General features: G+C 38.0%; 11 protein-coding genes and 1 long non-coding RNA gene across 30 annotated transcripts in view; 6 read left to right on the top strand and 6 right to left on the bottom strand.

The window, feature by feature from the left end:
* The window catches only part of LOC148715006 (uncharacterized), a 5,273-nt gene extending 4,624 nt beyond the window's left edge, over nt 1-649 (bottom strand). The window contains exon 1 of the long non-coding RNA XR_015976398.1: nt 1-649. This exon is cut by the window's left edge and continues 4,193 nt beyond it. This is a non-coding gene — a long non-coding RNA (uncharacterized LOC148715006).
* A 5,696-nt stretch (nt 650-6,345) lies between these two features.
* CM3 (chorismate mutase 3) lies at nt 6,346-10,706 on the bottom strand. Of its 2 annotated transcripts, XM_039114417.3 has the most exons (7): nt 10,384-10,705; nt 8,981-9,200; nt 8,798-8,884; nt 7,692-7,835; nt 7,028-7,120; nt 6,686-6,928; nt 6,346-6,576 (listed from the first exon to the last, which is right to left on the bottom strand). In XM_039114417.3, exons 1-6 carry the CDS (start codon nt 10,575-10,577, stop codon nt 6,698-6,700), a joined length of 969 nt encoding a protein of 322 aa, XP_038970345.1. In that variant the 5' UTR covers nt 10,578-10,705; the 3' UTR covers nt 6,346-6,576; nt 6,686-6,697. The 2 variants fall into 2 exon arrangements, with proteins under 2 accessions (XP_038970345.1, XP_008780978.1); XM_008782756.6 differs by lacking the exon at nt 6,346-6,576 and having other exon boundaries at nt 6,584-6,928; nt 10,384-10,706.
* A 25,143-nt stretch (nt 10,707-35,849) lies between these two features.
* LOC103700861 (uncharacterized) lies at nt 35,850-53,962 on the top strand. Of its 7 annotated transcripts, none has more exons than XM_088718494.1 (7): nt 35,850-36,523; nt 37,385-37,654; nt 42,138-42,364; nt 42,761-43,604; nt 48,596-48,658; nt 50,664-52,868; nt 53,455-53,931. In XM_088718494.1, the coding sequence occupies exons 3-7, from the start codon at nt 42,140-42,142 to the stop codon at nt 53,460-53,462; spliced, it is 3,345 nt and encodes a 1,114-aa protein (XP_088574620.1). In that variant the 5' UTR covers nt 35,850-36,523; nt 37,385-37,654; nt 42,138-42,139; the 3' UTR covers nt 53,463-53,931. The 7 variants fall into 7 exon arrangements, with proteins under 7 accessions (XP_088574620.1, XP_088574618.1, XP_008780977.3 ...); XM_088718492.1 differs by having other exon boundaries at nt 53,464-53,632; XM_008782755.5 differs by lacking the exon at nt 48,596-48,658 and having other exon boundaries at nt 53,455-53,962.
* Nucleotides 53,963-54,071: 109 nt separating this feature from the next.
* LOC103700926 (Tetratricopeptide repeat (TPR)-like superfamily protein) lies at nt 54,072-56,688 on the bottom strand. Its single transcript, XM_008782825.5, has one exon. The coding sequence runs from the start codon at nt 56,295-56,297 to the stop codon at nt 54,159-54,161; it is 2,139 nt and encodes a 712-aa protein (XP_008781047.4). The 5' UTR covers nt 56,298-56,688; the 3' UTR covers nt 54,072-54,158.
* Nucleotides 56,689-56,813: 125 nt separating this feature from the next.
* LOC103700860 (uvrB/uvrC motif-containing protein) lies at nt 56,814-64,748 on the bottom strand. 2 transcript variants are annotated; one of them, XM_008782747.5, is made up of 11 exons: nt 64,399-64,748; nt 63,266-63,666; nt 62,936-62,995; nt 62,735-62,826; nt 62,409-62,487; nt 62,161-62,254; nt 60,983-61,095; nt 59,486-59,531; nt 57,587-57,627; nt 57,284-57,501; nt 56,814-57,193 (listed from the first exon to the last, which is right to left on the bottom strand). In XM_008782747.5, the coding sequence occupies exons 2-10, from the start codon at nt 63,593-63,595 to the stop codon at nt 57,346-57,348; spliced, it is 1,011 nt and encodes a 336-aa protein (XP_008780969.1). In that variant the 5' UTR covers nt 63,596-63,666; nt 64,399-64,748; the 3' UTR covers nt 56,814-57,193; nt 57,284-57,345. The 2 variants fall into 2 exon arrangements, with proteins under 2 accessions (XP_008780969.1, XP_008780971.1); XM_008782749.5 differs by having other exon boundaries at nt 63,266-63,627; nt 64,399-64,689.
* A 3,839-nt stretch (nt 64,749-68,587) lies between these two features.
* On the top strand, nt 68,588-75,110 carry LOC103700859 (Transducin/WD40 repeat-like superfamily protein). Its single transcript, XM_088718525.1, has 9 exons — nt 68,588-68,827; nt 68,931-69,061; nt 71,026-71,108; nt 71,691-71,945; nt 72,397-72,469; nt 72,826-72,906; nt 72,990-73,068; nt 73,832-73,932; nt 74,774-75,110. The coding sequence occupies exons 1-9, from the start codon at nt 68,723-68,725 to the stop codon at nt 74,844-74,846; spliced, it is 981 nt and encodes a 326-aa protein (XP_088574651.1). The 5' UTR covers nt 68,588-68,722; the 3' UTR covers nt 74,847-75,110.
* A 1,523-nt stretch (nt 75,111-76,633) lies between these two features.
* Nucleotides 76,634-81,132, top strand: LOC148715007 (eukaryotic translation initiation factor 5A-2-like). Of its 4 annotated transcripts, XR_015976429.1 has the most exons (10): nt 76,634-76,879; nt 77,063-77,190; nt 77,530-77,717; nt 77,816-77,893; nt 78,000-78,122; nt 78,219-78,275; nt 78,356-78,430; nt 79,747-80,012; nt 80,548-80,634; nt 80,744-81,132. XR_015976429.1 is itself a non-coding variant. In XM_088718544.1 (8 exons), the coding sequence occupies exons 3-8, from the start codon at nt 77,685-77,687 to the stop codon at nt 79,846-79,848; spliced, it is 468 nt and encodes a 155-aa protein (XP_088574670.1). In that variant the 5' UTR covers nt 76,634-76,879; nt 77,063-77,190; nt 77,530-77,684; the 3' UTR covers nt 79,849-80,147. The 4 variants fall into 4 exon arrangements, 2 of the variants coding, with proteins under 2 accessions (XP_088574670.1, XP_088574657.1); XM_088718544.1 differs by lacking the exons at nt 80,548-80,634; nt 80,744-81,132 and having other exon boundaries at nt 79,747-80,147; XR_015976428.1 differs by lacking the exons at nt 77,530-77,717; nt 77,816-77,893 and having other exon boundaries at nt 76,640-76,879.
* A 203-nt stretch (nt 81,133-81,335) lies between these two features.
* Nucleotides 81,336-90,971, bottom strand: LOC103700858 (Amino acid kinase family protein). Of its 3 annotated transcripts, none has more exons than XR_015976422.2 (13): nt 90,731-90,971; nt 90,410-90,646; nt 88,606-88,703; nt 87,449-87,491; nt 85,989-86,050; nt 85,651-85,707; nt 84,155-84,190; nt 83,937-84,014; nt 83,603-83,669; nt 83,331-83,443; nt 83,060-83,163; nt 82,846-82,975; nt 81,336-81,531 (listed from the first exon to the last, which is right to left on the bottom strand). XR_015976422.2 is itself a non-coding variant. In XM_039114420.3 (13 exons), exons 1-12 carry the CDS (start codon nt 90,831-90,833, stop codon nt 82,868-82,870), a joined length of 1,056 nt encoding a protein of 351 aa, XP_038970348.1. In that variant the 5' UTR covers nt 90,834-90,971; the 3' UTR covers nt 81,336-81,531; nt 82,846-82,867. The 3 variants fall into 3 exon arrangements, 2 of the variants coding, with proteins under 2 accessions (XP_038970348.1, XP_026657950.1); XM_039114420.3 differs by having other exon boundaries at nt 83,381-83,443; XM_026802149.3 differs by lacking the exon at nt 81,336-81,531 and having other exon boundaries at nt 82,672-82,975; nt 83,381-83,443.
* A 2,794-nt stretch (nt 90,972-93,765) lies between these two features.
* On the top strand, nt 93,766-97,935 carry LOC103700855 (glutamate NMDA receptor subunit epsilon-1, putative (DUF3598)). Of its 4 annotated transcripts, none has more exons than XR_015976438.2 (8): nt 93,782-94,144; nt 94,240-94,334; nt 95,214-95,331; nt 95,512-95,630; nt 96,071-96,257; nt 96,518-96,715; nt 97,151-97,546; nt 97,712-97,935. XR_015976438.2 is itself a non-coding variant. In XM_088718568.1 (7 exons), exons 1-7 carry the CDS (start codon nt 93,854-93,856, stop codon nt 97,439-97,441), a joined length of 1,299 nt encoding a protein of 432 aa, XP_088574694.1. In that variant the 5' UTR covers nt 93,766-93,853; the 3' UTR covers nt 97,442-97,935. The 4 variants fall into 4 exon arrangements, 2 of the variants coding, with proteins under 2 accessions (XP_088574694.1, XP_088574697.1); XR_015976443.2 differs by having other exon boundaries at nt 96,572-96,715; XM_088718568.1 differs by having other exon boundaries at nt 93,766-94,144; nt 97,151-97,935.
* Nucleotides 97,936-100,554: 2,619 nt separating this feature from the next.
* Nucleotides 100,555-108,755, top strand: LOC103700856 (putative WRKY transcription factor 4). Its single transcript, XM_008782739.5, has 4 exons — nt 100,555-101,122; nt 106,761-107,446; nt 107,689-107,844; nt 108,085-108,755. The coding sequence occupies exons 1-4, from the start codon at nt 100,706-100,708 to the stop codon at nt 108,380-108,382; spliced, it is 1,557 nt and encodes a 518-aa protein (XP_008780961.4). The 5' UTR covers nt 100,555-100,705; the 3' UTR covers nt 108,383-108,755.
* Nucleotides 108,756-110,601: 1,846 nt separating this feature from the next.
* LOC103700925 (protein IMPAIRED IN BABA-INDUCED STERILITY 1-like) lies at nt 110,602-118,583 on the top strand. Its single transcript, XM_008782823.4, has 9 exons — nt 110,602-111,111; nt 111,682-111,966; nt 112,060-112,377; nt 113,253-113,480; nt 114,551-114,648; nt 116,219-116,330; nt 116,411-117,013; nt 117,110-117,242; nt 118,007-118,583. The coding sequence occupies exons 1-9, from the start codon at nt 110,785-110,787 to the stop codon at nt 118,024-118,026; spliced, it is 2,124 nt and encodes a 707-aa protein (XP_008781045.1). The 5' UTR covers nt 110,602-110,784; the 3' UTR covers nt 118,027-118,583.
* Nucleotides 118,584-119,685: 1,102 nt separating this feature from the next.
* On the bottom strand, nt 119,686-128,038 carry LOC103700854 (DUF1336 family protein (DUF1336)). 3 transcript variants are annotated; one of them, XR_015976431.1, is made up of 12 exons: nt 127,561-128,038; nt 126,660-126,822; nt 125,625-125,880; nt 124,731-124,814; nt 124,117-124,626; nt 123,149-123,284; nt 122,882-123,044; nt 122,650-122,778; nt 122,359-122,553; nt 121,948-122,070; nt 121,118-121,341; nt 119,686-120,413 (listed from the first exon to the last, which is right to left on the bottom strand). XR_015976431.1 is itself a non-coding variant. In XM_026802144.3 (11 exons), exons 3-11 carry the CDS (start codon nt 125,767-125,769, stop codon nt 121,228-121,230), a joined length of 1,599 nt encoding a protein of 532 aa, XP_026657945.1. In that variant the 5' UTR covers nt 125,770-125,880; nt 126,660-126,822; nt 127,611-127,874; the 3' UTR covers nt 120,949-121,227. The 3 variants fall into 3 exon arrangements, 2 of the variants coding, with proteins under 2 accessions (XP_026657945.1, XP_038970357.1); XM_026802144.3 differs by lacking the exon at nt 119,686-120,413 and having other exon boundaries at nt 120,949-121,341; nt 127,611-127,874; XM_039114429.2 differs by lacking the exon at nt 119,686-120,413 and having other exon boundaries at nt 121,058-121,341; nt 126,660-126,816; nt 127,611-127,874.
* Nucleotides 128,039-140,791: the final 12,753 nt, after the last annotated feature.

Below are 140,791 nucleotides of genomic sequence, written 5' to 3' on the forward strand. Positions count from 1 at the left end.
TAAATGTCACAGATCCTCAAATAAGAACAAGCATGCCTGAATCTGGAAACCCTAAATCAATTTGTTCGCCGAAGGCCTAAATCAAATTATCAACCAAGAATCCTTTAAATCAATCATTCTCAATACTGAAAACCCTATATCAAATTGTTGACCGAAGACCTATACCATTCAAAAAATCCCAAATCAGTAAATTAAAGTATCACAGATCCTCGAATAAGAACAAAACATTCTTGAAACCATAAATCAAATTGTTGGCAGAAAACCTAAATCAGACTATCAACCAAAGAATCCTATAAATCGATAATTCTCAATTCTGGAAACCGTAGTTTGGTCGAAGACCTAAATCAAATTATCAACCAAAAAATACTACAAATCGTTTTCGAGAAACCCCAATTCAAGAATAACTAGTCTTCAAGAATCTCCAATTCAAGAAATCGAAGGCCACGTACCCAAACAAAAATTCAAATACACGCAAAAGAAGCCTAAGATCCCAAAAATAATGGCTAAAGAACCGTAAAATCTTCCAAAACATCTAAAGAACCGCAAAATCTAACGGGGAAGGAGAAGAACGACACACCTAAGAACCAGAAGAAAAAAAAAAGAACCAGGAGAAAAACCGAACGCTCCATCCCGCCCTGAAGGGCGCGCTGCAAATACTCACGACGTCCCCTGATATTTATAGTGGGAGACGAGGCGGAGGAACGGTTGAGATTAAGTTGATCTAGTACCCATCGACGATGAGATCGGGCGCGCTTTTGTATAGCCGTTGGAAGTACAATGGTTTCGTGTCCTGGTTGGTTCAGGAGTCTACATGCTCTTCTAGACGGCTTTGATTCGAGATTTTCGCTAACAACCTGGCACGTGGCAGTGTCCACGAAACAAAATATGCTTTCCGCGGGCATTCATCTCCCACCAAAATTAGGAACGAAACAATCGCCTCCATATTCTTCTTTTTATAACATTTATATAAATTATGAAAAATAATATTAAAACTAATTATATTTTTCTTATTTCTTTATAGGCTTTTTGGTACTTTTGTCAATATTAATCTAATTTATGTAATATTAAAATTAAAATCGTTACTTATCTACCCATAGTTAATTTCTCTAAATTTCCTAATTTGTTTACTCTTCTAAATTTTATTATGATATTTTTCTAATATTTGCAATGCAATTTTAATTTTTAGCATCATGTTTTTCTAATTTTTCTAATTTATTTACTTTTAAAAACTTTTGTTCTCATAAAACCAACAGCCTTTGATTTTTTTAGAATTTTTTATATGTATACCCTCCTAAATATATGAAATTATATAATTATCTTTATAAAATTACTTTTTGCATGTATGTTAGCAAAACAAAAAGTTCATAAAATAGTCAACAACTAGCATAAGCTGCAATTTTTTTCCCCCTTTTTCTAATAGTTCTTGAAACACAATATTAAATAGATATAACATGAAACAAAAATAAAATAAAAATAGTAGATATAAAAATATAATTATTTTCTAAAAATAATAAGATCAAGATATAACCTATATATAATAAGAAATAAAAAACTATTGCATCTAATCGATACTTAAATACAATATTGCATGTTATTAATGAAATATTTGGATAATCTAATGACTCATGCAGGATATAAGTAGGGTACAATATTAAAAAAAGTATTTTTGATTAAATTAGCATCCATTAAATAAATATGACTATTAATAATCATTATTAATTTAGTAGTACTTATGGCAGATTATTTATTTAATACAATTTAATAAGCTAATAAGATTTTTATTAGTGAATGAGCCTGATTATTTATTTAATATAGTTACATAGTTATTAATATGGGCATCCACCTGGTGAATATTCTATAACAAATATGAGGGTTTTACAGTAAATAGAAGGAATATCCTTGGTATAAACTTTTAATAGACAAAATCCAAAGAGAATATTCCTTGATTTTAAAATTATAATTTAATATATAAAATAGATAATTGAGATTGCATAGGTAATGTCAAAAAAATGAAAGGGTATTTTTGATATCAAAAAATGACACACAAAATCTAGGAGGCAAATTCCTAGATTTCAAATCTCATATGTTTAATATAATAATGATATTTTAAGGCTGAAGCTTTTCACCTACGTTCCTAAGAACCAAGTTAAAAAATAAAATAGGAGATATAAAGAAAGAAAAAATTTTCGACATGATAAAAGAAGACAAACGCATTTAGCAAGCCACTTTCAAATTAAATATGAGATAAATTCGTTTCTTGTTGCTCCTCTTATCTGATTATGATGATACAAATAAGTTGCTATTATATATATTAGATGAGAATTTTACTTCCTCTCCTCTCCCAACCAAATTTAGGTATTTAAAAATTTGGAGGAAATTGGATTAGCAATCTGGGTCTATTTAGAAGATTTGTATTTATGAGAAGATAAAATTTTTTTATTTGGATTGCTTCTAGAAGTTGTATATTGATTGTTAACAAGTTAATTGCAAGCTCTTGGCTAGCCAATCTTCACGTTTATTCTATCATTCCTGCAATGAATCTGCATCCAATCTCTTCCTAAAATATGGATATTCTAAATTTATAAGGGAAATATTTTAAAGCACTCTAAGGTCCTACAAGGAATCTACATCCTATCTCTTCGTAAGATATGGATATTCCAAATTTATAAGGGAACTATTTTATAGCAATCTAAGGTGGAAAGGTTAGGCTGATTCTCTACTTTTATTTAGGAGTTTTTGCCATTCTAAAATAATAAAATAAAAATGTTGGGGCATCCTACCTATAGCAATTTTGATGGAAACTTTGGAAGGAAAGAAGTTATTAAATCTTAAAATTCAAGGCCTATACTAGACTTTCAATCTTGGAAGAAATTAAAGACCTACGATTAATTTAATAGTCTTTGGTTCTTGTTACGTTTTCCAATGACTTAGATTTTTAAATTTATTATATTTTTAAAGATTCATGCAAATTCTTAAACTATCACATTTTATAATATTATTGAAATATCAAAATAAAGGATTCTTGCCTTTTCTTCTTTCCAATTCTCTAAGGGCCCATTTGATGCCAAAATTATTTATCCCTAGGTAAGATTTGCTGATGGGGTGCAATCCTTGAGAACATAATATTGATCACTGAAAAAATTATGAATTAAAGGAACTTTGGAACTATTTATCTTGATTTTTCGAGGATAAGACAAGTCACCTATTTATCATAATCACTCATCCAAATTTTTAGAAGTAATGCTATGGGGCTCCTATGTGCATATGAACAATTCTTTTTTATATGAAAAGAGAGGATTCATGTAACTTGTGGAATTTGTTGTCAAAAAGGGTAGGTTGGCTGATTGTAAGTAGAAGATTAGTAATAGTGGCCCTTTATAAACTAATTGTATGCGTATGGTGTGTGTTTTGAAGCATTTTTCTTTTAGAAGTGAAAGCATTAACAACCTCCCTAGGTCTATGTAAACTCACTTTCAAATTTTAATTCTTCAAACTTCTCAACTATCTAGAGATTTGCCATTCTAACATCAACATAGGGAATCCAAACAAGACGATCCGGAGATAAACTCAACTATCTATATTATATGTAAAAAAAATAACTATTGAAATCCAGAAATATTCCTTCTTGATTTCATCTATCACTTTTGTTACTGAGAATAGCTATTCTATTATTCTTAAAAAATATGCTAATTATTCTATTAACTTTTCTCGCTCATGTTAATTGCCACATATGCTTTTTCTTCTATTCAATCAAATCGAGCACTATCACGAAACTCTGAAACAGATTGGGCTCCATCTTTCGGCTAATTTGACTCCCATGTCGATTGGCCTCTTGGATTTGACTCCTAAATAGTCTCCTCTCTTCCCTCCAACGTGCACCGCAAGAACAAGGATACAAGTTTACTCTAGAATAATAAATAGATCATGAACTACTAACACTCATTATAATTTACATGCTTGCATAATTTCCTTAAAGAATTTTTCCCACTTTTTCCAATTGTTCTTGAAAAACAATATAAAATAGATATAATAGAAAACAAAAATAGAATAGAAATAATAGATATAAATGTGAGGCCCAATAGTCCCACATCGGAAAGACTCGTTCTAGAGCCTGGGCATATGAGGCGGGTGTCTCCTAATCCTGTTGACGCGTTTTGGGTGGAAAACAAAATCGGGGAGGGGTGAAGGACGCTTGCGTGAAGCCCCAGAACCGGACAATATCTGGCAGGGGAGCCCCGTGTTCCCCCCTCATGTGGCCCCCACGTAGGCACTAGGTGCCTCACGTGCCTCGCAGAGGCGGGGGCGTGACATTTGGTATCAGAGCCGAGGACGGCTCTTGTCCGATGGTGGGAAGGGTGTGAGGCCCAATAGTCCCACATCGGAAAGACTCGTTCTAGAGCCTGGGCATATGAGGCGGGTGTCTCCTAATCCTGCAGACGCGTTTTGGGTGGAAAACAAAATCGGGGAGGGGTGAAGGACGCTTGCGTGAAGCCCCAGAACCGGACAATATCTGGCAGGGGAGCCCCGTGTTCCCCCCTCATGTGGCCCCCACGTGGGCACTAGGTGCCTCACGTGCCTCGCAGAGGCGGAGGCGTGACAATAAAAATATAATTATTTTCTAAAATAAACTTCCAATGTTAAAATTATGATATAATCTTGTTGTATAAAACTATATATGTGTGTGTATATATATATATAGTAAAAATCATATATTATTATAAAATAATAAGATCAAGCTATAACCTATATATAATGAGAAATAGAAAACTATTGCATTTGGGCGATACTTAAATGCAATATAGCAGGTTATTAATGGTTGTACTTTCACTTTTAAGTAAGATCATAATCAAAAAATGTAGTAGAAAATAATAAAATATTAGTGTAATCTAATGACTTGTGCAGGATATAAGTAGGGTTCCAACTGTAATATACTAGAATTTGGCACATGTTTTTCATATGTATACATATACATACATATGTACATATGTAGATGCCCACTCCTTAAAAGCATTCCAATGATCAAGTCAAGCGGAGCCATGAAGATGAATGTCAGCCCCCGTCGGAGGAGTTTGCGTTATATATAAAGAATATAGTGAGGTAATAAAAGAGGCAACAAGTCGCACAATTTAGCGTAAGCTGTTAGAATGAAAAGCCTGCAAGATAACTTCAACATTTTAATCTATTTGAACACCATCACAGGTACAAATATTTGTCCATGTGATCAACCGCATGGAATGAATCAAAAAACCGCATGATCTCCGCATCATGTGATCGAACGTGCAACCTCTATGTGTGACCGTTGTGATCGAACCCGGATTGAAGAAGAGGAACGACGACAAGCAAATTAGATTATCATTCAATAAGAAAGGGAATCTTGGCTCCGACACCATGTAAAATATCGGAAGAGAGAATATATGAAAGGATTATGTTTTCTTTGTATCTTGTATCAAATTACACTAATACGTACATCACTATATAGCCGAACGGTTTGACTAATAAGAAAATACGAATCATATTCAAACTAGTACAATAACCATATAATAAATATGCTTAACAATATTTAAGATATTAATGATTAATTTGTATGGAATAAATTCAAAACATCTTCCAAACATCCTGTCTTATTTTGTGTATATATACATATACATACACATACACAAACGTACATAGACCAATATGGATGCCTACTCCTTCAAAGGATCAAGGTGGAGCCAAGAAGATAAATGATAACTGCGGCATGAGGAATTTGCAATCAATGAAGGCAACTTCCGTTCCTTTCTTCCTTGCTTCTTTTGTAAAGTTACAGATTGATTAAAGAAGTCAGGTTTGCATCCTCTGCTCAAAAGTTCATAATGCCAATAAAAATTGGCACTTCGGAAAAGGGTATCCCACGTTTGCTTGCTTCTCTCTTCTTCCAGGATGCTCTAGTTTGATTTACTGATTTGCATTGGCATTGTAGATACCTTGGGAACAGATCAATCAGAAAATTTATCTCCCCACGGAATCACAAGATAACATTGTTGATACATGATAGCTACGAACTAACTAAATCTTTACTATGGTATAGTTAAATGGATGATTTGCAGAGGAGACAGAAAGGTTGAATCAGCTGCTTGTAAAACCTCACTACCATTTTAGGTATCTTTGGATGTCGCAGAACTCGACATGGAGTTCTCACATTGAGTATTGTAACAGGCTCAAGTGGCTCCAAGGAGGTAATCTCCAGGATTCTCAACTTGTTCCAAGAAAATTGGATCGGGTGAGCATCTAAATGCTTGTTCTACATTTTCTTTATCGCCACCATCACTCCAGATTTTTCTACCAATTAGAAAGCATGGATCAAAGTTTGACAAACAACATTACTTTAACATGTATTCCAAATTCTTAAAGATTTGAAACAAAATGTTTTGTTCAATCTCTCTCTCTCTCTCTCTCTCTCTCTCTCTCTCCACACACACATGTATGAAAGCTTGTTCAATATGATGTCCACGGAGCACAAATAGGAATGTCAATAGGCTGGAATCTAATTTCCACGAGCCTAGTTTCAGCTCTATAGAAAATAAGCCACAACATCATCTACACGTATCAAAATCACAATCTGATTAATGAGGCCTTTACAAGCACCATAAAACATGAACTGCTTTCTTTCTTTATATCAAATTAACTACAGATGCTGGTAACTTACAAGAGCACACATTTAGTCCAGCCTCCTTAGCAAGTACTCCACTTGAACTTTCTTAGTCAGAGGCATAATCCAGTAGTCATAGAGCTCGGCAACTAAACTGGGTTTTATTTTATATACTGGTGTGGCATTTTTCTCGCCAACAGTGATCTCCTGCCCAAAGATTCTAGCCTTTACTTCGACTCTCTTTTTGATTGCTGTTTCGACTGATTCATATGTCAGCAAACGCATCAGCTGATCCCCATCCTGATAAAACCCAATAGAAAAAAATAATAATTTCAGAAGAAAAGATAAGAACAAGTCTGGATTAACTAATAATCAAAGCGGACAAACTCATAATCTTACTTGTGCTTTTATTGCAGGTTCAAAGACATCAGGTGCCTCTTGGAACTTGGCCTCAGCCACAAACTTGCCGTAGTGGATTCTCTTTGACAGAGCCTGCATAAAGAAATCAAGAAATGGTTTATGACCAGACAAAAGAAACTCCCAGACTAATAAGGATAATCCATGGGTTGAGGCTGCAAACAAAGGGAAATGTCGAAGGAGAAGTAACTTCAACAAAAGGAAATCAAGGGCTTTTAGATTTGTTTCTGAGATTGCCAAGCTGATATCTCCGAATAATAAAAATAAGCACGAGCGCCTCTATGTACCAGCATGTGGATTACTCTGTATAATTTGTTTAGGCAGAGCAACAGCCCCAACAGTTTTAATGTTCAGAACCGCAGAAGACAACTTAAAAACTACACATGTTATTGTAGCATTTAGCAACAAAAAGACATAATGAATCCGGTAAGCACCTAGAACATCATTCATGCTGGAAATATCCAATCTCCACATTGTAATTACAATTTAAACAAACAGGATGCAGTCATCTCCCATCCTACATGTTTGCATGTTGGCAACAACGGAGTTCCAAGTTGTGCAGGATGAGTTATATATCTGACATGCTTGCAGATCAAATTATCCAGAAAATGCATAACATGCCTTTATGTACTTAGTTCATGCATACCTGCAAACACATGGTGTCACAAACAGCACTAGATCCACAGTTGCCATCATTTCCTTTCTTAACCAATTTTGGAAGTAATTTACTGAAGTACATGTCCCATAGCTTCTTATTTATGTTGATGGTATCAGCAACTGGATGCAGTACCTAGATCACATAAAGAAGCCAAATGCTGCTTTAGAATGTTAAAAACGGCTGGTTAATTAACAGAAGTGTCATTACCAGCAAGCATATGACAAAAGCAGTGATCCTGATCTATCTATAAAACATTTGGTCTCAGTATAAGCCAAAATTCATCATTCTCTTAACTGTTCATCATTCTTAACACATTGTATGCCTCAGCAGGGCTGCACCCCATGCAAAATCAAACATGCTGTCTCCCTGTTGAAGCCAGCACGATTACAGGCTTCAATAGCTACAGTTAAGAATCAACAAAATAGGAGGCAGGCATTGACAATGGTAAAGAAAAACAAGACAGAAAGGAGAAAGCATGTGATCTGCAACTATAGATAACAAATCTTGGGATCAATGGAACAGGTCCTTGTGAAGATGACTGGCATAGCATAAATAAGATAGTTTTACAGCATTTTCCCACTTATGAATGTCATTCTATTTCCAAGCTGAAATTCATGAGAACAATGTGAAGACAAGTATTTGATGCAATAATAAAGCATCTAAGGTTTGTATCTTGATCCAAAATTTTTAGAGCAATTACGATAGAGAGAGCCCACTCATCCCTGGATAGTGAGGTGGAAGTTCACGGTTCGCTGCACAGGAATGGCAAAGGAAGTAAAACTTTCCCCTGGGCTAAGTTTTCTTGCACTTGCACATACAAGAAAACTTAATCTATGTGGTCAACCATCAGCCACTTACTGGTTTCCTTCAATTACCATTAAACCTATATAAATAAATTAGACAAGACTGCTCGTTTAAACTAGTGATCAAATTATTCAAAAATATTGTGGTAAATACCTGCTCACATTTGTTGCAGCACCATGTCAAACAAACTGATATATATTCCTTCTATGCTCATGTTATGTAAGCATTCAAAAAGAAGAATACATAATTGCAAACGTGGTTCGATAAATTTTTCATGTGTTTGTCCATACCCTTGGATACTGAATTGGTGGCAACATAGGCTCGGGCAGAGCTTCTGGGAAGAAAGGATGCTCATCTGGGCTCTTGTATCTGCCAACCTAAGTTTCAATAGGAAGGCAAAAACTTCATCAGGACAAAAAGGGCAAAATAAGTCTCTAAGTACGTTTGATCTCTACATTAAAGATTCCACTTACCTGTGCGTGGAGCTTTTCTGTCTCCCTAACCATAAACTCGACCAACGAGCCATTAAAACCATCCATGTGGAACACATTGTCATCGTATGTATCAGCATTATAGCAAAATTGCGCTCTCTCTAAAAGGCTAAATATAATTGTATCTTCTTGGCGAATCAATGAGTGTCTTATTCCATCAAGGGTTAATATTTCACTTTGATCCACTCTTTCCTTCTCCATCCTACAGATGAATAATATCATAAATGGAAGCCAAGAAATTTTTCTGTAATAAATGAAAACTAAATTTTTAAACATAGAACTGATGCTAATATACATGATCATGATACTGGCATTCTAATAGTTGCCATGCCTACATGCAGAGAGTAAAGTATTCACATGCATGTACATGTAATTTAAAAAAGCACTCGTAGCACCACGGTAATAAAAACAAAAAAAAACACTGGATGTCTGTTGCATGGTACCACAGTAATATGCAAATCAATTTTTTTTCTTGTTCATGCTAAATCCACTCTTAGTAAAATCTAGAAATATTAATTCGTTTCAGTGCATGAAATCAGCAAACAAAATTACAAGGGTTGCACCCACCAAAGCTCGTAGCAATACTAAAACCTCCTCTATGCTCAACATTCTGATATGTTGTTGGTAAAGCAGATTAAACGGATCCCAGTAAAGCTTGAAAGGACCCAATGTATTCCCACCCAAATTTTAAAGGATCCTGGACCAAAAATTTAGTCTTCGTTCTTTCTAACTCAAACAAGAAGAGAGGGAGGGGGGAGGGGTGACGGCACAGAGGCAGGATACCTAAAACATTCAGATTGGAGGAATAAAAAGAAAACAAGAAACATAATTACGAACACCTGACCCATAGCCTTTAAAAAATCCAAAATAACAAACAAAATCTTATTTTTTTTAAAAAAATCCAAGGCCCAAAATATGTTTTCTTCCCATAAGAATTGGAAGACCCCTTCATGACGTTCGATTGCAAGTTTTTCTACATGCACATAGCTGATGAATACAAAACAAAACTTGTTTCATGAAATCAGAAGTTCAGGTTGGATTCGATAACATCCCAAGAAAAAAAAACGAGGGGGCAAAAAACCAAAAAGAACCCAACTTTAATCTTATGTGCAGCACAAAGTTAAAAATTAAAAAAAAAAAAAATCCAGAAATAATACTACAAAACACCTCCAAGCCATCAAAAATCAGCAGAAACCCAACAGCACAACAATAACCAGCCGAACGATCAGATCTACGAAGCAGGAAAAACCATCAGACGAGAAATAAAATCAGAAATATACGATTCCAAAAACCCAGAAAGCAATCAGACGAAAAAAGGAGGCCTGATTTGACCAAAGCCAATGAAAAATCGATAAACGGGCGAAAAAGGAGCGGCCTTTTTATACCTGACGGGCTTCTCGGAGCTTTGGATTGCATGGAGCTTCAACCCCGGGGAGGATGATACAAGATAACCAATGTTCGATCTTCCCATGGTTCTACGTATTGGGACGCCGAAGAGACGCGGGATCGAGGGCTTAAAGAGCTTGCCCTCAATTGGATATGAAGAAAAGGAGGAGCCATTCGAGAGCTTCAACTCCATAAGAGCAATGGAAGAGAGGTTGGAGACGAGGACTGGGATCGGGAGAGGAAAGAGGAAAGGGAAACAGGAGAGGTAGATGAATTGACAAAGAAGCAGGGGAAACGGGAAATGGAGCCGAAAAGCGGAGGCTGATGGAGTGGGGTATTTATAGGGAGAAGCGGCAATGGCGTGTATCGGCGGGCCCGAGCCGGCAATTGGGCGTCAAATCTGGGTTAGGTAAGAGGGGCTGTTAGGCGGGTGAGGTAGGTGGGGTTTGGGGCTGCTCTCGCCTGGGTCTAATTAAATTTATTCCAATTGGACTAACAAATAATTAGGCCCATTTTATTATCGGCCGAGGTAGATCATTTGGTAGGTATGCGAATAATCAATCCTTGAATTGAAGATGCCTAAGATGAATTGTAGTTGTGTCACCATGATGTGCATTGATGTTGTGGATAATCAAAATCATCCCATGGAACAAGGAAACTAGTGGGATCACTGCAATGTGTAATTTGATTGTGTCAATATGACAAGCAAGAAACCAGTCTTCACTATCATGCATCAACACATTATCACACCAGTTCATTGTGATATCAAAGATTCAAAGATATACCCATTCAAATGTGTCATTTAGGATTTTACCTACGCTCCTTGTAAAAGAGAAAAAATTATATTTTCTAACCTGCATTAAACCACCATATTAGATACGACATACACAAGATATGTTGAAGAGGAGTCGCACCCCTTCAATGTCCCAATCCTAGGCAGAATAGGAGAGCGTCTCACCTCCTAATCTTGCTCTTTTTATTTTTGGCGTCTCACCAAGGGAAAGGAGTCTCTTCTTTTCGTGATCTCTCTTTCACAAATCTCTGGAATTTTTTCAAATAAATCTGATATGATTTCATTCATCAAAACCTCATCTTATAAAGAGAGAGAGGGGTTGGCATAATTGGAAGTGTTGGGAACCCGCCCATGCCGCTGATATTTCAAAATTTTTCAGATGGCAGCGGAATCGGCATGCACGAGTTCGACGTTCATCTCATGAACGTTGTTTCGAGACCTTTCGTAATTAGGTAAATCAAATCCTTTTAAAACTAATAGGAAGATCAAATCTTCACCTTGCGCGGGTAGATGATCACCGCGAATCTGAATTCGTGGTTTTAGGAAGAGGGTTCGCTTGAAGCCGTTCAAACGTCCGGCCTCTACGGGTATCCACACGAAGCAGAGGACCGATCAAAGCTTTCTCGTCTCCCCGGGGTGCTAGCTCCCTTGCAGAGACTTCTTTTGATGGCTGATCTCCTCTCTTTCTTTCAACTCTTGAAAGTGCTTGAGAGGAGGAAGAAGAAGAAGGGACTCAAGGAAGAAGAACACAGCTTCTGCAGCCTTCTTTCTTTTCCCTGCGTTGGAAGAAGGATTGGAGGAAGAGGATGACGCCAACGCTTGGACTTTGCTCTCCCTTTGCTTGCGGCTGAACCAAGAGAGGAGGGGGCTGGTGGCGGCAGCAAGAGGAGGAAGAGAGCTCTTTGCTAGGGCGCCGGCCTCATGCCTCCTTATAAAGCCATCTAGGGCTCCTACAATCTAGGAGCCCTAGACATATTGCCTAAGAGGGAAGGGGGGCGCCGGCCCTTCTCTTCATGCCGCACTCAAGGAGAGGAGGAGGGGCGTGAACCCTCCTTCTTGTGATGCCCTAATCCTCTTCCAAAGAGGATTGGGTGCCTCTCTTATGGTTTAATCCCAATCCAATTAGGATTAGCCAAATTGGGTTCAATCTATGCTAGTCCTAATCCAATTAGGATTTGAATGAACCATGACTCAATTGAACTCTTCAATCCTAATCCAATTAGGAGTCATGTTGATTCATTAGATTAATAATTAATTTAGACTTAAGGAATCCTAATCTAATTAGGATGTATTTAATTTTAGTCCTAATCCAATTAGGACTCTATTTGAATCCGAAGTCCTAATCCAATTAGGATTTCTAGGAATCCTACTCCAAGTAGGAATCCAATTTTAATTCAAAATTCCTAATCTCATTAGGATTGTAGGAATCCTATTCCAAGTAGGAATTCCAGTCCTACTCCAACTAGGATTCCCAGCCCTAATCCAATTAGGACTCTAGGAATCCCTCCCGAAGTAGGATTTGTGTTTAAGTCTAATTAATTAATTCCCTTTGTTTCTTCTTCAACTTCTTATCAATCAAATTGATTTCTTGTGATTCCTAATCACGATTTCAACCATCGGATCGGTCAATACTTCTAGTGTGTGTGACCCCATAGGTTCTATTCTGACTGGTAGTGAGATATATTGTGATCTCTATCACTATATCATTGAAAACTCCTTTCAATGGGTTGGAACGATTCCAACTCAACTCATTAGGGTTTATCGATCATCAAGATAATCCCTATGAGTCCCACCATCCACCAGTGACACCTAGCAGCATGTAGTGGCTACCCAGCAGAATGGAATGATGAACCTCTAGGTGCAGTTAATATGTGATATAGTCCTACTATCGTGGATCCCTACAGGACGGAGGTCATGGACAACTCGTCAAACCCCATCGTCTGTCATATGTCAAGATTTATTCGTCTCGAGTTCGATAGTGAGAAACTCTTTCTCCACTGTGTATACTGCCCCGGCCGAGGTCTTACGAACTCAGTCTTATAAATCACATAGGATCTCTCCTTATCTATCAAGGTCGATAGATTCCATATAGGTGCATACCCTACTCCTACAGTGAACTTACTGCAGCCAATCTACACTGCATGGACCCATATGGCTAGGGACCATGTATGTGTGCAGTCAAACTACAATAACCCCACTGTGAGCAGCCGAAGCACCGCAGGTCAAAGGACCAGTCACACTACTGCAACATCAAGCAAGTCACTGACGAGTGGATAGACATCCAAGTGACTTCTTGTATTGGTCACGCTCAGTACCCTTGTTCTCTAACAAGCACCTGCACTATCACTTCAGTGTCCCTACACTGTGGACTCAAGTCTCGTCCATCCAGAAGGAGAGTGATCTGTGCACTGATCGGATCGATCACCGTCCTCGTGATGATCCTTTGATCAGGAGCATTTAGAAATTAATCACCAATGATACATGGCTCAAATTCTCAACTCTTGAGAATATGTATCATCATCTTATTAATTTCTTGGACGATTCATAGACACATAAACAATATGAATGAAAAGATGCCTTTTATTTATTCAATAATAAATAGTCAAGTACAAAATTATGTCCCTAGAATCAACAATGTGTCAGCCAAATTGGCTTCTAGGGCATACATCTAACAATCTCCCACTTGCACTAAAGCCAATTGGTCATATATCTTAGGCCCATCTTCTCAAGGTGGGCTTCAGTCTTTTGCTGACTCAGCTGCTTAGTGAAAGGGTCTGCCACATTATCCGCGGAGTCTACTCTCTGCACCTCTACATATTTCTTCTCCACATAGTCGCGTATGAGGTGAAAGCGCCGCTCTATATGCTTAGACTTCTGATGAGACCTTGGCTCCTTAGCAAGGGCTATGGCGCCATTGTTATCGCAGTAGAGTGTTATGGCATCTGATGTCATCACATCCAGCTCCGCAATGAATTTCTTGAACCAGAAGCCTTCCTTAGCAGCTTCAGAGGCGGCGATGTATTCGGCTTCCATAGTCGAATCAGCAATGATCGGTTGTTTAGAACTCTTCCAATTCACCGTACCACCATTGCACAAGAACACGTATCCAGATGTTGACTTCCTGTCATCGACATCAGTCATGAAGTCTGAATCTGTGTACCCTTCTACCTTTAACTCTGATGATCCTCCAAAAACCAAGAATAAATCTTTAGTTCTTCTCAAGTACTTAAGAATATTCTTCACAGCTGTCCAGTGTTCTTCACCTGGATTCGACTGATATCTGCTTGTGACACTCACAGCAAGAGCTATATCAGGTCGTGTACATAGCATGGCATACATGAGGCTTCCTATTGCCGATGCATAAGGAATCTTGCTCATGCGTTGAATCTCCTCAGGTGTGTTGGGGCACATCTTCTTGGAGAGATGAATTCCATGCCTTAGGGGTAAGAGACCCCTCTTGGAGTTTTCCATGCTGAACCTCTTCAGCACCTCCTCTATGTACATTTTCTGTGACAGGCCAAGCATCTTTTTAGATCTATCTCTATAGACCTTTATTCCCAAGATATAGGATGCTTCCCCAAGGTCTTTCATGGAGAATTCTTTTGACAACCAGACCTTGACCGAGGTTAGCATGGGAATATCATTCCCAATCAGGAGAATGTCATCTACGTACAGTACGAGAAAAGCGACAGCACTCCCACTAACCTTTTTATAAACACATGGTTCCTCCTCGTTTTTGATGAAATCAAACGTTTTGATTGTATCATCGAAACGAGTGTTCCAACTCCGAGAGGCTTGCTTTAGTCCATAGATGGACCTTTGCAGCTTGCAGACCTTGTGATCTCTATCACTGGAAGTGAAACCCAAAGGCTGTTCCATATAGATATCTTCATCAAGATATCCATTCAGGAAAGCAGTTTTCACATCCATCTGCCAGATTTCATAATCATGAAATGCTGCAATGGCAAGCAATGTTCGGATGGATTTTAGCATGGCTACAGGTGAAAAGGTCTCCTGATAGTCAATGCCTTCGCGCTGACTATACCCTTTCGCCACAAGCCTTGCCTTATAGGTCTCTACCTCTCCATCCGAACCTATCTTCCTTTTGTAGATCCATTTGCATCCAATAGGTACAATACCTTCTGGTGGATCTACTAAGGTCCAGACTTGGTTGGAATGCATGGAGTCTATCTCTGACTTCATAGCTTCCAGCCATTTCTCGGAATCGATATCAGATATCGCCTCGTTGTAGGTTTTGGGATCCTGTATGTGATCCCTATCTCCCACTAGGAACATTTCCTCAGTATCCTCTTCAAGTATACCTAAGTATCTATCGGGAGGATGGGAGACTCTACTAGATCTACGAGGTGGTTGAGGGACATCGTGTACTGGTTCCTTATGAATGGGTTCTATAGGATCCATGACTCGTTGCTTTTCAGAGACTTTCTCTTCAAGCTCAATTTTCCTCCCACTGCCTCTATCAAGGATAAACTGATTTTCCAAGAAGATGGCATGACGGCTCACAAACACATTGTGATCCTCTGAGACGTAAAAATTGTATCCTAATGACTCTTTAGGATATCCTATAAAACGAGCACTTATGGTCCTAGCCTCTAACTTGTCCGCCTGTAGTCGCTTGACGTGGGCCGGACATCCCCAAATCTTGAGATGACCCAGACTTGGTTTCTTACCATGCCATATCTCATACGGTGTGGTAGGAACGGATTTAGAGGAAACTCTATTCAATAAATAAATCGCTGTGAGTAAGGCATCTCCCCAAAGGAACATAGGTAAATCAGTGAAGCTCATCATGGACCTGACCATATCCAATAGGGTCCGATTTCTCCTCTCTGACACCCCGTTGAGTTGAGGTGTACCCGGAGGTGTCCATTGTGAGACTATGCCGTTTTCTTTGAGATAGTCCCGGAATTCTCCACTAAGGTATTCTCCTCCCCGATCTGATCGAAGAGCCTTAAGAGGTTTTCCAGTTTGTTTTTCTACTTCATTCTTGAACTCTTTGAACTTTTCAAAGGATTCAGACTTGTGTCTCATAAGATACACATACCCATACCGTGAATAATCATCGGTAAAGGTAATGAAGTAAGAATAACATCCCCTGGCTAGCACATCGAATGGACCACATACATCTGTATGTACTAGGGTAAGTATTTCAGTGGTCCTCTCCCCATGTCCTACAAAGGGTAGTCTAGCCATCTTTCCTTGAAGACAGGACTCGCAAACTGGATATGACTCGGAAGTCAATGAGCCTAAGAGCCCATCTTTATCCATTTTGTTCATTCTATCTTCTCCAATATGGCCAAGTCTGAGGTGCCACAAATATCTTTGGTTTATCTCATCTCTGGATCTTTTGGATCCTTTGGCACTCACATCTTGCTCGGTAACATTCACAGATACATCCATATGTAAATGGTAGAGACTGTCAATCATAAAACCACGTGCGACTATTTTATTTCTTAAATAAATAGAACAGCAGTCTTTGTCAAATGTAAAAACATGACCTTCCTGTGCTAGACATGAAACAGAAATCAAATTTCTGCTAGCAACAGGTACATAATAACAGTCTCTAAGTATTAAACTAAATCCAGACGATAGTCGCAGATGGTAGGTGCCCACAGCCACAGCAGCAACTTTTGCCCCGTTGCTAACCCGAAGGGTTACCGCACCTTCCGCCAGCCTTCTACTTTCCTTTAGACCCTGCATGGTAGTGCACAAATGAGCACTAGAACCAGAATCTATAACCCAACTAGAAGTAGAAGAAACCGTTAGATTAGTTTCAATAATGAGCAAGTCTATACCTTCTGTAGGTGTGTCACCTTTCTTGTTCTTTAGGCTCTCGAGGTATGAAGGACAGTTTCTCTTCCAGTGGCCTTCGACATTGCAGTGGAAACATTTTCCTTTGTCGTTAGCCTTTTTCTTTTGAACTTCCTTCTTTGGCTTCTTGTCTTTCTTCTGCTTCTTTGCAGGCTTCTTTTTCTTCCAAGTAGACTTTCTCTTGGAACCAGAAGTCAACTCAGCAGCGAGGACATTGCCCCTTGAACCTTTCAAGGCTCCCTCAGCAGTTACCAACATGTTGATTAGTTCAGTCTTAGTGCATTCAATCTTATTCATGTGGTAGTTTACTATAAACTGACCAAATGAATCAGGAAGTGACTGTAGGATCAAATCCACTTGCAATTCCTTGTGCATGTCCATATCGAGCTTCTCAAGCTCCTCTAGGTCCTTGATCATGGTCAGACCGTGATCATGGACAGACTGCCCTTCGCGCATCTTCGCTTTGAAAAGCCTCTTGGACACTTCAAAACGAGCTGTGCGACTCTGCTCACCATACAACTCTTGTAGGTGTGCCAGTATGTCCCTAGCAGTCTTTATATTTTCATGCTAGCATTGGAGTTCATTAGACATAGATGCCATCATATAGCATTTTACTCTAATGTCATCGTCCAACCACTTTTTATGCATCTCACGCTGAACATCAGTGGGACGTGCTGGTAATGTGGGGATATCTGAATCGAGTATATAGCCTATCTTCTCACAGTCCAAAACTATTTTGAGATTTCTAAGCCAGTCCTTGTAATTGGTTCCGGTCAGTCGGTTGGTCTCAAGAATACGGGTCAAAGGGTTTGAAGCCGACATTGTATCTGCAGAGAGTAAAGATTCTAGTTAGACTCTTGTACTTGATCCTAATCTGTCCTAAGGTCTTTTAGAACAAATATGACTCCCACTATTTTCTCGAATTCCTCACACTCCCCTGGTAGGAAAACGGAAATCCCACACGACTAGGGTTTCTAGTGGGTACTGCGGTCCCACCAATTCACATGCCACCTCACCTAACAGTTATTGGTGACACATAGATGGATGAGTGTACAACTCTTGTACAATGCTTCTCAAGCATGTTGCAGTGCAACTTGGTCTCTAAGTCATGAAGACCTCACCTAACAGTTATTGGTCCCATTTCTTAGTTAAGTCAGACCCACCGAATAACCGTAGGAATAAAGTCGTCATTGGGTCCTCACCTAACAGTTATTGGTGCCCAACCCCACCTTTACCCTACAACATCTCATGTCTATAGAGAGGTCCAGCCCCCCAATGCAATTTGACCACTGTATCCAGCCGAGACAAGTCAACATCAGAAAGGCCTTAGCAGCTCTACTACAGTGGAAGACCTATTGACTTAATATTGGTTAATCAGGTCTTAGTGTTTGCAACTTGAGCCTTTCATAAGAGGTAATCGAACAATTGGCCAGGTAAGCAGGTGGGAGGCTCCCCTTACTCAGAGAGTAAGGTCCTAATTAAGTAACCACCTTTCATGCTTTCCTAGACACCAATTAGATCAATTAATCTAATATGACTTGCTCATGTCGGTTCACTCTCGACTTGATTGAGGAGGTTTTAATTTAGGTCTCAATTGGGTTTGCTACATCACATGTAGACCTATCTACCCGACTCTCATTCACATCACATGCAAACGGCGCATTGCAGGCAGTTATAATCGCGGCATCAAATTAAAGCTAAACTTTAACTAGGTGATGATCATGGATTCTAATTAGGTCGTATTACAAGCACATGCACATCAATCGATCAAGTGGTCTTCAACTCTTGAATTGGATCCAAGCTTCCTTGATTCGATCCTTGATCAACTCTTGATCCCATCGCCATCAACCGCTTAGACCCCTGTTCATCTCATGCATCGTCTTCGACTTGATCGTTGATGTACATTACATCACAGAAATACAACCAGATGTAAAATAAAAATAAAAATAATTTACATCTCCTTTTAGGGGGCACGCAGGCCTCTCAAAACATCAAATAAGATGCATGCAAGCATCTGAAAAATTACATGACATCGCAGATCACATCGCAGGTCATTACATTTGATACCAAAAGGGGTTGAATCCTATGATCATCACCGTATGCTACAATTATAATTTTCAGATCTGAAACTTAACTGATTATATCATGACATAGGTCGCTGATCATGCTAATCATGATTCTAAACTTTGTAATCCCATTAACAATGCAATTAGAATCATCTTTTTATCACATAAAAATCAGCATGTAAAAATTCAGCACCCCTGAAAAATCTGCATGCAGAATTTTTCAGCATGCATGATCAATCAATTTTCAGATCTAATAAGCCTTTAAATATTTAATTCTTACCTTAATCTACGAAGCCTAGGCTCTGATACCACTGTTGGGAACCCGCCCATGCCGCTGATATTTCAAAATTTTTCAGATGGCAGCGGAATCGGCATGCACGAGTTCGACGTTCATCTCATGAACGTTGTTTCGAGACCTTTCGTAATTAGGTAAATCAAATCCTTTTAAAACTAATAGGAAGATCAAATCTTCACCTTGCGCGGGTAGATGATCACCGCGAATCTGAATTCGTGGTTTTAGGAAGAGGGTTCGCTTGAAGCCGTTCAAACGTCCGGCCTCTACGGGTATCCACACGAAGCAGAGGACCGATCAAAGCTTTCTCGTCTCCCCGGGGTGCTAGCTCCCTTGCAGAGACTTCTTTTGATGGCTGATCTCCTCTCTTTCTTTCAACTCTTGAAAGTGCTTGAGAGGAGGAAGAAGAAGAAGGGACTTAAGGAAGAAGAACACAGCTTCTGCAGCCTTCTTTCTTTTCCCTGCGTTGGAAGAAGGATTGGAGGAAGAGGATGACGCCAACGCTTGGACTTTGCTCTCCCTTTGCTTGCGGCTGAACCAAGAGAGGAGGGGGCTGGTGGCGGCAGCAAGAGGAGGAAGAGAGCTCTTTGCTAGGGCGCCGGCCTCATGCCTCCTTATAAAGCCATCTAGGGCTCCTACAATCTAGGAGCCCTAGACATATTGCCTAAGAGGGAAGGGGGGCGCCGGCCCTTCTCTTCATGCCGCACTCAAGGAGAGGAGGAGGGGCGTGAACCCTCCTTCTTGTGATGCCCTAATCCTCTTCCAAAGAGGATTGGGTGCCTCTCTTATGGTTTAATCCCAATCCAATTAGGATTAGCCAAATTGGGTTCAATCTATGCTAGTCCTAATCCAATTAGGATTTGAATGAACCATGACTCAATTGAACTCTTCAATCCTAATCCAATTAGGAGTCATGTTGATTCATTAGATTAATAATTAATTTAGACTTAAGGAATCCTAATCTAATTAGGATGTATTTAATTTTAGTCCTAATCCAATTAGGACTCTATTTGAATCCGAAGTCCTAATCCAATTAGGATTTCTAGGAATCCTACTCCAAGTAGGAATCCAATTTTAATTCAAAATTCCTAATCTCATTAGGATTGTAGGAATCCTATTCCAAGTAGGAATTCCAGTCCTACTCCAACTAGGATTCCCAGCCCTAATCCAATTAGGACTCTAGGAATCCCTCCCGAAGTAGGATTTGTGTTTAAGTCTAATTAATTAATTCCCTTTGTTTCTTCTTCAACTTCTTATCAATCAAATTGATTTCTTGTGATTCCTAATCACGATTTCAACCATCGGATCGGTCAATACTTCTAGTGTGTGTGACCCCATAGGTTCTATTCTGACTGGTAGTGAGATATATTGTGATCTCTATCACTATATCATTGAAAACTCCTTTCAATGGGTTGGAACGATTCCAACTCAACTCATTAGGGTTTATCGATCATCAAGATAATCCCTATGAGTCCCACCATCCACCAGTGACACCTAGCAGCATGTAGTGGCTACCCAGCAGAATGGAATGATGAACCTCTAGGTGCAGTTAATATGTGATATAGTCCTACTATCGTGGATCCCTACAGGACGGAGGTCATGGACAACTCGTCAAACCCCATCGTCTGTCATATGTCAAGATTTATTCGTCTCGAGTTCGATAGTGAGAAACTCTTTCTCCACTGTGTATACTGCCCCGGCCGAGGTCTTACGAACTCAGTCTTATAAATCACATAGGATCTCTCCTTATCTATCAAGGTCGATAGATTCCATATAGGTGCATACCCTACTCCTACAGTGAACTTACTGCAGCCAATCTACACTGCATGGACCCATATGGCTAGGGACCATGTATGTGTGCAGTCAAACTACAATAACCCCACTGTGAGCAGCCGAAGCACCGCAGGTCAAAGGACCAGTCACACTACTGCAACATCAAGCAAGTCACTGACGAGTGGATAGACATCCAAGTGACTTCTTGTATTGGTCACGCTCAGTACCCTTGTTCTCTAACAAGCACCTGCACTATCACTTCAGTGTCCCTACACTGTGGACTCAAGTCTCGTCCATCCAGAAGGAGAGTGATCTGTGCACTGATCGGATCGATCACCGTCCTCGTGATGATCCTTTGATCAGGAGCATTTAGAAATTAATCACCAATGATACATGGCTCAAATTCTCAACTCTTGAGAATATGTATCATCATCTTATTAATTTCTTGGACGATTCATAGACACATAAACAATATGAATGAAAAGATGCCTTTTATTTATTCAATAATAAATAGTCAAGTACAAAATTATGTCCCTAGAATCAACAATGTGTCAGCCAAATTGGCTTCTAGGGCATACATCTAACAGGAAGTTACAATCAAATTTACTTGGACTCAAAATTAGATAAGAAGACCTTTTAAAATTCAAATCTAATGATAAACTACCTAAACAACTTGCCAATTAAGAGGGTTGTACCATGAGAGAAGCAAGGAGGTCAACCTGCTTCAAATATACAACATGGATTCTGGCAATGCAATGGAGTTGGACCCTCATGTCGATCCGAATGAATCAGTCTTTGAACAGAGGTAAATCTTTGCCTGCGGTTCTGATCTGAATTGTCTGCGGAAAGAAATTGTCCCTCCAAGATACTGGGACAAATGTGGACAAGTGTCACCCCCTCTTGGTGTGTGGATTGGAGTTTTGGGAGAGAAAACTCCAACCGCATACAAGTCCTACTTCATTTAGGACTTCTCCCTTGCTGCATGGAGTTCATCCTAGTGTCTTTAGGACTTTATCCCATGAGACACGTGGAGCAATCCTACATAACTAAAGACCCAATCAACGCTTGGAATCAACCTAATTGGGCATTGAAGACTCTAATCAATTGTGAACTAATTTTACTTATTACAAGGACTCAATCTCACCACAACTTGCACTCAATATTACTCACACGACTAACCAAATGCCTCACGCACGAGGACTCAATCCTCTCACACATGGACTCAATCACACAACTCCTAAATTAAATCAAGACCCTTCAACACCTTGGACTCAATTAAATCAGGCTTTGGGACAACTAATCCTAATGCGACTTGATGCTGAAAATTTTGGACCTACTGTAATTTGTTGCGAGAACTTTGTGGACCCAATATAATTTGGTGTTCACCCAAGAAAGGGACTTAATCACCACGCGTGCCTCCAGCTTAGGCTCATGCTCTTGCATCACAATGTACACTATTATAGTATCATATCAGGTCCAGTTGCCAATGGTGTTTTACATCAATATTGAAATCATGTTTTGCCAAAATACACGAAATGCCCCAGTGCTAGAGATCGACCCAAGAGATGTGGAGACCTAATAGCTACGAGAATAGATAGCGCAACTACAGGTGGGGATCGTGCAGTTGGTTGTGGTCGCAGCCTTAAAGGATCATATCAAAAGGATGATATGCTATTGGGTACATCTTTCAATCACCTTACCAACCCTGTCCACTAATAGGCTCTAAATCAAAGACCAATTCATCTTCTTTCGACTGATAATCGAGTCTCGCAAGATCATGAGAGGCTCTTCAGCTTCAAAGCAAAGCTTCCTAAATTTCACGGGAAGCTCAATCCAAAGAACCTCCTCGACTAGATCACCATCATCGAGAGGTTCTTTGAAGTTATGGGCATTCACGACAACAAGAACAAGAAGACTGTAGCCTTAAAATTATGAAGCTATGCATTTATATGATGGAGAATATCTAGCGCTCTCATATGAGTATTAAAAAAATAAAAATCATTGATCGATCAAAGATAGGGAAGCATCTATTTCGCCACTTCCTTTTAGTGGATCACTCTCTCTCTCTCTATCAATCTTATATGAATCTTAGATCGGACGAAAGGGGCATTGCTAACTACTCTAAGGAGTTTTTAAAACTCTTTGCTTTGGCATGACCACATGAAAATTAATGAACTTGTGTAGCATATTATCTAAATAGATTATAAGTTTCGATCCATGATGATATTGTTGATCACACTATGTGGTATGTGAATGATGTTTATCACAAAATGACACATGCAGAGAAGAAACTATGGCACGCTCAAATGGTAAGAAAGGAATCGATGCTATGGCATGTTCGTGCCATAGCGCATGCTACCTTTTCTCATCCAACAATTCCACAAGTAACTACCTGTGATATGTTATATCCGAAGATAGTATCTAAGTTGATAAGGAGAAGATCAGAGCCATTAATGAATGGCTAAATCCTCAAAATATCCATAGATTTTAGAGTTTCTATAGCCTTTCTTCATCATATATATTGGTGCTTCATTAAAAACTTTTTTATTGATGCTCCTACTACCGACTATATAAAGTAAGTAAAGTTAATATACGCATCCAACTCGAGAAGAGCTTCTACAAATTAAAAGAATTAATAATACAAGCAACCACCTTAGCACTACTTGACTTTGACAAAGTGTTTGAGATGCAGCATGATGCATCTAAGATTGGAATCAGCATATTTTTTTCTCAAGAAGGCCTTGATCCATGGCCTACTTTAGTGAAAAGTTGCATAAGAACTATATCTACTGCTCTAGCTGCATTGTAGAGTTTTCTACTATTTTACAGGCATTGTGAGATGACATTGGAAGCTATATCTCTAACAAGATGATTTTGTAATATACTCTAAATATGAGACATTGTCCTTCCTTAATGGAAATCACCTTCACGATTAAGCACAAGTCCAGCATGATGAATCAAGTGGCACATACACTTAGTCACCAAAATATTTTGGTACTCTCTCTACAGAGATAGTAATTTTTGGCCTACTAAAAACTTATAGAAAGAAGATTTTTTTTTGAGTATAGAGATACTCGTAACTTCTCTCTAAGATTTTTTTTTTCTTTAGAATTTAACTTTACATCCCTATTATTTTATGGGAGAGAAAATCATCGAAGAACTACACTCTTGATGATTAGAGGAATTTTTGGATAGGACAAAACCATGGCTTTGGTGGAAAAAAGTATCATTGCCCCCTACTGCATCATGACGCAATTTTGATTATAATAAGATGTTGAATCTATCAAATAGCTAAAATTCATATGCCAAAATGGATGGAAGATATTTGCAAATGAAGACCCCATAGAATTCTGATAAGCCCTCCCATCGAAGGCTTGACCTGCTGGCACGGTGAGGCACACTAAAGCTAGATATGATGGCAGTGACTATATTGGCCATGTAAAAGGGATGTTGAAGGAGGGCAGCAAGACCTTATACTTTAGCTAATGAAGAATTGTCTTTGAATTGGTTCTAGTTGACGAGCAAGCAGAAGTCGTCAACGCAAATGTGGTCTTCCACCATGAGAGAGTGGACTACCCCATTGCTGGAAAGATGCCCGGTGGTTCATGAGCCAACCTTTCTTGCTTTATGGGCCATTATGGAGAAGACATCATCCACTTTGATAGAGCGGCCAACACCTTGCATGTAGGCCACTCAGTCCAATAGGTGCAAATGCCAACTATCTCCCCTATGAGCAGGAGGAAGGCCTTGATGCATGATAGATGGTTAGGAATGGTGATAAGAGGGTTTAGTTGTTGATGTTGCATGGAGGGAGAGTGGAAGCTCTAGGGGTCGGATTGAGAGATTTTGCTAGTTGTGACTCAGAGATGAGATGGTGTTTTGCAAGTTCTCGGCAAGTTTCCTATACAAAAACACTAGAAATAGTGAAGTGGGTTATGGCTGGTCAGTTTGAGATGATCTTGGATTCTATAGCAGAAAGATCCCTAGTATAAAAGGAGTCGCTTGTAAGGTGGGGGGAAGAGTGCCTAAGATGGGCGAGAGAGGCACCACTTTATGAACGGCAGGGGCATCTTGAGATGTACCATATCGAAGGATGTCGACGTAGGATTAGCTACTATACTAAGTCTAGGAGGTAAGCATCTTCAGCTATTGCTGGATTGAAAATGTTAGAGGCTTATGGGCATGCAGCTTTTGATGAGGTGAGGGTGGTTCCAAGGGGGTCTCGAAGCGACTCGAGTGCAAGCCCCACCGGGAGCAAGTTTAATTAGAAGCTTTAAACAAGTGAGGGGTTTTCATTTGCTGGTGAGGAGGCATGACCTGCAAGGGGATCTAGGGTGTGGGGAGGAGAGGAGGTAGTTGGGAGAGCATGGGAGGAGGAGATGGAGGAAGAGGGGACGGAGGGTAGTAGATTTGGATGAGATAGACACTTTTTTTCTCTCTTTCCACTGATCTTTCTATATCTAAATTTTTTATTGTAAAATAAACCTAAATATTATCACAACGATTGAGTAACCTGGCTGGTATTGAATGGATGGTAGTTGATGTGCGTGCTTTGAAATGGCATAGAGTGTCTTCAAGAAAATGGTCAAGAAGGATTTTATCTCTTGAAATTTCTATGGTTCGGGGATAGGCGATGAATGGACATGATGAAAGGCACTTGACCTCTTTGTTCAAATGAAGAGAGAAGGGATCTGGTCTGATGGTGTGACATTCATTGGTGTTCTATGTGCCCACATGGGACTCATTGAAGAGTGTTGATACTACTTCTCCATTATAGAGAGATTATGGCAATGCCTTCGAGATAGAAAACTATGGTTGCATGATTGACCTTCTAGGACAAGGGGGGCTTCTGAATGAGGCCTTTGACCTCATCAAGATTATGGCTTTAGATCTTATTGCAATTATATGGGCACACTTCTTGGCGCATGCCAAGTGTATAATAATATATACCTTACTAAGAAGGTGGTCAATCGGTTGCTCAAAATAGAGTCAACATATGCTAAGAATTATGACATCTTGTCAACTATCTATGCATAGGAATGCCAATGGGGATGGATACCCGAATATTTTATCTATCTCTGAATCAAACAGGATGGTTTAACCGAAATTAAATGGCGATGGCTTCATTGATAGTTTTAAAAATCTAAACTATTTGGTTTTGGCTTCAAATTTAGTTTTGATGTATTCCTTGACTAGAACCTAACTCGAAACCGAATCTGAAACCGAACCCGAAACTGAACATACCCGATATCCCTTAGAATTCTTTATATTTAGTATAAATCCTAGCTCTCTATCCTATTCAATCTGGACCATCCATAGACCATGGATGGATAAATTACTAAATGGATAAATCCTAGAGGCCTCACTTTGGCTCTTCTTTGTGATTATTGTGATTGTTAGACTTCTTTTCTTTGATGTAATTGGACTTGTTTTAAACTTGGCGTATTATTTTTGTTGAATGGTTGTATTATTATTCTAGAATTATTGAGTTTGTTGGTCGATTGTGTTCTAATTTTAAAATTATTGAGTTTATCGGATGGTTGAATTATTATTCTTGGACATATTTATTAGTTGAGTTGGTATAAATTATATAAAAATTATAGATGATATCTTTAATTTAGATATTTATATAAAATATTTTGAAATGGATAAAAAAAAGTTAAATAGTTTTCAATTTTTTGGTTTATGTTTTGGTCTCGTGGTTTTTTCTAATAACAGTTATATTTTTTTTATTTCAAAAATTATTCGGCTTCGATGTTAGTTTCAGAAAGCGGTGGTGGATTTTAGATTCAATTTTAGTTTTTCACTAATCATATTGGATCCATCCCGTTGACATCCCTATCTAGTAAGCAACTGGCCATTGAAATTGTGTGCTAAAACAAAGATTAAGAGAAAAGGCACAGGCACATAAAAGCCAACAGCTTCCTTCATGCTGGATTGAGCTCAATGATATGGTCCATGAGTTTATAGCTGGAGAAAGAAGAAACCTACGTTCGCAAGAAATTTCGGATAGGTTGGGAAAGCATCTTAAGCAACTTGTTTATATCCCAAGGCCCTATTTGTAAATTATTAATGCAGGCGATTGTTAAAGATACTCAATTTCGATTGCCAAATAAAAATTTGCTGCAAGGGGAATTAAGGATTTGGAGTAGGAACAAAATGGCACTTCCTCGATCTTTCCTCTCCTCTCTACGAGGTGTCTTGGAACAATAGGATTCACTTATGTCCATCAAAGTTGCATGTGGAAATTGCTTGGCTGAGCTGAGATGGGTAGTACAAAAACATGTATATATAGAGAGAGGATAGAAATAGAGGGCTCATCTGTACTTCTAAGATTAAAAAATAAAAAAGAAAAAAAAAACATACCTATTCATGTTCAAGGAATCCCAACTTTTGTAGTCATAAAATCCAATTTATCCGTCGAAGAAGGGGTGAAATGGAATTATCGCAACTTCCCTCTAGTTACGAAATCCGAATAGCACTTTTATATGAGATGGACTCTAAGATCAAGTGAGATACAACCACAAGACTAAATCCATCCATATATAGCTAAATGAATTAGAGAGATTCCCAGTCTTGCGACACCCATGGCAATTTTATTCATTCCCTATTTAATTTTTTTTTTATCAGAATCTGCCCATCATTTATCCCATTCAAAGAAGTAAATCATTTGAGGAGCATCTTGAATAGCAGTATATGTGTTTTGAAAGAGATCAACAGGTTTTTCATTACAAAGAGGTGCAAAAAGTTCTTTAAAAAACATAGTTCTACCAAGTGCTAGCGAATCAAACATGTGGATATTTAGGTAAGCTTTCAGTGCCATCTCATTGCTCCTCTGGCTGTTACCGATCTTTACTGTTTACTTAGACTGATTCATGGTAATGTATTTGGTCACCCTAATGGATTTGCTTGGATTTTCTATTCCTCTTTAACTTCACAAGGCACTGCACTTCAGCCCATTATTAAGAGGCTCAGATAATGGAGGCCAAGCCCATCCATCGCATTGCAAGAAAGCAACAAAAAGGATCCCAAAAGTACCAAGAACAGGTTCCTTCTATTGAGCTACAAGACGTTATACTGGGCCTTGCATGAGGTGGCCTGGCCTCTCTTACTGTAGACTGAAGGGAACCAGTGCTTAACTTGTTAGCATTTTTTTCTTAATAAAAACTACAATTTAAACAGGTTTAATCTCAAATTATTAGCTTGCCCCCATGAACTAATTTTAAATTATTAGCTTACCATCGTGTTCATTTCTTAATCTTTGGTGGGCCCATATAAGAGTGGATTTTTTTTTTTTTTTTTTTTTTGGTGAGCCTATCAAGGGGGCACAATGTGGAAACTAGTGGAGTCTTCAATAAGTAGAGTTAAGGGTTTGATGGTCAATGAAGAATGTGGTTGGAATGGAGGGTTTTTTCCTGTGGGCCCAGTGGTGGAGCATTGAGCCGTTGCTTCCAATCCAAGTGTGTTTGACTTTAACCTTGTGGTTTTGGCCTGTGGTGTGATTTAGTATAATGAATTTGTATTCGCAAATTGCAGAGGTGACATCTGGTCTGGTCGGTGGCTAGTTGTTCCTGAATTCTAAGAGAGGTAGGTTTCTCTAAGGATTTCCATGAGAGAGAGAGGGAGAGAGCAAATGGTTGATGTTGATCTTTGAAATGGATTGCCTTGCAAGCAAGTCTGAATGCAATCTTGGTAAGAAAATTTATTACATCCATTGGAAAGAGGGTCCCTTCTTTGCTCGTCAATTGATACATACTCACCTAAGTCGACAAGGGTCTCACAGGACATTTAAACACCGCCCTGAAGGTTCCTAATTTGGATTTTCTCTGCATGTTAGCGTTGGGCACATACGTGTGCGAGGGGAAATTGTTATAATTGCATGAGAGGAAGCACTGATGGGTGCGATCCCATGCGATTGATGCACTCACTCTCAATTTTAGAATCGAGTGACAACCAATATCATCTCATATTATTTTTTTTTTGTTCGATCAATATTATTTTTTTTTATCATTATGATATTATTAGAATGATTTTAGAAATCATATAACAACTTATATCAACGAGTATTATTTTTCTTTGTTGGCATAATCCTATATCAGTCTAGATTACTTTTTTTGTATAGAGTCTTTACTGAATGTAATGGAACAGATAAATAAAATCACCTTTTTTTAATTTTATTTTTTTCTTCTTCTGTAAATATTTTAATTACATTTTTGGGGGAACACACAAATAAGAAGGACAATGACGCTTGAGACGTAATGGCACTAAGTTATCATGGAATTTATTCCGCACTCTAAAGAGGGTTCCTCTGAAACTGACTTATTTGTCAAACAAGGAAATATTTAAAGGGAATGATGTATCTAGATGTGGTGAATACAATGCTTGATTTTATTGTAATTACTATGCTGACAATATGCTAATGGAACCGCATACACAAAAATTGGATGTAGATAAGTATCCCCTGAGGGAATCTCGAAGGCCCACATAAAATTCAGGAGTACGTTGCTCAAATTTCAGAGAATTATATGGCAATTTCTGTGAGAAATTCTGAGGGCACAGACTTGCTGGTATAATGATTTTGTCAGGGTGTAATTATATGTAAAGATACGTTTGAGCATTGGTTATAAGAATGCAACATGTAATGATTTAGTAGGACCATCTCATTGCGTTCAAAAAAAAAAAATAGCACCAACTCAAATATCATACATGCAAGTAATACTAACACATTTTGTTTGTTCTATTCTGTACCAGCAAACTAATAATGGAGCATGAAGACAAAGTACTATGGGATGCTTCTCTACAAGAAAATTTTCCTCCTAAAGATACGTTCTTAGATTTCTTTAGTAGAGAATCACGAGTAGAGATGCAACCCGAGCCAAGCTGGAATGACATGTTGTTTAAATCCAAGATTTCTTTAGTAGAGAACTTCTATAGTCTAGATGTCAGCACAGATTTAAGTTCAGACAGTCGTATTAATTAATGATAGAAGTATAAGATTTGAAATGGCAAGATGGTGGAAATCAATAACAAATGAAGAGCAGTGGCATCAGTCATTGAAAAAACAAACATGCAACAAGAGAGCATTAAACATCGAATAATTATTTCACTCGAAGAAAAAAATATTCGATAACTTACCCAGTATGCGCAACGGGCTTATGAATCTATGAATTCTTGAATAGTTTGTGCATCATTTGATTATTAGCAATAATTTCCTAAAGAATCTTTGATGAATTTTATAATTCTGAGGTGCGATGATGGAGATATTATACGATTTCCTCCTGTTCTGATACAGCCCTTCACGCTGCACAGTAATGAGAGTCAGATTAGAGCTTCAGACTTGTTCATTGATGAAAGTCTTTTAAAAAATGACCTCATAAGACGTGCTATTACAGCTCATAAGACCTCTCAGAGCATGGCTAGCAATGAAGAGATGAGGCAAATGCACTGCACTTCTGCTGAGTCAGTAACTGATTATTAGATTAATTGGTTAACAAGATAAAGGAAAGTTTTGTTTAAGAAACATTTTAAAAATTGCAGTAATGTGTGCAGAAGCTTTAAAAATGAAAGCAAAGGGTAAAATCCTTCACCTTGTAAATGGAAGGTTAGAGACCTTCTAAGACTGCTACATCTAAAAGCAAGTGAAATTTTTTTAATATATTCCTTCAAAACTTGCAGGGTTGGGCAACCCTTGCATGAAGTTGGCATCAACTTTAACATGCACTGACAAAAGTTGTGTCCTAAGTCACCATGTCCACATCCTTCAACCCAAGCCTATGTAGTCTATCATGATATGGACAAAAACCTGGTTGGCCCAGACAGCTTACTTATATTCTAGCAGCAATCCAAACAAGTTTAGTTTATATTGAGTTCTGCAACAACTCGATATAAGTACCTAACATCTTTCCGGTAAATAGTTGATGCTGGACTAAATATATTTTTCTAATTTAAGTTCTGACGACAAAATTCATTCAAATTTGGTCGCAAGCATCATAATCAGCCTGTGGTCAGCCTTAATGAGCCCGTGCTATGGTATCCTCTAATCCACATAGGCCATGGATCAGATCTGTTCTGATACTATTTATAGCAACATAGAATCTTATCCAAAATAGCTAGCCGAAAGATATTATGTAAATTTTTTAGTCTTTTATAAATATCTAAGATCTTTTCAATAAATAACTGATATGGAACTAAATACATATCCACGTGAATCTTTATAGGTTGAGGCCCAAAAACTACTAAGACAAGATCAAGCTTAAACAACAATTAGCCTATCTTAGTTATAATTAAATTAACCTGGACCGTGTCAGATCTCAATTACAGGCTACTAGGGGACGCCGGCCATTTGCCAAAACGACCCGGTCCAAGGGAATTTTCCTAGCAGGTAAACTTTGAGACTGAGAAGAAGAAGAAGACAACTGATTCCAGTCTTCCAAGTTGCATTGGTTTTGATTGGAGAAAGTAGCCTGAGTTGACTCCATCGAAGTTGCCTTGGAATCACGTGAGCCAGAGCTTTGGTAGGAAGGCGCCGTTCGAAAGGAAGGCAGGGATCCTTCCTTGGTGGCCACTCTTCTTCCATGCACGCGTCAAATGGTAAAGAAATTTTATAACATATTTTAAGCTTTATGAGAGGGAGGAAGGGGAGATGAAATGTTCGGTAAGTTGGGTTGGGTCGGGTTAAATATTGATCGGGCCAAAAATTTATGTCTCAAATCCAACTTATTTATAAACTAAGTCAAAATTTCAAATCTAAATCCTACATATTTATTAAATAGATAATCCGATCCGATCCACATAATCTATTTATTAAACAGGTTAAATAGCTTAGATGTATTTTTAATAGGTTAAATTGATTTAAATAGATAAAACATGCTAAACGAGTCGATTAAATAGGTCAGAAATAAGTTAAACAAATTTCAAATAGGCTAAACAGATTTTAAATAAATTAAATGAATCAGTCCATAACTTGACCTAATTATTAAATGAATTAAAACAGACTAAATAGATCAAAGGTTTAAATATGAATCCAATCCATTCAATAAATAGCTTTAGATGGATTGGCTAATTTATAATCTAAATCTATTTATGTCAAATCCAGATCTGCTTAGAGCTACCATTCGCATGTCAGTTTATAGGTCAGATCATAAATTGCCATTTTTACCGAAAGGCGTCTCTTTTGTAATACTATATTCCGTAAACTTAGTCAATTATGGGGGACAATTTGACGACGTTAGGTACCCCGAGATTCAAGGGGCACAGATCTAACGTCGGAACGATGGGAGTGAGAAGGAAAATCGGGAATCGACGGACGTACGGACACTCTAATCGGCCCACCCACCAAAATTGGTGGCTTCCAAAGCGATGTGGAAGGTATAAAGCGTTTAAACCAGTGTAGTTTTTAGGGTTCCGGAATCCACCAACGGGCATGATTCATGAGATGTGCCATGTCAGAATGGCTTGCTGGGCTGCGTGCTTGGGGGCAAACATGAGTAGCTTTAATTCGGGTTTTTAGTTATTTGTTGATATAAATGCATTCTTGAGCATTATTTGATCCCTTTGTAGGGATGCAAATGGATTTGTAAGCAAAGGACTAATCAATTTTGGACTCCTTGATGGAATGCCAGGCTGATTGGGCTGAATTCGAGTCGGAATTGTAGGCTTGACGCTGAACCTAGCCCGGCCCTGACCTAAACTCAACTCAACAGTAAATGGGTTGAGTATCAAGTCGAATCCACTGAAACTTTCGGGCTAGGTCGAGTTTGAGGATTTTATACCCAACCAATCCGCTCTACATAAATTGCCTAGTATACATTCATATCTACACACACACACACACACACACACACACACACACACACACACATATATATATATAATATTAGTTTCATTCAATACCCTTCAATTAAAAAATAAGAAATGATGAGATTAAAATATGTTTGAGTATTTATACTTGACTTTAAATAAAGTGTATCTTTTGAACTTTAGTTCACTATTGTTGATTAGTTAGCGAGTACACATTGTTCATGATTTAATTCTATAGCATGCATTGGATGTTTATAGACTTCACAAAGTATGGATTATTAGCTTGATTAACTCTTAAAAATATAATATTTGATACTCGATAGATACTTGGATTCGATCTCTTATAAGACACGAACCTCAATAGGTAGGTCTAGAATTACTAAAACCTATACCTGAACCAACCCAGTAGCACTCCAAAACATAATTTGTCACCTTTGCCAATTGCTCCCAAATTGAAAAAGTAAGATGGTCTAGGAACCTTTGCAAATTCCGAACTCTTGTGACAAATGGAATTATACTTGGAAATTGGTTAAAGAATATACTAATTTGTTCTGTCTATGTACGTCGGTGCTTGTATCTCGGAGGAGCTTTAAAGTAGGTTGAGAAGATATCTTAAAAGTGCGAAAGAAAATTATAAATATTAATAGATCACTAAAGGAAAAATATGTGTTAATTCTTCAATTTTGTATGTGCAATCTTATAGATTACATGTTGGAAAAGAAGACGAATTCTAACAATCACAAGTAATGTGACACAAAGTGAAAGATATTTTTTGAAGTATCATAAACAATTTAGAGCCATTATTGCCTTTTCCTTGACATTGAGATCTCAACATTGAAACCTCATTGAAACATATAAAAAGACCTATGTGGCTCGCTCATAACCCGTCCTGACCCAACTCGAGACCAAGAAAGGTTCATCAAATCGACTCATGATAGCTGGAGAAGTCTTACCGTGTATGTTCAGAATTACACATAAACGTTGTACGTTCATACTTATTGCTGCTTATTAGCCCATGATAGCAATTTCTCTTGGATACTGTATTCTTAGTGCCATGGGGTGAGACAGAAAGCAGGACTTTCTATTGCACAAGGGAGGCCAGGAGATGATGTTAGGTTGCTTTCACATGAAGGGTGGCAGAGATACATCCCATGATCTATAAGGACCTGTGTGGTACATGAATATGTGATGAATAGTGCTTCTATGGTGGCCCATGTCATCAATGCTGCTGATTTTTATTGTTCCCCCTCCTAGTGAAATCTGGTCAATCACATGCCCCAAATCCTTATAATGCCCATATATAAAAATAACTCCACTAAATTGAGAGCTCAGGTTGTCATAGAAGCATAAATCTAGTGACCCACCACCTCCAAATTTCATTTATCTGTGGCCCCAGAGTGGTTTGATAGTTTCATGCCTTCTCCATGACAAGAGATGAATAGTGGACCACCGCATCATTGCTCTCAAGCCTAATTAATTTAAATAAAAGTTGGTACCTCAAAAACTTTTAGATTCTCACCCAAAAAGGTTAGACAGAAGGTATTATTTAGCTTTCTTGATTCTGTATAAGTACCCAAAATTTATCCAGTGAATAATCGATGTACGACTAAACACACACCCACACGGATCCTCACATACTCCCCCCATTCAACCCCTGATATTCTCATCAAGCTAAGGGCTTAAATCCATTCAAATCTAATCATATACCGCACGATCGGCTCGTGGTCAGCCCTAATGGATCCGTGCTGCAGTATCCCCTAATGGGCCGGGTCCGCTCTGATACCATTTGTAACAACTCACGTTCTCATCCAAAATGGTTAGTCGGAAAGTATTATTTGAGTTTTTTGATTCTATATAAGTATTCAAGATCTATCCAACGAATAATCGATGTGAGACTAAACATATGTCCGTATGAATTTTCACGCAAACTTTGCAAGAAGGGCCCCAAAAGAGGGCTATTAGAATTCCTTACGATCTAATAAAACCCAGGGACCTTCTTTGTTTAATCAAGAATCTCCGCCTTGCAAGCAGCCCAAATCTCTCATTAGCACAAAGTAATAATAGTGGGGCCCTCTTTGCTTTTCTAACAAGTACCTCATTACTAGCTTGCCGGATATTTCCTCAATATTCCTCGCAAACTTAATCTAACCTGCGGAGAGAGCACGTGGGCCTTGCCGTTCCTCAATAAGGTAATTCTGTACAGCTGTGATGGCTTTCCTATCTCCCCCCCAATTTTTCTCCTTGCCTTCCCATAAAACCCACTTCCTCGTGGGCCCCACGTCAGCCTGCTGCTTTGGTCAGTTGCAAAAACCTTAGGACCAAACAAACGCAATAAGGATCAAACGTCCCACCAAAAAGAAAAAATCCAGCAAATATTGTTTAATAAAAAAATCGAGTACTAAATTTCATAAACTATATACTTTTATTATTAGAATTTTTAATGTGAATATCTTTCTAAATACCAAATTTTATATAAATATTCTTTCAAAATTAATATTTATATATATATTCTCAAAAATACTTATTTTACCGTTCTATTTTTTATTTTTATTTTATATATATACTCAAAAATTAATAGTTTCAAATTAAAATAATTAAAATATCTAAATGTACAAAAAAAAATTTATAAAATGATCGCGATGAAGAAAAAAAAAATTAATATTTTATTTTATTTTTAATTAAAATATATTAGGAATATACGTTAAAAAACAGTGTTTTATGAGAACACAAAAATAAATATTAATTTGAAGAAAATATTCATTCAAATTTATTTTTTAAAAAATATTTATATAAAAAATATTTTTTATTATTATATGATTTAATAATATATGGGTTGGTGCTGTAGATTTGGAGGGGTCAGGGGCCGTCCTTCGGAGGCTGAAGCGAAAGAGGTGTGGGTGTGTGCGTGTAGGTTGTTTTTTGGCTCTTTTTTCCTCGCCACCCAAGGCGAAGGGGGGTCGAGAGAATCTCCAAGCCCGTAAAGCAAGAAAAGAGGAAACAAAAAAATTACCACCCAAAAACCGATAATAAAGCGTATGTATGTATATATTGGGAGGAAAGAAGAAGAGGGGAAAATAAATCGAAGGGGCGGGGGAAAAGGTGGGGAATAAAATGACCGGATGTTGACAAATTTCCTGTCACTTTTCTTAGAAGGTCGTTTGTTCCTGTGAGAGATTTTGTTATCTCGGATCTCTCTCTCTCTCTCTCTCGCTCGCTCTCGCTCTCGCTCTCGCTCTTGCTCTTGCTCGCTCGCTCTCGCTCTCCTCTGTGGCCCAGCGGATCGACATCTCCCAATCTGATGTCGATCTGCAGCTGCGTCTCCTTCCAATGGCCATGGGGACGGGCGCAATCCTCCTCCATTAGTCTCCTATGATCTCCTTTTCTTCTCGTTTTATCTAGAAGTTTTGTTTTTCGTCCTTGCGCTCTTTCTTCGCTTGGATTCTCCTCTCTTGGCTCCAAGTTGGAAAACTCGGATGGCAGGACGGGGGCGGCCGTTCGGGCTTAGGATGTTCCAGGCTCTGATGCTGAATCCGCTGCAAAGGAGTTACAGAGATGGATAACGAGAGGTGGTGACGTGGGTTGCGGTAAATTTTCGCTCTCTGTGCTTTATTCTCTCGTTCGCGATGGGGTTGAGGAGATCTTTTGATCTTTTGGTGATGAGCCTTTGGGTATGCTTTGTTCTTGTGGATTTCGGATTTGATGCCTTTTGTGAAATTTTCTTTTTTGCTTAAATTATTGGATATAAGATATGTTTTTCTCTTTTTTTATATAAAAAAATAAAAGTTGTTGAATTGTCCAAATTTGCGGCCTGATAAGCTTCTATGTCTGATGATTTTAGTAACTCGAGTTCAAAGTTCTCTTTTTGCTGATCTTTTTGTTTTCCCCCTCTCTGCTCTTAAGTTGATGTTTCTTTGATCTGATGGTCTGTGCATTTGGAAGGTTCGATTCATAGAGTAGAGACTGCATTATAAAAGGATTGTTCCGGCTTGATAGTGATATCCTTTCCCCTGTTTTGAGATTTTATTTTATTTTGAACTCCCAGTTGTGGAACCAAAGTTGCGCAGTGGTAAGGTTGCTCCAAAGATCATGGGTTAGAAACATGGAAAAACCTCTCCTTACACAGGGTTGAGGCTTTGTACACTTGACCCTCCACAGAACCTGCAATGGCAGAAGCCTCGTGCACCGGGCTACGCTACTACTTGCAGAATCAGTGTAGCTTTTTAACTGCTGTGACTCATGCAAGATTTTCTTATAAATTTTTGTTTATTTTTTTAAATTTGTAATTGTTCTGTGATGGGTTGTGTTATTACTGTTGTGTGATAGGAATACATGGTGATGAGGGATACTGTTTCTTTTTTACGGATTTGTTTCTTTTTTGATGTAAGGATACTGTTTATCACCTTCTTGCTTCTAATCTTTTACTTACTAATGTAAATCATTTTTAGGTTTTGCCTTGGCTGGACTATCCAGATTTTGGTTTTGACAACAAACTTTGAATTTCCTGCTTGACGGAATTGGCTTGCATGTCACTGCCTGATGACATTGGATATCATCTGGGTGACGTGTGAAGCTTCTGGATTGGATACATTTCTGGAAAGTGTGCTTCGCTTGAGCTGCCCTGCTTCAGATTTTCTACTAGTTTACTAAATGATATTGGACATGTTTTTGAGGATTTGATGGGAGGTTTTCCAAGGGGTTGTTTCCTTCTTGATCCGGTAATCCTTAATTTTTACTCTTTTTTTTCCTGAAGTATGCAATGTGATACAGTTTCGAATGTTATTTGAACTACTTGTTTTCTTTTTATGCTGGAGTTTGTTCCCTTTTACTATTTAGTAGCTTATCAAGTAGGAGGATTTCTGCTGCTTCCTGACTTGTAGAAAATTTCTAAGTTACATTGAACCTGCAACATTTTCTACCTATCCGTGAATTGTAAAAGGGTCTAAATAGAAACTTTCTGGGTAAGAATCTGGATCAAATACTTTTGAACAGTTGCTACTGATGATAATTAACTATAAACTTCCATTTGGTTTTTGGAATTTTATTTTTTTTGTTTTTTGTTTTTTTACTATAGAGATCTGGATGGTGCAGATTATGGCAAGTAATTTCTGTTTCTCGGATATCTTGAGTGGGTATGATCTGTATCTTGGTTTTTGACTTTGGCATATTGTACGGGAAGTGGTGAACTAGATCATATAAAGCTCTGACATGCATATTTCATCAGTTGTTTTACTTTTTTATTTTATGATACTCATGTTCATAGGGAGTTCATGGTCATTAGATTGGAAATATATGGAACAATTAATGCATCAAGAATTCGTGAACTATGTAGAAATCCTGGTTGATAATGAAATAAAAAGAAAAAACCTACTCTTGTTGAACCATATTACCCTAATAGGACGAGGTTTGATGCTAGATTTTGGCTTGAATAGTGGTATAAGGAATGACTCTCCTTATTTCCTGTTGTTTTAATGTAGAATCCTCGTGTTTTAATGAGATATTATTGGCAGGAGGGACAACAGATCCAGTATGGTTATTTAGTTAAATTATTATATGTGTATTGCCCTTTAGAGGTATTTCTTATTACTAAAAGATGAAAGGCTTGAAATCCTTTAGTTCTGCATTAGATTCATTCCTTTTCAGAACTCCTAATTTGGGAAAATCATCATGGGCAAACATTTCTGAGATAGGACATTGTGGTTGATCATGTATGCATCCTTTCTCGAAAGGAGGAAAAACTCTCGAGAACCTTTATCTTCACCTGGATTTACTTTTTAATTGTCAAGCTTATCACATAATTCATGAATTTTAAACTGGGAACTCATGAAACACGAGTTTACCGGAATCAGCATGTTGCCATATGTTATGTGGTGAATAACATAAAAGAAACATGACTTCTCCTAAAATAAACATATGCCAACAAGTTGCTTGTAATAGTAAAGATATGAAATACCGGCTGGTAGGGTACTCGCCAAGACATACATACTGTACTAACTGTTTGACGGTACAAGTGGACACCAGTTTGGTTAAACACTGCATGAACCATTCCTGAACTGCTTGAACCAAACCCTGATTGATAAATTCGGGAGGGATCGAGGTCAGTTTGCTGCCAAGTTGAACCCTGCATCTCTGGATGACTAAAACAACATTTTTTGCTGTCATTCTCCACCATTTGAAGGTGTGAATAAAATGAGGGACATAGGAAGATTATGTATGCAGATTGGCTTGCATGTTTGAAGCATGATTTTCGACTTTTGGGGCTAGTAAATAATTCTAGCTAGGTAAATCTTCTTTCTCCTCCCTTTTTTTCTTATTTCTTAAAGAGTCCAAGTGGAATTTTGTGTTTGATTGAAAAAATCATGGGGATATTTTTTCAGATGAGCACTGACTATTGTTTGGTCATTATGTTTTGAAGCAACTCAAGTTGATTTTTAGGGTTTCGGGTTGAACCCCCCTGACCTACACCCAAAATTGTGTAAATCGAAAAATAACCTAGAAAGGCCGTAGCAATGGTGTAGCAGCTGTATCAGTGTGCATCCAATGATAACCTCTGTTGGCATGATCCTCAATCGGTGCCAACTGTTCCCACCTCTTGGGGTATGACTCGATCCCCCAATATTCTGAAACTGGATAGAAGTTTATATTCTTGGTGTGAAGAAGGTATCTTTTGTTGAAAAGTGAATGCTGAAGGTCTCTCAATCACCTCATCAATTCCTCATGCTGGCATGGCACATGGGTACTGGTGCAATCACAGGGACTTGGAAAGTGATACACAGGAATTTGGAAAGTGATTCATAAGAGGGTGGCTAAATCACGATGTGCCAGGCCATCACCATGTTATCATGTCGAATTGATGGGTTGACTGAGTGAAAGCCCACAGTAATTTCCATGTTGAAAAAGTGATCACTATGGTGGCTTTTGCCTTTTCTTCTATGTTTTCCTTTATTTATTCTCTCAAATTTTTTACTCCCTTTCTTAGCCACCTTAAAATGGTTTTGAAAGGTACCCTCGTTTTTCACTTGCATCCCTTCATTTTCCTTATTAATTTCAAGGGGTTTATAACTGCATAAGACAAATGAGGGGCTTTGGACTTGACACTATATATTCTTTAAAAATGCTGTACCCTTGTGACAAAGGATCCAGCTCTGTTTGTTTGGATATGAGTAGGATCCACCGGTCTCATCTACTGCCCTTGTGAAAGCTTTGTGTGCATACAGCTGCTGGCTTATTGCCACTGTCTAGCTTTCTCTTCCTCACTTCAAGTGCAGTATAGGCAAAGAGTTCCTCTCTCCTGCACAGTGTGCACATGAGAAAACAATCAATAATCACAAAAGTTTCCCTTAGCCTTCTTGTAATTTTTCGAATTAGCAAATAACCCCCAATATCTTGTCCCTTTTGTTGCATGTGCATCTTATCAAGTTTTTGAGCAATGCCTTGATGGAGTCATGCTGTTAACAATGAATTGACATCAAAAACCTATGAGTCTTCTCTAAAGAAAAGTTTTTATGTAATTATCATTCACAAATTTTTACGACGTACAACTTTCTTTTATACAGGTTTAACAAAGGGCACGATTTAAACTTTGGAACATAATTTAGCTCATTGGCAAATGAAACTAGCAAATTGAAACCATTTAAATCTGATCCCATGAATGGCTGTCAGCTTCATAGGCTTTCCAAAATAAAGACATTTTGTAAATTGATAAATAAGTAGTGGAAACTTCAAAAAAAAAGGATTAGATTTTTGAGTTGCACTAGGTGTGTATAATAATGTGAAAATGACCCTGAATATATGAGAATTTGGAAAGGGAATTTTAAGATAAAAACCTGTTCATGATCCTCTTAGAACTCCTAAAAACAAGTTTTACCAAAACCCAGATATAGTTCTAAAGTGATTATTCAAATTTACATGATCTGACAACATTGACAGTTTAAGTTAGCCAGCTATTATTCATTTGCTAAGTTCATCATTTTCCCCGACTGTAACATCTTCATCTAATTGAAGCTAGGCTTGTTGCTTCAGAATGTTCAAATAAGTTGATAATATTAATTGCAGTAACTGAATTGACTTATCTATGGACATGGTGTTGTGCATCATGATATTATAAAAATCTTCAGTAGTTGTTGTTGTCTCATTGATTACTTATGTTCATTAGAATAATGCTTAACTCAACATTTTATAATTTTATTGTATTGCATTATGATCGATACATAAAAATATGCTTGCATGTGATATTAATTTGAGCAAAAGTGTCTCTCCGATAGGTCTTGGAGAAGGAGATTTGGATTTCAAGTGTCTGGTTAAATTTGTCGTAGAATCTTCTTCGATATTAAGTAGAAAGTATGAAAAAGTAAGCATTGTATCTAACCAACCTCTATCTACATGTTTGCCTGTCTGTCCATACATCCATCTACTCATAATTTTATGCTTAATTCATGGTTTAAAGAATGCATGCCACTCAATTAGTAGCACAAGAAGAGAGAATTACATTTGAACATTGGCCAAAATGGAAAGAAGCCCGAGTAACCATTCCTTGATTTCTCTTATCTGCTTCCTGTGATTTTTTTTTTTTTTTTGTTATATCAATGACTTTACTGTCGAGGATTACAAGTATCTCAACACACTTCACGGCCATGGTTCCTCCTATAGCTTCTTGTTTTCATTTTTCTACACTGAAAAAATTCCATCTTTTCCTTTTTTTCTTTGATACAATCTTCATTAAGTCTTCTTTTCACATAATTTGGGAAATAACTTTTGCACTTGAAAGTGTACTAAATGTACTTATAGTGCAAGATGCATATATATGTATACATGCAGTCTGGATTAGTTATAGTTCTAACTGATTAATGCTGAAAAGTGAGCAAGCATCTTTTCTGAGAAATACATATTTGGTTTGAGTTTCTCATTTCATGTTTCTTGCTGAATAAACTGAGTTAAGAAAAGAAGAAATTATTGTTGTTGTTGCTGTTAGTAGGAACCCCCTTTTTTCTGTTTATAACTGCAAATTTTCTCTCATTAATTGCAGATTATTTTTGCTCATTACTTGACTATTTTCTTTTCTGCTGCGCACATGCATTCCAAGTCTTTGGGATTGTAAAGTTTATCTTCCCAACCTAGTTCGATGTTAGAATTTTATGTTGAATTTCTTTGAAATAGTATTCTTAAAAGGTTTTGCTGACTTCTTTTTCATAATCTTCGCAGGAATGGGAACAAAATTCCAGTGCAAAAGCTACCTTCCAGGATATCATCCCATGATTGATCTTAATGAGAATGCAAAGAGTTGTTGGTCTCGGTGCTATGAAGATAATATGTTGAGTGGACATTTCTGCAATGGCTTCATGTTGAGGCCAGTGAATGAATATTCAGAATACGATAAAGAAATGCTTAAGCGGACTATGCTTGAACATGAAGCCACATTTAGGAAACAGGTAAGCATATTTACACTTCCATTTAAATTGTTCAAGACAATGATTTCGTTACCGATCTGGAAAAACATGTTCCATTTTGTTGGCATCTACCTTTCCAGTCATCCCTATTGACTAAGCAGTATGACTTAATTGTTACATCTTATTGAATGCTTAATGATTTTGAACCCAACTGTACCATGATATGACTGAGTTTGGTAGTTCATGCTTTATTTAAGTTCCTTTCCAAGTCATGAAGCATCATAGACTCGTTTTTGAAGAAAAAAGAAAAAGAAAAAGAAAACCAAAATTAAGAGAGCATAAACCTTCAGTTTCTCTTCTTGTTTTTTTTCAGAAATATGAATTGGTTGTTTAATAGTTTGTCGTTACTGAAATTGCACTGTTATTCTTGCATTCTAGGTCTATGAATTGCATCGTCTTTATAGGATTCAGAGGAACCTGATGGACGAGTGTCAAAAGAAAGGGTTGCACAGATACTCCATACCATCAGACACATCACAATCAACAAATACTTTTTCATCTCAAATGCCATGTGAAGGAACCACAAAGGTATGGCAGATGTCTCACCTGCCTGTAGTGAACGCCAGTTATGACAAAGCACCTTTCGCAAGCACCGATGACACAAGGTCATCCTTAAACTTTCTGAGGGAAGGTAGCGTGCAGTCTGGTCCTATTTCATTAGAAAATGAAGTTTCTCTAAAAGATGGTGAACTTGATTCTAAGCTTCAGAAATCTCCTAGGAGAATGTTTGACTTACAACTTCCAGCTGATGTATATATTGATAGCGAAGATGCCGAAAGATCAGGAAAGAAAGATTTCGCTGATTCATCATCTAGATTTACAGTTTCGCCTAGCAGAACTTGCAGTGCAGATCCCGACAATGCTGTAAAGCTTACTTTAAGCACCGGTATGGGTCCTAATTGCAAAAAGGATAATAAGATACCAAATTCATGGGCACAAAAAGGTTTGTCAGCTCAGAGCTTGGCTGATCTGAATAAATCTATAAAAGATATATGCTTTGAGGGAGCAGCAGATTCAACTTCCAATCATTTTCTTGGCCTGAGAAACCACAGTGAAGAGAATCAAGGTCATAAGTTGTCATCAAAATCAAACACAAATTTCCTAGGCCTACAAAGTGCTCACTCTAAAGATGGGCATCGTGATGAAGGGTCTAGCTCAAGCTTCTTGCATGCAGATAAAGGGGAAATAGGACAGGAATGGCCATTCTTCAATAGTGAAAGTGGTAAGAACTTACTGACCTGTTTTGGTGATGTTAGTTGGCAAAATAATGTCTATTTAGTTTAAATGTTTTTCCCTTGATCTTAACCTTGACTGGTCCAAACTGTTATTACTTTGGTATCTCTCTTTTTAAAAATTTCATGGATACATACATTTCCTCAGCAGTGACAATTCTCTTATTTTTGGCTCTATATATTTCATCATCAGAATTTTCTTTGAACTTAAAAGGTGATTTGATGATTTAGGCATGTAGAGCGTGGCATAGTTAATCTGTTTTCTGCAGATTGCATTTGTTTCATTTCAATCTACCCAAGATTTTCATCTCAACTGAGTACTCTGTTGAGATAACAGTTTGCATCCATATTGGGCACTTACCAATATGATATCTACAACATTTCAGCCCTTATTATTCTGGAGATATAAACAGATACGTCCCAATAGATCACTGAGTATGATATCAATATAATAGCTGGTTTTCTTAATCTTTGTTTTACAATTTTAGGTAGTATTAATCAATGGCTAATAATGGTGGTTAATCTTGGTTTAACTATATTAACTTATATCTGATACCTTGATTCCTAATCAGCTGAGATCTCAAAATATCTTGATAACAGTATCATCTTTGCTTCCCAAAAAAGGATTTTGGTGTTTTCTTAATGGGTAGAGAACCAGGCGTATGTCATAAAGTTTCATTAGGTTTGCATGATATTGCTTCTAACTTCTAAGCTTGCCTTGCTTGGATTACATGGTGTTTCATCCATGTCTACTATTTAGTTTTTTTTTCAAAGAAAAACATATTTTTAGATTTGTATATGTTGCCTTGTACAGTTGGATGTTTGTAATCAATAGTGGTTAGAATGGGCATCGGAGATGAACATTGTTTAATCACTGATATTGCCTTTTGAGGCGAACTTATTGTCGATCATGTAAACAGGGACATTTGGAGTTGCTAAACTTATTCTGATGTAAAATATTATATGTTTGGAGATAAAGTTGGCTCTGCAGTTTCCAAATGATATTAGGTTTAAACTTTGCTCTAGACAGCTATATTATTGACTGAGACAGTTATTAAAAGGATTTGGATATAGGACATTATGCGTCTTCCAGTTTAATCTTACAAAAAGCGCTTGGTGGAATTTGGTTTGTGAAACTCCTAGAACTTACAGTTGCGAAACATGATCCACTACAGAGCACCTGCAGTTGTAAGAAACTTTCAGTTTTGGTTCTCCACATGCTCTGTCCCCACTATACCTCCACATTGATGCAATGCAATATGTGAATAGAATAAGGGAGAATAACTAAAAGAATTTAAGATGCATGGAAAATCAATAGATAGTCTATATGTTTACCTACAACCTTCTCATAGCAGTATATACAAAATTTTACCAGAATAGAACTAAACCAAGTAACTCTTAATTTTGATTATAGATCTGCCAAGAGTGTTCCTGTCAGAATTAAAATTTTAAATCAATAGTCAGGCAGAGAAGTGTCCAAATGTAGAAAAGGCTCATCCTCAAATTATACATGAGGCTTGTGACCACTTTTTAACTTGTAAAACTTCTAAATAGGGTACACTGAACTGTCACAAACCATCCTATTTGAGGCATACCAACCCGAAGCAGTGGGTTATTGAGTTGTTTCGGTGGTTTGGCTTGATAAGAGGTATGAAGCAGTCCGAATTGAGCAAAATTGGCCTGTTCCACTCGTTTCGGAGCTGTTCAAGTCCCTTATCGCCTAATAGTAGAGGAGAAGTGGCAGAAGGCTATCCCGTGGCCTTCTTCTCCCTTCTCTTCTTCAGAAATAGTATTTTTAGGGTAAAATTTAGGGAAGAGGAATTTTATTGCTGATTTTGAGGCTAAATCCATCCAAAATCAGGTATAATGCCCCTCCATTCTCCCCATTCATCTTTTTTTTCCTTTTCATGATCAAAATCAGCCAAAAATTGGGAAAATCAGGAAAAATCATGATAAAATTTTGTATTTTAGCATGATTTCTTGATATACTGGAGATCTAAGGATGGTCTACACATTTAAGAAGAAATCGTGATTTTTTGTTGATCATGTAAATTTTTATATTGAAACCACATTTTCAGATAAAAATAAAATAAATAAAATAAAAGTTTTTTTTTAAAAAAAAATGGTAGCATGATTGGGGATACACATGCTACTTACTATCTTATTTTGATAGCAATTTATTTAAATTTGGTCATAGTTATGTCTACCCAAATCTGAGCCTACATTCAAATAAATTTCAAAAATAAGTAGTGATTAATGCACATCTATGGGCTGAAAAATTATATGTTGTGTCCCTGGTAGGGCTCTACTAATTTGAACTAAAATTAAATTTAGGTATTTTATAATTAAATATTAATTTATTTTTTAATTTAGTAATTTGGGTTCTCTCATAGACGGTCTTTTCAGTGGCACAACTGGTTAACCTTCTCCCCAATGGATAATAAAAGGAAGAATCACCTAACATAGAAGAGATTGAATGACTTGGTATACATACACTACAATCTAATGCTCGAATTAAAATGCATCCAAGAGAAGGTGGAGTTGAAGTATGATGATCTACTTCATAGGGACTTTGTATATGATTATACGGATTTGATAATTACTTGGCTTGAGGGCCAATAGCAGTAGGCAGTTATTGACAAGCCAGGATTGCCTCCTTGATCGGCTAGTTTTATAGCAAGAGAGATTAGGGTGAACACAAAGCAATGGACAGTGTGACATATGCCACACTCACACCCAGCCTAACAAACATGAAGTCAGGGGGCAGCCAATCGTTATTGCAAGGCTCTATGACCAAGACATCCTCCTATTAGATATAATAAAAAGATGCCAAGAAGAGATCACCATGATATACAGTCCGGTCAAAGAAGTAGAGCCAAGCAGGATAGTGAGCCTAGTCGAGCCACCCAATAAAATCAAGCGGGCAAGGGCATCATGGAAAGAAGCAGGTTTTAAAGTAGCAAGAAAGGAAAAGAAAAGAGAATTGCAAATCCATTGGAGAGAGTTGATAAGAAGCCTATTCACTCAAATTCTGAGACTGATAAACCCTTGGATAACTGATTGCTTGTATCACCTTTCAATATGAGCGATGATGATAATGACAGTTTGAGCGATGATGCATTTGGTGAGCAAGAAGATAGCAGTGGACATGGCGGGGATGCATATGACTCATAGCCATTTGTCTTAAACGATTTGCCAATGAGTCACAGTTCACTTATGCCACAGAATATGTACCACTATGCAAAACGTGGATCCACAACCACGAGAATATGAGATCATATGGGCCTCTCGAGGTGGTTCAATATACAAAACTATTGCAAATGATATAGCACACGGAGTTAGGTCCTGTATGTAACTAGATCCTTATTATACATTGGATTTTACTCTGCACATTCAGGGTCTAACCTATATGAATATCCTACGTCAGAGATATCGTATTCAAACGGCTACTACCCTGCATAGTCTCAGCCAGATTACGAATCAAATTTCGGTGCCACGATCTTTCTTTAGATAGGATGGCTAGCCTAGTATCAGATAGAAGATTAGTATTAGGATGGCTATCTCAGATTATGGGATGTAGGGGTAGGCACAGGATCTAGGCTGGAGTCGGGTCCAAGGATCTGACTGTGAACATGATCCTGATATTTGCAAGCAACAAACACTTCACGAGAAACTAGATGTCGGTATATATTTTGTAGTTCAAATCAATTTGATAAATGTATTTTCAAAATTAAAAGTATGTATTGTCTATATATTATTATAATTACATTTATCAAGCAATCATATGGTCTTTCTAGACCAATATGACATAACATAACATCAAAATATCCTTAAAATCATAATTTGAACATCAATAATATACCTTAAAGTAATCTCCAACATAAAAAATTGAAAATAAAACATGATGTAACAGTGCCGAAAGCTATGCTTTACAAGTGTTGGTATAATATGGTTCAATATCATACCATACCAGCTTTGACTGGCACGATAATTGGCATCAAAATAACAGATGCTTATGAAATTTTAACAAACAAGCTATGAAATAGGGCAATTATGAAATAGAACATCTGGATGTTGAAGGAGCTTTTCAAAGGATACAAAATCATGGCAAACATCTCTTAAAATCATATCTGAGATCAAATCTTTTCTGTCGGCCAATTTGATATGAAAGATCTAGGTAAAGCTAATGTAATCCTAGGGATGAAGCTGTTCAAATCCCTAGAAGGGATAGCTCTCTCCCTTGCTCATTCTATTGAAAAAATGATCGAAAAGTTTTGTTGTTATGATCAAAAACCTGTATCCACTCCTTATGATCCTAGTATCCACCTCAAAATGAACTTAGGTGAACCTATTGATCAAGTTAGATACTCTCAGATCATTGGATCTTTCTTGTATGTGACAAACAAGACAAGACTCGATATTGCCTATGCTATAGGGAGAACAAGCAGATACACCCAAAATCTCAATCAATTCTGGAGTGCTCTAGAAAGAGTATTCCGATATCTTAAGGGAACCCTAAATCTTTTTTTGTTTACACTGGATATCATAAGGTGGTTGAGGTCTATAATGATGCAAACTGGATTGTACCGTGGAGATGATCTTGCCATTAACCTGCACAAAAGGGTGAATTTCATTTTTAAGACAGTGTCTTCACATGCCTCAATCCGCGCATGCCTTCATTTTCATTTATTCTTTAATATTTGTCTTATTATTTAGATCTCGGCATTAACCTACATAAAGGAGCGAATTTCATTTTTAAGGCAGTGTCTTCACACGCCTTGATCCAGGCACACCTTCATTTTCATTTATTCTTTATATTTTTTTTCTTATTATTTATTTTTGAAGTCACTATTTTTGCAATATTGGCAATTTCTATGAACCACACTCTTTGGTGTTGAAATATGTATTTCAAAAGTTTCTTGGTACTTTCAAGAATACTTTTAGCTCTTCAATTTGAAATGTGGGTTCTATTCCACTTCAGCTTCCCTTCAACCAGCTGAGGCATTCTTTTTTGTGGATGATGTATTCATGGAATCTTGTGCAGGTAACAGGCAAGGTCCTTAAAGTATATCATATCTTTTAATGGTAGTAGAGTAATTTTGCACCTTCATATTTAGAGGAGTAAGAAGTGGCACAAGTTTCATGGTTTACACCCTTGGGAAGAAGCACAATAGAAGTGCACATGTTGCTCTTGTTAGGGTGAAAGTGAAATTGTACATCTGATCTTTATGCTTCTGTTGAAGAAAAAAACTTGCATCATGATAGTTCTGTTCAAGGTCACATGGCCATGCTATTGGGAATAGGTGAAATGGGCTCTAACTATAAGCCACGTTTATTAATAGTCTCTGTTGAGTCAATGTTCTGAATGTGTTTGCTGGCAATCAGATTGTTGGATGTCACCCCTCTGCAACTTTCTCTTGTTTAAAACATGTCAGTGTACCTTGAAGCTGGATGCACTTTAGGCTTCATAGTAGAGATTGTAAATTAGCTAACTTCTTTCTTCTTTGTGACGTGGCATTAGGCAAGAAAGTATTAGTACTTTGGCATGTTTGGTAAATAGCCATATGTTATTAGTCGTATCCTGTTTCCTGTTCTCATCAATTCATAAAGTAGGTCCGCCTGCCGAATTCCCACCTTGGATATTATATGGGATATTCAATTGTGAAATGATGGAAAATATCCAGGGGAAGGAAATTTTCCATTGTAGAATGAACGAATGATTGGATCTCTTTCTTGCTGTTCTATGTAAAGCACAGTTAAATAGACTGATATGCTTGTAAACTCAGCGTGCACCTAGAAGTAACTTATGAATCTCGAGGAAAAAGCTAGCCTTAGATATTTTCTCTTGAATAAGCAGTTGGTCCATTTGTTGATGGTGTCATGGTTCTGTCATTTAAGGAATGCAATGATATTGGATTGGATAATTTACTTCGGGAGAAAGAGAACAATTATGTAAACCCGGTTTTGGTTTTCTGATTCTCTATTTGCATGGTGATCTTCCTTAAGTTTTTTGTTCTGCAATTATTTTTTATAAATTTAATTCAATTAAGAAAGGAATGTATGTGTTTTTCTTTAACACGTTGAAACTTAGCATTTTTTTTAAATGTTCATTATGGCTTTACTTTCCTCTAAGAATTGTCTTAATGCAGGGGATCTATGGACAAGTTAGCCATTGCTGTATTTATATGTAAATTGTGTTCAAAGTGGTAGAGCAATTTCTTTTAAAGTGTTTTGATTGAAACATTCCTGGATAAGAATGGAATGTGCCTTGGTCAATATTGATGGGTTTATTAATTTACCCTTAAAAAAAAAAAGCTAGTGCTTGTAGTGTAAGCCTAAAAGTTTATCAGAACCATGTCTTGGTGGTTTGAATCTGTTGATCCTCAATTGAGAATGTCTTCCTTTTCAGTTGGAATCTACCTGATTTAAAATGATGGTAGAAATGGTTCTGGAGAGTGTTCCCACTTTTCAGATAGCTTTTATAAGCATCAACCAAGATCAACAATATTGTCATGAATCTGCCCATGTTGGTCCTTCATGCTCCCCTGTAATTTGCGTCAGTCAAGTACTACCTAATATGGAAACTGCCTGTGGTAGGTTCACATGGAGGGCAGGGTGGATTTGTTACCAACTGGTACCTGGATACACAACTAATAAATTGTTAATATATTGTGACTTACTGTTAAGTTTTTTACTTTTTGAAGTTCTTGATCATGAAGACAGCTGAAAAAGGATGGTAAGCTGCTACACTGATTTGTGTCTTGTATTAGGCCAGATATAGTATTTTGAACTGTAATTGTTCTACTTCCTGGACAATTTTAGCTGTCAAATAATTTTTCAGTTATTGTTGCAAAACTGCTGTGAGGATTAGTGTCCTGTAGCTTGACATTCACTTCTGCTAGGCACTTAGCATTTGCTTAGTGCACATGGTTCTCCTTTTTAATGTTAAGTCTAGCACATAAGTAAACTCTTGTCTTTAATTTTCTTATCTGTTGATATTTTGTACTATATATCTGATTTTTTATCTTTTTTCTGAGATCAATTCACAGGGCAAAGCAGGAGCAGCTTGAGTTTATTCGGTCCAAGTCTCTGCGATGATAAATTCCCCGTGTCATCTGAAACCGTGCAACCAATGCTTAAGAATTCACATGGAATTGCTTTATCACATCAAAATAAAACACGGACATGGTTCAGACAAAAGCCAACTTATGGGATTGAAACCTCTGGAAGCAGTACCCATCTTGCCACCTCAAATAATTCAGCAGTGGCAGCAGCTCCTTCAATTCCTGCTTCATTCTCAATTCTTCCTCAGATGAACTCCTCAAGTAGTGCATCTTCATTGGTTTCATCTTGGACAAAGCCTGTGAACAGCATAAGCCACATTCCAGTGGCAGTTCAAGCACTTCCATGCTTTAACAGCTCTGCAACTCTGAGTACACGGAACAGGATTTCCAATGTAGCTGCTCAGAACATAGGAACCGATCCTGACAAATGGCAAACCAGTAGGGATTCACGCCAACGAGCTGGAATTGAGGCACCTTCTTATCTAAATGGATCATTTGCAGGTTTTTGTCTGGATTCGGAACCTGCACCATATTTACAGCTCCCATCAGTCACCATTGGTAAGCGAAACCACAATGATACTGGTGACAGTTCAGCTTATGGAAACTCCATAGGTCATGAAGCCCAAAAGTGTTTTAAGAGTTTGCAGTGCACTGATGTGAAGTCTCTACACAATGTAAATCTGAACCAAGCACTTCCAAATGGAATTGAAAATGATCTTACTGTCCAACAGCATACAGTACTTTGTGATCTAGAGCAGAAATTTGAGGAGTCCTCGAGAGAGAGATCTTGGCTCAGAAAGAAACCAGCTTATAATGACTCTATTGACTTGAAAAAACATGCATCTCAGATGGAGTTGAGCTTCGTGCATGGTCATTCTCAGCTGATGTCCAGTTTCAATATTGTTACTCCAGAATCTGAGAGGAAACAAGATAAGGAGACTGGTCTACCTCTTTGTAATCCTCAGGGTTTTACATCATCTTTGCAGGTCAAGGAGATCAGAATGCAGAGGAATGAGATTTCTGATAAGATAGGCAGTAGAAAAATTGACTTTCCTATTCTTGATGAGGTTCAGCCGAATGCTGTTTCACTGCGGGAATGTTCTTTGACTAGAAATAATAATTGCATTGAAAAAGACATATATTGCGTTGACTTGACCTGTGACATGAAGGAGCGCAGCTCTGAGAAGGCAATCTCTGTAGGGAGTTTGATCACTGAAAAGGGGGCTGAAAACATCAGTAAAAAATTTAGGAACATTATCGATCTAAATGCTGAAGTAACAAGTATGGATGACCCAAGGCTATCAGAGTTTTCACCCAAAAGTGAGGTGGCTGTTCCATTGTCACTCCCAGTATCATGGGTTTCTGCAAAAGATGCTACTGAGATGAATTTAGAAGTAAGAATTTCTCAGGCAGAGGTGAATATAATGCCTCATCAAGAATATATGCCATCAAGCAAAACAGATGGTTCACAAGAAACAGAATGCTCTCATGACACCCTTGCGAGAGAGGCAGCAGAGAATATTGTTGCTATGTCGGTGGATGTGCAAACACATTTAGAGGAAATCACATGGGATGGATTGCCTCCAGCTCAGTGGAATACCTTGTTTTGGTTTGCAGAGGTTGCTTCATCCAATGCAGACAACACAGGAGTTCCAAAGAGTGGTGGAGATTGTGGATCTGAATCTTCAGATGATGATGGATTGGATTTCTTTGAGGCTATGACACTGAAGCTCGAGGAAATAAAGGTCGATGACCGCTGCTGCCAGCCAAAGGAGTTTGAGAATAAAAAAGATGAACCGGGTGCTGCTTCCCTGCTTCTAATGAGGCCTCGGAGAGGCCAGGGAAGGAGGCGGCGACAGAGAAGGGACTTCCAGAAAGATGTTCTGCCAGGCCTTGCATCACTGTCAAGGCACGAAGTAACAGAAGATCTTCAAACTATTGGAGGACTGATGAAAGCATCAGGCAAGACTTGGCAGACAGGCTTAACAAAACGGAACACAGGCCGGAATGGGCTTCATTTCCAAGCAAAGGGAAGGAGGCAGCCTAGAAGTTTAGCTGTGACTGTATCAGAGACTCAGAAAACTACCCCACCGGTGCATCCCATTAGTACCGATCTAGAAGTTGATGGGAGGAATATGATAGGGTGGGGAAGGACAACAAGGCGGTGCCGTAGACTGAGATGTCCACCTGGTAATGTCTCTGCTCCTCTAACTTAAAGCTTAAGTTTCATAATCATGGTAACAATTTTATAAGGAAATGTGGAATAGGAATTTTATGTGGATTCAATTGAGAGGTAACCACAGTCATGAAATGCTTCCGTACATGTTCTCTTGGTCCTAATTTGGGCTTTTATTACTGCTTTTGAGTCAAAAACAGCTTGTACATTTTACAATAAATACTGCATTGTTTGGTGAAACAGAGGGCAGACTATTATGTTTGAAGCTTACAAGAACAAGTAATTATGAGACTTGCAGTTTAAGAGGATCTCATAAAACAAATATTTGACCCATTTTAGTGGGGCTTTAGGATATGATCAGACTGAACTCAGCAAAGTCTCAGTAAGATAACCCTCTGGGAGATTTTCTTCTTTTTGCCTCTGTTTCGTTTGCTTCTGGCTTATTCTTGCAATACTTCTTATAAGCTTATCGAATTGACCCGGGATTGTGGTTTGTAGATGCCAAACCCTTTTGGTACAAAAGGAGTTTATTTATCTTTTATCTTTGTTCTCGAGTGTCCTTCTGTTTGTGCTCCCAATCTCGTTTCTTATACTTTTCAGTTTTTTAAGACATGGAGGAGGCTATCCAAATCTGAACCTGGGACATCTTCCCATTACGTGAAGCAAGGAGAAGGGTGCCAAGATCGAAGTAACATTGGCTTCCTATTACGTATTAGGGTAGTCCTATGGGGCATTTGTGTTAGTTCTTCCTGCCATGGTGTGGGAGATTGGTATTATTGGCAAGAATCAGCACCATGCATGAGGTGGGTGAATTAGTTGCCAAGCCAGCAGCAGATTGGCATGGATAACTTTGTCTTGTTTGTAATTTTCGCATACTTTTCTTTCTTTTGGACTGCTTTTGGATGCTGAACAGCTAATTAAGAAGTGAATAGCTAATCAGCATGTAAAATTGTCTCCTACTTGGCCGACATTGACATTCCTGGGGTTAGTAGGATAACTTGATGACGATTAACTTTATTTCACCCTTTCTCATGAGATAAAGTTATCGAGGTTATGGATTTTCACCCTTTCATGGAATATTAATGCAAAGGTCATGATCTCCAAGCCAGTTTTCCTTGGTGCTTGCTTGCCCTCTCTAGGAAGAGGGGGAAAGTCCCTTCTGAAACAAAACCAAACATGGTTTTGTTTATATATAACCAACAAAAAGTGATAAAATATAGAAAGAAAGAAAAGAGATCGATCATTGTTTATCTCTGAGGATCCTTTTATCATCTCTCTGGAAATTTTTACAGTATGCGACTTTCTTAGCCAATGAGGCACACTGATGAAGAAGAATTATTGATTCTTCTGTGTCTGTTGCCTACAATATTTTCTCTATGATGAAAACCGCAACCATTAAGCAAAGAACGCCAGATGCTGGCATCTGGTTCCACCAGCATTGACTTGATGAATTTGTAAGCTCTATCCACGTCACCAGCACGGCTTAGAAGGTCAACCACACAGGCATAGTGCTCTAATTGAGGCTCTACGCCAAACTCCTGCCTCATCAAATCAAAATAGAACAATCCTTCTTCCACTAATCCGGCATGACCGCAGGCAGAAAGAATGCTCATGAATGTTACTTCATTCGGTCTTATCCCCGATGCCACCATTTGAGAGAAGAGAGCTAGAGCATCTTCTGCTAGGCCATGCACTCCATAGCCAGAGATGATCGAACTCCACGACACTACATTCTTCTGGGAAATGTTATCAAAAACTTCTCTAGCCATGTATAAATCTCCACACTTTGCATACAAGCTGATGAGAGCTGTTTCTAACTGGATATCCTTCTTTGAACCAGAAGTTATAAGCTTATGATGAATCCATCTTCCCTTTCTTAGATAACCCAGATGGGTGCAGGCCTGAATGGCACTAAGAAAGGTCACCGCATCTGTCTGAATGCCTTTCGAATACATTTGATCAAAGAGTCTAATTGCTTCTGTTGAGTAACCATTTTGACAAAATCCGCTCATCATCGCATTCCACGTCACGGTGTCCTTCCCTTCAATCTCCTCAAATATCCGGTAAGCGGTGTCCGTTGATCCACATTTGCAGTACATATCTATAAGGGAGTTATGAACAAATCTATTGAGCTGGAAGCCTGTTTTAGCAATAAGGCCATGGACTTGGAACCCCAAGCTCAAGTCACCAACGTGCCCGCATGCAGGGAGAGTGCTGGAGAGGGTAAATGAATCCGGAGGAAGCCCTTCCTTTTGCATCCCAATGAAGAGTCTCAATGCCTTGTTTGAAGAACCATTTTGCGAGCACACTGCAATGAGAGAGTTCCAGGAGACGGCTGTTTTCTTCTGTATGGCCTCAAACACATTGCAGCTAGTCCCAAGCTTTCTGAAACTGGCATACATATCTATCAGTGCCGTGCCTGTGGAACTTGATTCAGGGTCCATGCTTCTTCTGAGAATGAATCCATGGACTGATTTCCCTTCTCTCAGGAATCCCAACCGAGTGCAGGAGAAGAGAACACTCATCATAGTTACAGAATTTGGCTCTACCTCGGATTCTAGCATCCTGGTAAAGACACCCAATGCTTCTCTATAGCAGGATTTTTCATTGTAACATGAGATCATGGCAGTCCAGGATACAACACTACGTCGTGATGCATTCCTGAATAGCTTCTCTGCATAGTCCAGGCAACCACATCTTCCATACATGGCAATGAGCGAATTCTCTAAAGGTTCATCTACTGCAGTCCATCCTCTTGCAATATAGCCATGAACAGACCTCGCTTGCTTTAGGAATCCCAATTCAGCACAAGCTTGAGTCACATCCAGCATTGTTACTGAATCAGGCACGATGTTTTTCATATTCATCTCTGAGAATATTTCAAGGCCTATATCGGCTCGCTTGCATCGGATACAGCTCGAAACCATCGAACTCCAGGCGACCACATCTCTTGCTGGCATGCCATCGAACACCTGGCGAGCATCTTCTAAGCTGCCTCCTCCTCCGCCGCCGTACATTTGAAGCAGCGACGTCTCGACAGCAGCGTCCGACTCAAACCCGCCTTTGATTATCCTTCCATGTATCTTTCTTCCAATTCGTACGTTACCGAGGCCCGAGCATGCTCCTAGAACGGATGGAAAGACGAAACACGTCAGCCAAAGCTGCCGACTCTGCATGTCGTGATAGAGCGACATGACTTCTTTGAAGAGCCGAGCCCACGCATAGCTTCTGATCATCACACCCCACATGAAAGAGTCTGGCCTCGAGAACTTGTCAAAGACCAGTCTCGCAGCATCGATGCAGCCCATCATGGCATATGATTCTATGAGCTTGGTGGCTGCTAATGGATCCCTGTGGAAGCCAGTGGTGAGGAGATGAGCATGGACTTGCAAGAGGGCTCTTTTTGTGGTGCAAGATCTGAATAGGGGAATATATCTCGTCATGACCTTCTACGAAGATAATACAGCAGATGGGGTAACGGGGCATGCTGGTTTTGTCCGCTAAAAGCAGAATGAAAAAGCTTTTACACCGTTTTATGATTTTTGTTTTTTTTATACAACGGCGACTTACACTAATCATACATAAATACAGCCTATAAAATTCAAAAAAAAATGACGAAGAAACAAACATACACATGGTTCTCTCAAAAACCTTTCCAAACAATCAGCAACATTGTTCATCTTCTAATAAATATGAGTGGTTGCCTTGATCAGAGGCGAGTGGAATATTTTTGGTTCCAGGCCTAGGTGAGGACAAAAAAAAAAAAAAAGCTCCAGGGCTGACATTTATGTAGAACCCTAATTGTATGATACTATAAATGCATGCCAGACCGCAATACCCGGTCTATATGAGTCATCTAGTTGTTTTAATTTGGTTGTCAAGGATGGCATTTATCAATAACAATGACCATTGTAAGTGAAATAATCAGCTGCAGCAATATCAGATGAGAAGCAATGATCTTGTAGGCTCATGAGACAGCATCCATGAATTATTGAAGAGAAAAAACAAGAGGAGTGATTATAAAAGCATGCGGTGAAAAACATGCAACTCATCTGATGCACCGAGGATGAACTTAAAATTTAACACAATCTAAGTTGAATCCACCGAGGTTGAACTTAAGATCTTTGGAGAAATGCAGTTCGTCCCCAGAAACTGGTGGAGTAAAATACCCTCGACCGGTCATGACGATATTTACAAATCAAAGATGCATGAACGATAACCTCTTCTCTTTCCTTTTTTTTTTTTAACTTCTTTTTCCCATCTTTTCACTTTATGAAGGAACGTGTGCAGGTGAAAGAAGAGTCCCCACAGCACCTGGCGAATTTGATTTCTCAAGGACCTGCAAAAGTGAAGACAAATAATCACAAGTGGTTGCTGAATATTGTTTTATACAAGTCAAGCACGGCATTGTATCATATGACATGGTTACCTGTGAGGCAGTTATTAGTATTGTGATGGTGAAGAATAGATTGTTTATGTGAACAGCATGCTCTAAGCATTATCCTCGCCATCTTCATCATGCATATCCACAGGAACTTCGTAGCGGGGCCTACTGAATTTCTCTCGAAGCTGTTTTATAGGAATGAAGTCCCCTGCTGTATCCATTCCATAAAACAGGAATGAAATGTATGGGTGATCAAACCGGTCCTGCATCTCGTGAATCAAGCAAGAGCAAGACTAAGTGAAACACTCTCAGGTTAATCATTTGTTTCCAACGGGCATTTCTACTCACCTTGTCTGGTTGGTCATTGGCTAAAAGATTCTCCTCTGGAACTGGCAAACATCAGTTGAGAGGACATTAATGGTGAGGCATGAGAAAATATAATGATATGAATATAGTATAAGCACTGATGAATAAAAATCCCACCACCAAATTTGTTCAATAACAATAACTACTACAAAGGAGATCATCTTCTTTTCTTTTTAAAAACAAAATGATGAAGAATTAGGCACAAGGTGCCTAACCAAGTTTCACTTCTCTTTAATTTTTTAAACAAATGAAAATAGCAAATTATAAAGCCTTCATTATATTTCTTAATGCAATCTATTGGAATGAACATGTACTTGAGGAAGGATAGACACTTGTAGTCAAGACTGCCTCCCTTTAATGGTAAAGCTCTTTGAAGTTTAGCAGTCCTTCTAGTGAGCTAGGGAGCTCTTTCAAGAGATGTTTCAAGATTAGGTTGGAAAGGCAATCCTTTGTCAGAGTAAAATAGCATAACGACTGAAATGTAACTCGCCATCCATCGTGCCAATATTCTTCTTTCCTTTCCCCCATGGATGCATGTCCTGCGTTCAGGCAAATGAAGTAAGACTGAGGAGAAGAAATCCCACCCACCCTTGCTCAAGTCCTGTAAGAGTCCTACTCTATCCCACTCTTGCTCCAAGTCCAGTCTTGTCTACTCTATCCCTTCAATGGACCACACCACCATGCTGCTAGCAGGAATATTCCTGCTGCTTGTCCCTCCAGGTTATTCTGACACTTCAATGGAGGCAGCTATTTGTAAGGTACTGTGCTGCCTCCATTGAAGTGCCAAAATAACTGGGAGCGACAAGCAGCAGGAATATTCCTGCTAGCAGCATGGTGGCATGCTCTACTGAAGGGATGGGGTAGGCAGGACTCTAATAAGACTTGGAGCAAGAGGTGTTTGGTGCAAGAGTGGGATAGAGTAGACTCTACTACGACTTGAGTAAGAGTGGATGGGATTTCTTCTCCTTTATATAGGAGAAATAGAGGTCTAGAAAAATATTTGTAAGATTAGTTTTTGGGTAGGTTGGGATTTGGGGGTTGGTGGAGGGACGAGAAGAAATGAAAGAATGTATGTTGAGCATATACATGCTGAGCATCAATGACACCATTCACTACCTAACACCATTCACTAACTACCTACCTACCGGCTAACTGGTAGGCCAAGCCATGGCTCAGCTGGCAGAGATCTAGCCCAGAGTTATTTTATGGTAAAAAGGTCAGCCAGCCTTAGCTCAGCAGGCAGGCATTCCCACTGTATTTCAAAATATTATGCTACTAAAATGAAGAAGGTTTTGAACAGAGGCCACCGCAGATGCCCTTAAAGAAATGATGCAATGAGGAAGGGTGAATTGTGAGAACTTCCATGCACCTTAATTAGAATTGGAAAGACCCGATTTACCTGAGTCTGATGATCCATGAATCAGTTAGTAAAGCGGCATGTTAGAAAGGTGGCCATAAAAATAGTTTGTCTGTAGGTAGATCATCATCTTAAGTTTATTCATGTTTCTATTGGTTATATATCAGTGTCCTTTCTAAATCAATTTCACATCAACATTAAAATTGATCATGCATGTATGACAATGAGGATCTTTCTAAAACTTATTAGCTTCACTGCATAAGCAACTAACAAATCAAGAAGCCTATAGGAGATGATAAGAAACGAAGAAATATGAAGTTCAGAATTTTCAGGCCAATAGTAATCAGTGATGCAATCCTAACATGCATGCTTCTATGAAAATTCAGAAGTAATAAAGGAAGCATAGGTATTTGGCGTTTATGATAATTTCTTCTAATCAGGTCCGTAATGCAAGCGCCAAACAGAGGATAGAACTGAAAAATTAAAGTATGTGACATCATATGCTGAGAAAAGAAGCTTTTTACCATATGCCACAAGCAGGTTTGGATCTGCATGTACATCAACCAAGACCTGCAAAAAACAAACAAAAGCCAAAAACGTGATACACATATCATAGTTCAAAACAACTGATATAAATGTAAAAGATATAAAAACAAGATGAACAACCTCCTTCCCCTTAGAAAGTTCATTGTACAGAAGATGCATGTGCATTGTACCAATAAGTAGGGCTGCCTAAATGTGCATATCAAGACAAACATTTATATTGCCTGCCGTCATGGGTCCTCACGAATCAGCGAAAATTTTCAAAGAGCTCTTCTAAGCATTAAGACAAATCATTCAAGTAAGAAAGGTTTCAAGTCAGACACATCTTTAATAATTAAGGACTGTTTATTTTTCATACAGCTATAATATCGGTATCGACCTTGGCTGCCTACAACATCCCGATAACTTGGGACTTCAAAATGGTTATAATATACTCTAGGATCAGGACAGATGATTTTTTCGCATGGAATGTTTGCTTCCAGAATGATCTCTACTGCAAATAATTTGTGTATCCATGTGTATGTGTATCCATGTGTATGTGTATGAGAGAGAGGGAGAGAGCAAAGGTACAAGCATGCATTTAAATGAAAAGTAATTTAAATCATCTGGGCCACATCAGCAAAAAGTTTATGACAAACTTTAACCAACGACATGCAATTCATTGCACCCAACAATCTTAGCACTGTAGATTTAAACAAAGATAATAGCAGATTATTTGTGTCCGGAAAGTGGCTCCAGCTATATTATGGATTTAAATTTGAGGGTGCACCTAGAAGACAGCTGTTTTCTAACAAGTTAGATACTCATCTCGTGTACAAAAGGAACACAACATTTGCAGGATAGGATATTAATCATTAAAGCCTTATCTAACTTTACAGGTTGGCTTAAGCAGCCACCTAAGCTTTCTCCATGATGAAGATTTGAGCCTTCCAATGACTTTATCACATTTAATATCAATTACAAATTTACCTTTCCAATATAAAATGGAAGTAGAAACCACATAAACACATCAATAAATGATGGTTTGATCCTACCAAGGACATTATCTATGCCTGTTTCTCTCAGGTTTCCTTTAAAATGTTAATAGCTCATCTTAGATGAATTTTGATGTTTTAAGCTTTCAGTAGATCGGCATTTTAGAGGGATGGTAGTGGTGTCATTTTGTATTCTTTTACTAATTTACTGCAAAGTGAAATGTCCCAATAATTTTTACTAATCCAGACATGATAAGTTTTTTTTTTGGGGGGGGGAGAAGGGTGGGGGGATATTCAGCACAAAAGTATCAGTATAAAGAATCCTTTATTTCTTTCTTCTTTAGATATCAAATAAAGGTTCAAGATAATCAACATTGTACAATAAAATATGATATTGTTTTTGAATATATTATGCAATTGAACAGCATAATACTGCACAAAAGTTCATATTAAAGCAAACATTTCAAATAAATTGGCAAGATGCTAGTTGGCTACACCACCAACCTGATAAAATGGTTGATTAGGCCCTTGAAGCAACTTATCAACATGTGCAATTACCATCCATGAACTTGATTCACAGCATACAGGATCCATGCCACATATTACAGCACGATAGCCTGCAATGATATATTATTAAGTGAGACAATCAGCAAAATTTTGTCAGAAAACTATATAGCAATTCTTATTCAAAAATGGGACATTGGCAGTCATTAATCAGAGTATCAGATGCCACTGTATTGAAAACAGAAAGCACATATCCTTCATAAATCTTTCAACAAACTTTCTAAGGATCAACTAATACCTTAGCTCCAAATTTGTCCATGATGAATCGTATTTATTGATCAGTCACTCAATACCATAACCAAAAGGTTTTGCTGCATGAGTGGCCTTATACACACATTCTGAACAGACAACATAATTATAACTGTTGAAGTTTAGTACCCAGAAACTATTCAGAGGAAATCTAAAGTGTTCTTAGATTAGATTATTATATATTAATTTGATTTAACATTTAAATTCTAATTGATGTGAACGGTCTAAGTACAACAATAAAAATCCAAAACTATAAGGAGGTTACATTAAATTAAAATCTCTAAAGCTAGGCATTTTTACCTCAACATAATACTAAAAACCAAATGAAACACTCAGAATGGCATGATGCTCTTTAATAAAATATGCAAAGCATTGCAGGTGATAAGTGACCTACTCAGTAACCAATATCTGCTCTAATTATTCAGTGAGCAATGAACTTCATCAAGTTGTTTCATGTAAAGTGTCATTCAAGGTTCGTCATATTGGTTCCGGACCCTGTATCGGTGCCACCCTAGCATAGTATTGGTATAGTACAGTACATAATTTTTTTAGCATACTGAATATCGCTACGCCACCTGTATCGAATACCAGTACTGAACCAGTATGGTACGCCTTGTACCGCCCAGTTCGGGCCGGTACGGCATATCTTGGTGTCATTGCTTGTTTACTAGGATATGGCATCCTGTCTATGTCTAATAAATTTCAAGGAGGGGAAACCAAGAAACTAAACCTTGAAAAAATCAACAAAAGGATATTCTGTTATAATTCAGTGATTTGATTCATATTCCTGAAAATTCCAAAAAAATCAGAAATTACAGACACCATAATTGCAAAACAAAGGAAATGTCAGTCATGAAACAAATTCTCACCAAAAACCTTATGTCGTACTTTCTGGCCCAATCGAAATGCATATTGCACATTTTGATAAGCAAGAGCTTTTGCTGATGCAGCCAAAGACTCAGCCTACAGCCAAAAATCACAGCAAATTTACCAGAGTTATAAGTTTCCAAGAATGGAAATGACACCAATAACACAAAAATGACCACAATGATTAATCTGCAGAGAAATCCCAAAGAAATGAATATCTATAAAACAGAAGAAGGTAGAGGTTTCATACCTCAAGTTTGGAGACTTCATCACGCAACTCAGCAGCCACAGCATAGTTTTCACTCTCAATAGCTTTCTGCAAGTCTGCACTGCAGCAATAGATGCAAATAAAACCTAACTTCTTATGGATCAGATACTAAGAACAAAATACTCATATAAATTTCACTATTGTTCATATTCTCCACCTGCTTTCCCTAAAAAATTGACTAAAAATTAATTTATGTAACCATGTACAACACTCCTCTTTTGGTAATATTTGGTCAAAAACATAAAGAACACATAGTGAAATAAATCCTTATTATCAGTAACCAAACACAGTATAATAAAAATACTTACCGCAGCCGTAAGAGATTTATGGCTTTATCCTGAGCATCACTCTTTGAAGAACCCCTTTTAGCTTCCTGTTGCTTAATTATTTCTGTTTCGATCTTACAAGAGAAATAGGAAAGCAGCATGTTCAAATAGTCTTCACTTGCAACAAACAAAGTCCCTTCTATAATAAAATTAAGTACTCCAAGCCACAGGAAGGTTGGATACCTCAGCAAGCTTGTTCCTCAATTGTTGTGCTGCATCATATTCTTCCATATTTAGAGCATACTGCCATCGCAGAATACCCAACAGAAAAAGATCACGAAATTAAATTGGCAAAGATGTGAAACAGAAACTGAAAAGGGTGCCTTACAATTTACAAGGCATACTTAAGAGTTCAGACAAGAATAAGTGAGTATAAATAAATGAAACGGCTATCATAAGTTGGATTTGCAACCAAAACAGCAAGCCATGCTGAAAATACTTCAACATACAGAAAATGAAACAATATTCAGAACGCACACTCAAAAAAAAAAAAAAAAGCAAAGGAAATAGAACCTGTATTCGAGTCTGCAAGTCCAACTGAAAAAAGAATATTAGGATGTCATCATTAGCAGACTCACTGCGTTCTGTGTTTGGATCCACCTCTTTGCCATTTCCCTTGAATAGCCATGTGGCTTTGACCCTTGACCCCATTCGCCTTGCTCTGGTAGAGTTAGTTGGAAATAATGTTCGCGCACACTGATGCCACAGAAAAGGTCCTTCAGTCAAAGAGTTTGTATGGGCCTTGTGCAAAAGTCTTGGATCACTTCTCAGCATCGCAAGTGCTCCACAGCTCCCACCCTTTGCAGAGGCAGCCAAACTGCTTACTGAAACACCTTGCATCATTTTGTGGAGACAGAATTCGTTTGCCCGGCAAGCTGATTATAAACTTCAACTCATCAAGCAATTTTTTGAAGCTGCCAAAATGCAAAATTACTATCTGAACCAAATTCTTCCATGCTAATCATGGCAAGATACAGCCTTAACCATACAAAAGAAAAGGACAATTTTGAGAGACCAACATACAAGCAAGTCATTCATAAAATCCATCCAAGAACAAAGGCGAATTAATTAAATCTTCCTTTCCTCCTAAAGCCACTCAAAATTAGCGTCAAGAATCGTTTGCTTCAAAAAAGTAACATCCATACTTCTTATATTGTTAAAAATGATGAGTCCACTCCTAACTAGCATTTCAATAAGATTATCCAGACACGGCAAATCGTTCACTAGCTCAACCCGCATTGCAGCGACGGGGGACGAACAATTGAATTCAAGTAGCCATTCTTTTAAGATATTTACAGCACACGTCGCTCCAATTGGAAGTTATTGGTCGTTAGCAAGCTTTCTTTTTTGTAGATTAAGTATTATGAAGAAATTTCACTGGAATCTATCAGTCAAGAAAATACGATGCTTCTACCGAGTTCTGAAAGTATCTTGAGCAGCATCAGCTGCCATACCTCCAAGTCAGTTAAAAATAGCAACTTCCCTTTTTTCCTCCCTTTGGGGCAAAAAAATGCCTCTACCCACATGCGGGGAAAGAAGTTGAACTAGAAACTTTCCAGGATCAATCGTGATGATAGAACTTAAAACCCTAATATTAGAAGCAGCTCGAAGTAAATGAGAAAGTCGAAGAGAACAAGAACCCATACCAGATCGATTGAAACCCTGGGCAAGAAGATTTGAGGATGGAGAGACCTTTGATCTTATTCTCAAAGAGAGAAAGAGAGAGAGATCTGATCGATTTCTTCCGGCTCGAAAGGCGAGGGTCGGACAAAAAGCCCAGGAAGAGACGGAGGGAGGGAAGCTATGGCGACCAAATATTTTCTTACCCCAGGATATCTCTGATATTGGATTTTAGATCAATTGTTGTAACGACCCTCCACGTCTCATGTGTGGTGGAAGTTCTACATGAGTATACGCTCTCTCTCTCTCTCTCTCTCTCTCTCTCTCTCTCAAAATACGTTCTCTCTCCTTTTTTAGTAATACTTTCTGATTTACCGTCAGGGCTGCAAGCAGCTGAGACCGGGATATGCTTTGACCCCAATCCGATCCATTTTTATGTACAGATCTTGCTGGTGGACCTAGACCTAATCCACTGCACGATCAACCTAAACCGGGTCGGGTTGAATCTGTAAAAGTATTTAAGACTCAAAGGGTTGTCCGAATCCTCAAGTTGGAGTCTATCTACGTCATGTCCGCAGAATCTGTGAACAAGACCAGAACGAATGATATTGCTGACCTACGGCATGCGAGATTAGGCCATGTCATTTATCATAAGTTAAATGTTATGATGAACAAGTCATTATTGAAGGGTCTTCCTTAACTGGAGGTTCGTAGAGACATTGTTTGTGCAGGATGCCAGTATATGGAAAGGCCTATCAGTTACCATGTGAGGAGTCAACTTTCACGATAAGAGCACCATTGGAGTTAGTGCACTCAGATGTATTTAGATTAGTCAATCAGGCATCGATGAGTGGCTACCAATATATAGTGATCTTTATTGATGATTTTTCAAGGTACTCATGGGTTTACTTTAGGAAAATAAAAATCTGGAACTCTTGCAAAATCTTAGGAGTTCAAAGTAGAAGTCGAAAGGGAGACCGAGAGAAAAATAAAGTATTTACAGGAGAATATACATCCAGTGAATTTTATAATTTTCTACGAGAGAATAAGATAAGAAGCAGCTGACATGTCCAAACAAGCTTCGATAAAATGGAGTAGCCGAGAAGAAGAATCGCCATTTGGCAGAAATATGTCGGAGTATGCTCCATGCCAAGAATGTCCTAGGCCGATTTTGGGTCAAGTGCATGAGCACAGCATTTATGTCAAACATGGTAGGGTTAAAGAATAGGTTCAATAAATGTGTCAAGCCACCGACTTTAGTTGTGGTGATGAAGTGTTTAGGCAACCGCTAGTTAGCTATAAAAGGGGGCCTGCATTTCTTTGAAGTGTGAAGAATGTGAGCGGCTAAGAAAGAGAAAAAGAGTGAGTTGGTGTTTAATGAGAGGTGTCCTACGTGAGTTATTGTAGCGCGTCAAGTTATCTTGTCAAAAGTGATTGTACTTGTACTTATGTTTTTAATGAACTTGTTTCCTTGTTGTCTTATTGACCCTTTAACTTTAACAGATTTTACCAGCTTGATAAGTTGATACCATTTCATATGCCTCATATATATGCTTAAAGTTTGGCATACTATTATCATTGTCACCTAGACCTAAGGTTGTCAACAACAAGGTAAATAAAGTGTTTATTCAGCCCCTCAATATTGAATATAGTGACAGCCTTGCATCGCAAAAATGGATAATATTAGGGTTGTCAACAATAAGGTAAATAAAATGTCTATTCAAGCACTCAATATTGGATGTAGTGACAGCCTTATATCGCATGCACAAATAATATATAACCAATCTAATTGTAACAATTCAGGATCTTATCCAAAATGGCTAACCGGAAGGTGTATTTGGATTCTTTAATCCTGCACAAGTATCCAAGATATACTTAACAAATAATTAATGTGGGACTAAACATATGCCCGCACAAGTCTTCCCACTAATATTGTTTCTTTTCAACCAACAATGTAGTACCATGTTGGATCATCGGCTTGTTCAACATGTATATAATTATACATGGGTAGAGTGGTGGATCTTTTGAGCATCATGTGGTCCTTGTTATCTAACATGATCCGTCAAATAACTAAAACAGCTAAGTAGGTGGATATTTTCTTGTGCATGTAACTAATTCTCTAGCCTTCGATTTGCTTGCCGTCCTAAGCATGCGTACTAGTACTAGTATAATGAGTAGGGTTGGATTTACACGATGCACGTAGCAAAGAGGACCTACTTTTGTAATGCTCATTTGATTAGAGTTATTTTTCTTTATATAACTTAATAAATATACTGGATCTCAGCCATGCTTCCTCCAATCTCTGCTCTTAATTTTTTTTTCTTTTTTAAAAAGGGTAATGAATAAAGGATAGGTTGTATTTATTGCACTTGGGCATATGCACAGAGGGTTTTGTTTTTGTAATTTGAAAGGGATATGTGATTTCATGAGGTACAATTTTCTCTCTTCCAAAAACAGGAATAAACTAAGAAAGATATATGTACTTAATTATTTTGATAGACATAATATATTTATTTTTATATCAAACCCAAGTTTCCAAACTTTTTTTTCCCTTGCAACACGCATATCCACCCTATTATGTCAACTCCCATCCTTAATAAATAGGCACCGCTTAAATTTATTTTCGTGAGTGTGGTTGTAAGTCAACAAAAAAAAAGAAAAAAAAAAGAGGATGGGAAGATCATACCCATCCAAAGTTCCCCTCCCATCTCGCGCGCATGTCATGCAGAAAAATTCTAATTTATACAAGACTGAGATAAAGGAATACAAAAGTAAATATTCCAAAATACAAGTTGAACATATAACTTATTTATACTAAAGTATATCATCTCGGTACCGAACTTTATACCGATATCATTATATCATTATGTCGGTACATCCAGTATGAAAATTGGTTCAGCATACTAAGTGTTGGTATGCCTCTTATACCATATATCAATATTAAATCAGTACAATATGATATGCTCGGTTCGGTACAGTATGACATACTATAATTTTTATTTAATATACAGACTATGCAGTTACATACTATTAGTTTCAGTTTTTTTGCTTACTGAAACTTATTTTGTTTAATACTATGAAAAGAATGCCGCGTTAGAATCAATTATAGATCGACTTAGGAATGTTTAATTGCTTGAGTGGAAACTCATTGTAGCTCTTAGCAGTCCAAGTCATTGAGTATTTTTGAATCCTGATCCTCAGGTTGGGAACCAACTTTAGGCCTTTTTTTCTTCTTTTTTTTTCCTTTTTTTTGCTAAAGAAAAGGGGTTGAAGAAAGGAAGGGACCAGCCAAACCCTGCGTAGCAGCCCTCATTGGGCCCCCACCCCACCAGGAGAATGTTCGATGCGGGTAGACACCGTTTTACTCATACTCTCTCCATCCGAAGGTGAGTATGTCACACCTAGTACCACCTAGGTACATGTGGAAGAAAAGCATAACAACCAACAACCTGTCCGGACGTAGGGCATCCGATCTCCGAATTTAATCGACGCCCGCGCGTTTCGAACCCGGACAACTTGGACGAAATTATCGCCCCCCTTACCATTAGGTTACCACTTTGGTGGCACCAACTTTAGGCCTTTGAGATAACCAAATGCTCAAAATTACTTTTGATGCATTCTAATTAAACTTAGACATATTTATAGGCAACTAAATCTTTTAAAATACTTATTTATTATGAAAAATTTTGGTGGTCAATAGAACATACAAATTGTAATATGATAATTAATTTAGCATATGTGTGGTATTGTTTTTTTTTTTTTTCCTTTGCCGTGTGTTCTGTTTTTTTTTAAAATTCAAAAAATATCGTAACAAGATTGATATTGAAGATAGTATATACTCACGTTAGAGTAATATGAAGTTGCCGTTTCCACCAAAAAAAAAAAAAAAAAAAATAGTATATATGTAAAACCTTTCGCTACTACTTGTTTTCATATTACCTTGTTTAAAAAAAAGAAATCTTTGCTACCAGAAGCTTTAGATTTTACAAAATAATTTAAAAAACAAATAGGTTTTTTTTGTATATGTTCCTTAGTCTAGTTTATTTTCTGTTTTTTTTTTTTAAAGAAAGGGGAAAACACAATGCAAGGTCCCTCAGTTTCCAAGAATTTTTGTAAAGACCGTTACACGTTCACATATTTCCGCTGGCATCTGGCTTTTGGCGGGAACAAAGAGCCGCCACTTCCAATTCGAAACTAGGGTTCTACTTTTTGCCTAAAAACGATCGACCGGATGCAGAGAATTAGGGCATATCTCGAACAAGAGCGACAACGATTCGCAGTGCTCAAGACCCTACCAGAGCCGAATTTTCGTAACTTAAGACATAACTGGGGCAGAATCCAGCCGGTCGGATGGAAGGATCTCTCCTGGAGCTTGGAGAACCCATCGGTGACGCGATCTCGAGGATCCGTTTCGCCCCAAGATCCAACAATTTGTTGATCTCTTCCTGGGATTCCGTCAGTACCTTCAATCTCAATTGTCTTCCACGCATAAAGATCCTTCCTTTCTGCCCTTTGATTCGGTTTTCGTGATCAAGTTCTTCTGCGCTTTGTGCTTCAGGTTCTTAGATTATATGATGTGGACAGATCCGTGCGCAGATTGGCAGCTCCTTCCGAAGGGGCCCTTCTCGATTGCTGTTTCCAGGACGAAATGGCTGCCCTTTCGGCCGGTTCGGATGGCTGTGTTCGAAGGTAGTTGTCTGTGGTGTCTTAAATTAGATTCCCTATGTCGTTTAATTAATCGAATGTATATTTTATGGCTCATATTTGTTACTTTCTGAAAAATTCATGGATGACATCAAACAACATAGGCTCAATTACTTTCTCTGCTATCTTAGTTGATTGTACAGTTCAAATGGATCTTTTTGATAGCTTGGTGACTTCATTGTTTGATGCATTTCTAGCCCTCTAAAACTTTCTTAAAATAATTTGTTAAGAGAACAGTAAGTTTACAGGTATATGCGACGGTCTAGTCATTGTAGAAAAAACATAGTTGAAATGACAGTATGAAATGTGTTTTTATGGAATGCCTGATATTTTGACATTAAAAGTAACATCTGTACTTCAAATAGACAAAGAGTAAAGTAATTATAGTATCTGCTCTAAGCTTTCTTCCCAAATTGTTTAGCAACAATGCCAATCTTGATGCTTTTTACATGTTCATTGGGTTGAGTTTGGGCAATGATGTGGAACTTTCCCATAGTTGGCTTTATCAAGGACCGTGGGAATGATTTTTATTAGGGATTCATCATATGTTTCAATTGGTTTATGAGAGAACGTGGCATATTGGAACTTGGAAACAGTTCTTCAAACACACCATCTGGCAGACCTGTGGAAACTCACTGTCATAATTATTCCCCCTATTTAGTGTTGTTAGCATTACCATGAGTCTAACATGCTGAATTATGACTTAATTAATTTTATTCTTCCTTTTGATCTTTACTCATTTACTTTTCAAATAATAAAAATCATATCAGGAGATTCCACTGACTCATCTTTGATATAATTTATCAAATACATTTGTTCTCCATCTTTATTTTTCCCCTTTTTTGAGTATACAGTAGTGCTCTATTCACAATCTTGTTATGCACTCCTATTTTTGACCATTTGTCAAGGATCAGAATTCTCTGCTCTCACACTAAAATGTTGCTCATTTTTGCTTTCCCCTCATGTGTAACTGCCCCTTGAATTTAATTGATCTACTACTTTGCATGGTTTATCTAGATCAATAATTGGGACAAATGGCTCAATGTCTTTGAGACCTTATTGTGCCCGATGTGTTTAGAGTCATATCAGAAATAACTGAATCTAATTCTGCTGGCTGGTCTCAGGTCTTCTGAACATTGATTCCACCAGTGCCATAGTCTAATCCCCCTATTGTCTCCTCCCAAACATTTAATAAGCACGAATTTACTGCACAATGCATTTTGGATTGGCCAAATTGAAAACCAGCCCTTCACTTGCCATACGATCATATCACATAAGTAACATGTGCTTGAGAATTATAAATAGGTTTTCTAAGTGGAGGAAGTGAGCTTCTCAACTATTATTGCCATTTGCACCTTGTCTGACTTGTTGGTAGCCATAGGCCTCCCAAGGGAACCTAGTGCTTGGCTCATACTTCTTTTGTATGCCTTTACCAATAATAATTTTAATTGTTGTTGATTAGTCTGTCATCCCTGTGTATTAAAAATTTGAAATGCAATCACTTGTATTAAATATAGGCTGAAATACCATGCATAGGTTTTGTGCATGTATCAAACTTAGTTATTTGGGCGACAGATTTTTATGCCAAAGGTTTACTCTTGGCTGATTTATATTGTTTTGCATTGGTTTGCACGGTGGGGCTTATTGACTGTTTGAATGTGCTTGACTTAGACTTGCCTTATCGACATTCTGACCTATACGTGGTGCTTGCAATGGTAGGAATTCTTAACTTCATGCACTAGTGGTAAGTCTTTCCTGGAAATGAAATTATAATTGGAGCACCAGTAACTTTTTTTGGTTGATAAGCTGTTCCCTGGAATCTATATATAGTAAGGAAATAGCTATGTACGTTAAGTCATTAACCATTTCCTGTTCAATTTCATTTTGTCTAATTTGATGATACTTAGCTAACTCACATTCATTTCATTGCTGTACATAAATATCCTCAGGTACAATTTGTGTTCAGGGGCTCAAGATGTAGTGGGAAAGCATGATGATTCGGCCACCTGTATTGAATATTCTGAGGAAACTGGTATATAACTAACCTATAGTTACAGGCACTTGAATTTCATTTCATGAGTTTTAGTATTTTTGGAGGAAAAAGTAAAAAAAAAAAACATGTTAGAGAGCAACGAAAACCTACTTAGTGATGAAAAGTGAAGCAAAAAAAATCTTCATACAAATACCTAATCTACATAAGTACCCCCAGCTCTCATTTTTAAATGATAGTTACAGTTTTTTTTTTTAATATTTCAGAATTGGGTGGTACTTCCAACTCTTAGTAAGACAATCTTTTACCATGTGTGCTGCACTTGCTTTGGAACCTTGCTCCTGGACAAAATTCCTAGGTGCTTCCTTGCTATAGTTTTTTTTCCTGGGAGATCCTATTCCCCACTTGGGCATCTGAAGCTCCTCTGATATTTGTTGTATCCCCAGATTTTTGGTTGCACTTTCTGTTGGGTTGTCAGGTTGGGCCTATTGTGAGATAACATTGCTTTCGACCCAGGTTCTGTGCCTAATCATATGGCATTTGATAGATGATTTCATAAATTAGGATTTAGCTATGTACTTTGTTAAATATCATCACTTTGGCTTATGGATAGTTGGCTTGCAGGTCAAGTCATTACCGCAGGTCTTGACAAGACATTAATGTTCTGGGATATGCAAATGGGAAATGCAAATATTGGTTATACAAGAATGAGAGATTCAGATATTTGGTCTATGTCACTATGCGGGTTTTATCTATTAGCTGCTGTTGGAATATCAGTAATTGTCTATGATTTGAGGAATTTGAAAGGACCTGTTCAATCAAAGGAACCCTCTATGGACTTTCGTGTAAAATGTGTTCGCTCATTTTCTAGCAACCAAGGTATTTCTTACCTATCTGGTTTTGTTTTATTGTAATTAATCTGTTGCCTTTTTGCTATGCTTCTCACCATCTGATCTTGTGAAAACTGCTTGGGCCCTTCTACTTCTTTGAAAATGGAGGCAATGATATTGCTGGACTTTATGACCTCAAGCCTGCATGCACATAAAAATTAAAACAAGTGTTGTAGATCTGGATTTTCCTCATGAGAAGCACAGTGAAATTTAAACTTCTTTTTGCAGAAGTAGAAGAATGTTATTTTGTTGGGTTTCTAACTTAGGTGTGCACCACCCTGAGATCTCGATGTATTCCCCCTTCTTTTGTTTAAGGACTCTTTACCGACTTTCACTCCTCACTAAGTAATATCGGGATTTTTCTACTCTTTTGTTTCTAGAACAAGGGTACATTTGCTCAAGTTTCACATATTAGTGATTCAATTATCCATTATCTCCAGGTTATGCTGTTGGATCAATTGATGGATGCGTTGCATTGAAGTATTTTGACCCTACAAAGGAATGTGAGATGGGGTTAGTTTTTGGTTCCTTCTGGCCCAGACGTTTTAGGTTACATGATAACTGCATCAGTTTAGTTGCACACCACTGAGTAGATTTCATCACACAAAAACTCTTACAGATATCCCATTTACAGTAATCAATTTTTTCATAACATATGGATTCTCTTTCTAGGAGTCTATTGCTATATGGAACCATGCCATTCCATTGTATGGTCATATTGTTATGTCCGCAGTACTGGACACATTGAATTAGGACACATAGTCACGTAGAGCTAGTCAAAATCTCATGAAAGCAGAAGAGTTGCCATGAGTTGTTACTGCATTATAGTCGTTGACTTCATTAAATTTACATCTGGCATACTATGACAGATGTATTTTCCGGTGTCATCCAAAGTCAAAAAATGGAAGGTATCATCTGGTTGCTGTGAATGATATTGGATTCCATCCACGGTATGCCTTTAGTTTTCATCCTCTTGTACAATCATAATTCTATCCACGGAGCAGGAAAGACCAGACAAGTTTTTCTTTTGCAGCTATGACTCCTTTGTTACTGGAGACAATGAAGGATATGCCATTATCTGGGATGCTCAGAGCAGGAAGAAATTGTTTGAGGTATCCTTTCTTTTTGTCATTTCTAATGTGGTCTGTGTGTGAAGGTGTGGGGCATGGAAATGATCCATAACGCACAAGCATGCGTGATTGTCAAGACATTTGTTTTTTTTTTTTTTTGGAAGGAAGACATTTGAATTTTCTAGTCAGAAAATGGATGCTAGTTCATTGTCAAGGAAATTTGCCATGGCTTGCACCTTAGTTGGTTCATGAAAATCCATTAAAGCATACATTCGTGGACATCAAGGTATCCTGCTAATGTGTAATGTTGGGAAACAAAATCTCATAAACACATTTAAGCATGCGGAATTTAGTAACACTAAAGTTATGCACTATGCATTCTTTACTTTTATTAATCCATGTCAAAGTCATAGGAAACTAGCTACATGCTCACTACGGAGCTTGATCTCAATTTTATCACTAATCATCTGGGAATCTCTGTTGAACCATGCTGAGATGATTGGTGGCCTAAATTCATCTTATTTCCTTTTTTCCACATGGGTGCATCATCTTTGTGAGATTTCCATATCAGGCACCTCGATGTCAACTTAATGTTAGCCGTTTGAGCTTATGGTGCTCTTCTTTTACCTCTCTCTTGGTACATCCACTTGAAAAATTAATTTGCATATGCATTAATAAAAGCATCTCAAAGCCATGCTTTTGTATTTTTATCTATTTTACCAGTCTTTTTACCACTTCTTTTATAAGAGGTTTTGTATTCATATTCGCTTTGGAAGAGGCTGACCGCATGTTTATCCTTATTCAGCTCCAAAGATATCCTAGCAGTGTGGCGTCTTTATCATACAACTACAGTGGTCAGTTTTTGGCTGTTGCATCCAGCTGCACATTCCAGGAAGCAAATGAAGTGTTAGTTTGTCTTCCTCAATCTCTTTCATAATGAATTCACCCTATCTACATATATCAATTTCTTATTTTTGAAATTCATGCAACTCCATGTGGTTGATTTTTTACACAATCAAAAATGTGTGAAGTCAGATTTTGTGTGCATAGAAATACTGATTTCAGGTAGACCATGTACTTCTAATATGCACTAGCTTTATGTAATAGAGGTATATTTGGATATTATTAGTTGAATATCACATCTACTTTAAATTTATTTGTCCTGGCATAGGGCAGTTGAAGTCCATTTGTAAAAAGAAGAAAGTAATAAAGATATTACACATCATCAAATCATTAATTTCTGAAATTTAAAGAGCAGGGATAAGGTATCGTGCTCTAATTCAATCACTAATATCGCCATCTAATATAGCAAATGATCTGTATGTGTTGTATGCGAAGCAATCTTCAAGCTAGTTAACTGTTTTATCTATTTATTGTTTTCAATGTTAATTGATACATGTCAAAAATATTCATAAGCACTAAGCTGATTGATATCATATGTTATCTGCTGGGATTGTCTTTTTTCCCATTCTTTATGACTTTGTTAAAAAAAAGCAACTGGCAAGGTAAAATATTCATGTCATGTTGTACATTATGACTGGGTAGCCAAGTTTTGGTTTTATTAATGAATGCTTTGAGCTTATAATTGAAATCTATAAGTATGAGCCATTTTTTCCAAGCACCTTAATAACTACAAAGCTTGGAATCACAGTTAATGAACTGGCAGCATTATTTTCACAAATTTCTTAAATGGAACATGCTTTCCTTATAACATTAATAGCTTACCAACATTCTTTTCATGTGGCAGAGAGGAGGCTCCTCAGATATATCTACATAAACCGGATAACTTTGCCCGTCCATCTTCCTCGGACTACATTTGATCTTTTATGACATGGATCACAATTCTAGGCACATGTTATACCCTCTTGGAATGCAGGTGGTCTTTAGATATTGCAAAAATATGCTGGTGCTTTTTTTTTTTTTCTCGCTTTCAGAGCTTTTGTACACTAGCTGGATATAATTTTCCAGAGCTTTTGCTAAATACTGATACACTGTTGACTATTTTTTTTTTCTTTTTATTGATTTGTTTGCTATCATACACTTGAGCAATGAAGAGTTACACTACTTGTGTCTTCTTTTTTTCCCTTTTTTGGTTGCTCAGCATATCATACAATGGGCAGAGTATACTATGATCATAAAAAAGATAATATTGATTTGAATGCCATCTTAGCTTCTATCCTAGGATTCTAACTATGTAATATCAGAAAAAGGTCAGACCAGATCAAATTATTTTGATTGGTAAAATGCGACAGTACTTCTAATGATCTGTGCAAGCATGAGAACGGTACATAGCAATGGCCAGATGGATCCCATTTTATGTGATATACTTGTTGGTATAGAGAATTAGCCTCCACAGTAGATTATATTGTGGAAAAAAAAAATCGTATCTAAAAGGAAACCCTCGAAATGCTTCATCTTCGAAAATAAAAAGAGCTGTTATTTTAATTTTTTTTGGAGCCACCATTAACATGCATTCTTTCTATTGCTATTTACTAGGCCAAAGTTGCTTGGAAAGTGGATAAGAGATGAAGACGGTAGAGTTATCACATTTTTATCCGGGGATAAGCGATGATCATGATATTTTGATCTATGAAACAGTTGATCTGCAAACAATTTGACCATGTCAAGGATACATAGGGATTGATGGTTCTTTATATTCTCAGGACCTAAAGTTGATACCCCTGGTATATGGCGATGATCTTATGTCATCTCTACTCAAATCACCACCTAACCTTGAGGATGGAGATCCAAGATTACTTAGGATAGTGATCATGGGTTGAAATTGAAGGATAAAAATATTCTTTGGACCATCAGAAAAAATTGTTATATCAATATAACATTAATATATTATATTAATATTATATATATTATATTATATTAAAATTATATTTATATAGTATTTATGATATATTATATTATATCATTTTCATATTATTATGTTCTTAAATTTTAAATTATAATAGAAATTTATTATTGTACTGTATGATATACTACTTCTCTTCACCTTATTTTTTTTAATCAAAGTAAATATTAGTATTAAAATAATATTATGTTATATGTATAAATAAAAATATTATTTTTATAATAATAATTAATATATTTATATGAAATATACTAGAAATGGTTTGGGTATTGTATGATCAGTGATCTTGAATTTATAAATACCAAATTGGTTACTCAAGAATATCAAATACGGTAAATTTAGATTATTAGAAATTATAATACCCTGCGGTAAGATTCATGAGTGAAAACCATTATAGTGATCTCATTTGAATCATCAAACGTCATCTAGACTTTTCCTATGCAAAATTACACTATTTATATAAATATTGTGAGCATTAGAGTACAGTCTTTTGTTAAATATAAATTAGTAAGTTATGTCAATGAAGTGGTGCTTTACGCCAACATCTGAGATTAAACCCGTGACCTTAACAATCGTTAGCTGCCAAAGGTTTTTTTTTTTTTTTTGAACTGAAATATATAAGCTGCCTACACTCCCTTTCCTGACTTCATCGCTTGCCACGTACGCATCCAAAACCGTAACGCAAGAAGATCCCGTGGGTCCCACTCCAGTTTACAAAATAATGGACGCCACAGGGCTGCAGCCGACGCGGCGCAGCCCAGCGTACTCCCAAGTCCCAACGCAAAGAAAGATGCCTCCCGAGATCAGGCCGTCCACGTGTACCGTCAATCCGTTGGCCACCGGGAGCCGGACGCGAGGCGATATTAAGGGCCAGCTTTATTGGTACCCTAGCTCGCGGTGGTGTCCGGCCACTCTCTCCGTCTCAGAGCCTATTCCTCCGCTGTCCCCCTCCACCGCCCGTCGCCGCCGTCCTGCTCCTCCTCCCCATAGGTAACCCTAGCCTCCTCTCCTTCAGTGCCGTCGCGGCTGACGACTCCGTTGTCTCTCCTCTCTCTTGTGCTCCACCTCCTCTTCTCCGATCTTTTTGGATCTCTTGATTTCGGCGAGATTTTGTTGAATTCTTGATCTATTCTTTGTTTTCCTTTTTTTTTTCTCTCCTTTTCTTTGGTTTAGGGATCATGTCGGACGAGGAGCACCACTTCGAGTCGAAAGCCGACGCCGGGGCGTCGAAGACGTTCCCGCAGCAGGCTGGGGCGATCCGGAAGAACGGTTACATAGTTATCAAGGGAAGACCGTGCAAGGTTTGTTCTCGATTTTATCCATCTTTTCCGTCCTTAGCTTTTGAGTCGTCTATCTTTTTTCGCGACTTCGTTGATGATTAGATGTTCTTTATTGTTATTCTTTTCCATTTCTTTCTGTCATTGACTTTGCGGATTGGAGATTTTTCGCTATTTGATTTGTAATCTAGCGCGATTTTCATCCGATCTTTAGCATATTTAACAGAATTCACGCTTTCGCTGGTCACTTAGTTTCTTGGGATGGATAACCATGGAGCTTTATAATTTGATTTGGTTCATGTTGGAACTTTGCGTGATCTTCCATTGGAAATTATTCTGAAAGTTTTTTTTTTTAAAACAAAGATCGAGAACTAGAAAGAATTGATATTTGAGATGCATCCAAATATTCTTGTCTTCATTCGAGCCTTGGACATTTATTGAGGGAAGTCAGTCCAGAGATTGCCTGGCTGGATCTGGAGGGCACGCGGCTGTGGTTGCTGGATCTGATGATCTGATTTATGAGGATTTCTGCCATTGTATATTCTCAACAGGCATGTGACTGTCTGTCAACTTTATGTATTAAGTGCTGTGCATCCTGTAGTTTGATGCTTGTGAATGCCTTTGAGCTTATGCACGCGTGTGTGTATAGGCATGCCCCTTCTGTCTATTTAATGATTTGGTGTGGGCTACTTCGAAAATTTATGCATTGCCTGTAGGCTGTTCAAAGGTACTTATTGTTTGGCTGTTGTTTTTTCGGTGATCCGCTACCATGTTTTCTTTAATCGGAATTTTGCAATGTCATTTCAGTGATTCTTGTGTTACTGTATTTCCAGGTTGTGGAGGTTTCGACCTCGAAGACTGGGAAGCACGGTCATGCAAAATGCCACTTTGTTGGCATAGACATCTTCACTGCAAAAAAGCTTGAGGACATTGTGCCCTCGTCCCACAATTGTGATGTCAGTATCTTTGCATCAAATTGCTGTCAATACTGTCTTACCTGAATGCTTGTTTTTTCTATGGAATACTATAATATGTTTAGTTTTGTTTTGCAGGTTCCCCATGTTACTCGTACTGACTATCAACTGATTGATATATCTGAGGATGGTTTTGTATGTCTTAATTTGTTCTTGGTTATTCAGTATTGGCTGCTTGCTTCATATATGTTATTGACAATTTGTTGCATATGCAGGTGAGTCTTCTGACTGAAAACGGTAACACCAAGGATGATCTTAGACTCCCAACTGATGAGTCTCTTCTTTCTCAGGTCAGTCATGCACATTCAATTTTAGAAATATGGAAACAGTATATTGTGAAACATGAAAACTCATGAAAGAGTTTATTCAATTTTAGAAATATGGAGTGGGAATTGGGGGAAGCAAGTTTGAGAATATAATGACGGCATAACTAGTTGCAAATTTCAGCATAAAAAAGAAATGAAATATAAATTCTCCTGCTGGTCAAATTCTGTCTATTAGATGTTTAAATTATGCAACTAATTCTTTGGTACTGGTATTAATGGTAAAATATTTTTTTAATCCTATGTTGTGGGTACAAAAATTTATGTCTTATTTGATAGGACCACATCGGTGATATGCGATGTCTATGATGCCTCACCCTTGCAAATTTTTTTATGGCCAGATTGTACAGAACTTATATCTTAGATTTTTCTATTTAAAGTCATTTGTTCAAGTGTAAACAAGTTCAAGGATACAAGGAACATGTTCGAGGTACAATTCATGTCTGAATTAAAAGCAAATTTCTTTGTTCAAAAGTAGAATTATGTGCAACTCATGACTTTTGAATGGTCCAACTTTGCCATAAATGGGAGGTTGTGGGTTTGCATCCTTAAGATCCTTACCCCAAGTAATTATAATATATGGTGGACTCCCCTGAATATTTATTCAGCAGGTGGAACTCCCTCCTATTCTATAAAAAAAAGGGGGAAAAACTATGATTGTTGTGAGCCCACCCTGTCCATGAACTTATAAATTAATTTAGTTGTTGATACAGGATTGTGAGTTTTGGCATATGTGAATTTTGCTAAGTTGCCGTGTTATGCGTGAAGCAAGCTGGTTTGCGCCTGATCCCTGTAACTTCTAGTCAATCTGAATTTTGAGCCATAACCATATAAAGCAGATGTGACTGATAAACAAGTTATAGGACTAGCGAAGTAATTCACTATATTGAAATGTTATATGAGTGTTGAGTTTGTAATTTCTCATGTACAAATTGGGTTATGTTCCATGTTCCATGTCTCCAGCTGACTGCAGTCGATAAACTGTTAAACTGGAGTGGTCTATCTGCAGATTTGTTTGTTCGACAAACTTTTCTTTTGTGCATTAGGCAGGCTCCCATCTGCTGTGCTGTTTCTGGGTTGCCTGATCCTATATGTGGAACGAAAAGGAGTAATTTTGCATTTTTATATTTTACTAGTATGTGCTGTTACTGATGCGCTGTTTTTGTTTGTATTTGATTATATGATCATGTTTTAAAAGTTTTGAGATGAAAATCATCAGATAAAAATTTTTGTTCTGTAATTTAATAGTTTTTTCTGACATCAATTTGCTGTTGAAAAAATAGATCAAAGATGGGTTTGCGGAAGGGAAAGATCTGGTCGTGACTGTGATGTGTGCCATGGGCGAGGAGCAGATTTGTGCACTGAAGGACATTGGCCCCAAGTAGCATCTTGGTTTTGATCAATAATGGAGATTTCTTATATTTGAAGATATATGGGTGGTTACTGTTTCCTTGGCATGAACCATGGGCAACGATGGATGAACCTTGCCCAACCGATCTCAAAAAATCTCCTTCCATATGGTCCCACTGCCTTAATATCTATGTTTTAGGTATTGTGTTTTTTTTTCTGCCTTTTATCAGTACATTGCTTGAAATGCTTGTAAACACAATGATTTTTTTTTTGGTTCTTTTGTTGCTTATGATGCCGTTTCTCTACTTTTTTACGGAATGTATTTTGCAAGATATATCATGTCTTCACATAAGTTATTCCTTCACAAATTTCATTAGTACCGCAAGTTTTTACAAAAAAAAAAAATGCCCCTTTTGCTGCACTATTTGTGAAGGCTAGAAGGGAGGATATCTTGCTTACTGTGGTGGCTGATGACAGAGTCTTGTGGAACAAAGTGGTAGTTGACTGCAAGCCTTAAAGATGATTTATAAATTATAAAAGAAGTTTGGTGGATCATAGTTTGTTTCGCACTCATTGTGGCAACTTTGATTCATTATATTGAAAAGATGGTCATCGAGGACATAATTTTTGTTGCTTAAAATTGTGTAATTTTATTACTTGATTTTTTTTGCTTGTGTACTTTGGGGCGTAATTTCTGTTGCTTAACATGGTGGTGTAATGATTTCTAAATTCAGCGCTCTTGTTTTGTTCGTTTTGGATGGTGAGGTGGGTCTGGTAATGATTCATTATACAACTTCAAGCCCTTCCCTTCTGCGATGAAGGTATGTTTCATTTTGCTTGTTAATATGTACTTGGGTTTTTCAAACTTCCCTCTGGATTTCTGAGGGAAAACTATCAATAGATTGCTCATCCACTGAGTTGCAATCACAGGTTATGCACAATCGAATAATGCAAGGTACCTTAGGCAGAAGATTGGCCCACGTTATTTGATGATGTTTAGATGAAAGGGGGGAATAAAGAACCAGCAGCGACTAAGCTCAATGAGACTTAACAGAGAAAGTATGAGCGATGAAAATGTTCTAATAAACCGTGGATTCTCGTTGTGCTCGAGGTTATACATTCAAAGGTAAATAACGCCGAGAGACTTGCGCACTATGGAGGAGAATGTGTGCTGTCGCTGTTGAAACCAAGTATAGTTATTTTTCCCTGACTGCGTCACATAACATCATCAAAGATTAGGCTGCTGAACTTTATTCACAGAAATTTGGCAAAAACAACTTTGTGATCAGATTCCTAATGAAATTATTCTTGGTGCTGAATGATATGTGCTAAATATCAAGTTATTCTTAGTTATACATGAGCTGCAATTTCAATTGGTCAAGTAATTTCAGATCTTGGCAGTCATATGTGCTGGAGGACAGCATGCAAGCGAATGTGATCTTTGCTTATCTTCTGTCGTGTTGATCAGTTTCTAGCGACTCATTATAATGTTGTAATGAGGAAAAATTGCATAACGTTAATCTTTAGAAAGATCGCCAAACAAGGCAGTAGTTTTCCTTAAATATTCTCCCTGCTACAGGAGTTTCTGTTTGTACAAATATTTGTATGAAGTTTGAAAATATTCGAGGAAGAACTACAGCATTCGGAGTACCGCAAATGTGGTAGTAGGCTTATTGATCGCGAGCATGAGCAATAGATTGGCCAATATGTAATCCAAGCTGCAAACATCAGCATTTGTTTGTCATATCAGCAAAGGATTGGATCGCTTGACCACAACATTATAGGTAACATTCAAGACTATAGATGGTGCAATTGAAATAGTACATGCAGTGGGGCAAGCAAACTCTTATGTACATCAATAGGAAAAATAAGAAGTGAGAAGTGGATGTGAACTTGGCCCATGTATTCCCTTTTCAAATTAAATTAAACAAGTTGCAGGATTAATCTAACAATATTTGGGGCAAAAGTTAATTTTTGTGAAGATAATTCACTTTTAATTGAGGAGGGTGGCTAAAAAAATATCAGTATTATTATGGCGCTTGATCCATGAGATCAATTCTTATAGAATAAATCTTGATGTCTTTATAAAATTCTTGACTCAACAAACCAACTCATCGTCATTTAAAAATTACTAAAAATATTTTACTTATCTAAACATCTATAGTTAATTTAAGTTTAATATACTTTAATCCAATATCATAAACTCAATAATGATAGGTATATTTCATCTTGACCGAGTTAAAATTTTAAACAATAAAAAAAGATAACAATGTGACTTGACAATTTATTTGACTTGTCAATTCAATTGGGTCATGAAAGACTTGGTAATTCTCATCTAAGTTATTTTTTAATAATTTGTTTTGAGTGTATACCATCCTAAACATGTAAAATTACATAAATACTTTCACAAAGTTACCGTTTGCATATATACCCTTATACATACATACATACATATATATTGCACATCTACTTATTAAAAATATTTTAGTCATTTTAATTTCATACTGCTCATTTTTTTAATAGCGTTAGATAGCATGGGTATATATGTCAAAAAAGAAAAAAAAAGTATGAATGTAAAATAAATGTTTTATAACTGTATACATGTAAATAGCAATTTTGCGAGGTATATATGCAAGTTCGCATATTTAGGAGGGTATATATTCAAAAAATCCTTAAATAAAATTCTTCAGATGATATCTTCATTGGAATACTTCAATGACAGATGGAAGATTCAATCCATTAAACGCACCTAATATATCAAGTCTTTATATCCTAGTTGATTGTTTGGATAAGAACAGAGGACCCAGGAAAGTCAAAATTGTATCAGTGTTGTGTGAAATCATAAACTTGCATCAGTGTTGTGTGAAATACCTCAAAATATAGATTCCATCTTTTGAGCATGTAATTCACTAATCCAAACAGTTGATGTTCACCCAAACCGGCCAGGCATAATGTTACAGTTCATATATGCAATATTTAGTATGTAAGATACAAAAGGTACAATAATGACTAGCTGATAGTAATTGTAGAACCTTTGTTTTCATGAATTCTCGATCATTTAGATGAAGAAATCAGTCTAGAGTGGATAACAGTGCCAAGCCAATCATCCGGACTGCTGTGTATTTCCCCCTTAAGTGCTCTCAGCGAGTGATCTGTACCAGCCTGATTTTCCAACAGGATACCCAAGGATTCTCAAAACTAAGCTATTACGCACAATTTTCTGTTAGGATATATAAAACTTCTTACCTTTGTTATGTAGACAGTAATCCCAAGTTTTGCTATCATTGCAGCTTCATTTATTTTGGTCTCCATTCCCCCAGTTGTATCATGAGCTGCTACTGTGATCTCAACTGCATGCAGAATACACCAATCTATAATCAAACTAGACCCTTAATGCATCTGGATGATCAACTATGGAAGCTCTGCTTTGAGGCAATTTACAGTATGTCATTTGAAGAGAGATAAAAACGCTTAAACAAGGGTGAAAAATGGAATAATCACTATGAACTAGCCATACAGATTTCTGGTAGGATCACTTTCATGGCGACACTGTAGTCACAGGCATACCTTCCTTTTTGGCATGTGGCAGCTTAGGCTTCACAATGGACCAACTTCCATCCTCAGTGACCTCTGCGATGATTGCAAGTCAGTTTACCTGGCATAGCTTTCAATTAAAATACTTGTGCAACCCATTAGCAAATGAACTAACGATCTAGGCATTCAGCATTATATAACATGTGCTCAGATATGATTGGCTGGACATTGATGTCTAGCAATATGAATGCTCACCAATCTCTCTGAGAAGTATGGCATTTGGATCTGTCGGTGGGCAGTCATATACTCCTAGAACATCTGTCTTAATTGCTCAATAGTAGGAAAGCAAGTTCAAAACCCTTCAGAAGAGGTAAGTGAAAAAGCATACTAGTGGAAGGAAGCACCTTTTCGGGGTAACAATTATTAATTGCATGCATAGGCATTAGTTGCTGCAAGTCTTGGTGCTATGCTGAGTATCTATTCAAAGCAAAATTTTTGCAATGCAAGAATCTTCATGTGTGTGTGTGTGTGTATATGTTTGCATGCATGCATGTGTAGTTATTGATAGATGGATGAAAACAGTGGATACAAGAAATACAACATATTTGGGCATCAACAGCTGCGCAAGATGACGTATAATCACATCTCCACTCAATATGGTGCAATCCTGGTCAGTTTTGTCATAAGGTCAGTATGAGGTGAAAAAAAATGTGGCAAAATTTGGTTGCCCTCATGACTTTATTAACCGATCTTTTCATTGCATAAAAGAAGGTTTCAAGAAAACTTGGCAATCTCTAGAGAACCAACCTGCAAGTGATCCAGCACTGCATCTCCATGCAAAATCTGCAAGAAAATGGTTATTAGTTTATATGCACCACTGGTCTGATGCCAATTACTCTGAAGATCACAGCACCAAAGAATGTCAGATATTTAGAAATATTAAGCTTAAGGTGAAGGAGCGGAAACTTATGACACCTTCTGTAAAGCAACTTTAACATGCCCTTACATGAAATCTTACACCTTCTGTAAATCAAGTAATGCTTACATGTCCTTATGTGGACTCTTCTGAGGTGGTTTACTGAAAAAAAACAGTGCTTTAATTACAACAAATACCATCTCTATGAGCAGCATGCACCAGTTGTTTTGTTTTGTATGACTGGAAGCTAAAAGTTTTTGCTGAAATTTCACTATAGCTTAGGTCATTGAAAGCAATAAGCAGAAATTATCGGACCGACACTAAGGGCGACCACATGCATGAGGCTCCTACCACTGCGGGGTTTGGGGAGGGTCAAAAATACGCAACCTCTATCCCCGTGAAGGGGCTGTTTCCGTGTTTTGAACCCGTGGCACCCCGATTACAATAGAGCAACCTTACTGTTTCGCTAAGGCTTACCCTCTAAATTGGTGCACCAACACTACAGACAGAAAAGAAAAAAAACAGTGCTCTTGCACCTCTTTCTGCTCAAACAATCACCTTCTAATTAGTCCTTGCATGCTTAAAACTCCATTAACAGAAAGCTTGAGAGCATCCGTATCTTTGACTGCTGTAGTTAACAAGAAAAAATAAAGCTGTGCAATTTCACTTCATGAGGACAAGACAGAGCCATCAACTGTGTCAAATGGGGACGATCTCAGGGCAACAGGCCTCCCATAAAGTTAATGCATGAGAAGCAGCAGTGGCTAGTTTCATTTATGTGAAATTCAAGGAAATCGACACGAGCATCATCTTAGTTGAATTTTGATTACTTGGTGCAAGTTTGAGTGAGCAGATGATAATGCAGGAGTCTCAAAGCAGCTGTGTAAGGCAAAGCAATTGAAATAGGGTTCCCATTTCTGATAATTGGCGGAGCAACATCCAACTCTATCAGAATGTAGCATCTTGTGCATGATAAGCCATGCAAAGGCAAAAGCCATTTAAATATCCACACGGGAGGCAAGATAAAATACAACAGCAATGTAATCGAATATATGCAAATTGTTAGGGGATAACTGCCGTAAGTTCGTTCACAAAAGGTTTGAGAATGCCAATTAGATGATGACCTCATGAGATGAATAGTCGATTACCGTTAAGGCACTACTAACATGGCCTCAATCAAAAGCTGAAATCACAAGCTTTAGAGGTGATGGGACAAGAAGCCAAGACTTGAAGCAAAAGAGGAAACAGATCAGGAACACTTGACACAATAAAAGGAAGAGGGGGTGGAGAATATACAATTTTTGTATGATTAAACCACAGCTAATAGTTCCTACCAAAAAGAAATATGTAATTATTCATATTGCAGATATGTGATGTTGCAACTTACTGGGACAAACCCAGCTTCGAGAGCCTTAATGATCTGAGAAGCATTAGCTGAAGCAATCTGCAAAATGGTGCCAATACCAGTATTAGTTCTAGCTGTGTTTCTAGGACACAAGTCATGAGGATTCCCTACATAAAACAACACACTATAACGTGAAAAAGGCGATGAAAAGTATAGGAATGAAAAAAAAGGCCAGAATTGTCCAACAACTGGTAATTAGTCTTCTTTTAATCTTTCTGGTACTGCCAAATGTGTTTTTGGTTTGCATAAAGGCCTACTCATTCTTGAATGTTAAACTAGATGCAAGTGATGTAACATTTGGTTTTACAGATGCTTCTGACATTTCTTTGACGAGTAGACCATCCACAGGCAAATGGTGACATTCCAACCGATGGTATCCCTTCTGCAAGAGAACTTAAAAATTGATCAGGATGCTAAATAAATATTCCTGTTCTATGCAGTGCTCAAACACATGCAACTCAATGTAACCATTCATTGTATAAAATTTTGCTGTATCTCCTCAAAGAAATAGTTAAACCATCAGTAGTTTAGATCCTATAAAGGAAAACATATCCATAACAAGATTCACAAAGAATACTAATGAACCTCTTCAAACAGCTATCCAATTTTAAGAATAATGAAGCAAAAAATATGAGACGTGACTACATGAGTCTCAAGTGCATTGCTTTGACTGCAGTCTGCAGCCATGTTTCTAGCAAAAAACAGGTTTAAGCATATAAAACATTATCATGATGGATGACTATTGTCTGGCTGTCCTCCAATGCATTTCTGCAGAGAGATGTGTATTACTTGCACGGGATGGATCTTCCTTTATAGGAACTAAGACCTGCCCATTTTGTAAATATGCTCTAGGGTTAGATGGCCCTTGTCCCACTAGTGCTTTTCAATCACTTAAGAGGAAGCCACAAATCTTGCAGATAAAAGAACCAACTCCAATTGTGCTTCACAACAATGCATAAGAGGTGAAAAAGAAAGATGAGAAGGACTTCTCAACACAGATGGCAAACAGATTGTTGATACTAGTGGAGTACTAATACGTTGAATTTAATATTTACAAATTGTTGAAAGGTGCCATAGTTCCTTTGAAACAATTGCCATTATTAACATCATCAAGAGCTTTACTATCATAAATTTGAGCACCAACGTTGTTTTTCTTGGCCATGCAACTACAATTTGAGTGTGCTACTTTTAAATTGTTTCCCTTTCCTTTTAGACAAGTCTTCAGATGCTGGGAACTTGATAGTGTCAAACAGGGGAAACAGATAGCACAAACAAGTTGTATGAGCTAAACTGTAAAAATTCTTAGGCTTGCTCAACAGGGCAAAATGCTTTTCTATAGATGGGTCCCTGTTAGGACTCTAAATGGTCATGATCAAAACACTGTGCTACAGGCACTCATGATTCCATATCTTATCATCTGAAAATAACAAATTAACCTGCTGAAACATTACCTATTATCTATTTATAAATTAAGCAATATTCTGTGAGACCATTAAATGAGGATGGATAAATATCCTTTGGCAGTCTGAAAGGCTCAAGTAGATACCATACAGCTTTTCCCCAACTGTAAGTAAAAGGGGTTGCATGGCAGCTGATGTCACACCCAAGTTGTGACAAGGTATCTATTACAGAGCAGCATAAACAGTCGCAATACTTATTAAACTTATAGGATATAAAAGGCCACAGCATTTATGTACATAATGTTCAAAGTTCAAACACTAGCATATGTTTTACTAAGAGGTGGAACTTGGAGATGCTGAAAATGTTAAACAATGCTTACCTCTAGCAAGACCTCTCACAATTTCAAGGTTGAGTGATGTCACCTGATTCAATAGAAATAGACATCGTTAAAAAAAAAAGAAAAAGGCAAAAGAGAGAGGAATAGTTGGAAGATATGGAAAGAAAATAAATAGGAGATGCAAAAAGAAGAAGCACAACAAGAAAACAGACAAACAAATATATAAATAAATAAAGAAAAGAGTTGCAAGACACTTACCAAGTGAAGAGGCAACAGACAAATGTCATTTATGCAAATACTAAAGGCATGAACTTCTTTCTTTATCAGCGAACATGAACTTCTGTTAAACAAGTTCTTGTCTGCTGATAAAGAAAGAAGTCTTAACATATCCAAGATCAAAAAATTCAGTACCTCAGACAGGAATTTTTGGATATATAATCTCACATGATCCAGAATTATGATGTGGTAGGTAAATAGGGAGGCCAACAGCAGAATGTAGAAATTTGATACTGTGTGATGGCTAGAGTACCTCTGCATCCAATATTGCTGAAGATAATTGATACCCCTAGATGATATAACCATGGAGAATTGTATCCCCATAATAATTTCATGACAAGAGAAAAAGAGAGATGGGCAATGAATATTGCAGCACTAGTAAAACTTTACCAACTTGCATGTATCTCAAGAATATTGAAGCATGGGTGTTTGTTGCTTTTAACTCCTTTCAATTTAAAGAAGATGTCCATTAAAATGGGAAACAAAGTCTCTCTGTGACAACAAAAATACAGTACTAGATGTACATGTAACTACTCAACTAGGACTGGGAAGGCATGAAAACAGAAGAAAATTATTTCTCAAATCAAAGTTCTGATGAACATAAATTTTCATAATACCTATTATGAAAAGCTTAGTCATAAACAGAATCAAAGAATTTCAGCCTAAAAATTGCGTGAGGTAGCAAACAATTTTCAGAAATTCAGGCTACCTAGCAAACAAGATAGATTCTCTCGAATGTTAAATTTCTCATGCTATTGTAATTTGAGAACTACTGAATAAGATAACAGAGGTCCATAAAGTTAATCTCAAGAAAATGATGATAGACACCCATGAAAAAACATTAAATCAGAAAAGTGCAAAATTAAAGGATCAAAGCCATTGGAAGGATGTAAATAAGTTTTTTTCATAGAATTGGGCCTTACAGAAATGCGTGTAGCCACAAAACCAGCCTTGACAAGAGGCAAATCCAGTCCTCCCTTATGGACCCCAGATCTGCTTGCTTGAAAATGTCCAAAAGAACCTAAAACAAGAAATGAGTTATGGCATTCTAACAGAGCATATAATAGTTATATGGTATCGACTTCTTTCTCAAATGATAAAACAGCAGGTATTATTCAATCTGCACACAATCTATCTAGCCCGAGAGTAGAAGAATACATAGAATCATCTATCCTACTTAAAATATGAAATTACTTTGCTTTTGATGCATTGATGGATCATTTTTGCATAATCTATGAATCTATTGTTGGGAACTTAACACCTAGAAATTGCTATTTTGCTTTGAAATAATAAAATGAATTAAAAACTTATTATCTACTAAACCTTGAAAATCAATTGGTTGAAAGCTTGCTAAGATTGAGGCATGTGAGAACACTGTCCTGAGAACATGATTCGCCCCTTACGTGCGGGTCTACGGCAATTTTATGTCCAAGGTACAATAACCCAGCTCAACCCAATCCTCCCTCTAACAAGCACGAACGCTAAGAGGCTTGACCCAAATGACTTCCTTCAGTTGCCTAGAAAAAGGAAGAAGAAAACAGAGAAACATTGTCTCTGTCTATAGTGGAAGAAGAAAAGCAGAGTCTCTATTGTGGAAGTAGAGTCTTAAAAAACAGAAGCAATGTGTGTATCGGATTGTGATCAGATATCACAGGAAAAATAGAACCAGAGCCTATTTATAGATTCTGTTCGGATGACCGAGGAGACGCTATGGTTCTGAGGTAACATGATGTTTCATTGACTTGAAAGTGAGACATTTGGCAAAAAGGTATGTGGTACGCATACGCGCCCGCGCCCGCGCCCGCGCCCCGCTTTGCCCTACCACGCACCGAGCCCAGTACGGGTGTGCATGTGTGGTCATCAACCCACTTACCTTAAAGCCCAACTTGGTCTTTCTAGGAAAGCATTTCAATTTAAGCAAGAAGACTTGCTTTCACATATCCTATGTGGGACTAAAGAGGAAAGAGTTTTAAAGCCTTTGAAACAACTAACAAATAGGGGATAAGATTGATTTTTTAAAAAATTTAAATCTTTTCCTAAATTAAAACTCTTATCATCTACAAGGGTGCAACTTCTCTGATCCACTTCTTGAATCCAATGTTGGAAAGTCTTATAAGTTCAACATAATTTGGGCTTCCTTGAAAAGCAGCAGTTATCAAGTCTAATCATCCTAAAAGGCATGGACCTAATAAATCTAAAAGCAACCCTGTGAGTCAACTAAAGATCATCCATAAGTAATTGCCTCCAAGAATCTTCTTTTGTGATAAACCATTAAGAGTGTCAAACCTGACTGCTTTTCCAAGCTCAAGCTATGTGCTTTAGTTTTTGAACTACTTATATTCCTATCTCTAAATGACACAGTAATTGAGGAGGAGGGGGAATTCTCTCTAAAGCCCTCAATAATTTCAATCATGGAATGCGGAACCGTCCCGAACCACCCAGTTTGGAGCGTACCGAGCTGTACCGGCGGCAGACCGAGACAGTTCTGGCATTCAAAATGGTAAACCAGCAGGTGCGGAGAGAAGGAGAATGAAAGAGAGGAAAAGAGAGAGAGGGAGGGAAGGGAGAGGGAGGGAGAGCCACCGGAGGCCTCCGGAGGGCGTGGGGATGGGGGTGGTGTGGTCCGTCGGATTTTCTTTTTTTATTCTAACACGTATAAAGCTCCTAAACAGAAAAAGAAAGAACGGTAAAAAACAATCTTTTTCAGAGCAAAAGAATCACGCTAACCTGCTCCGTGGACTATAATGAAATTGCTATCCAAATCCAATGCCTGTTGCTCTCTGAACTCATCGACGGTCGAAACAGTCGGATTTCCGAGCCGTCTGCTCCAATCCATCCCTAAAACTCTAGCTGGAGAGGGACTCTTGGAAGGCGTCATGGCTTGCCTCAGCTGCGCACAAACCGATCGAAGATTCTCCTCATTTATGCTCTCCAGCTCGTCCTTGCAGGTGATCGCAGCACCACCTAGATCAGAAGAGAACAAACAACGCCATGAGAGAAGATTCCAAGAAGAGGTTTAGAAAGAGGGAGAGGAAGAGAGAAATATACCGAGTTTAACGATGCAGCGGAGGGGTTTGAGGGCTCCTAGGGTTTGATCGGAGCTACAGGAGGAGGACATGATGGGATTCGGCTTCCCCTCCTCGTCCCCCATCGGCTCTTCCGGCCGGCGCCGTCGGACTGGGGAGGATTTGAACCGCCGACTCGGGAGTCGACGAGTTACCGGACCGGAGTTTTGAGCGAAAGGATTTCGAGTCGAGCTCTGAAATAACACCCGTTAAAACGTTGTTGTAACATTCTTATAACGGACGTCTCCATATTTAACAACAAACCGGTAAGTTATTCCAATCCCTCTTTGCCATCCGGCATGAGAATTGTTTCCATGCATCCAATGAGCTTGCATTATATATAAAAATTTTATTTTTCATAAATACTTTTCTAAAAATTTAAATTTATGTAAATATTTTCTTAAAATTTATATTTATTTCTGTACCTTATAAAATATCATTTTTCTACAAATACCTCTAATATAACGGTTCTTCTAACACCGTTAATAAAACAATATTTATTTTAATTAAAATAAAAATAAAATTTGAAATTATTTTTTTGTTCTCCATCGTGATCGTTTTATAAAAGTTTTCTTTTACACATCTATCCATTAAGAAAATTTTAATTATTTTAATTTTAAACCGTTAATTTTTTAACGGCGTAGATGGTGTGAGTACATATGCAAAAATAAGGATAAAAAAGAATAGAATAGTAAAACAAGTGTTTTATGAGGGTATACATGTAAATATTAATTTTGAGAGAGTATTCATGTAAAATTCGATATTTAGGAGGATATTCATGCCTATATATAACAATGAGAAAAAAAGAGAAAATAGTTACTATCTATATTATATATCTCTATTTTTTTTTAAAAAAAATTGTTTTAAACCAATGGATATTCAATCAGGGTTTGCACTGCCATTTTTTGGTTTTGAAAAATATCCCCTTGCTATTCATAAAATAAATTAATGCTTGCAGATAAATGACAACAGGCATATTAGGAAGGATTTCAGAAATTAGATTAGACAATGAATAATTGAATATTGCAAATTTAATATTTAAATATTGAATTGTAAGAAATTCCACAAATCATTATATTTGGAAGGATTTCATGTTAAACATTGATTTTAAGAATTAAATAAAAATTACTGATATATTAAGGGAAGATTTTTAAAAAAAATTCTGAAATTTTAGAATATTAAATATAAATTTGAAAAAACTTATATCCTTAAACTAAACCATGAATCTATTTATGGATTAAAATGGGCTGCTGATCTATTTAGAAATTAAAGTTGGAGTGAATATAGACTTGTTGTAAAATCATAGAAATTAGTGATATAAGGAAATCTGGAAATCAGGATCAAGATAACGAACCTTTTTTAATGAAATTATTTTTAGGAATTAGACTGAAACATACTATCTATTTATAAATTAAAATAGACTGAATATATAAGCAATGCTTTATAGGTTATACACAATACATTATTTTTATCATTTTTCTCCATTAAACATGTGCCTAATTACTGATGAAATAAAAATGATAATTTTGAAATATGTAAATATTTTTTCTTGTTTTCATTTGTCATTTTTTATGCCAATAAGATTCATCTTTTTTGTTTTCAAAAATACCACAATTGCTATGCTAACTTCTACAAACTTGATCACGTTTACCATCGCATGCATTGTTTCTTCTCCTTTATTGATCATATCGCATCGCCTCACAAAACTCTTTTTTTGATCGGACTTCCAAAAGAAATGTACTCTTTGATCCTACACATAAACATGTTGAACTCTATCACTTGCTCTCCTCTCTTCCACGTATTCTACGCATGCTTTAGCCGCAAATAATAAATTATTTAATGTGAAAATAGTTTAGAAATCTAACGGTCTTTAAATCAGAGAATATTTGAATAGCTTCTCATTTTGCCAAATTGAACAATAATATGTGATTAATGCCAGCACTTGTGTCTGTCTGCTTATCAAATTGGTAAAGCGTCTGGCAATTGGACCAAGTGACTTAGGATTAAGTCTTGTTTCATCCAGATTTAGAGGTTAGAGACATCTGAGAGAGGGACACCTACCATTGTGTAGCCTAAGGTACAAAGATTTTCACAAAAGGCAATGGCGTGATCTTAATTGGAATTGCATCAATTATCCCCTTGCTACTATCTTCAATAAACAAACCACTTCGAATAAAAGAATGTAAAAATAACTATCAATTTTTATTTTTAGGAAACAAATTTGTGGGGTTATAATATTTTTTTTCATGTATATATTGCTTACATAGTAAAAGAGCATTTGCTAAAAAAATATTTTTTTTTTAGTTTTATGCCAAAATTGAATCTTCGAAAAACTAATACTTTTATTACATGAAGAGTGATTTAAAATAGTATCATTATTTTCTATTTTTGTCCATTATTTTTCATTATAATGCTATTATAATGACTATTGTATTAGTCAAAGGAAACATTCAAAAGTATATTACGTTTAACAAGTAATAATCATTAGGTCAATGAATAATAATTTTGGTGGGATTTATTATAATAAAATTATATTTTCTAATGGCTTAGTATATTGATTGCATATGGCGAAAATTGTGAATTTACACTGTCACATAAATAGATCCCTGGATGTTTCATTGGAAGACCGGTTAAAATGCAAATCCTCTGTAATCTTAGTTATATAATTTTTTTAATAATTAGAGTGTGCGGTATATTTCGATCATCCCAAACTATGTCCTACTCAAGATTACATTGTGTATGTTAATAGGTTAAAAGAGCAAATCTGGAACATCATGTCTTTTTGTTAATAAATATTATTTTAATTTTGAAAATCTATGCGACAGATTTTGATCAACCATATGACTTAGACCCGCATCCACTACTTATTAAATAGTTGATTTTTAAATGAACAAAAAAGAAAATCTGAACAGGAAAAAATGGCCGAATCATAAGCTGCCATGTATCCAGGTTACAAAAATCTTCTACGCTGGTACGTCGCTGTATTAACGACCGTTATCTTAGACCTCGGGCCAGACGGATAAGGTTTTCTTTTTTTTTGGTAAAATACGGATAAGGTTTCAATCTACCATAGCCGCGCGATCTCTGTACCGTTACAATTGCTCCCATGGCGGAAACCCTAATCCTCAACTGCACTCGAGGAATCCCATCAAATTTCCCGAATTCGAGGTCGAGCACCGCTCCCAGACGCCGGTTTCCAGCTCCGATTACTTCTATTTCCGTCCATTCCAATCCAAAGACTGCTTTTGGCTTCCAGAGATGGGTGCTTCGAGCGGAGGCAGCGTCTTCTTCTTCCGCGGTGAAGGAGGAGACGAAGGGAGATGAGGAATCGATGAGCATTGATGCCTTGCATCGCTTCGTTGACCTCAACTTGGGGAAATGGAACGGTTCCTTCTATGTGAGTAGCGCTTGCTCTACCTGAGTTTATTATGGTCTTTTCTTTCGTTTTCTAGGTCTATAAAAATTGTTTTTCGTGGGGTTTTGGGATTGCAGCAATTCGATGCTCAGGGGAACTTGCTGCAGACTGTGAGCACGAAGCTTTCGGCCAGCTCCTACGGGGAGGATGAACTGATCAGTCTCATTCAAACGTGAGCTTCTTTGATTAAAGCTCGATCTTTTGTAGAAATTTCCTGCTTCTCAAATAACGAAGAAAGATAATTTCATATCAAAAAGCAATCTTTTATTGATAACATCTGCCGACGTCGTGATCTCTTCTTGCTTTTGACCCTTAATAATGTTTGTTTCTCTTTGTTTGCTTGGTGGAAATTACAGTATGTTCTATGAAAATATGTATATCTTGTGAAGTAAAACACACAGAGTCGTGTTGTTTGGTGATGAAGATTAGTGCAGGTTACTTATGCCGATTTTCAGAAAGAGTTCATTTTTTTCCCTGTAGAATTGGATTTTCCACATTGACTCATACATTGACGGTAAGATACATGTGACTGAGGGGTGCGCTGGCTAAAATTGGAAAGTTTATAGATTTGTTCATGGGTGCGGTTTGTTGTATTGAATTCTTTTCCTGTGTTTGGTTCTCGTACAGATTGTTATCTATGATCCTGGAAACAAGAAGATGCTTGTAGTTCTGCAATTTCTTTTGAGCATGTAATAGTTATACTTTCACTATTCCCTCATACCGAATTTTGGTACGCATGCTTAGTTAATGAAATTGAACTGTGTATTACATACTCTATATCATTTATAAGAAGAAGACGACTTGGGGTGAAGAGGATTCAAACTGTTATTTTATCCTTTGAGGGATTTTTAGAACTGTCCGGGTAAACAAATGATTTTTTTTTTGTGGATAAAATTAGTCAATCTTTTTTAGTGATTTATTCATTTTTAACATTGCATGTGCAACAGATATGGCACATAACATTTACTTGAATTTCCAACATCATAATGGAATTGTCAGGTTTATAAGTATGCCGATCCTTTAATTCGGTCATGTTCGTTAAATTTTGTAGGCTATACATAAAGCAGCCTCCTTCCGGAACATCAATTGCAGGCTATGATTCTGAACCAGAGTGGATGGAGTACAAAATCAAAGAGACTAACATGTTTACTGCAGACAAGTATCAACAGGTGATATAGAGTGAAAACATTTGTTAAAACTCTTTTTTATAGCTCCATCTTTTAGCTCTTTTTATCCCAGTTCCCAAAAAGAGTTAAAACATGAAGCTGTAAAAATTGCTTCTAATGAATGCCATATTTGAATTTATCAGTACGGGTTTTATTCTAAGTGGTTTTTTGGTTAGTCTGCAGATTGGATTCTTCCCTCAAGAGAAGGCATTTTCTCTCAGGTACCAGACTGCTGGAATGCTGGAAACTGTCCTTAGAGCAGGTGTGCTTGGAGAAGATGACACTGAGGAAGAAACTCCCAGGTAATTTCTTCTTGTATGAAATAAGGCTCTGCTCGCTCGTAAGTTATCATTCAATCAAATCTAATGATCTAGTTGAGCAGTCATTGATTCCTTGTTTCTCTCTTTCCTTTTTTTTTTTTCGTGAAATTGGTCTTTGGAAAACATCTCTAAGTTCAAAGAACAGTCCTAGACTAATCAACCCACTTGTCGTGTGGCATCTAAACTCTTGGAAATCTTTTTCTTCCCTTGATTTCCCACTTTTTTTTCTTCCATTTTAAAACTTCTAATTAAGACCAAAAGGTTTGTCATGCTGCATTTTCTAATTATCTTTGTTGTTTGTATGGTACTGATCTGAAAGGATTTTCCTTTTTATCAACTTAACCATGATGTCTCTGAGAATCTTGATTATCATACTTGTCCGGGTTTGTAACATTGTTCTACATTTTTGTAATTTGCTGCAGAAACTTGAAGATTCCTTCTCGTCAGCCCTCTGTAGTATGTGAAAGCTGTCTTTACTCTCTGAAAAAAGATATGCGGGCAAGAGCCTTCCATATAATGGATCCAAAGGGGGTTCTTGAAATGCTTCTTATTTTTCTTGAAGAACGAGGAAATGAGGCGCCCAACATTACATTATGTTGCAGTTTCAAGGTTAGTGCAGGTGACCAACTTTTTCCATAAACAAACTAATAATTCTTCTTAAAGTCACCAAGCGATTATCTCTCTGCAATATATTTTTCATTCAATGCATTGCAGACTGTGCAGTCCTAGATTATAGGTATCATGGTGTTGTGGAAGAATGACTTGTAAGGTCTGTGACACTCCAGCTAAATGTCTTTTATTTATACCTTCTGAGCAAGTTGGGGTCCTTATTGGCCATCCTTAATCTGGTTTCACTTCTTTACTTTCAGGATATCCCAGATAGGGTAAGTCATCCTTATCCAGTTTCACTTCTTTACTGTCAGGATATCCTAGATAAATTAATTCCCTTGCTTGGGCGATGGGAAGGTCATTCTATAACCAAACGCAGCGGTGTATATGGAGCAACAACTGCTAAGGCTGATACAGTTTCTTTGCTTGAAATGGATGATAAGGGTCAATTAATTCAGGTGTGTCTATCTCAAACAGTAACTAATCCCTTAATTTGTTAAGTTTCTATTATTCACATCAGCAGAGATGACCTTTCCATAGGCACGAGGGGAAAATATGCAATATATTTACCCTATCTTGTTTATTGACTACTTGAATGATGAAAGCTCCGCAGGATCTGAGAAATGTCAAACATGATGTTAATCTTTACCAACTTAATATAATATGAGTATTTCCTGGACTTCTAAAATTTTGAACTATGCCTATAAACTTCAAGAGAGTGCACCAGAAATACTAATCAGATCAACTCTCTGGCCATTACACCTTCCATTTAATCGTTGTTAAGAGTATCCAAATTGCGAAGAAACATGTTTATTTACTTGATATATCGATTGCCCTTCATGTTCTAGGTATAATTTAAAATCTCAAACTTTTTTATTCAATCACTCATCCAGGACGTAACTTCAACTACCACTGGGAGTAGCACAACCACTAACGTCCGCTGGACAGGAACGGTAAGCAATAACTTGGTTCGCTTCGATGGAGGCTTCCAGCTGACCTTATTACCTGGAGGGATGTACATGGGATGCCCATGCGACATTGGCAAGAATGTAGCCCAATCACAGCCCTTCCATCTGGAGTTTTGTTGGATGGAATCACCAGAGAAGAGGCAAAGGCTTGTGCGCACTTATGATGTGGAGGGCCTAGCAGTGTCATCGACGTACTTTTATGAGATCAAAGTATAAAGGCATCCTATCTTCGCCACGCCTCATTCCTCGACATCTAAATATTTGTTAGATGACTCCATGCAAGTGGAAGCATACCATCCCGAGTCATTTCCATTTTTCCATGCAAGTATCTCCATGCAATCCATTGCACCTCTCTTGCTCTCCACAATGGAAGTGTCAAAATACTGTGCTCTTACAAAAGTCTGACTGAAGAATGCTTTCTTACTCCTTCAGTCTTTTTTACTGTGTTTGAAAGCTACAAAATCTCTCTTTTTCCCCCTTTTCCAGGTACGGGAGACTTATATTTGTGTAGGCTTCCAGCAGATTGTAATGGGAAAGCGTGTGCAACTTTTAAAAGGAAAAACAAAGAGAGGGGAAAAGATCTGTACTTAACAATGCCTGCGAACGCATCATATCTTTTTTAATTGTTCATTCTTCAAATTTTCTTATAAACAGAGTGCTGAGCCTTGTAAAGATCAAAAAGCTCCGATGCTACCTAACTTCTATTGGTGTACTTCTTTGTGTTTTATCTGCGCTTCTTCTCGTAGCCTTTGTCTTCTTTTGCTACTAGCCATTCTGTTAACCATGTTCATTTAATGATGAATTAGTTCATAAACCATAGTCTAGATGAATTAGTTAATAAACCATAGTCTTCTTTTGCTGCTAGCCTTTTATTCGGGGCATTATGATTTTTTTCTCCTCGTGGCATGCCTTGCAATGTACCGTTTTCTGGACGGCATTTCAAGGCACTGTTTTTGTATTTGGATCTTGTTCTCTTTAACAGGACTTCTATCAGCATTTCAAGGTACTGCTGCACATTTCTTCCGTTGTTTCCATACGTTACCTTCTTGGTAAATGAATTAAATTTGGTTTTAAAGATTTCATTTATCTTGGAAACTGGAGAGGTCATTATTTACTGAGATATGGTTGGCTTCGTTGGCTAATTAGAATGGTGAGTTTATGCATCGAGCATGAAAGATTGTTCTGCATGCATTTCTCATGCAGAACAAATTGCACCATCTTCAAAGTAGGCTCGACAACATCGATGCCAAATATATATATAGTTGTTGCTGCCGCTGAAGCATTTTCAATTTTCTTTCACGTATATCATTTATCCAGTAGTAAATTTTATCTTCAAAGTTGGCTCGACAAAATTGATGTCAAATAAAAAAAGAAGTTTATGTTCTTTCTGCCGCAGCCGCTCCTTAAATCTCAAGCATTTTAAATTTTCTTTAACATATATCATTTATCCAGTGGCAAATTTTCAACTAGTGAGATATAGCTAAGCATTACCTTTTTTTTTTTTTCAGATAATTGCCTTTACCTTGTTAGATTTATTAATATATTGATGGTACACTTAATGAGTCCAATAGGCACAAGACGATGGAAAAAGATATTGGCATCAAGCCAAGAATTCCACGTGTAGACTACCATTAGCTCTCTCTATCAGGTACGTTAATAAAGCTAAGATGGCAAAGGCAGTCGTTATCTTCTTTGTGAAAAGGTCCGGACCCATTGCAAAACATCACTGTTTTGAGTGGTAAAGCCCTACTATCATCCATTATTAGCTCATAAAAGTTTTGGCTCTGCCTTCTTAGCCTTTTATTTCTTCTCTCTCTCTTCCTCTTGCGATCTTTTGCTCCTTTTTTTTAGCCAGCATGAGGGAAACATGAGGCTTTACTCTTGACATTTTCTAACTTCTAGTCTGCAATTGACCTGCAGGTTCTGCCCAAGTGACCATCCTTTGGGCTTTGGGCTTTGGGTTTATGTTGATTTCAGAGGTGAAAAAAACTGCTATGAAGCACAGCTATAGTACCACTCATGTACCTTCCCTCTTGGCACCCCATTATGAGTGGTCCATGCTGTGAATTATTCTTACCTCTCCATAAGTTGCAACAATTTCCTCCTGCTACAGTGGGTAAGGAAGGCAGTGGGTATGGCAGCCTCTTTAGCATTGCTCTCCTCATTAAAACTTTCTAATGTGAATGAAGTGTGAATGCATGCTCTGCCCCATGACTTTTTTCTTATTAATTGTTGATAAATAGTTTTGAAATATGCAATGGAGGTCATCCTACCTTGACAATCTCAAACTAATAAAGATTCAATCCAAGGTTTCTAGTAGGGCTATTGGAGACTTTGTTGGAAGGTTAGTTGGTACTTTTTTTTGCGAGCATGATTTCAACTAATGCCACATCTATTTTCCAAACTACTGGTGGAGCTTTGGAAATTTTGGTACGACTAAAAGTGGCATTCGAGTGACAAACCTACTTGTGAGATCGAGAATACCTACTTAGTTTCGTAAACCGACAATACTATTAAAAGTGTTCCTTGTGATCCCATAAGAAGTTTTATAATATATGAATTGCTGCTTAACTACTAGATTTAAGGTACCTTTGATTTAAAGATTTAATCTTTCATGGAGTCAACTGCCTTGGGTTTCAGATCACATATGTAACGGCGATGCTGATCGACCAAGTATCCAATGTTTTTTTTGTTGAAAGACCAAGCATCCAATTGTATGGTTCCATATCTACCCACTTGTTCATTTCATGACACTCATTGATTATGATAATGAGCAAGACTTGAAGCATCGATTAAGTAGATCAAAGGTCCAGAGACTCTGCAGAAATGATCGCAAGTTACCACATTCCAATGTATAATCTACAACGGCAAGATAGTTTTATCTAATAATAATAAAAAATAATGCAACATAATATTAAATAGGACATTTTGACTCTATGTTAATCCTAAATTTAATCTAACATCTAAAGATATTAATCCTAAATTCATGTTATACTTTTATCTAATCTAAATATTTAAATATTTCAAAAAATAGTTATTTTAACAGAAAAAAATTTGTTGCTAAAAGATAAAGTCAACTGAGAGACTCGCACGCGAAAATGCTAACCATCATCATCTTTAAGATTTTACTGAGACTAAATATTATCTAATCGCGAGAGAGATATTATTAATTTAGAAATATCAGTGCAAGGACAATTCCAACGCATGTTCTCCATGACATACGGCTAGATGTTCAAGTCAACGTCGCACATTGCATTTGAGTTTAATTTGGAGGGAATTTAACTCCCATTTTGGAAGCCTTCTCTCTCTCTCTCTCTCAACTTCCACGATGGAGACCTCCCACCGGCTTACGCTTTCCATGAAGTCCAAAACGTCCAAAACCGAATCCAATTTCGATCGAAGCCTCGATTCAAACTCATAACCAAGAAGAATAAACATCGAGTCTTTTGTCCCTCCGGCGGGAGCACTCCAAGAAGATAGATGGCGGAGCGCGACGGAGGAGCTCCGAAGGCGGCGGCGGCGCCTCCGCCGCGGCCGACCATAGCCCTCCCACCCTGGTCCTCCATGGAGGGACTCTTCCGAGAAGGCGGAGGCGGAGGCGGGGCGGCGGACGCGAGCCCCGGCCCGATGACCCTGGTGTCGAGCTTCTTCGCGGAGGATCCGGACTCGGAGTACCGGTGCTTCTCCCAGCTCCTCGCCGGAGCTGTTGACTCTCCGGTGGCGCCGCCGCCCAGTAGGCCGGCGGAGGAGCCAGCGGCAGCTCCGACGGAGGGGAATCCTGGGGGAGGGGAAGGGATGGGTCTGAGACAGAACCATTGGCCGTTGGTCGCAGCGACGCCCGGGCTCAGTCTGTCCAGCTTGCTTGAGTCCCCCGCCGGGCTAATCTCATCTAATTTGGTGTGTCCTTTGTTTAAAAATTTGATTTTTATTGGTTCGCATACTGTCAACTTTGTTAAATTTACATCCTGCCTTCAGTAATTATTATTGGGAAATGATGTTTTTGGTCAGTAAATTAATAAAAATAGCAACTTGCTGATTGAGTTGTAGTCCAAGGATGCTTGTGATTCAAGAACTTTTAACTTTTGTTCTCTTAATCGTCTGTTATTAACAGGAAAGGACATATATGGGTGGCTCTGTCTATGAGTTTTAATGTGGTTTGCTTAAGTTTTAGTGGGTAACTTTTTATTGGGATAATTAGGTTTGTTCATTAAATCTAAGATAGCAGAGTGAGTTGAGGGAGGAGCATAAATAGGAGAATGAAGAGGATAAGGGTGGTGTTTAAGCTAAAAGTTGAGAAGGGATCGTGATAGGATGTCTTCCTCCTTCTGTGCTTAAGCTAAAAGTTCTTTACAATGGACTACCCAGTCTACCCAATAGTAAGATTTAGATCGCAAGCTTTCAGCATTCCCTTCCAACTTTATTCTTGGAGAATTTTCGTAGGTTGTGCCTCGGGAGAGAGAAAAAGTTGAGGGTTTTGTGTTAGGAACCAAAATCCGGGTCCCACCATGGATTTCTCAAATAAAAAAAGAGAAAAAACTTACCTCAGTAACTCTGACATTCAGAAGATAGTGGATTTTATCTTTACTCCGAGGTATTTTGAGTATATTTCTGGCCTAAAAGGTAGTTAAAAGAATATTATTGGGTATAGTTCAAAGAATATCATTGGGTAGAATTGATTAGAATAGGCTTTGCATGTTTTGATAGCGTTATTGTGAACTACTTGGTTAACATAGGGTGTTTAATACACAAGATCCAAAATTAGAAGAATTAGGTGATTCCCAATTTCAATAGGCGACAAGACAACCTGAATAGATCGGGGATGCTAACTTAATTGCATACAACATGTCTATCTTTCGAGAGCCTTCTTTTTGTAAATTAGCTCAAAAGGATCATGGCAGATATTTATTGAAAGGGAGGAAAAGGTAGTGGACCCACAAGAGGTATTTATCTAGTATAAATGGCTTGTAGATTTGTTGTTGCAAATTTTGTTTTCTTAGGATCTGTTGGTTGTAAGTGAACTTGCGAAAGGGACAGGAAAATAAATATTTCTTTAGATAAGAAAAGTTCAGTTTCCCAATTGCTTGATTTGTTGGAAAATCTAGCGATTTGAAGAAGAAAAAAGTAGGTTACCGAAAGAAGAATGGAAAAAGTAACCTCCAAACTCAGGTTTGTCATTTTTCTCTTCCATTTTATCTTCGGGTGCTCCGTTAGCTAGATTAGACCTTTAGAAAAAAGATGATATAACAATTAAAAACCTAGGATTTTTAAATATTGGCTATACTGAAGGATATTTTTCTAGTGAGAGCATAGCAAAGGAGTCTGAAATTATGGTCATGATTATTACTTTTTATTATTATATTAATATTTTTATTTGCTCCACAGCGAAAGAGTCATCTTTAGGAGGAACTTGAATAGTCGTAACCATTCTCTTTTGTAGGTTGCCTTATTTAAGCTATTGAATGACATGGAAGACCTTAGAATCTGGAGATTTGAAAAAGAGGGTATGGAAATCTTTGAACTTTCACAGTTCAAATCATTATTGTTGTTGAATACTGTTGGAAAGATCTTTGTAGCAGAGAAAGTCTTGCTAAAAGAGGCACTCAGTTATTAAAACCTGTGTTTGTCCAAGAGGAAGATGAGTTTTTTTATCATCCTTTCCTCAGAGTTCATCTGGGCCTCTTGGTGTCGGATTGTGTCTCCAGAAATAATGAAACCTCGCTTGTTAGAAATGCAATGTCTTTATTTCCTGCTTGGACTTGTCATGATGTAAATTGAGGGCCTGTAGATGTTGGAGTGTGGTTCCACATGTGGTGGGATGGGGTGGGGTGTTTGGGAAGCAAGTAACGGGAAAATCTTCATACAAAATTCAGCATTTTGAGGTGATAGGAGATGTGCCTTCAGTGGTACTGTAGTCCATGGAAAACGTGGCTACTTTGCTTGGAGAGGAAATAAAGTGGGATATGCTGTGCTGCCTTTTCATTTCTGTCTTTGTTGCTCTGGTGTTCCACTTCTCTTTAACTTGTACTCATATACTATGTGTCGATTTTAATGAAAAATTTCACTGTTTTTCCATGGAAAAAGGGGAAGAAATTATGCTTTGCTGCTATCAAGAGCACAAAGTAAAACCATGGTACTATCGTAATTATGCCATAATGCTAACCAACAACCTTTATTCTATTCATCTACATTTTGACTGTACTTTTTATTTTTTTTAATGCTGTTCAATCTTATGCAAGGATCCAAAGCCATTATTAGCTTCTATAAACTGACCGATCTATTTTCTTGCTATATTTTTCTGAAACTTAGCATGTCAAAATGTGATTTTCCTACTTAGAGAGAGAGGGAAACTGTATTAACTCACTAGTTGTGGAGTTGACACTTTTGAGCCATAGAATAAAAACCAGCTATTTTGCTTGGGCTGGTTTTTACTGTACAATGCCCTCTCCCACCCTTTTAGAGGTCCCTCCCTCCCTCCCTCTTTCTCTTTCAGCGATGGAAACCAAGTCTTCATGATCTCCATCTTTACTCTTTCCCATCTCTAACGAGGTTTAGATAACATAACAATCTCTTACATCTCTGGAAGTATTATGGCAACTCAGTTTTTTCCTATCTCCAGAAGATATTAAGAATATTTTGTCTGCCCTACACCCGCGTGGTAAAGTTTCAGCAAATAATTTTAAGCTCAATGGCCATCTTTCTTGAAGCACTCTCTAGCCCTTTCTGTCCTAATCGCTATTCCCATCAACATCTTGGTTTAACTAAGAAGGTGGATTTTTATAGCGATTTTTGGTTTCATCATGTGTAGCTTTTCTGAGTGGTACGAGATTAAATTTGGCCATGATGAGGAACTATATTATGCACATCTTTAGGTTCTATTAAGTAATTTGCTAGTCTTATCTGCTTCATAATAAATCTGAAGTATGAGAAGATGAGTACTGATTTTTGGAAGCAACTAACAGGAAGCAATCTTATTGGTTACTCGGTTCTTGAATTTAGAACTTGGAATACAGGAAATTCAATGGTAAATTATGCTTCAAACTAGCATGGACTACATACTTGTTGGGGAAAATTAATGGGAAGTTATGCTTCGAGTTGTCTTCAGAGCATCCCATTGTGGACTTTGTGTTGCATTCTTTATGTAGAAGAAGGTTGAGTCCAAACATTAGTGTATATATTATGCTTACAACTTAGAAGGCAAAGCCCAAATATTAATAGAACTAAGCAAATTTGCAACAAATAAAATCTTTATAATAAACATCTTACTGCAACAATTCTAATGAAGATTTCAACCATATATAACCAAACAATGTCGAGTTCTCAACTCTGTTTTTGCAAAAATACTTGAGCATCATACAAACAGCCTAGTATTATCAAAATCATATATTTAGCCTACAAATATAGACTCGCAGAATATCAATGCTTTTGGATCAGTGTTTCATGCACTCTTTCGCAAAAAGACTTTATCGTACATAAGATAGGTTTCTTAACTGGCTTATTTTACAATGGCTTTTACAGATTTTAGTAATAAGCTGCAGTCCATTCTTTGTACAAGAATAATTCCACTGTTCCTCTAGCCCAACCATATTCAAGTTGTCTTTCACTGCAATCTGAGTTCCTATACATAATCCTTCTCAGTATCAATTGCATAATCAGGAATGAGGATTTCTTCGAGACTCCTGTTATCATCTTAAAACCTGCATCTCCCTTCAGCAAGAAAAATGTGTATAATTTGGCTCCCCTTTTGTGCTGGTTGTCATCATTATCACCTCCAAACTTTTCTGTACTAGCTTGATCTTGGGATCTAGCAAAAGTTTTACAAGATAACCATGGTGTTAGATCCATTAAAACTTGAAACAGAATTTATAGGGGAAAAAACTTAAAATTTTGAGCATCAAATAGGGAGAAAGTTATGGATGAACACGATCTGATCCAAATGAAGTATAGTTCTCTTTTTGATATCTCATAAGTATTAACATTTAAAGGTCCAAACTACCCATCAAGGTTTTTTTCTTTTCTTTTCCTTTTTCTTTTTCTTGTAGCAGCCAACAGGGTTGGTAGATGTTAGAGAGAGAGGGCTGGGGGGGGGGGGGGGGGGGATGACGGGGCTCCTAAGCCACACATCAGGGCAGTCGCAGGCGGTGGGGAGAAAGAGAGTGAGGTCAGTCAATCTTCCATGCAGACTGTGAGTGAGGTCTAGAGCAGCTATGGAGATGGTTGTCCTTGCCACTATGGGAGAAAGAGGACAGCAGCAATGGAGATGGTTGTCCCTGCTGCTCTAGGAGGGTAAAAGGTAAAGTCAATAACTGATGGCCAAAAGATTACTTTTAAAAAGTATGTGTTGAAAGTCAAAACCACTTCACTAGTTTTTGACAGTGTTTTGCATGGATCTCAAGATTGATGAATGGCTATCAACTTGTTAACTCCTCAACTAGGGAGTACATATAAAGTGTGTAGTCTGTGTCATATATAATGTATGTATGTATATATGTAAAATGGAGGGGCATAGCCCACCACAGTGTACTTTGGTTGTTGACACCTTCCCACTGTCCCAGCTAAGGCCTTCTCATTTGTGGAGTTAGGATGGTTTTGTATATTGTTCTCAGGGCTTCTTATTTATGAGACCCTTAGAAAATGATGCCAGTCCCCATCCTTATCTGGTTATGCACTGACTGAAAGCTCTGCTTAGATTTATGTTGCTCTTTTGTTTGAATTCTCTAATTCTTTTTGTCAATAATAACTACCTTACAATCCCTATCCTTTGTAAACTTAGGTTGCAATTCATAGTATATAATATTTTATGGCCTTCGAATTTATTTGTCTCTCCTCTTACATAGGAGCTTTCTGTTCATTTTATTGTTGCAGATAATGAATCAGTTAGCTGAAGGAATTCTATTTAAGTTTAAATAGAATTGATCTTATGAATGAGCAACGATCTGTTCTTCAAAATATGTCTGAAATAAAAAAACTAACAAGAAAAGGTATTAAAGATCAAGATGCAAACTTGTACAAGTCCTTTGCAAAAGCCAAATACTTGCTTGTGTGAACTGATATTAAGAATTGGAGAGGATTTTACTCATCTCTGGAGTGGAGAAGTTGCATGATTATCAAGGTGTAATCCACTGCTGATGAACTATATTTTGATGTGTTCATTTGGGAAGCCTTGTCCTAGGGGTATTAGTGGGTCTATGGAAAAACTTGTTGACATGTCCACTCAGTTTGGTTTCTCTAGCTAAAATTCTTTGAAGTTTCTTTGGAGTTTTTGGCTCATGATGCATTGAAAGAACTTGTTGTTTTAGAGGTAATTAGGTACCTATCCTGATTATTGTTTCTTCTCTGTCATCTCTTTGGCTGAGTTTTGCATGGAATAACTGTGCCAAGTGCTCTCTCTCCGCGCCCTATATACAAGTGAAAAAGTGGGAACACTACCTTTTGAGTTCAAACCTGGAAATTCTTCCCCAGCCAAGTTTTATTTATAATGTCCTCTTGGAAATAAGTTCATAACTTGAATTCACATGTCAGTCTGTTGGATTTGCAGGGATACTTTGGAATATCTCATCAACAGGCCCCGGCACAGGTCACATCTCAGGCTGTAGAGTCTCATTCTTACGTGCATGTCCAAGCAGAATATCCATCTCTCTCAGCAGCATCAACCTCCTTGACAGTGCCCCCTGATTCTTCGATTACTATGTTATCGCTCAAACAGATGCCACCTCTATCATTGGATGCAAATAATACAATGAACAAATCTGCAGATGGTTCCCATGCCGATCATAAACCTCAACCTGCTGCTCTCACTGTTGACAAACCTGCTGATGATGGCTACAACTGGCGAAAATATGGGCAAAAGCAGGTGAAGGGAGGTGAATATCCTAGAAGCTACTACAAATGTACCCGTCCAAACTGCCCGGTAAAGAAAAAAGTCGAACGCTCTCTCGAGGGCCAAGTAACAGAGATAATTTATAAGGGCCAGCACAATCATCTGCGGCCCTCTCAAAATAGGCGCAGCAGATGCAATGAGTTAAATGGGAGTTTCGATTTTCCCACGAATCCTGAAACAGGCACTGCAAATTTCAGCAGATCAACCGAGACTATGTCCAAAAGAGATCGAGATTCCAGCCATTGGACACCTGAGCAGTTGTCCGATTCCGGTGAAGACGAAGAAGGTGATGGTGAACCAGGGACAGATGAAGGGAGTGATACCGAGCAAGATCCAAAAAGAAGGTCATGTTTTATTTGTTATTGTCTTTTTCAAGAATGGTAGTGGGAGCATCCCCGCACCAACTTCAGTTTTTCCAGAGCCAAACACTTGGGAACCACCTCTCATGGTTTGAACCCAGAACTTCCTCCCAGATGGAGGAGTGATGCAACCACTGGGACATAGTTTGCTGAAAGTTCGTATAAGCGTATTACTTATGCTTGCATTGCACCCCGCATTCTGAAAAATTTTGGTTCTGATTGGGCAGGACTATGGACACCAGGGTGATGGAATCAACTTCACACAGGACAGTAACAGAACCAAGGATTATTGTGCAAACAACAAGTGAAGTTGATCTTTTGGATGACGGGTATCGGTGGCGCAAATATGGACAGAAGGTGGTCAAAGGAAATCCTCATCCAAGGTTGTGCATCCTGTCTGACTTGTATGCTGTACCTGCTTGCACTGGGAGTAGGTTACAATTCTATTATGTCGGGATATTCATCGGACGAATATAGACTTTATTGGGAGATGATAACAAAATTTCCAAGCACGTTCATGATTTTCGTTTACAATTTATATGTGAATGTTTGATCTTTTTAAATATATATATATATATATATATATATATATATACAACTGATAGTTCTATTGAAATCTGCAGGAGTTATTACAGGTGCACCAATGCGGGATGCAGCGTGCGGAAGCACATTGAAAGGGCTTCAACGGAGCCTAAAGCTGTTATAACAACATACGAGGGGAAGCACAACCATCATGTACCAGCAGCTAGAAACAGCAGCCATGCCACAACGAATGCTGGTGCTGCTACCAGCAGTATACAACCAAAAGCACAAAATGCCAATTCCAGCAACCAGCCCTCCATTCATGGAATAGAATTTATAAACAACGTCGCACGGCCAGTTGCAGTTCATGCGCTGAAAAAAGAGCATGATGTTGCTTAGACTTTCTGTGCCTTTGAAAGTATTATTGGTGACCTGCGCGCTGAATTCATGGAAACTTCCGAATGAGTATTGGTGGATTCCGGAGTAAATGTCATGCAAACACTTTCTGCAATTATGGCAAACTACAGAAGGGCTCAGTTTAACATCAAAATGGAAGCAGGGTGAGAGAACTGATAAATTTTTTTCAGGGATGGCTTTGTACCGTAAATGGTTGTCATGTGTTTTTCTATTCTATAAGTTTATTATTTGCCACAATCCTGATGTACCTGTAGTTCTTGTGCTCTGTTCATTCTTTTTGGTGATACAGATTGTATGTTCTGGTTCCACATATAATAACACATGGATGAAGATATATGGTTCTTTTTTCTCCCCATGAACGTGGAAGTGAGCAACGAATCTTTATAATTTTCCTCTAGCGGCACTAATTGTCTTTTTTGCAAGGAAAAAAAAAAGGGTTGTAGCAGCCCAGCCCGATTTATTTGGGCTAAAGGGCCGCCCGAGAAGAATAGGTCCTCCGGCCGCCTCCTTGTCGGACCACACTATCATAGCCGCTAGCTGTCCTCTTTCTCTTCTGTTTTGCCGAGGAGGAAGAAAAAAAAAGAAGAGAGAGAGAAGAAAAAAGGAGGAAGAAAGAAAGAAAGAACAAGAAGAAGAGGAGAGAGAACCATCCCACTCACTCTCTCCACGTTCTCTCTCCCTTCTCTCCACGTTCTCTCTCTACCTTCTCTTGTCTCTCCACTTTCTCTCTCTATTTTCTCTCTCTAGAATGTTCGAGGAACCTAAAGATGGGTCATGTTGACCTGGTCTACGAACCCGAGTTGATCCTATAAAGGGTCTGATTCGTCCTAGTGCACGGGCCACCTACTGGACCGATCATCTCCACCCTGTTGAATGTTTCTAAAACCTTCATTAATTAACCGTGTTAATTAACCTTGGCCCTGGTTGAGTTTATGTCCTAGGATTTATTGATTAAATCGTTCAAACCGGACCCATATGAAACTACTGGATGCCCGGTTAACTCTTCTCGTATTATTTTATTGAAGTCGTCAATTAGAAATTAATTTTATTGTTAATATTTTAAATAGATCTAGTGGAGTTGCCTAGCGAAGTCTGACGGTCTAAGACGAAAGAGGTAAGCCTTGTACTTATTACTAATTTCGAACTTGTAAGTAAACTTTATACTTTTTATTAGTTTTTGAACTTGTAAGTAGATCTTGCGTTCCTTATGATCATATCTTCCGTGCATAAAATCTGTTTGTGAAAATATCATGCTTTTCTCAAAATTATGTATCAGCATATATGTTACGAAAAAATCGTGCTTTATTATGAAAAATAGTTCTATAAATATTTTAATAAAAATAAATTTATTATGAAATATGAATCTGATCATGTCATTTAGTGTTTTCATCTATTTATTTGTATATTTTACGAAAAAGATAAAAATTTTTTAAAGGCTCTTAAATAGTTATATATATGAACCCCTACATTGGAAAAATTGACACATAGATATTCATACAAACAGTGGCCCCGCTAACAAGTATAAACTTGGCATATAAACATGAATCTATGTCGATTACAAATACTGGCCTTGTCACGGATCTAAGGCGTGACAAATCATGCTCTGGATCTGGATGGTGACAAGAGTAGTCTACCCTTCACTTCAAATGTCATTGCTTACTCTCTTGCAAAAATTTTTGGCCATCCTCCTTATTTTCAATAGTTGTTACATAAAAAGTGTCATGGGTAGCATGGTATCTAAATCGGATGGTAAGAGGCCTATCGATTCGGTGTTGGTATCCGAAATATTCTATATACGCCAGATTCATTTCTTCTGTGTACATCGATGTACTCAAGCCCGAGGGAATAAAATGGCACTGCTACTGCAATTATTGATGTAGAAGCTCACTCTTTTGGGACTCATGGGACCATTTTAGAATTCTACGTTCGGCTCGACCAGAGCTTTCCTATTCTATTCTATGATGCGCGAATCACATGATCTAGCGTTGGGTTTGGGTGTCCGACGTTCCAACGGCTATATTAGCCGCGATGATATCGGGGTGGGTGGGTTCGTTGAAGAATCCCACTCGTCGTGCCCTCCTTCTCCTCCCGTTTCCCGCCAATCTCGCGCGCGGGGAGGAAATCCGATGCAGGGTGACGCACCCCACATCATCACAAGTTGGAAGAAGCGATAAAAATCTCACCTTTCTATCTTTAGCCATGCCGCGATCCACCCTCCCCTCCGATTCTCCTATGTTCCCTGATCCTTTTTCCCCATCTCCCATCCATTATTTCCCCTGGGTGTGTCTTGGATCCCCTCTCCCTCTCTCGCTCTCACAATTCCCCTGTCCTCGGGCACCGGCACCCCCGGCCCTCCGCCGATGCCATTGGAGACGTAGGGCGCAATGGGCTGCGTGGCGTCGAAGAATGCGGCCGCCGTGACGCCGGTCGTTGACTTGGCCGGCGTTTCGGGAAGTCTGGAAGCGTCGTCGTCGCTGTTCAACCGCCCGAAGCTCGGGAGCTACGAGTTTGGGGACCGCAGCGAGTCCGGGGAGTCGGGGAAGATCGGCAGCGCCAGCAATTCAATGATCTTTCGGCTGGGGAATCTGCATCGCTGCATCGAGGGAGAGCAGGCCGCTGCCGGCTGGCCTGCCTGGCTCACCGCTGTTGCTGGAGAAGCCATTCAGGGATGGGTGCCTCTTAAAGCCGAGTCCTTTGAGAGAATGGACAAGGTAATGAACAGAGTTTATGGCAAGCAGTCTGTTTAGTTATCCCAATTGCATGCTGAATCACAAGATTCCTTATGCAAGCATTGAAGATTTAGGAAAATTTTGAATGGGCCGCCATATCAATCCATGAATGAATTCTATGATTGAATGATGCATCATAGTTTATGACAAAGTTCTCCGCATTCTTAGCTCTTTTGCTTCAGCGTTTCTTGGATGTTTTCAGCTGTCCGATGTTCTATTATGGCCTCAACATTGATGTTCGGCAGCCGAGAAAAAAAAATGCTTGTGATCAATGGGAGGATAGCACTTTATGTTTTTGTCATTCTAATTCGTTGTTATAAATTTGCATGTTTTATCATAAAATAGTTATGTAAACATGGGAATCTCCTAAAACCGCTGAGGAGATCATGATATGTTCTCATATTCGGATGAGTATTTTGTTGCATGATTCTGCGATGGTTTTCCTGCTGGTGACATCCAGTGGTTCTATTTCGCATTCACGCATTCTGTTTTTGCTTCCTTGCATGACTGTTACTGACTAGATCTTATTCCCCATGTCAACTGCGTTCGAAGATTGGACAAGGTACCTACAGCAGTGTGTTCAGAGCACGCGAACTCGACACAGGAAAGATTGTTGCATTGAAGAGGGTCCGGTTCGACGTTTACGAGCCTGAGAGTGTTAGGTTTATGGCACGCGAGATACAGATCCTCCGCAGGCTCGACCATCCCAATATTGCCAAATTGGAGGGACTGATTACATCTCGACTGTCATCTAGTATCTATCTTGTTTTTGACTATATGGAGCATGATCTTGCCGGGTTGTTGTCTGCTCCTGACATCAATTTCAGTGAGCCACAGGTTTGTCCACATTCTCGACGAGTTCTATAAAGTGAAGAATTGGAATAAGAAATTCTGAGCAGTTGAATACTTTCCTGTGCATATGCATTGTAGATCAAATGCTACATGCGACAATTACTATCTGGACTCGAACATTGCCACTCACGCGGCATCATGCATCGTGACATCAAGTGTGCAAACCTTCTGATTAATAATGAGGGGATCCTGAAAATTGCCGACTTTGGTCTGGCAAACTTCTTCAGTGCCGGGCAAATACAACCACTGACTAGCCGCGTCGTCACGCTATGGTATCGCCCGCCTGAACTTCTTCTGGGTTCAACAGACTATGAAGCATCTGTGGATCTGTGGAGTGTTGGTTGTGTTTTTGCAGAAGTGTTTCTTAGGAAGCCTATCTTCCAAGGAAGAACTGAGGTAATCATCCTATGTATACCTTGTGCATATTTCCTGTATTTGTTTTTTTTAAATGCAAAAGATTATCTTGCTACTTCTAGGAACAAGACAAGTGCACAGATCAGCCATGATGATGACAGAACCATGACATTTCTGCCCCTTTTCTTTCTTTTTTCCTTTAACTTATAACGTAGATTCAATTCACTAAAACATAAAAAGGTAAAAAAAAAAGTAAATCACTAGAAGCGAGAAGAAACCAGAAAACAATATATTGTGGGAAAAAGATGATACAAATCCTTTCCTTTCTCTGTAGTAAATGATAGGCAACTCAACATGCAAATCTCGAATTCTTTCCAGCATTTTCACTCTAAAAATTTCATGCTGTAGTTTCTTTAAGGGTCTCGACTGTGGAATGCATTAGGATTTGGCTACAGATCAATTTAATGGGATACAATTCAAGAAAACAAACCAGCACTGAATTGCAGCTATAGCCATGGCTGATCGGTAGAATACCTGAATGATATCAATTAAAATGGGTGCATATCTGACTTTAACAATATTCACATGAAATCGAACATATGAGGAGAATTGTTCAAAAATTTTACAACTCAGGAATGTATATATATGCTTGTACTATTAACCACAGGAAATAGTTTCAGAATTGTACTGTGGACACTGCACAGCATATTTGCATCTCCGATTCTTAAAAATGAAGCACCAGCCATCTAGCAACGCAGTGGAATACATACAATTGACAGTCATCAAAACTATTTTTTACGTATATTGTGGTAACATTTCTTTAATCTAACAATCTATAGATTAAAAATATATTCTCTCATACTCAAGTTTGCACTATGGTAAGTTATGAAGTCTCATTATTTTTCTTTTACTTTCAGGTTGAACAAATACATAAGATATTTAAGCTATGTGGTTCTCCACCAGAAGAATTTTGGAAGAAGTCCAAGTTGCCCCATGCAACGCTTTTTAAACCGCAGCAACCTTATGGTAGTTGCCTCCGAGAGACACTTAAACGTTTACCAGAAAATGCCTTTAACTTATTAGAAACTTTCCTCTCTGTTGAACCATATAGGCGCGGTACAGCCTCGACCGCTCTTGCATCTGAGGTAGCTTTATATAAAGGAATTCATCTCTCATTATGTTTACATATTTCATTTATAATGCTTCTTCTTTTCTTGTGTTGTTTTAGACAAAGTGGCATACGGTTGTCTAATCTAATTGCAGTGATGCCTGCTTGCTTTTTTCAATTTTTTATAAAATATCTCTGAGCAGTAGCTTTTGGGTTGAAAAAGAATGAAACTTAATGCGATTATTTTACCAAAAAGATATGGAACTGTAAATTACAGAAGAGGATACAAAGAATCACAGAAGAACCAAAAAATGAACGATCCAAAAATAGCACATATTTTTACCTTCCTCTCCCAACAGGAATCCGGATTGATGGAAGAAGGAACCTATATCCAAAATTTCGATGGTTGTGCTCTGTTATATAACTTTGATTTTTGTACATTTCCCCAAACAACTCAAGCATCACAGAAGGTACTCCAAAATTCCAAACAACTCAAGCATGACAATAGATGTTACCATCAGTTCTAGACACTGATTTTGGCTGCTCCAAATTATTTCTGGTCGAGAAGACTATCACTAGTCATGGTCTCTACCAACCTGGTTAGCAAACAGAATCCTACTTTGATGGTTTGTTATGTCTATTGCTAGCTGACCTCTATGACACTGTGAGATGCTTTACCCTGTGCTCTCTCTCCCTCTCTCATATTTAGAATATGGTCTTTAATCTTTGAAACAAAGGCATCCAGGAGTACTAGACTTTCAAGACCTTTATCAGTTCTAGGAGAACCTGTTATTGCTCCAAATGTAGTCAGTAGCCCAAGTTCTGGAGTATTATAAGTTCAGCATATGACCATCTAGGATAATTGGAGCATTTTGGCCCTAGAAGACTTGCTTAAGCTATAATGTTCTGTCTTTTACTGCTTTTATCTATCACAAGAAATCATGTCAATATGACAGTAATGTTTGCGACGGCTTGTCTGAGATTTTTTTTTTCTTCTTAACCTGGTTTTCTATCATAACTACTTCCGATATGAAATATTTGGGGATCATGTTGGTATGTCAGGTTGCAATTCTATTTGATGTTCTTTTTTTCCTCATTCATGTTCAGTATTTCAAGTCAAAGCCATATGCATGTGCTCCGTCAAGCTCGCCAAAATACCCACCTAACAAGGAGATTGATGCAAAAGCCCGTGAGGACGTACTCAGGTAAGCTTTCACAATCTTCATTACTTCACACTTCCAACTTCCAAGATAAGAAAAAAATCCTTTCAGAGGAAGAAAAAAAAAGAAGAGGAAGCTAATTTCTAGAAGAATGATCATCAACTGTTCTCGTATTTGCTGTGTTAGTTGGTCAGGTTCACGCATTGCAAGTAAATTCAGTTTGTGGATGTTGAACCTTAGAAAGTTGGATACCAATGGAAGTTTAACATCATATGCATAATGCATCTACGATCCTATCCAAATATAAATTTGGTTTACAATATTTTGCTCCCATAATTTCCAAACCAGAACTTTCTCTTGCTCTTTCTATATCAAACAATTAAGCGAATGTAACAACCCAGGACCTCACCCAAAATGGCTAGCCGGAAGGTATTATTTGGGTTCCTTGATCCTGTATAAGTACCCAAGATTTACCCAGCAAATAACCGATATGGGACTAAACACACGTCCGCACAGGTCCTCGCATATAAAAAGGAGTATGGATTGGATGGTTGGTGCGTTGGTTTGATGGGGATGAGGTAACAGGTTCGATTCCCCATTCCCTCCTTTTTTATGTGAGGAACCGTGCGGGCGTGTATTTAGTCCCACATCGGTTATTCGCTAGGTAGATCTTGGGTACTTATATAGGATCAAGGAACCCAAACAATACCTTCCGGCTAGCCATTTTGGGTGAGATCCTGTGTTGTTACAAATGGTATCACAGCGGACCCGGCCCATAACCTGTGGACTAGGGGACACTGCAGTACGGATTTATTGGGGCTGACGACGGACTGATCATGGTGCTTGTGATTAGATTTGAATGGATTTGAACCCTTAGCCTGACGAGGACGTCAGGGCTTGAATGGGGGAAGTATGTGAGGACCCGTGCGGGCGTGTGTTTAGTCCCATATCGGTTATTTGCTGGGTAGATCTTGGGTACTTATACAGGATCAAGGAACCCAAATAATACCTTCCGGCTAGCCATTTTGGATGAGGTCCTGGGTTGTTACAAATGGTATCAGAGTGGACCTGGCCCATAACTTATGTGGACTAGGGGACACTGCAGCACGGATCCATTGGGATTGACCACGGACCGATCGTGGTGTTTGTGATTAGATTTGAATGGATTTAAACCCTTAGCCTGACGAGGACGTCAGGACTTGAACAGGGGGAGTATGTGAGGATCCGTGCGGGCGTGTGTTTAGTCCCACATCGGTTTTCGCTAGGTAGATCTTGGGTACTTATGCAGGACTAAGGAACCCAAACAATACCTTCCGGCTAGCCATTTTGGGTGAGATCCTGTGTTGTTACAGCGAACCCTAATACGAACTTGACCAAACATAAGTATTAAATCAGCTAAATTATCTGTAAATATTACAAAGCCAAACATCAGTAGTTATTAACGTATCCAGTGACACTTAAGCCTTCTAACGCGGCCATTGTCAAAGCCAAAGCCATCTTTGTTTTGCAAATCCTTGTAAGTCAGTAAAGGAAATGTAGTTACTCATATCTGATACCATCATCAGACAATTCACTTTGTAGAGTTTTAACTGATCTTCTTTTTTTTTTTTTTAAGGAGAAGGGTCCATTGTAGGCCGTGTGGTATAGAAGCCACAAGAAAACCTTTAAGAACATATAGAACTTCACAAGAATCAAATGGGCTAAGCAGAGCAGCATCTCTCCAAAAGGTAGAGCTCTCTCTCTCTCTCTCTCTCTCTCTCTCTGAGGGTTATATGATTTAGGGATCAGAAATTCTTTGTTCCTGCAGGACTCATGGAAAACAACTGGAGGCAGTAGTAGTGGTGCAAAGAGAGATCCAAGAGAGAATGGTGACACCAGAATGCTCATAGATCTGCAGCCAGTACCAGAAACGAATTCAAATCCCCCAGACAAGGGTCGATATGTGAAGCAGACCTGTCAGAAAGACGTTCTTCCCTCAGGTCCCTTGCAGGTGCCTGCCTCCAGCGGCTTTGCATGGGCAAAGAAACCAAAAGAAGACCGTTCATATACCAAATCTCGTTCCAGATCCAACTCAAGAAGCCACGCTTCTCGTGCACTCGATCATTCGAACATCCCGCATATGAAAAATCCTTCCAACCCAAAGGGACAAGCTGACAGACTTGTCGGACATGCACCACGTTCGAAGTCCAACAACTGCAAGCCATACGAGATTGCAAAGGATAAGATGCTCGCACAACGGTCACAACCAGAGATTTCAGACCGTTACGAGATCGCAAATCATGCGATTATGAACCAATGGACAAATCCAGGAGAACCGGACTTGCTTGATTCCTGTGACTCCTACCATTCTCGGGATTTGTCAGATGCACTTTACAAGAGAGATGCAAAATCAACTAAGTGCAGCATCTTGGTACTGGTGCATTAATTTGCCTTTTTTTTTTCCCTACTTCTCTGTCTATTTAGCTATAATTTAACTGTCAACTTGAAAAAAAAAAAAAAAACTCAGGATTACAAGGATCAAAGACAAAGTGTTGAGTTATCTGGGCCTCTACTGTCTCAGTCATTGAAGATTGACGAACTTCTAGAGAAGAATGAAGGGCACATCGGCCAAGCTGCTCGCAGATCATGGTTCCAGAAAGGTAAAAAGTGAAGCCTCATTTCAAAGCATTTCATGTGTGTACTCATTTTTCTGTGGTAACCATTATTCTCTTCACATCAGCATGATGTCCTGCTTCCCTTCTTCTCGCGACATCATGTATTCTGAAATGGAAATTAAAATTGTCTATAAAGCCCTTTTCACTACTTCGATTCGTCTCTCTCGCACACAGATACACTCGTGCATGCGTGCGCGCACACACACACACACACACTACATTCTTCCTTTTCACTTCCAAGTTTCACTGAGCTTCCCTCACTCACCTTTTACTCATCCTTCCTAAACCTAGCATAATCTAATCAATATTTGCTTTGCTGATATCGTTTTCATGTTCATCATCTATCTTTCTACTGCTACCAAAAGGTCAATCTGGCCATGGTATCGAGTCATGAAACCAGCTCCGAATCCTGACACCTAAAAAAAGAAACCAGAAGTCCTTCTCTCCTTTATAGGTGACTGAAGGGGCTCACAGAATGTAATCACTCGTTGAATTGATGATTACGCTCTGCAGCCATTTAAAGCTAATATGATTTGCACATATATGGGTTTGGCATCATTGGTTAGAATATGCTGTCAAACTATATATTAGAATTTGGCATTCTTGGATTTGGCTTCTCAATCATTTCCTTTTATTTTAATTGAATAAATTTTAGGTGCAAACTTCAATCTTGTTTGCTAGAGAAATATTTGTTTCTTAATATGCTGTTGAGCGGAATCACAATGACTATCTTTGATTTTCATGTGCAGGGACAAAGCAAGGACATTGAAATTTATGGACATTTTATTCTCAACTAATGGATATATGTGTCCTCGGAAATTCGAGAAGTGTATCCTGAGCTACTCCGAGAAACAATACTACAAGCTACTCCGAGAACAAATGCCACAATGGCGACCTACCAATTAAAGGGTGAAGATGATTTGAAATGTCATTCATGAATCTTTTCTGTTGGACATCAAGTCTAAAAGTGAAATTATTTGATTAATCATAAGTGAATTCAGGGATCCACTCCAAGTCTCGCGGCTGTACCCGACAAGAGATTCTTTCTACGATTCCCGAGAGCATCAGTCGGTACTTTCGATGCTCTTGGCGCTATTGATGTGCAGTAAGTCAGATAGTTGCAAACACTGCCTTTTAATTTTCAGCTATTTTAGATCTTGGAATGAACTTATAGATGGTTAAGAAAGCAAATTCCTCAGAAGATCTTCTAGATGCCTCAAAAGGAGGCAATTCTCCTGTAAAGATAGCTTGTACAGAATCAGAAGCCCGTATTTTTTCAAAACCCAAGGCGAAAATACTCGAATAGATGTTGCTAGTTATTTGATATGCCAAAGAGATTTCAAGCCTGTGACACTAAAATTCTGCCAATACAAAACAAAAAAAAAAAAATTGCTTATCAAAATATCCAATCAACAATGGGGAAACTAGGAGAGTGCCAAATGCCAAGTTAGTGAAGTCTTTTGTATAAGTACAAGAGGCCTGCAGTGGATCCTGCCCTTACTCCGATATTCAGCAAAGCTAACCTAGCTCTCACTGAAAAAAAAAGGGAAGAAAAAAAGCCAACAACTATGGCAGGGAGATCTATTGGGCATACATGAATATATACGTCGAAACTCGAAAGCAAATTATTTGATTTTTTTTACAATGATATTGAATAATTTAGATAGTCGAAAATTATTTCTGTTGGAAAAGAAAATTATGAATCAAATGCAATTTAATTAAATTTTAACTAAATCACAAATATTTAAGGGTAAACTAGCATAGATTTCAACCTTTTTAGCTAAAATGTATGATGTGGATGTGCAATATGTCGGAACAAGCTTTGTTAGCTGTCCTAACAAGCTTCTCTCTCTCTCTAGCTTCCTTGTATTTATTATATAATACATGATTATAATCATGTTATCTGACGTTGAGTTTTTTTTTCTTTCAGTTTCAAAGAAATCTAAGCTATAATATTTACATTCTCTATAGACGTTATGTGGATTTAAGGCAGTCCTGACACTCCTAGTGCTGGAATTACTTAAAGTTATCATACTTGCCGTCCCGGGGGAAAAAAGAAAAAGGTTAAAGTATGAAATGGCAGGACTAGCTCAAAACTAAATGCAATATTTCATAAGACCCTTAGAAAGGGAAAATTCAGAAATTTATGTAAGAAGCCTTCAATTCATGCAAGTAGTTGAAAATTCATGCATTGCAGTATTGCAAATACGCCCCTACCAAAGTTAATATGTTACAAAAAGATCCATCTTAGGAGCCTAGCATCATGATGTTTGAAGTTTGAACTAGTACCAATTGTAATATAATAAAGCTCCGGCCGCCTCCAGAGAATATGTCAACTAAAAAGACCCATAATCTCCGAGGATGTGCTGTGTTTGGATAGGTTTTTCATCGAAGTTATGGAATAAAACCAAATTGTGATCTAAGCAAATTGAGACAAACGTTCCTTCCGATGATAAACATAAAGCCTATCCAATTGTCTTATGCAGGTCACACGTAAAAATTGAAGATATAATACTAATAATTACAATTTTTTTAATTCTGTAAGAGAGGTCTAGTGGGGGAAAAAAAATTATACATGCAAATACATCAAAACACTGGATGCATAAATGAATAGTATGGAGTTCCAACATTGATGTGTTGACTTGAAAAATGTTGAGAAGGTCCATGCAATACAATGCACTTCCAAGTAACTTACAGGAACTATTTGCAGTAGTTCTTTCCCTTTTCAGAGCATTTTTAATTGATGAAAATTTACTGCTTTGAATAGTTTTGGCCAATCTTATAGACAGCATTCCATTGTTTTGTCATACCTTGGGAGCAAATCCATCAAATATTCAAACCCCATACACCAATTCCGCCACCCAGGGCAGACTCCACCATGGCTTGCACTGATGATTATAATGGTTGCCAGGATCAATTACAAATACACTAACAGAGCTGCTTGCAAAATAAATCGAACAGTAATCTAATGGCCATTACAAGTATACAACTTCTGGAGACCTCTCACTATTTATACTAGTATTTAGCATACGCAACTGCACCGCTTTTGCAGGTCTTGACTTAGTTGGAGAAGATGTTGATGGCCGGATACTCCAAGAGAAAGCCATAGCCAGGGCCTCAATGATGGAGTGGGACTGGGTGGAGTAGAAGCATTCCCTAGAATCCACATTATATTAGTAGAAATGTAGAATTTAGTTAACATGCTCGAAGGCTTTTGCTTTATAATATGAGAAATGCCTATTGCTTCTTGTATTATTTATGGAGAGATACAACCTTTTTCTACTACCATTCAAGCTAACCAAATCTGAGACTCATGTTCCCTGGTACTGAAGCAAGTCTTTATCCCTGTTTCTCAAGGTAAAGCCAAGTTGCTAATGAACAGCTTACTTTAGCCATTTGATGACCCCACCTATGAGACTCTGAATCAAGATGAGGACAATTTGATGCATATTTTGTCCAACAACCTATCGCGAATTGATCAAACACTGGATATGGACCACAAATTCCCCACACCCATTAGATATGAGGCAAAATGGAATCAAATGATGCAGCTGGTCCAAGTAATAAAACCATCCAGCCAGAGTGGATATCAGTACATGATTTGTTGGCAGTAACCTGGATATCACAGTTTGATAACTACACATAGGTACTTAAAAGTGGTTTCCGGATTTTTCAAAAAGCTATTCCCAAGAAAACTACTATAAAACTTTTCTGGAACAATAGTATAGCATACTTTTCGCTTTGTTGTTGGTTAACTCAAAGTGGATTAATGCATGTAAGAACAAATGGCTGCTAAGATCTGGATCAAGAGGAAACTTATTATTTATAATTAATAAGACAATTTATCTATATTAATTTACCAATAAATGCCTATTCAGGTGTCTACAAGGTGGGGATTGGCCCGCTGAGCTTCTTCTCTTCCAGCCAAGCAACCAGCTTCCAAAGCAAGAGCTTGTTTTAGCTCTGGCTATCAGTCGTCGACAAGCTTCACGAGTGTTGGCATCTGTCCATGATTAATGAAATCAATTTTGTTCAACCTCAGGCAGCACAGGACATGCTCTGGTAATTCCTCCTGTTTCTGCGCCTGCACCAGTTACCCCACCAGTTAACTTGCAAATAAATAGTCAAGTATAAAATCATATCAACACTATAAGCTCAAAGCTAATAGTAGTACAATATGTTTTCATTTTTTCGAGTGGGGGCGCCAAGTTGCTCTGACAAAATGAGAAAGCATAGCAGTACTAACATACTGCAACATTATGTGCAACCATGTTCAGTGCAACCATCTTCAGTGCAGTGCATCATGTTAAAGTCAAGACTAGTGGCACGAACAGATCGAACAAAACTAGGAAAATATAGATAACAAAATGCAAGATGCTGCTAAATTCCATTTCATGATATTAAGCATACAATGCTACAAAATTCACAGACCAACTGCAGCACCAATTGATAACTATATATAACTTTAGACAGTTATTGTTAGGTTCCAACTTCCTGTATACTGCAAAGCAGGACAGGAACCTTGTTTTCTTCTCTCTTTTTGTTTTTTTTTTGTTGTTGTTGGGGGGGAGGGGGTGTGGAGAAGAAGGAAAAAATGGTCGAGCAGATCACTAATATGACTTCTTCAAAGAAGGAGACCATTCATACATCAGATGGAGAATATGGAAAGTGATCTGATGCAATAATATACCTGGATGCTTAATCCAAGATTGAGTATCCCATGTTTCAAGCGTTCACGAAATGCTTCGAGTCCCTTTCTTGATATGTAGCTAAAGCGATGTATATCCAGGTCAATCTCAAAGTAATTTGAACCCTGAACAAAACCAACATAAAGAAAGGATCAGAGAAATACAGACACATACCGAACAAGGATAGTTATCCAACACGAGCAGGAGCTTCAAATGAAGTGTTAACAGGAGATGTCACGAAAAGTAGCCCTGCGAATTGCACTGCCAAAGGAATACCTCTTTGCATAATGGCAAAGAAACCATAAAAGTAAGCCAATCTGATTGGGATGCACTAGTGATTATAATTGTTGCAAGTGAATGAGTCCAAAAGACAGGAAAATTTCATTCTTTTAACTGGTAAACGACTTCCTTACCCGGAAAAAATTATGTTGAGGGCGTGAAAGCACTGGCTTTTCATTATAAGCATGTACAAGCTTCTTTTCTGTGCTATTTAAATGGAGATCCTCCGGATTAACTAAACCAGCCAATATTTTCAACCTTTCTCTATAAGGAGCAGAGGAGTCCATTGGAAAACCTTTAACCTTTTCTATTTCATCATTTACAAATCTCTGCAAAGGCCTAAGTAGCATCAGTCCATAGGAAAAAGTTGCCTAACAAAGTCATGGCTGCCAGGAAAATATACATAAGGCTGATAAGCAACATACCCTAATGCTATCCTGAAACTGAGGAGAAATCTCTTTGTCAAATTTATCAGATAATTTGAAATATAATACAAGACACATCCCTTCCCCATCACTATCACCAAGGAACATGGCAGCAGGATAAGTAGGCAACTGTGAAGAAGAAATAATAAGAAAACACATACCAATGAAGTACTCCTACAGATAATGCAGGGATTGTCAGAGTGGATTTGCAATATATTTATGTGAAACATACCTGAATATTAACAATGAACAGTGAGGGAACTTTCTCATGTGCCTTTACCCATGGAAGGTCAATGTGCTGAGCAATGTGATTTATTTTACGAGGACAACAAAATAAATCTACACCAATTGGGGTGTATGGGGCATAGTTTGGAGCAGGAGATTTCTTCTTATCTCTGCATTTAAGTTTGGGGAAATACATTTCAGAAATTTCAGAAGCAGGGTTTAATTGAACAGTGTATGCAAACAAAACATAGGCTTATGTTTGAGCGACCCATACCTGAAATAGCTTTCCCCACGAAGCTTGAAGGTTGAAGGTTCTAGAACAGACCAGCATCCTTGCATTGGTTTCTCCCCCATGGAACATGGGACAACTAATCCGGCTCTGGGATGATATAAGCATCGTTTTGAAGAACCTACAATGATTAAGCGCCGCAATAACCATCATTTCCAATTTTGATAACGGTCTTATAAAGCATAAACAAAATTAAATGCAAACTTCATTCAGACAACGAAATCCCAGTCATTAATTTTGCATAATTTTGCTACATGCATAATTTCTGTAAAGGTTGTATGTAGAACAATTTTGGCAAATGAGATCAAAGACAATAATGTCCTGCAACATGCAGATGTTTCCACATCTCAATTGTCAGCGAACCAAAAGCAAAAGCAAAATCCAAAAAGCTATCAACAAAAGCAGAGTTCGATACGGTAAGCAAAGGATAAAGACTGCATAAGAGAGCCCCGAACGTCTGCAAGTAACGGTGCAAGTAGCATGCATCCTGTATTAGAATGTTTCTAGTATATGCTAGTTTGCACATAGTAATGTTAGAAGGGTAAATCAGGGAAAGACAATGTGAAGGTAGGGCAAAGACAGAAATTAGATGCACAGAAGAAAGCAGCAAAAGATCTCAATTAAAAGAACATAGAAGGCATGGAAGGTATAAGAATTGTGATTAACATCATAATGTAGGTAATTTTTGACAGAAATCAGAACCACAGTAGCAGTAGAAAATATCAGTAGCTTGGAGGAAGTAGGATAATGTTTTAGGCAACAACTTTTAGAAAATCATATTTTAATAATGGAATAATGCTAAGAGGAATCAAGATATTAAAATAAGTTATATAGTGAGAATGTACAACTTTTAAAACAGCTTTAGCATGCCTAATTCCTAGCCAAATATTTGTAGCAGTTCTTAGAAAAAAACATCAGGTGAAAAAGGTAGAAAGCAGAATAGGTATGCTTACAAAATTCTGTAGTTTCATCTCCATCTTTAGATTTTCGATTGAATGAAAGCCTAATAACTCCTGATTTCCTTTTCTGACATGGTGGGCTAGCACAATTAATTTGTTCAATCTTATCATTGAAACTGACAGAACGAACTAATTGAGGTGTGCAAGATGATGTCATCTGCTTCAAGGTGTTTTCATGAGCTTTTTCTCCCGTGTCATGTTTATCCTCCTTTGAACCTTTAAAGCTACCATGAAAGTCCTCTAAAACGTTCTTCCTCTTGGTACAAACGTCAGTGCCTTGGGTGTTAGGTTTTGCCTCATCAGCTTTTCCCAGAGGAATCTCATCTTTGCTCAAGGGCTTCTCAGTTCTACCTCCATCTCTTTTTAAGTATTGTTCAACAGCCAAAGCTATCTGAGTGTCATCACAAAATTCCTCAAACTTACATATACCATCCACGAAGCGTGAAGCATTTTCAAACTGCAGCATTTGGGTCCCAATTGCACTGCCTACTGATGGGAAATAGTCTACCGGAAATTTAACATGTAGAGAATAAGTAGTTAGGTGAAGAAAAAGCAAAAAAGCATTCGGTGTGACTATCACAACCAGATAATTGAGATAAATGCTGCACCTCCATGAACACTAATGAAATCATCTTCAGAATCTGATTCCAGAATGCTGACACAGTCAAACCATGCTTCCTCTTGGCACAACACTGCAAACATATTATGCTTTAGTCACATATTTTGTTTTGCGGATATCCAAATCAAGGAAGATGAAAAGAGATAAGGAAGGCCAATATTTGATAGGAATGCAACATAATGAGTGCTTTTACCATGTTGCCTGAAACAAAGGCAACTCTATAATCTTCAATGCGAATAACTAGTACAAAACAATTTTTACATGTTTCTCTCATTTATCAGATCGGTGAAACCATGGTCCACCGTACCAGTCCGTACTGGCCGGTACGAGCCGGTATGGCCTGAAATCGGTACCGGATCAGCGTGGAATCCGGTACCGGTAGCTTATCGTTGGAAAACCGATACGGACCGGTACGGGACCAGTCCAGGACCGGCATGGGACCGGTACGTACCGGTCCGGGCCATCACCGGTACGCCGATTAGTACCGGTACGGCGGACCTTTGGTGAAACAGTATTCAGCTCCTCCTTATATTCAAGATGCAGAAAGAAAAAGGAACTGCAATCTAGTGGTATGCTTGTTAAGTAGAAGGAAACTAGATGACATATGAAACCAAATGGATAGGCCTAAGACTGTGCCAAAATACAATTTTCATGCAAAATTCATCTAAAACATTGGTAAGGTCAAATAATTTGCTTGGGAGTGAGAACTCTGTCATAAACAACCCCCTTTTATCAAGCTCTTAGATTCTTTTTTAATGCAATTACCTAGAAGTAAAATTCAGGCACCATTTGTGTCCACCTGGCTATGATGCCACTGCAACTGGGTTAGATGAAATGTTAAATTTGAACGTTCAGACTCTGGACGAGTTTTTACAGCACTCACTGTGAGCAAAATGGCTTTCAGTGTTGCACCAGGCTACAGGAGCATCGGGAATTGAAGCAGAAACCTTCCCATGGCATTTTCTGGACCTAAGAGAGTACTTCCGTGACTTGGGCATTCTGTTGGATTTTGATACGCAGGCACCCATGATGATGACACGGTACCGCAGAATTAATGCAAGGATGAGTTGAATTCTTTGTAGGCTATGCCAAACTCCTGGAAAAATCTTGCTCAAACCTTATCCAGTAAAAAGATGGACCTGCCAAGTACATGGTAAAAAGACGTTACTGAAGGAATAAAGTAGGATCCTGTATGGCTCAAGGTGTAATATATATGATATAATCATTTTTTTTCAGATTATCTCTAAGGCATGCATCAACTTGCTCTCCCAGAGCACGCTAAAAGTGGAAACTGTGCTTTCATTAGGCTTCGTAGCAATATATATTATTGAACATATAGGTTCAAATAGAGAACCTCCAACTAGTGCTCTAACTATGAAGAATTTGAATAGCCATATGAATAATCATTCTACTTGTACATGTGTATCTCCACATAGTTGTGAACTATGACAGCTTAGACAAATTTTCCTTCATGCAAAAGTACTAATACCTTGTTGATCTTTCGGTTTAAAATGTTTCAGTTGCGTATCCTCAAATCATTGTTGGTGATATCTCAATGAATAAATGCGAAATTGAGAAAAAACAAACGAAGTTGAACTGGTTTTTATAATACAGTTATTCAGCCATAGAACGCTAATGCAAAATTCTGAGCTAAATATATATTTACATTTAAAACTTTAAGATATTTCATAGAAGATTTTGAAGAACTCGGAAGACAAGGATTCATTGCACTCGCATAACAAAGACCAAAATTACAACTTCACTGCAGGTCCATATAAAGCAAATAGATGACTCGATGAAGTACCAACAACAACACCATCAAAAATTGAGGCACATATATCCTCCAGAAATAATCAATAGCACGGATGTTCGAAATGTCTAGCACAAGAGCTACTATAGAGGGAGCACAAATATTTACCATAACCATTCAGGAGAACCAACAAGTCAGCTAATGTCGCCAAGAAGAAATTGAAATGGGGCAGAAGCCAGAGATACAGCAGCAGAAAGCTTGCTCTTTTACATGGAAAGGAGAGCTCTTTAGATCAATCAGCGAGCTGCGCCGAGGACTAGGATCACTTCACCTTCAAAGAGAGCTAGCATATAAATAAAACTAAGTAATATATAGTTACAAAAACGGGATCGTTGCTCAGTTATCAAAGAGCTAATGCAAAGAGAAACCGAGAGCGAATGAGGCGGATCAAGGAAGTCATGGCGAAAGAATTACACTGGAGATTGGATGAATGGTGATCCAAACAAAGCTTGGAAGAATCTATAAAAACAAAACCACGGAGACAGGCAGACAAAAAAAGACGGCGACAAAAGATCGAACCAATGAAGTCCAAAATCCAGTCTTTGGTGAATAAAACATTAGAAAATATTACGAAAAAGTATGTAGAAAGGGAGAAGGATTAAAAATTCGTAATTTGAGAAAATAAAGTGATCGAAAATTTCCAGATATGAAGTTTCGTGTCGATTGCTAAATAAGTTTCTAAACGTTGACTTAGCCATTTCGTTGCTCCAATTTTTTTCTCCAAATGTAATAAAATAAGTAATAGAGAAGTACAGAAATGGATAAAGATTAGAAATAGAAGCAAAAGAAACGGATCGAATACACTAAACCAATTAACAATACTTATTTTCCTTTCTTTTAAAGAAAAGGAAAAGTTAAAGGAATAGCAGGAAAAAAGCAAGAAAAAAGGTCAAAAAACCGAATCCTGATTAAAGAAACCGATCCTAGTTTTAAAAAGATGATAAATGTTCGCCAAGGAAAACGAAAAAAAAAGGGATTTTTTTTTGGAACACAACCAAAAAAATGGCACCTTTTTAGAAAAGGATTCGAAGCTTCCGATGGAGAAGATGAAAAACCTACGAGCTTCTTCTGTAAATCGAAAGGAGTCGACGCCGGCGGCGTGAGGCATCGATTTCCAGCGGTTGAGAACGGTCGAAGAAGCACCGAGGATCGGGCCGTCCGTCCGTCCGTCCGTCGGAGAAGAAAAAAAGCCGAAACAATCCGCCACTTATTTATAGCCCTGGCATCCCCTGCGGTGGAACGACTCGAGTTCGGCTTTCGGTGCGCCGTATTCCGCCGAAGAAGAGGAGAGAGGAGGAGGAGGTGACGAGATGGGATGGGTTCTCCTCTCCCTCGCCGGCGCTCTAGTGTTATATAGTTTCATGAATGCGTATCGTTTCGGCGATACGCACGTAGCCGTGTCGGAAAGGTGGGGAAGAAGGGAAACAAAATCCCGGCCAAGTCGCCAGCTCCTCTGCTCGATCTGCCTACGTCTGCAAGGATTTCTCGCAAACAAGCAAATAATATGGAAGATATGATACTCTGAGAAGGTGATGGACACCAAAATCCTAGGTTGTTTTTTAACTTATTTGTGGCTTTTTATTTTTTTATTGTTCGCAAAAAAAAAAAAGGGCTTTGATGTGATATCCCCCCTCCTTTTTCCTGCAGCGAGATTTTTTTTTCTTTCTTTGTTTGGGTGCAATAGCGCTATATAGGTTAAATTTTGTGAATCTTACAAGTCAGTCCTTCGTAAAGTAAAATATTTCTTTGTTCCGTATTAGTCCCTCCACTCTTTGAATTTAGATTTGTTAACTAATATAATATTCAAATCTGATATCACTCCCTGTTTGCAGCAGTTGCTGCAACTAGGTCTCTAGTTTTTCAACAAATGTGTTGCATCCCAATTCAAAGATGTATTACGCCAGCATTACTCGTTTTATACGCATCATCTGAATTCAAGAACCCTAGAGGTTTTAAATTAAGGAGATAGATAAACAAATTAGTAAGTTACCATCAAATTTATCATTCAGCTACATGATATTGTCAAAGATATTGCTATTGTGATTGTATGGAGAGGAAAAGTTAGAGAACCTATGGAGTAATTAATTAGATTAGATAAGAAGTAACTCAGCTCTTTTTCTATAGGTGGGATAGAATTTACTTGAATTTCCACTAAAACTATGTCTGGATGCTACGGATGGATCGCTTTTCGAGATGGCCATTTCCAAACCGGGTTAAAGTGATCTAATATTTGGTTGACATTCTTTAAGTTGGTAAGATAAGTTACGTACAAAAAGTAAAATTAAAAAAAATAAAGAGAGGGAAGAAAAAGCCTAAAGGTTAACTTCTTCTTTCTTTTTTTTTTTTTTTTCACTCTTCCCCATGAAATAAAGCTAACCGGATTAAATGACTTTTTGAGATGTTGATTGACTGAAGTTTAATTCATGCTTTTTGGTATGTGTTTGGATGATTAAATTGTTGATATTATCTTTAACTAGCGGATGATCGAGAACCAAATATATCTCTTTAATTAAAGAGATTATGCTTTAATTCATGTTATTTAAAAGAGAAGGTGCATGCTTTCGCTCATGATATTTAATCTTATCTTTAGTTAATATAGCGAAGCCGCTTTCATTCGAATGCATCGAGGAACACGAGACGTCAAATCAATTACAAAAGGTTGCATGCAATGATGGGTGGTGGTGGCAGCCAGGACGTAGAGTCACTGGCAGCCACCGAATGGGAACAGTAGTTACATTTTCCCACCCACCACCTTTCAAAACCAAAAGCTACGGCCGAGTCTCAACTCCAGATTTTGCTGCTTCTCCACAAAAGCAGTAGCAAATTAAGTAGCACCCAAGCTGCCAAAAGGGCTCATTGTGGGTCGTTCAAAACTATCTCGAGTAAAAAAGCCGCTTGGTTCAGTGCCTCGTGAAGCTCGGATAAAGATTTTTTTTTTTTACTCTTAGGCGTGGGACAAGCATGCACACGTTTGGACTTCTATTTGGAAAAGGCTAAGATACCACTTCCAAAGAAAGGGCCTAAAGTGCTCTCTGTCTCTCTCTCTCTCTCTCCTCGATAATGGGTGAATGAAAAAGAAACTGGTTTGCTTTAGTTGGGGTGTCGTGTGGAATGGAAGTGACGACACGGCGAGCCCTGTGCTTGTTGACGTGTGGCTTGTGTGAGTAGGAGTCCCATGTCAAATGTATATATATTCTTCACTTAACCTTATTCTCATAATTTAATTTAAATTATTAATTTAGCTAGTATTGTTAAGAATTATATGTATAAGATTTAGTCTTATACGAGATAATTAGTAGGAAATAGATAGGTCGATATCGATGATTGGACTCAAAACTTAATAGCTTAACTTTTTGAGGTTAAGTTGAATTCCGTCATGTATCAAGGCATCCATCTAGTTGGACTTGAACTCCCCTTCCTTCCCAACAAATGGTTTCGGAGCTGATGGTTGACATGGATGATGATCAAATTGATAGCTTTTATGAAGAATGGTAATATGTGAGATGGTAGAGTTGAGGCATTGCGGATGCGGTGTGTTGAGCATATACAACAAGTAGACTCGACGTGAGCTGATAGAGCTAAGTTATGGTGGCCACAATATGCCGACTGGATGCAGGAAATGGATTTAATGGAGCAATGCATTGGGTTTGAGAGGGAGCTTGGACATAGTTGTTGAAGAGTGGTGAAATGTTTTTGAAAGCTGCTCTTATGAAGAATGGTAATATGCGAGATTGTGACATGCAAGATCATAAAGCCAAATCATTGCAACCGCAATATGTTGAGTGGATGCAGCAAGTGGTCTCGACCTAAGTTGATAGAGCTCGGTCATGGCAGCCATACTATGTCAAGTGGGCGCAGCAAGTTAGATTGACGGAGAAGGCATTGTGTTTGAGTGTGAGCTTGGTGTAATTCTTGGAGAGTGATAAAATAAGACTCTTATAGAGTGGGATTCTTGAATTGGAGTGGTAAAACACCAGGTGAAGTGTATAGTGTGACCAAGGCCGGCCCGAGCCCTAGGCGACCGAGGCGGTCGCCTAAGGCCTCGGGCCAATGGAAGGCCTCCAGGAGCAGAAGCTGGCTACGAGTTTTCCCCCTTGATGGAAGGGAGGTGGAGGGTTTCCTGGCCTGCAGAGGGGCAATTGGGGAAGTTGGGGACAGTAGTTTTGTTTTGGGTGGAGAGAGAGAGAGAGAGAAGGGATTTGGTTGGCTTGATACACGCCTGAAGCCACTCTTATCTTTCATCCCTTCTCTTTTTTGGTTTTGGTCTTGGTTTTCCTTTCCTCACAAGTCATTACTCCTGATCCAGCTGGGCCATCAGAAAGAAAGATAGGGGGATTGGAGATGGACTTCTTGGAGGGTGGAGATTCTTTTAATTTTCTCCTCTCGGTTTCTTCTCCCCTCTTGGGTGGTAGAGAGAGAAAAGGAGGGGGGGTTGAATGGCTGCTGTGCCGTGATGTTGCAGTTGCAGCTTCGGTGCTCACTTGAAGGGGGAGATGGTCTTTAGCAAAAGAAAAGGAGGGTAGAGAAAGAGAAGGAGGGAGGGGGGGTTGAATGGCTGCTGTGCCGTGATGTTGCAGTGGCTGCTTGCGTACTCACTTGAAGAGGAGATGGTGGGATGGGATTTTTATTAATTAGATGGAGTGAATTTTTCATAATGACCCTACTTTCTCTTATAGAGAGGTCCTTTATGGATAAATTCTTTGACCGTGAAGCGCCATGGGATGACCTTTTCCTATTCTGCTCTTGCTTCACATGGTAAACAGTATTGCTAAGAACAGTTTCATGGGCCCTTTTTTTTAAAAAATATTTTTTTTTAATACTTTCATTCAAGAATTATATTAAACTGAATAGGCTTTTTGTCTATCTTTATTAGATTCATGCATTTTTGTTGAAATAGTGTACTTGACAGCAATCCATTCCCATAACATTTTTTTAAGTATTTTATATTTATTAAAAAAAATTATTATTTAAAAAAAAGAGGCCCTATTTACTAAATTCGCCTTAGGCCTCCAGATGTATTGGGCCGCCCCTGAGTGTGACTCTTGGAGAGTAAGCTCTTAGCTAGGTTGGAGTATGCGTGGTAGTTTAGCATGGAGCTCGACTATATAGAGTAGTAGTGGATTTGACTCAGCTGGGAGTTCAATTAGCTCACATATAAAGGGAAAATTTAATAGCTTAAGCTTTTATGTTGAGTTAGTTTCTAGCTTACACATCAAGGTCTTCTTCTCTCCAACAAATATAGCCTTTCATCAATATGATAACGTTAACGAAAGGCAAAAAAACAAAAAAAGAACAATAGAATAACGTTAGAGCATGCAAGCATGGATTGGTAGGTTGACATTGACATTTTTGGCAAGTTTGGACACTTTGCATTGTTAGGGCTGACACAGCATGACAATAACTTTGTATTTAATCATATTGCACAAAATTTTTTCATTGCGAAGTAAAAAACAAAGCAGTTTCACATGATTTAAGATGAGGGTTTTCTTGGAAGGAGCCTTTTTGTGGGGGTGTTTATAGGAAGGTGGGTTTTATATGACAAAAAGCTTCAAAATATACATCAATTAACAAAAACTAAAAAGATAATGAAGGCTTTTGATGTCCACACTGAAGCCTTTGCGGCCCTTAGCTATGGGTTGATGTGGTACAAGCAAAAGGACACCATTGCTTGGTTACAATTATTAATTTTGATTGATGGACAAAGCTCATATTAAATTAGTCAAAGAAAGAATTAAAAAAATAATAGATAATTGGCTGTTCAGTGTCAGTATCCTTATGCGCTTAGTTAATTGAGATAAAGATAGCTAATTAAACTAAGCCTCTCTTGAACATCATGAATTAAATTAAAAAACTTTTGAGACAACATAGTTAAGTTGATAATTTTAATGCTTCATTCTGTATTATGTGGTGGTGGGTGGAAACACACTCAAACCAAATGCAACCCATGAAAACTGGAAATTAATTTTATATGACCTAGCATTAATTGTAGAGTACTGAACTAGATGCGTTCTCCATTCTTTATCCAAGAAGGCTCAATTTTCAAAAGGCTTGTGCCTAACTTGGATACCTAACTACCTTGCTTTTGTACTTCGATTAGAAGGGGTTCGCCAAATCCAAACTCATCGAACCAATTAAATATGGACGTCAAAACTCAAGGTGATGCAGGAAGAAGAGATGAATTCATGCGTTATTTATTTGAAGTATATTGAAGAATTAAGCACCACCTTCCACAATAACATCTTCATTTAAATTTGTAAAAAAAAAATTTCTAGAGTGGCACATGTTGCTTTTGCCAAGTCATTTCTATCTGTTCTTAGAGAATGCTAGAGATCACCTATTTCTGTCATTGCTCAGTCATTGATTTTATATGGTATTTGGTGATTGGCAAAGTGGAATTAGATAGCTTTTGGCTACCTACATGAGTCCCAATAATTGACACCATCAAACCCATGCATTGCACTAGTCCCAAGTTGCCACTTATAGGACTTGTGAGTTGCATAATAAACAAGTGATTGATAGCATTACTCTTTGCTTGGACATGATGCAATTTGCAAAGAAAAGTAATGCGTGTGACAGTGTGATATCTTACTTCGACAAAAGAATGCATTCAAAGTGCAACTTATGGCAAAATGAGCATCTTTGGAAGATTCTATAAAAAAGCACTTGGAATCTAATATATATATACTAAAATGATGACTCCATTCACCGCATGGATACCTATATATTAATGGTGTTATTAATAGACCTCTTCATTTCGGATAATAGATAGGACTCTTATTTAATACGATTCTTTGTCAAAATATAACAATATAATGGCGTTAATAAAAAATATTAAATTATTAAATTATATTAAATAAAAAAAATATTAGTACTATAAAATTGATATAAAAATTAATGACATTAATAATAACTATATTTGCTTAATATATGCTGATATATACTTAATATATATTTATTAAACAAAGAATCTATTAGTATGACTAAATTAATCTTGTGCAGAGTTCTCCATTCACTATGTGGATACCTATATTAATAATATTATTAATATAACTTTTTATTTCGGATAATAGGTATGCTCTTATTTAATGGTTCTTCATCAAAAATAGCAATATAATTTCATTAATAAGAAGATTATTAGCTCATTAAATTGTATTAAATAAAGATTTTATTAGGGCTACAAAATTAATACTGAAATTAATGATATTATTAAGAACCATACTTGCTTAATATATACTGATATTAATAAAAGATACTTGTCATTAGCATTGTACCCTGCAAATATCTCATGTAGGTCATTAGATTACACTATTTTTTTATAATCTCTAATGTATTTTTAAGATCAAGATATTACTTAAAAGTGAAAGGGCAATCACTAATGGTCTTGCTATATTGTATTTAAATATCCATAGTTCCAATATTTTTTTATTTATTAATATATGTAGGTTAGATCATGATCCTATTATTTTATAATAATATATTATTTTACCATATCGATAAATATACATATTACATATATTATTAGAATTTTATATAATGACATATGTCGTAATAATTAATATCAAAATTTTATTTTAAAAATAACCATGCTCTTATATTTATATTATACTTTGTTCTATTATATCTATCTCATATTGCATTTCAATAATAGTTTGAAAAAGAGAAAAAACTGCATCCTACGCATTGCAGGGGTTTAAGGGTGCAAATAAGCTGAACAGCTTGTGAGCTGTTCGAACTCGACTTGGGTCCAAGCTTGACTCAACTCAGCTGTTACTGAGCCCGACTCAAGCTTGAGGAGCAAAATATTTGAATATATATATTAGCAATATTATATTTATTTATAATATATATTATTAGTTTAATCTTTTAAATATATAGTATTTATATTTTTAAATTGGATCTAACTTCTATCATTTATTTTTTTAATTTTGATTAAAATTCAAATTTAAGCTCGAACTCAAGCTCAAGTATGGCTCGATTGATTTTTGAGTCGAGTCAAGTCGATCTCAAATCTTACTTTTTTTTTAATTAAGTCGAGATCGAACTTGAATATTAAAGCTCGATCGATCTCGATTAGAAGTTCGAGATCGAGTATTTTGAATTGAATTGAACTTAAGTCTCTACACTTTGCTCGGCTCAATTGCACCCCTATGCTAGTCCTGGTTATGTGCTATTTCTTCGTGAAAAGTAAGCTCCTCATGATGGAGCTTTTGAGTGAAGTAAGAAGTTGATTAGTAGTGATACCTCCCACGGTTGATTAGTGAAGCATGCAAAATTCTCCCTTGGTCCCTAAAACCAGCGGTCCCATACAATAAACTCCTTAAGTCAGATTAGTACGTATATGACTATAATGCCCCTAGCTACACGAGCTGCCGTCCATGACTTGGGGGTATTATGGTAAAAGAGCTCGACAAGGCTTGTGGCGCTTTTGACCACGCGAGTCTCACGGGAAAGAAAGTGGTGGTCCCCGCGGAGACCTTTGGGCACTTTGAGGCCGTCACATCGTACGAACGCCGCTGCCTTTTATTCTAAGTATATATTATAATATATTTTTTTGTTGTTCGCGTCCTCAGGTTAATGATCCGTAATATCTGAAATAGACCGGGGTGTTTGGCGCGGTACGTGTCAAGCAGGGCAAAAATAGGGGAGTAAATGTTCTTAGCATATTCCACATGGATGGATTGGCATTTTGGCAGTGCATAGTCTGAGACACAGCACTTGTTTTGTTATGATTTTTTTTTTTTTTTTGGATATATAATATATTTTCTGGACTAAACTTATAGACACCGATGTGAGACTAAATATATATTGTAACAATCCAGGACTTCACCCAAAATGGCTAGCCAGAAGTTATTATTTAGGTTCCTTGATTTTGTATAAATACCTAAGATCTACCCAGCGAATAACCGATGTGGGACTAAACACACGTCCGCACGAGTCCTCACATACTCTCTCCATTCAAGCCCTGACGTCCTCGTCAGGCTAAAGGTTCAAATCCATTCAAATCTAATTACAAACACCACGATCGGCTCATGATTAGCCCCAATGGATCCGTGCTGCAGTGTCCCCTAGTCTACATAGATTATGGGCCGAGTCTGCTCTGATGCCATTTGTAACAACCCAGGACCTCACTCAAAATGGCTAGCCGGAAGTTATTATTTGGGTTTCTTGATCCTGTATAAATACCCAAGATCTACCCAGCGAATAACCGATGTGGGACTAAACACACATCCGCACGGGTCCTCACATATATTTGTGCAGATTTTTACATATTTTTTTATATAAGTCCTAACGTCCATGTAGGTTAAAGTTCAGATCCATTTAAATCTAATTAAAAGCACCATGATCGGTTCGTGGTTAACTCCAATAAATTCGTATTGCAGTATTCCTTAGTTCATATAGATTTTGGGCATTGTTTGAGTTTCTTGATTCTGTAAAAATACCCAAGATCTATCCAGCGAATAACCGATATAGAACTAAACACACATCCATACGGGTTCTCACACATATACTAAGATAAACATTTCTTAATATTTCTTAATATTTTATTAATAGATAATAAAGTAATCTTTTATTGGTTCCTTGTGGACCATAAAAAAATGTTGGAAACAAATGGTATCTTTCAAATTTTTAATTAGGCACCATTTATGCATTGCTAGTTTGGGTGATATTTTTTGGTTGAGATAATCAACCTTTCATTGGGTTATACTCTTTGTTATCTCTCCACAACGTATCTACTTTAGAAAAAGTCATACTAAATACTCAATTTCGATAACTTTATATGCATTAACATGCTTTGAAGGGTTGAATCGATTATCAAAACATTGATTTTGTATAGCATTGATACACCATCTTATAAGTTCAACCTTTAGCAAACAGCTTAATAAAATAATTGAAAGAATTTTTTTTTTATGAAGCAAGAAAAAGAATAGCTTTTGTGTACTCATTTTTATATAGTATACGAAAGAAATAACACAGAAGAGATCATTCTCTGCCACTTAAGTATTATTTGCGGATGCCCCCAATCATAAATTGTTAAGACAATCTTTAAAAATTATTCACAGGCTCACCAAATAATACTAGAAGATATTTCAAAAGAAAATGTAACTCTTTAAGTTAAAAAGTACAAAAAAAATTTGAAGTTGATAGAATGATTCTTAAATGTTATATGAGTCATTAAGCCTAGAAAGAAAAGTTTCCATAAAGGAGAGGAAAGAGGGGTTTAAATGTGGAACAGACGAGTTTTTATTTTATTTTATTTCATTTATTGGTAGGGGATGGAAAACAATTAGCTAAAAGAAAATTTTTCCATCACCCAGGTCTGTGCCATGGTCCTTTTCACTTTGGAAAAGGATGCAAACCATCTGAGATAATGTTGATTAAAAAGCTATTGTTCTTTGACTTTGCATTACATATCATTTTGTTGTTATTGAGTTGTTATGATTCTCCATTGAGATTTGAAGAATAGAGAACGACCACCAGTTAAACATTACGGCAGCTCCTCTTGTAACCTGAGCAAAGGGAGGGGAGGGGAAGAGAGAACAAAATAGGCATCTAAAGAGTTGAGAAGCACATCAAGAACTTATTCAACTACTGCAAGCAAATGTGCAAGAGAATTGCCACTTTGTTTGATTAGCTAATTCTAACTTCACTAGTTGATTTTAAGTCACATAGCAAGAAGCCTGGAACTAATAGGTACATGAGGAAGTCCACTTAGCCGAATTTGGATGCTACTTTGTGGTATCTCCATAATTTTGTATAAAACTGTTTCTTCTTCCATTAATATTCAAACAAAACTGACCTTAGAAGAAACTGAAAAATATTTGGCGAATGAAGAAAAAAGGCCAAGGGGTTTACCATCTATCTAACTCTCTATCCCGACTTCTTCTGCAACAACTCTTTCATCTTTGATGATAGCACCTAAAAATTTTGACCTCTCTCTGAAGATCTCTTTATCTTGATAGTCGGATATTATTATCACGCATAGAGACTTGCTTGAACTTTCTTCCAAAGTTTATCCAGCCTGAATAATTAGTAACTTGCTTGCAACTAGGTTTTGAACTTATTTTTAAGAGGAAGAAAAAAAAAACAAGGTCAAACTATGACCATATCAGCTCAAGTTGTTGAAGCCCTGTGGGGCACTCAACATTATAATGTCAAAAAAAGGCTGGGCGAGAGGTCAGCCATGGGGTTTCCGACAGCACACTAAAAGGATTACCAGCGTCTAAGCAAATTGGCTGGCCTCACTGGAATTATGATGATGCACTTGGGGAACAGCCCTTCAGTTTTCAAGAATAAGATCAGAAATATTTATTGCCTATTCGAACTATTAGTTAATGAGCTGAATTAAACAATATCTATTAAATTTTCACTTGCTTGCGGGTGGGATGACCTTTCAAGTGATTCTACCAAAAAAAATAAGGATTTTTTTTTTTAAAGCTCTTAAAAAAAGAGAGGATCCATTTCCAAACCACTTGAAGATACGTAAGGCTTCATGTCAGATATCCTGTCTGGATTGAAGAGTACCAAGCTGTCCTCCCTAATAAATGGGCCCTATTAAACTGCATTTAGAATGCACTGAACATGAACAATAATACTTCAGTGTACATTCCCTGAGGATCCGTCCAGCATTTTGAATTGTTTAAACTTTGCATCCGTCCATTCTGCTGCATGACAGTAATTTTCATAAAATAATCCAATTCTCATCGCTGTGCTTGAAGACTTTTGCAGGTCAATAAATAAAACTATGCTTCTTAATTTTCATGACTCTTGTGACAGCTGAGGACCTATTACAAAATTTAATGGGATTGAATGGGTTTGAATTTTCTGCAAAAATCGTACTAATTGGCTTGTTCAGATTTTTTTTTTATAGCCCATCTTAATTTTTACTTAAATTCTATTTATGAGTCTGTTCGAGTGCAGAATAAAAAATATTTATTTTTTTTTACAAAATTTGAGTTGGATTTTTCAAACAGGCTCTAAGTCTGCTAAGGATTCTAAGTCCTAAAATTCTTGCAAACGAGCTCTGATTATTCAATTAGGATTTTTTTTTACTTTGGCATTTTAAGAAAATCTAGAGAAGTTTATCATGCAATATAATGGATTGGTTAAAATTGAATGAGTCTGCCCTTCAAACAATGAGGTCAATCTATGAGATCTACTATAATCGGACATGTGATTCACATGAGATCCACTGGTTAACTCTGATTTTGGTTTCTTTTTAATTATTATTCACGTAATTTAATAAATTATATGACAGCTGCATTTCTTTTTTCTCCCTCATAGAAATGAATCAAGAGGACTATTTTTTTTAAAAAAATAAAGAATTAGAGTTAGTATGGTAGCGTGGAGAGGGAGAATCACGTCTTGGAGCCTCATGAAAACTCCGGAGTCCGATTTTGTTATTAGAATAGATGAACCCTGTTGCTAGAAATTGGACCCGGGGGCCGCCGCGAAGCCGGGAAAGGAGGAGCTCCGCTGCTACAGGGGGCGGACGGCGGTGCGCCGGCTGGCTGCGTCCTCCGCTGCGGGGGGTGTACAAGTCCTGCAAGGAAAACCGGTGGCCGGGCTCCCCGGCGCCGGCCCTCCGATGCCTAAGTCAGAGGGGGGCTTAACTTTGAAGAAGAGAGAGGGATTGTATGTGGAAGTCCGAAATAATCCCCTTGGGAGGAAGAGGCCTCCTCCATCTTAGAGGGAGAAGCTCCTCTTTTATAGGGAGAGTGGCCGGATTACCTGTGATGTGACTGGGCGAATTAATGGGTTACCGTCACTGTCAGGGAGCTGTCACGATTGATCGGACCCGTTGGGGTGGTTGAACCGCCGGCCGTGGTGGGCCTGGGGTCCGTAGATGACAAGTGCATTGATTGCTGAGTGAACCGGTGGTCAGAAAGAGCCGTACGCTTTGATGGTTCAGTGATCCGGAGATCATCTTGAGCCGTGTTCATTTAATGACTGAGTGCATTGGAGGCCTGAGGGGGTTTCATGCATTAATGATAGGGTGTGCCGAATGCCTGCGGAGATCTTGTGCCTTAATGACTTGGGGATGGTGGCAGATTGAAGTGGAGTCATATATTTAGTTGTCAGATCCTTTGGAGGGTTAGGCGGAGATTGGATATTTGGCTAAGGCATGGGCTCGGCGGGGTTGCCTTTCTGGTCGGCGCTCTCTGGTCTCGGCCTTCTGGTCTCGGCTCTCTAGTCTCGGCCTTCTGTGCTCGGCCTTCTGTACTCGGCAGCCTGCTGTGCTCGGCAGCCTGCTGTGCTCAGCCTGCTGTGCTCGGCAGCCTGCTGTGCTCGGCAGCCTGCTGTGCTCGGCTCGCTGTGCTCGGCAGCCTGCTGTGCTCGGCTCGCTGTGCTCGGCTCGCTGTGCTCGGCTCGGCCTATGAGCTCGATCACTTAGAAGAGCCCGATCACTAGGATGAGCTCGAGAGCGGAAGAGCTCGATCACTTGGATGAGCCGAAGAGCCCGATCACTTGGATGAGCTCGATCTTGCTGACGGATTTGGGTGCTATAATTGCATTTGTGGGGTGGTCCATTTTACCACCAACACTACCCCCCGACTTCCGAGTTCGAGCTGCTTTTTGGCTCGGACGAAGGAAGTAGTCCAGTCGTCGATCATCCTGTAATATAGCCAAATATATAAAGATGTACGTGCCAAGTAGGGTGTACCTCTCATGCAGTTGGAGTTAAGTGCTCCAGGTTGACTCAGCGGCCTTCTTTGGCTTGTCGTAGGAGGCGTCGAATGGCGTTGAAAGGCGTCGAATGGCGTTGAATGTCGTCGAATGGCGTCGAAATGTCGTCGAATGGCGTCGAAGTGTCGTCGAATGGCGTCGAATGGCGTCGAATGTCGTCGAATGTCGTCGAATGTCGTCGAATGTCGTCGAATGTCGTCGAATAGCGTCGAATGTCGTCGAATGTCGTCGAATGTCGTCGAATGGCGTCGAATCGGCGTCCCGAGCTTAGCTAGAGCATCATTGGAGACGCATACAGGAGACGGACCTCGTCCGTTGGCGATCGTGCGCCCTTTTGGAGATATTTTAATGGCTTCCGAGCTTCGAAGTCCCTTAGGACTTAGCTTGGCACTAGCTTTCTTTGGCTCGATTTTCTGGGGGAGATGTTCTGCATTCGGGCTTCGGAGCTTGGCAGCCTTCTGAGCTCGGCGGCCTTTGGTGCTCGGCCTTCTGAGCTCGGCGGCCTTTGGAGCTCGGCAGCCTTCTGGACCATGAAAGGATTTAGCTTCATAGTA

Source organism: Phoenix dactylifera, chromosome 1 (genome assembly GCF_051530095.1).
Source record: "Phoenix dactylifera cultivar Ajwa chromosome 1, Ajwa_hap1_PhDact_Kaust_v1.1, whole genome shotgun sequence".
NCBI classification, from domain to species: domain Eukaryota; kingdom Viridiplantae; phylum Streptophyta; class Magnoliopsida; order Arecales; family Arecaceae; genus Phoenix; species Phoenix dactylifera.

What these genes read in the sequence shown, in the direction of transcription:
- CM3 (XM_039114417.3), bottom strand. Translation starts at nt 10,577, where the DNA reads ATGGAGTTGAAGCTCTCGAATGGCTCCTCCTTTTCTTCATATCCAATT. An exon ending in AGCTCCGAGAAGCCCGTCAG is followed by an intron (nt 9,201 to 10,383) that starts GTATAAAAAGGC and finishes ATTCATCTGTAG; the next exon opens with GATGGAGAAGGAAAGAGTGG. An exon ending in AACCTGCAATAAAAGCACAA is followed by an intron (nt 6,929 to 7,027) that starts GTAAGATTATGA and finishes GGGTTTTATCAG; the next exon opens with GATGGGGATCAGCTGATGCG.
- LOC103700861 (XM_088718492.1), top strand. Translation starts at nt 42,140, where the DNA reads ATGGGAACAAAATTCCAGTGCAAAAGCTACCTTCCAGGATATCATCCC. An exon ending in AAGCCACATTTAGGAAACAG is followed by an intron (nt 42,365 to 42,760) that starts GTAAGCATATTT and finishes CTTGCATTCTAG; the next exon opens with GTCTATGAATTGCATCGTCT. An exon ending in ATTCATGGAATCTTGTGCAG is followed by an intron (nt 48,659 to 50,663) that starts GTAACAGGCAAG and finishes ATCAATTCACAG; the next exon opens with GGCAAAGCAGGAGCAGCTTG.
- LOC103700926 (XM_008782825.5), bottom strand. Translation starts at nt 56,297, where the DNA reads ATGACGAGATATATTCCCCTATTCAGATCTTGCACCACAAAAAGAGCC.
- LOC103700860 (XM_008782747.5), bottom strand. Translation starts at nt 63,595, where the DNA reads ATGATGCAAGGTGTTTCAGTAAGCAGTTTGGCTGCCTCTGCAAAGGGT. An exon ending in TGAGGAACAAGCTTGCTGAG is followed by an intron (nt 62,827 to 62,935) that starts GTATCCAACCTT and finishes TTCTCTTGTAAG; the next exon opens with ATCGAAACAGAAATAATTAA. An exon ending in CTAATCAACCATTTTATCAG is followed by an intron (nt 59,532 to 60,982) that starts GTTGGTGGTGTA and finishes TGTTTTTTGCAG; the next exon opens with GTCTTGGTTGATGTACATGC.
- LOC103700859 (XM_088718525.1), top strand. Translation starts at nt 68,723, where the DNA reads ATGGAAGGATCTCTCCTGGAGCTTGGAGAACCCATCGGTGACGCGATC. An exon ending in ACAAAGGAATGTGAGATGGG is followed by an intron (nt 72,470 to 72,825) that starts GTTAGTTTTTGG and finishes ATACTATGACAG; the next exon opens with ATGTATTTTCCGGTGTCATC. An exon ending in GCAGGAAGAAATTGTTTGAG is followed by an intron (nt 73,069 to 73,831) that starts GTATCCTTTCTT and finishes ATCCTTATTCAG; the next exon opens with CTCCAAAGATATCCTAGCAG.
- LOC148715007 (XM_088718531.1), top strand. Translation starts at nt 77,068, where the DNA reads ATGTCGGACGAGGAGCACCACTTCGAGTCGAAAGCCGACGCCGGGGCG. An exon ending in CCTCGTCCCACAATTGTGAT is followed by an intron (nt 78,123 to 78,218) that starts GTCAGTATCTTT and finishes TTTGTTTTGCAG; the next exon opens with GTTCCCCATGTTACTCGTAC. An exon ending in ATATATCTGAGGATGGTTTT is followed by an intron (nt 78,276 to 78,355) that starts GTATGTCTTAAT and finishes TTGCATATGCAG; the next exon opens with GTGAGTCTTCTGACTGAAAA.
- LOC103700858 (XM_039114420.3), bottom strand. Translation starts at nt 90,833, where the DNA reads ATGGGGGACGAGGAGGGGAAGCCGAATCCCATCATGTCCTCCTCCTGT. An exon ending in TCGAAGCTGGGTTTGTCCCA is followed by an intron (nt 84,191 to 85,650) that starts GTAAGTTGCAAC and finishes ATTTTCTTGCAG; the next exon opens with ATTTTGCATGGAGATGCAGT. An exon ending in GCCACATGCCAAAAAGGAAG is followed by an intron (nt 83,164 to 83,380) that starts GTATGCCTGTGA and finishes TTCTGCATGCAG; the next exon opens with TTGAGATCACAGTAGCAGCT.
- LOC103700855 (XM_088718568.1), top strand. Translation starts at nt 93,854, where the DNA reads ATGGCGGAAACCCTAATCCTCAACTGCACTCGAGGAATCCCATCAAAT. An exon ending in AATGGAACGGTTCCTTCTAT is followed by an intron (nt 94,145 to 94,239) that starts GTGAGTAGCGCT and finishes TTGGGATTGCAG; the next exon opens with CAATTCGATGCTCAGGGGAA. An exon ending in CTGATCAGTCTCATTCAAAC is followed by an intron (nt 94,335 to 95,213) that starts GTGAGCTTCTTT and finishes TAAATTTTGTAG; the next exon opens with GCTATACATAAAGCAGCCTC.
- LOC103700856 (XM_008782739.5), top strand. Translation starts at nt 100,706, where the DNA reads ATGGCGGAGCGCGACGGAGGAGCTCCGAAGGCGGCGGCGGCGCCTCCG. An exon ending in GGCTAATCTCATCTAATTTG is followed by an intron (nt 101,123 to 106,760) that starts GTGTGTCCTTTG and finishes TTGGATTTGCAG; the next exon opens with GGATACTTTGGAATATCTCA. An exon ending in AAAGGAAATCCTCATCCAAG is followed by an intron (nt 107,845 to 108,084) that starts GTTGTGCATCCT and finishes TGAAATCTGCAG; the next exon opens with GAGTTATTACAGGTGCACCA.
- LOC103700925 (XM_008782823.4), top strand. Translation starts at nt 110,785, where the DNA reads ATGGGCTGCGTGGCGTCGAAGAATGCGGCCGCCGTGACGCCGGTCGTT. An exon ending in CGACCGCTCTTGCATCTGAG is followed by an intron (nt 113,481 to 114,550) that starts GTAGCTTTATAT and finishes ATTCATGTTCAG; the next exon opens with TATTTCAAGTCAAAGCCATA. An exon ending in CAGATCATGGTTCCAGAAAG is followed by an intron (nt 117,243 to 118,006) that starts GTAAAAAGTGAA and finishes TTTCATGTGCAG; the next exon opens with GGACAAAGCAAGGACATTGA.
- LOC103700854 (XM_026802144.3), bottom strand. Translation starts at nt 125,769, where the DNA reads ATGGGTGCCTGCGTATCAAAATCCAACAGAATGCCCAAGTCACGGAAG. An exon ending in TTTCATTAGTGTTCATGGAG is followed by an intron (nt 124,627 to 124,730) that starts GTGCAGCATTTA and finishes AATTTCCGGTAG; the next exon opens with ACTATTTCCCATCAGTAGGC. An exon ending in CGTGGGGAAAGCTATTTCAG is followed by an intron (nt 123,045 to 123,148) that starts GTATGGGTCGCT and finishes ACTTAAATGCAG; the next exon opens with AGATAAGAAGAAATCTCCTG.